This window comes from Lycorma delicatula, chromosome 1 (assembly GCF_047948215.1).
Source record: "Lycorma delicatula isolate Av1 chromosome 1, ASM4794821v1, whole genome shotgun sequence".
NCBI classification, from domain to species: domain Eukaryota; kingdom Metazoa; phylum Arthropoda; class Insecta; order Hemiptera; family Fulgoridae; genus Lycorma; species Lycorma delicatula.
Genome location: NC_134455.1, coordinates 272964442 through 273108620, shown reverse-complemented (window position 1 = coordinate 273108620; position 144179 = coordinate 272964442). Strand labels below are relative to the sequence as shown.

General features: G+C 33.1%; 2 protein-coding genes across 3 annotated transcripts; one reads left to right on the top strand and one right to left on the bottom strand.

Annotated features, from left to right (window-relative positions):
* Positions 1–37169: 37169 nt before the first annotated feature.
* LOC142317831 (cytochrome P450 307a1-like) lies at positions 37170–43502 on the top strand. Its single transcript, XM_075354381.1, has 3 exons — positions 37170–37530; positions 40456–41250; positions 43168–43502. Exons 1-3 carry the CDS (start codon positions 37170–37172, stop codon positions 43500–43502), a joined length of 1491 nt encoding a protein of 496 aa, XP_075210496.1.
* A 21558-nt stretch (positions 43503–65060) lies between these two features.
* Positions 65061–136357, bottom strand: LOC142331808 (tubulin gamma-2 chain). Of its 2 annotated transcripts, none has more exons than XM_075377936.1 (11): positions 136146–136357; positions 133844–133956; positions 130405–130494; positions 127838–127984; positions 120895–121031; positions 99933–100127; positions 89403–89514; positions 82833–82964; positions 78517–78699; positions 68319–68510; positions 65061–65605 (listed from the first exon to the last, which is right to left on the bottom strand). In XM_075377936.1, exons 1-11 carry the CDS (start codon positions 136192–136194, stop codon positions 65558–65560), a joined length of 1398 nt encoding a protein of 465 aa, XP_075234051.1. In that variant the 5' UTR covers positions 136195–136357; the 3' UTR covers positions 65061–65557. The 2 variants fall into 2 exon arrangements, with proteins under 2 accessions (XP_075234051.1, XP_075234060.1); XM_075377945.1 differs by lacking the exon at positions 136146–136357 and adding an exon at positions 135911–136090.
* Between the last annotated feature and the right edge of the window lie 7822 nt (positions 136358–144179).

Genomic DNA, 144179 nt, shown 5'->3' with positions numbered 1-144179 from the left:
GTTTGCTTGGCATTTCTCCCTCCAACACCCCATTCGGTCGTCCTAAAGCATAATACCGAATGTCTGTGCCACAAACGGCTACTGAGCCTCGACAACAGTTTAGCGATCAGAGTCCTAACTAGCTCCTAAAGCTAACCTAAAAGCGTGGTACCATCCACCACTCACTTGCGTATCCCACCGCACATTTGCTATATATCACTAAAATGGGTAGGCACACCCCGTCAACCACTAAAATTTATATTCCTGTCAATAATTAAATTTATCTCGTCAAAGACAGCGATTCGCTGCCACGCCTAAGCTGCTGAATGGTAGCCAGTACCTGTCCACCATTAAAGCGCTTGAAGCCTTAATCTAGCTGGTAGCCAGCCATATCTCTTGGCTAGCTTCCTACAGCAGCGCGGTAGGAATCTTTTCCCGTAGGCAAACTACTGATGTCGGTTGAACAAAGCAACCGCATCAAGGAACTCCCACACGGTCCAACAATGCGGCTCTCACCGCATTGACTCGCTGCTTGTGAGCGGCCAATTTTCCCCTTGACCTCTAAGTTCCAGGGTGGCCTGAGTTCGAGCCCCCCAATAGTTGGGCAGTCGAACATCATGTGTTTGTTCAACTGGACCTCCCCGCAGACGCACAGCTCATCAGCTGCCAGGCTGAACCGAAACAAATATTGGTTTAAATTTACATGGTTGGAGAGAACCCGGGCTCCCGTTGCCCTTAAAAACAATGGAGAGGCATACCATCCCCCCAGATTCTGTATAAATCCTTGCAAGGATCTTGCAAAGGTCCTTGTATAAGGTCCTTGCAAGGACCTTCCCTTAGTCGTGGCGTGCCATTCTTGCTGCCATTGCGAGGCTGTAAAGCTTTCTCCGAAGGCGGGAGATGGGCAACTGTTCGAAATTTAGAACCGGTGCATTGAGGTCACCGTTCCGCTGCTACGGTACAGGCCCGGCTCGAAACAGCATGCCAAATACCTCGCCTCTCTGCCTCTTCGCAATTTCCACATGGCCGCCCGAACTTTCACCACTAAATCGATTGGGAGAGCCTTTCCCAATACAGTGGTAGCCTCGTAGAAGGTTGTTTTAAAAACACTAGTGCATGCAATTAATGGTCTGCACTGGGCACTCCTTAAATGTTGAGTAAGTGCTCGATTTCTCTCCAACCTATGCGCCCAAACGGACGCAGCGTAGAGGTCATACTTTCGAAGACACCTCGGTACACCATGTACAAATGACGGCCCGACAGCCCGTAATCCTTTTGAGCAATCTTCCTAACCTTGTGAATCACAGTGACGGCGTCCGCTACTACTTGCCTAATGTGGTTGCTAAACGGCAACTTCTCATCAAATAAAACACCTAGGTACTTATGATTGATATTGTTTCAGAGAACAACATAAGGCATATTGTTCTCTGAATAAAAAATGTGATAGGTTTACTATAAAACAAAAACATTTTATAGTATTAGATAGGCTCTAAAAAAAGCTCAGCAGATTAACAGTAGTCATGAAAATGACCATAAAGCAAAGACAAAATTAATAAAATAAGGTTTTATCAAGAAATTTACGCAAAACATATTTTGTATTCTTTAAGAATGAAAATAAGATAAAATACAGGTATTTTTTGTTTTCACCCTCAATGAGATGTTACTTGTGTTGTCCTTTTTACAGTGTGATTCTATTAAAGAGTTTGAAATTATTTGCGACTTAAACCCATTAATTTAAGCGCATGATTCTAACAAATGAGAATATTTATGATTCAGATCCTAACCCTAATTAAAATTATGAAGTGGTATATTCAAATATTTCGTAAAGAAATTGTTTACTCTAGTTTAAATGTAAACAAACTCCATAGTCTACATTTAGAAAAATATGAGCTAGACTCACATAAAAAACTGATATAAATGACAAATGACGTTACTATGTTTTTTTAATATTGTTTAGGAAATTTGAAATAATGTGATACAGAGAATTATTGGTTGCCAACAGAGGATAATTTGTCTCATAATTTTGAAGTTAATGAATGATGAATGATTTGAAATGTGATTGATAAAACGACTCTAGCACTCGTAATTAAGTAAACACTTTTCTCTTTAAGAAGTACATCAATATTCTTGTTATTATTATTGTCTCTGTGTGTTCCAGGAGGTTTCTGTATCGTTGTAATACTGTTACCATGTGAACTTGAAGATTGTAGAAGAAGAAATGATCATATATCTTTCACTATTACTGATACAGCCAATCTTGGGAAATTACTGGTCATAGATTTGAATGCTGCCACTATCTTTGAAGATCCTAATATGCTCTATATTAGACTTGTTTAGGTTATTAATACCATATTAAAACCACTGGAAGATATTCGATATTTTCAGCACAGTAAAATAGATTAGGTAAATAAATCGGTTACAGAATAGTCCATTAAATTAAACTAGTAATGAAAAAATTGAAATTTCAGAAGATTTAAATGCGAGGTTAAAAATTTGTCAAAAGACTAAAACTAATAATGATGCCCATAATTTTCAATCAAACAGTTAAGAAACACATAGAGTCCCTGAGCTAAGTGGAAAGAACATAAGAGAGGTTATGCTTACGGAATAACCGTGCAATCGAATAACCGTATTTGTGTCGGTTGATCGTACGACACACGAACACTGCTAAATCATTGCAAGTTCTATTAGGTTTATAAATGTAATTTAATGGAGGTAATTGCCTTGTAACGGGCTTTAAATTAAAAAAAAATATTTTCTTCAATTAATTAATATATACTCGTATATATCTCCTGATGACTCCACAGACATATTTATCAATGAATGGAGCTACTACCAAATTTTAATCACGCAGTATTTTTTGCCGATTTCATAAATATGATATTTTTTATGAACATAATATTGTTGCAGATTATATCTCATAATGTAAGAAAATTAATTAATTCTTCAAAGCATTTATTGTACCAAAATCGCTCTGTTTTTTATTATTACAATTTCATAGCATTTTTCTGTCACGTTTCTGTGGTAGTTAATAATAAAGTTGATTTTTATTTTGTTTATCATAGACTTCATTAAACCAATTTTCTCAGAAAAATTCTCTTAAATTCTCTACTAGTTTTGATAATGATATTTACGCATTTATTAGTAATTTAACAAAGCTATTGTACTTCATACCTAGGGTCGCTCATGGATGACTCATACTGATGAATCCGTTTGTGTTCGTTGCGACTGCCAACTAACGGTGAACTACAAAATATCTTAGGCAACAACGTATGGATGTTGTAATATCTAACTATTTATAAAGGCCGTGCATCCAGATTCAAATATTTGATTAGAGCTATCATGTTTCTATCTTTGATGTTCGGCAATTTTATTGTTTTACGTTCGATTTTTAATATTTGTTTATTTTGGTTTTATTTCGAACCTAGCATTCCGCATAGGCGTTATGCATCGTTTTAACTTTAATAGTAAATTGTAATTATTTTTTTAATCATTTACCACGGTAATTTTGTGTCTGGGCGCTGATAACGACACCTCATTGTGCCCACGAAAAAAAACACCTTAAATAACGTCTTAAAAATTTCACTATGAACCAGTTCACCGGGGGAACTGAAATCCGTTCGAAATTTTTCGCTAGCCGTAACTCGATAATAAAGCGTTTTCGAATATATATATTTGTATGAATTTACTTTCGTACTTCAAGTGCTAGAATCAGTTCCCAAATTATTTCAGATTTATATATACATATATATATACTAGCTCTACCCGCCACGCTTCGCTGTGGCACATTGTGGTTGCATGGATGAGAAATGAGAAACAAAACAAAGCATACGTTTCATAGAAGTTTAATTTTGCAATACTTGTGGATATACAATATTTTTTGTTTTTCCACTGCCTGCGTAGATATAAAGGTTATCTGGTTTGCCGACTCGGGAACACGCAACATACAGTTGCACATGTGAGAAGCAATCCGCATCTAAATCTAAACCACACAATTCTAAAGATTGACCTTGAGCTTTATTGATTGTGATTGAAAATGCCAATCGAATTGGGAATTGCAATCTTTTAAATTAAAATGGTGTATCGGTCGGGATTATGGGTATTCGAGGAATGAGGACATCTTCACCTTTGAAACGCTCCGTTAAAATCGTTGCTTCCACTACGTTATTCATCAATTTCTTAACTGTAAGTCGCGTGCCGTTGCCGAGTTTTGGCTGATTAATATTCCGCAACAGGATAATTGTCATTTTTTGATCGAACCGTTGCTAGAATCAATCTAATGAGGAATGTTTTCCCAGTTCCTCCTGGCGCATCCAAGAAGAAGGTCCCCCCAACTCCGTCATTTATCATTTGCATTATGCGATCATAAATGCCTTTCTGTTCACGTGTTAATTTGGGAATGTTTGATTGGACATATGACTGAAGATCACCAATGTTGTAACTCTGTTCACGGCGTAAATCCACAACAAATGAACCAATCGCAGCTCGGGTGGGTGCTGGCATTCCCAATTGACCAAGAATTATTTGCAATAGCTAAGCACTTGTCTTCAATATTTATCAATGCTTCGTTGTAAATGCCTTCTGTAAATTCCATGGTCATATTGGTATTTTCTAGGCGTACTGTATGCAAAATATCCTCAGCCATATGCGATCGATATCTTTCCCATAACTCTGTGGGAGATGAAGGGAAGCAAGCGGTCAATATAATTGCGAATAATGCGCGAATTTGGTTTGGATGTGCAGTGTTGCACGCGTCATTAATACATATATCCCACTGTTGGTCGTTTTCTAATAGATTCAGAGCTTGGTGAAAGGCGCAGCTCAATCACGACACGATTACACAAAAGTACCTCGATTAAAGTGAATATTTAATTCAGATTTATAATAATCTGAATCAGATGCAAGTGGATACGTTTTTTTTCGTTGTTAATAAACAATGTAATTGGGAACAGGTATTGTTTCACATGTGACTGCGGTTGTCGTTAGCTAGTATGGCGAGTGTTCCTCTCGCTTCCGGCAGATGGCGCGGTCACTGGTATACAGTTAAAAAAACTGTTTTCTCGCGTCGCGGGTATGTGACTGATGCGGAAAATAGATAAAAACAATCTTTGATGCGGGTTATATATCGTGCTAAAATTTGAGCTCAATCGGTGCAGAACATTTTGAGTTTTTGAAGCGTACACAAACGAAGTTAACATTGTTATATATAAAGATTTGTGGGCTGCGAAAAAAGCCCTTAAGTAGTGCGAAAAAAAAACATCATTTTAAATGCTTACAAAAGCAGACTAATGCTTACAAATTACAGAATAATCAAACGGCGTTGATTTCAGATGTTAATCATCTGATTACTACTGATCATCTGATTAATCATCTGATTACTAGAATCATCTGATTCTACTTAAGTTAACTGCTAACTTAAGTAGAAGTTGTGCTGCTTCAGTGTACAACGTGATTCTCGAGTATGAATCTACTAGTGAATTACGGTCTCCAAAGAAAACAAAACCCCGCAGGTCAATTGAGAAAAAGGTGAGATTTTGATAAAACGCGATTCGTAAAAAAATTACACGAATTTGAATTATTTAGAAATAGTTTAGCGGTGTATTATGTCCTTTGGAAGAGAATTCGGTTATTTTTGACAACGCTTCTTCATTAAACGAAAAGAATTCCAGCCGAGTTATAGAAAAACAATGATATCAAAATGTGGCTTAGTTCAAAAGGAATAATTTTTGAAGAGGTTTAAGTTAATGTTCAATCATTGCAAAGGGTTTCGCGAATTAAAAGTAATTATAGTCCGTATAAAATTGGTTTGACACACAACGCCATACTGGTAAGTCGTGTTTTTATTCGGCTCCTAACGAATATGTTTGCCGGCCTCCGTGGCGCGAGTGGTAACGTCTCGGACCTTAATCCGGTGGACCTTAATCCAATGAGTTGGAATCCCGGTCAGGCATGGCATTTTCATACGCTATAAATCATTCATATCATCATCTGAAGCAATGCATAACGGTGGTTTCGGAGGTTAGAAAAAACAAAAAAAAACGAATACTTAGTTGTCTGGTTTCAGTGTTACTATTTGTGAATTTTGTTCTTTGCTTTTACATAGCAAAGAACGTTAAATGATCAAAAAACGATTGTTTGGTCATAAATATATTTTTTTTTTTAATAAAATACAGATGTTTTAGCTGTTAAATATAATTCAAAAAAATTTGTTACTTAATCAGTTGTGATTTTGTTTACATTGGCAACGGCCATACGAGCTCTTTGTGATTGGTCTGTGTGCGGCCATCTTGCATTGATCTGATTGGTTTTCCTTTGTTTACATTTCCAAATTAAAAATGTACAAATTAAAAATAGATAGATAGATTTATTAGAAACAGATGAAAACAATCTTTGATGCGGGTTATACATCGTGCTAAAATTTGAGCTCAATCGGTGCAGAACATTTTGAGTTTTTGAAGCCGTACACAAACGAACTTAACATTTTTATATATATAGATTTATATAGCTTTTTTTTGTCGATGGGAAAATTCAATAGACTTTATTACGATCCGAACATAAACAAATTAATTTCATTTTAGTGTTTAACTTAACACTATTTAATTTAGTTTCCTGAAACGCTGAAAAAAAGAAACGATAAAAGTAAGTTTGGATCGTTATTATGTAATGCAATAACAAACAGAATAGGCAAAATTTCTGTTAATGTGAACAATGATCTTATTTATGTAATATACAGAAAAAAAGAAAGTTTGTGAATAATGCAAACGAGCAATCATACGAGATTTCAGTTTTATTAATAGAAATTATTATTATATCATAGGACAGGTAAAATATAATAGTTCTGTGACCTAACAAATGTTGATTTTTTTTCTAAATTTAGTGTTGCAATAAAGTATTTCATTATGAATCAGTATTTTTACCAGTTATTTAATAAAAAAAAATTACTTTTTATTAAAAACTGTTTCTTGTTGGTAATATTAATTCAAATTTACGTTGTCCACTAAAAGCTGTAAAAATATCACTAAACGATGTGAAGCAGCTAAGTTTTCTAAAAAATATTAAGCAGGGTACTTGGCAATTTTCTCACTTAAAACAGTCTGGATCCACAGAAATTCGAAAACATATAATGAAATTCAACGGATAATTTATACGCAAAGCTATCGCTGTTCCTTTTGTTTCAAATGCCTGAAATACTCTATTTTATCATTGTAAAATCGCTAAAATCAATATTGTGTGTAATGCAATCGTGGTAAAACATTAGCAAAGATTAGAATATATTGAGACGGTTAACTGGGCCTATATGATGTGTAAAGATATGTTGCTGCTAAGAGAGTGGCCAAAATTTAAAGGAACAGTAAAGTTAGTTAAACCGGTCAAAAGACTTCCTCTTTGTTGTCTGTCCTAGGATTGGTTTACGGCTGATCTCCATACATCACGATTCTCCGCAAGTCACTTCAACTCCATGTAAGTTCTACAACCTATATCAACCATAATCTGATGGATATAGCGTTTCACCCTTCCACAATACCTTCTATTATTTTTTAAATTAACCCATCATGTCTTAACAAATGGCCTCCCATTTGTCTCTTCTAAGGCTTATACGGCTTATCATTTCCTTTTCTAATTTACCATCTGCCGAAACTCTGCTGCCCAAATACGTTAAGGAATCCACACTTTCTAACCGCTTTCCGTCCAGCATGCAATTATCCTTCTATCCCTATATTTCACTCCACCTATCTTTTACAATTGCTCAAACAGCCATGCCCAGTTTACTTTATCGAAAGTTTTTTCACGTCTGTGAAGGTTATATACATATCCTTGTCTTTCACTACTCTCTTCCCAAGGATAAGACGCATCTCCAGTGTAGCTTTTCTTGTTCCTGTGCCTTTCCTGAACCCAAACTGCTCTTCATTAAACAGCGCTTCTATTTTTCCTTCAATCATTTTTAATATTATAACTTAGCTGCATTCGGTCCAAACTTAGTGTTCTATACTGTTCGCACTTTGTTGCTGACGTTTTTTTGTAGAATTATTATGAAATTTTCCCTAAAGTGAGATAGGATCTCCTCTGATTTGTAAATTCTACTGATAAGCTGGAATAGACAACTATGCAAATGGTTGCCAGCGGCCTTGATGAGTTCTGCAGATAAGTTAGCAGTGCTTGAGACCTTCTTATTCTTCATTTATCTAAAAGCTAAATCAAATTCATCCCTTAAGATAGGATCAGCAGTCTCCGCTGAAACATCCTCCTCCTCCTTCTTCTCCAAAAGAATTGCATCATTCTTGTAGCAATTATATAAATTTTCCAGGTATTGTTTCCACCTCTTTGCAATGTCCTTTTGGTTTTTTATCTTTCCATCTCTGCCCTTACACAACCACCTCTCACTCTATGCTCACCAAAGAATTGTTTGATACCTTTGTACACTTTTCCTATTTTACCTTCCCTCATCAGTTCTTCCAACTCTTCCCCCAAAAACGCTATTTTGCCTTCTTTAATCATCTGTCTATTTCGTTTCTCAGAACCTTGTATTTTTTATTCCTCTCTTCTGTTGATACGGCTTTCAATTTTTCTTTTTATCTATGTTGTTAATAATGCTGTCTGCAGTCCATGCTTTTCTAACTCTTCTTTCCTGTCGACCTATCATGTTACTTGTCTTTTTAACATAGTATTTTTTAAACTATTTCACAGTTGCTCTATTCCTTCCACTTCACCTTCCTTGTTGATTATAAGTTGGTTTGTCTCATTTTTATATGCCTTAAATATATCATCATTAATATGTTTTCCAAATCCCAGTTTTGACTAGCTTTCTTTGGTAGTGCTTTAAATTTGAGTTCACAATATCTGAAAACAAAATTATGAACCCTGTCTGTGTCTGGGCCAGAATAACTTTTTCGACTTTTGATTTGGTTTCTAAATCTTTGTCTTACTATTATATATTTTATCTGATACCTCTTGGGTCATCAGGCATCTTCCAAGCGTACCGCCTCCTTGGATATTGTTGGAACCATATGTTAGTTGCTATTAAATGGTGTCTAGTAAAACATTTACCCACACGATCACCTTTTCATTTTTTCTTCCAAGACCATAAGGTTCATCAGCACCCCACCTGACACCACAATCCAAACAACCATAATGATTAAGTTCTCCTCTCGTTTAACATTCTTTATAATACTATCCAATTTTTTCATAGACTTGCACTACCTCTTCAGTCTCTTGATTTAAAGTAGGCATATACACTTGCACTATTAGTCTTATTAGGTCTAATATTTATTTTGAGTAGAATAATTCTATAATTTAATTGCACATACCTACTACCTCAATTACCCATTATCTTACTTATAATAACTCCTACACCCCGTCTTCCTGGACATCCCTTAATGTATCTGTGTGTATTACTCTGTAATTCCCACTCCAAATATCACCCGCATCATTCCATCTCGTCTCAGTCACTTCCAAAATTTAAATTTTCTCTATTTCCAACTAAAGATTTTCCAGTTTTCCATATTACAGCAAAGTTAGGACATTCCACGTTCCAATGCGTCTACGATATTTACCTTTACTGATTATCTTTTGAGTGTAAACTCCTGCGATCCCCAGCCAGATATCTAATTGGGAACTAATTTACCTTTGAATTTCACAAAATCACTTCCATGTTGAATTACATGGAAGTTTAGGATCTCTAATGTGGTGGTTTCCGCTTGTTTTCCCCATTCCCATGCCGTTGACCTCTAGTGTTCATCCGCCTTTAGGGATGATTTCTCATCCCGAGTGCCCTACTTCTACCTGCTCATCCACCCCCATAGGAGGCTGTTGGCACTTGGTAAAAATTGTTTTCTTAGCCTGGGACATACTGGGTCCCTACATTCGTTAGCCTTTCATCTCCAAATGTTGCCTCCTCTCTACCAGGGGAGGTGAATGTTAGGATTTTCCTTTTATCAACACTAAGGCCATAAGTCATATCTTAGCCTCTCCAGTACTTTTAGAGAGGGTCAAAAAACTAATGACACAAAATGAACTTGCGTTTCAAGTTTTCGGTATACTTTTATACCGAAAACTTGGTATATATTCATATACCTTGGTTTGTTTCTGTTATTTTGCTAGTAGGAAACAATATTATTATCAAATTATTCCTAATTAATTAATAAAAATAACTAATCGTTCTCAAATTACTGTATTGCATTTGAATAACTTGTTATTCATCATCGGAAATGGCACCATTTTAAAATTATTTCATAGTATTCATGATACCAGACGTAGTGTATAAAAACGGCTTTCAGTAAAGTGTTCAGACGTGCAGTTCAGAGAGTAAATTTTTTCTCATTTGTATTATATTTCCTTCTCTACTTACCGAAACTGACTATGTTTGGGCGTCGTAAAGACGACTAGTCTTTACGACGCATTGAGAAAAGAGCACACAAACGCGATCCGGGAACATTGTACTATCTGGTTCTACCATCGCCCGAGTATTGGATTATGTTTTGGCCTTAAAGATCTCGCATTTCTAATTCGGCCTTCTCAGAGACCAGGCCTACTTACAGTTACATCTGCTTCTGTCCTACACTGCAGGAAGGTGCAACCACCTAACCGATAAAAATCAGCATGACACCTTAATTTGCAAATAACAATGCACTCGCGGAAATCGCATAACACTTTCTGACGCATACATAAACATTCTAGAAAGCTTAAATTTACTTTTTTCTTCTCAAGTAGGTGAAACGTAAACTAATAAATAATCGAAGAATCCGAGTAAATTTACGTTTGGAGAATTAGAAAATCCGTTTTTTAGTCTAATTAATAATCCGTTTTCTAGTCAAATGAATATTTGATGTCCCGGAAACAAAAATTAAATAAGAAAACATAATTAAAAACTGATTTTTTACCAGGTTCGACAAAATTAATAATTACTGCATTAAAAAAATAGTTCGCATTAACTGAAAGACTTGCATTCATAATTATTAAACGCTTCGAAAAGGATCATTTTCCAAGTAATTCTCTCAACTTATATTTATAACCGAAGCCATTCCTAAACTCGGAAACTGTTAACCGATCAGTTTAATCAGCGATTTATCTAGATTGAAAAAGAAAATTAAGTAAACTGTTCAAAAATACACGCAATTTTTTATTTTTTTAGTATTAAGACCTCATAATGTAATAATTTTATGAAATAACAGATCAGTTTTCGACTAGCCCGATGTACCCAAGACGCCGTGAAGGTAGTAGAAATAAAAGAAAATATTTTCAGAACGTTCAGAAGCTCTTAGCTAATTTTTTTTTTTAGATTAGTCCACGTAATTAATTTTGGGTTACAAAAATATTACATACATACCTTTCTCCGGAATTCAATAAATAAATAAATAAGTATAATACTGTTAAATATTTATTTCAATTAATAAAAATATACATTTGAACAAGGTCAAATATACCGGAATTCAAACTCAGAATCTTCTGAACAATGATTTTAACGGATAAAATTATTGTTAGAACAATTTTACTTATTAACCTAAGTACTTTATGAGTATGTTGAGTACTTTGCTCAACAAATTTTTATCGTTTATATAAAAAATAAAATTAAACTTAATTTTTAAAATTCATAAACCCAACTTCATCCCGTAATTTTTAAATTCCCTTTACTTACTATTTGCAGACCGAAAGTAATGAATATTATTCAAAACCGATTAATTAAATTTCCGACAATTTTTTATATAATTTTTTTTCTAAATAATCAATACCACACAAAAGATACGAATAAAGAATCCATTTATTAAAAATCTTAAATTAAATTAATCGTACTCGAATAGAGTACACAGTCATACAATCACAAACAGAAAACCTCATTTTAAACTTATCATTGATATTACTCGTTTCAATCCTTTATCTTTGTTGTCATTATTTAATGTTTATTTGGTTTTATTAATAGCGTTACCTTTTTATTTTAATTTTCATTATTAAATACACTGAGACGTTTTATACAAAAAAATTTAAATCATATTTTTCATGCTATTATCAAATATTAGTGATAGTAATATTATCGTATAAACCGTCCAATATTTTAGTACTGTAATACTTTAATGTCAATGTACTGTAATACTGTCGATATAGTAACGTTGTGTAATATGTACGCATTATAATGGGATAGCCAGAAGACACACATAACAATATTTATTTAGATGAAATTTTTAAGCGTAGCAATTTTCCTTTGAATGTAGCTCAACATTAAAGAAGTTTGTCGAGTTATTTAAAAAAAAATAATTATTGTTGTTCAAATTGGAGTTGAACAAGAATGTGTGGAGGGTGATAATGATCTCGTCCTGTGTAGCTAACACCACGTGACAATAAAGACCCTGACAATACCCATCTTATGGTATTAACTTGGAATGCGGTTGGATTGACCAACGACAAATTCATAGAATTTAGAAAAATAATTTCAAATGAAGGATTAATGCTGACATTTATGGCGTATTCGAGGGCGGAGCGGCTTCGGAGTCCTTGAATTTCTTTAAATACCCTGGTTATCAGACCTTTGCTCCACTAAGACACAGACTCCACTCATCAGGAATCATAGTCGCTGCAAAACAGTCACTTAAAGTTTATTTTAGTATATAGAAAGTTATGACTGAAGCGGATAAGATAGAGGTTGCAGAGTTGGAAATATGGAAGAATAATAAGCACCGGTGCATCTTTTTTTTATATAATTCACCTACAAACAAACCCAAACTTGTCTGGCTTGAAGCAACTTGGAATTCAAGGTGCGTTCTCTGTGGCGACCTAAACCCTCTCTCAGCACGATGGGGTTATGCCTCCACAGATGGAGTTGGAAGAGTTCATTGAATCAAACCAAGTTGCCCATATTGAAAATAATGATTTCGTCCCCCCCCCCCCACCTTTCTATCTTACTCTGGAAATACTTTTCATCCCGACATAGTCCTTGCACACATGTCTTTAAAACCCACTTTAGAAAATGGACTTTTATCTGCACCAGGAAGATTTGGACACAATATCCTGGCGATAGAATTCACTGAAAAGGCTAAAGATAAAAATAAAGGCAACAAATTTAAGTGGAATCTGAGGAAAGTAAACTGGCTCGCATACGCCAAGTTAACCGATGGGTTATTCTCTCAAGGACTCATCGAAACCCCTGACTCCTCCCTAAGCAAAATTATGAAGGTACTCTTCAAGTGTGCAGGTAAAGTAGTACCAAGATGAAGGGTGAAGATGTACATCCCATTTTGGAATTAGAAACTGGACGTTCTAAAAACCGAACGTGATGGAGCAAGATTACAAGCACAAATTGGGGCAGCTCAGGATATTGCAGAACTAAAGCACAAGACGGCATTATTGAAAATAAATATACTAGAAGCTAAAAGACGTTCATACACGTCTTTTCTTCAAAATCTAGACTACAGAAGAGATGGGACAGCTGCGCGTAAAATTTTGTCTAGATTAAATAATGGAAGTAGCACATTCAATATCCCTATGAAACTTAGAAATAATCTCCTTACTACTGATCAGCAAATAGCGGGCCATTTTAGTAAACACTACTCAAAGATTAGCAATTTCACGCCGAATTGTAATAATAAGACAAGACCCTAGCCATTCAAATCCCACGAAAGTACTTAAATAAAGAAGAATTAGCTCTATTTAACAATGAATTTAATTTGGCTGAAATGGAGGCAACGCTAAAAGGAATAAAATATGTAAATAAAATATGCTAAAGGAATAAAATAACAGCGCTGGACCGGATAATGTATGCTTGAATTCCTCACCCACCTAGGCAGTTCAGCAAAATAGGTGGTGGTTCGGTTCCTCAACAAGATATGGCCACCTTATGTGCCATGAATGGAGAAAAGTCGAGGTCATCCCTATTCTGAAGAAAGAACCTGCTGATTGCGTAAAAAACGCAAGCATTTACCAGTATCTTTTGCAAGTTGCTTGAACGGATAGCAATGAGGAGATTACAAACTTATCTGGAAAAGCATAGGCTTATCTCACACAAAAAAGCAGGATTTAGACGGTATCGAAGTACCGTAGAACAAGTAATACAGCTTAACAAGACAGTAAAAATGGATATCATCGCAAACAAAGTTCGTTCACTGTTTATGTGAACTTCAAAACTGCCTTTGATACGGTTTGGAGGAAGAGACTTCTCGAAAAGCTGTTAAAAAAGGTGTGCATGGCAAATTGTTCCAATATATTTCATCTTACTTAGGCCAAAGACTTGCTCATGTCAGCTGTAGACAAGGAAAATCCAAATTCAAGCAGATAAAACAAGGCCTTCCGCGAGATTCGGTCCTCAGCCCTACTCTATTCTGTGTAATGATATATTGAGTCCATGCCAGGAATTAAAATGCTTCTGTATGCTGACGACCTTGTGATCTGGGCTACAAGCAGTGATAAAGGGGCATTAGAAGCTTACCTGAATAATGCACTAGAGAAGCTCCAGCAATGGGGTGAGAGGAACGAGATGTGTGTCAAACCCTTGAAAACCGAATTTCAGCTTCTCTCGTTCTTAACCAAGAAACACCATATAAACCTGACCTATGCTCAAGGGAAATTAGAACGAACAAATTCAGCGATGTACCTTGGGGTAGTCCTAGACAACAGATTGAGTTGAGCAAAGCGTACAGACCATCTGGTAGAAAAAGTTTGAAAAGCGTCTTGGCCTGGTTAAGACAATCACTGGTACAAAGTGGGGAGCAAACCAAGACTTATTGCCTATAGCGTATAAAAGTTATATGAGACCCGTTCTCGAGTACGGAACTGAACTACCCATTACATCACCATAGTCCACTATCCAAAAAATTGAAAAAGTACAAAATAAGGCCCTCAGAGTTATTACAGAAGCCCCAAAATCAACTCCAATTACGGCTGTGGAGCTGCAAACGTATATAGAACCCATCAAAAACGAAATGAGATTGCAGCACTTGAAAAACGAAATGAACTGCAGCGTTTGGATATTGGTTACTGGAAGAACTGTAAACCTGCCACCACAAGAGTTAAAACCCAGATCACATTCATGAGTAAAATAGACTCAATTAGACAAGATAAAGGACTTGCCATCGTACTAAAGAAAATTTCATTATGATTCCACCAAGGATCTCTACAACATCAGCAGAAGCCCACTTATAGCTCCTGCAGCCGATAAACAAACAAAGTTGCTCAAGGACAGAGATAAAGAATTTTGTGCTCGAAACTATAAGAGAGCAGTACACCACACGCCTGTGGTTGGTTACATGTGTTCACAGACGGTTCTGCAAATAGTGCAAAAAGGATGGAGGGGCTGGAGTCTATGCAAAAACTTTCCAGTTATCAGAGCCTGTGAGGAGCTAGCCAGTAACTTCAACGGCGAGGTCGGAGCAGTTTTTCTCGCCTTGGAATCCGTAAAAAGACCAAACTGAAGAAAGTCGTTATTCTTTTTGATTTTCAAGGTGCCATAATTGCCGTTTCTGATGCTTCCTGTTCTTCCACACAACAAGTTAATATGTGTCAGGAATTGATTGAGGAGTTGATTTTAGAAGGCATACAAGACGTTTTACAGCGAATACCGGCACACTGTGGGTTATCGGGCAATGAAAAAGCTGATTAATTAGCTAAAGAAAGTGACAGAAAGAAACAGCCCGATAAGCCAATACCTTTTGTGACGGCAAAAAAAATTAATCAAATCATCAATCATGGGAGAGTTGGAGCAGAAATGGCGGCTAGAATTAAAGGAGAAGTAATGGGGATCATTACTTGACGAAAAGGGACGAGTGCCAGTAGATCTTCCAAGGGGTGAGGCCGTTGCACAGTTTCGAATGAAGACCGGGCACGACTATCTCCAGAGCCACCTCCACCGCATTGGAGTCGCCGAATCAGCAACTTGCCCACTGTATCGACAAGGGTCTATGACAGCTCTATCAACCTGTCCTGAATTACGGGACGTTAGAACCACAGAAAAGAGTGAGAATGAAGTGTATTGGGCTGTTAGACGTCGCATGGCCGAAATGGCCCAAGACAATCAAGGCACAGGATGAAAAGAAAAACAAGGATGTGTTCCCGACGTAGATTCAATTTTTATAATCAACCAAGAGAGCTTAACAATCAAGCTTTAAATTCCAACTTAACGATAACAGAAACGGTAAAAGAATCGTTTTATAATCACCACGAAGCATGCAAAACGAAAGGCATATTTCAATTTGATTTTATAAGAAAGGGTATATTGGAAAACAGAAAAATATTTCGTAAGATACACATATCTAATCTCAAATAACGAAATGTCGCTGTCAGCATTATTTTTTTAAATCAGTCTCTTATTATTATTTCAATTATTATACCGATGCATTTTAAATTTTTAAGATTTAAAAAAATCAGGAATAAGTTTATTATTTATATAATTACTTACATCATGCTTTGAATTAAATTCAATTTCTGGAATTATCGAAATGTGTTCATATAACGTATGAAGTACAAGTTATGTCATAAGTATCGCACCGTTTTTGTATACTATATATACTCGTGTATGTGTATATATATATATATATATATATATATATATATATATATATATATATATATACACACATAGAGCTTCTGTATATTTTGAAACAAGGAGAATGCCACAAATAACTAATAATCATGCAAATAATTTCCTGTTTAGGTCATTAATATAAAAATGTCGTCATGTCATACGTTACAATTCTTGCGCAGTTCAGGTAAAAAAAAACAAACAGATGAATCAGTGTCACACGGTAGCGTTTTGATCACAACGTGCAATTTTAAATGGAAAAACACATGTTGTGAATAATTTTTAATGACTGATCTTGTGATAAAGTTCAAATCATATAAGATAGGCGGATTTCGGCCGTATTATACTCCTGTTACTGTTGTAAATCTTATTATAGTTTAGAATTTGAATTGGTAACTACATCCATCTACGTTATCGATTACCATCGACGTAAATCTGGTTTTACTGATTACATTTATTATTATAATTATATTTTTATTTACCTTTACTTTTACTACTATTAAAATATTATTAATATACAGTATATTATTAATATACTGCCCACAGATTTTATATTTTCAAACCAAAAATATTAAATAAAGCAATGTAACATCCCTTAAAAATGTAAGGAAAATTAAATACGAACATAGAGCGCAAAACGGTTACATTTGAAAATGTAGATGATTTTAATGGTCAGAGCTAAGAAATTAATTTTATTTTAAATTACTTAGGCTATGTAATCTGAAACTATTTACTTATGTTGTCGCAAAGACAAAAAAAATTATAACTGACAAATAACGTCAGTTATAATTAGCTAATTAATCAAATAAAAGTTATTTGCTGTAATTTTGATTGAAATTGCTTAAGCTTAAGGAGATTAACCTTACTGATAACCTAACAAAGGAATTAATCCAGCACAAAGGGATTAATCCAGCTAAGGATTGTCGCTTAGTTGGATTAATTATTGCTTCTTGGATTAATCCAGTAAGTTAAAACGATAATTGAAAAATGTAACAAATGTTGATTTTTAACCGTAACTTTGTCTGCATCTTAGCGGTATTTTTTTTCTCAGTCTAATGGGTAGTTGTGTTTTGATGCCACTGTTGTCCGCACGCAAAAGCTTGACAAATTGAGACCAACCCGGGTAAACTTTATATATATAGTTATTAAGAATATTGATAATAATATGTATTTAATAACATCAGCTCTTATACTTTTACTAAATCTCCATTTTATCTTAAATTTAAGAAAGCTTTTCTTAGCACCCAGTTATCTCGGCATTATTCGATTTTAATGATATTTTTAGTTTTTCTAAGATCTTTTTTATATTTTATAGGTATAGTGTCAAAAGAGCTTCCGTCTCTGCGTACTCGTGTATCCTAAAATCGGTGACAGGTATCACAGTGCGGCCTCACAGGATATTCTAATTCGTCGCTAATGATATCCATTGTTTACGTTACGACTACTGGATGCCTCTGCCATTCCAAATATCAATCGTGTTTGAACGTGATTTCGGTTCTCTATCCATTAAAATTTGCTGACCAACCAAAATTTGATTTCTTTAGATCAATCTTCAATCTTCAATAGATTATTTATCTATTTACGTTAAGCGTAAAATGAATTATTTTATATTCCTCATCTATTAATCGAATTAGTAGTATGATTAATATGACAATAGCAACATTCCATTTAATAAGCTAATTAAACAGCAAGATCTAGTGCAAATTAAATAAAAATAAAATACTCGTTACAGTGAAATTGGCCAAAGCTGAGGGTTTATTGCTAAAAGTAAAATGGTAAAAATATTCTGACGTAACTACTTTGAAAATTATGCAAACTGGCAGATAATACACCAATCTTCCAACAACAGACGCACAATATTCAATTATTCTGTTGATGATGCTCCAGAAAGATAGAAAAATGAAAGTAAATTCAAAACTTTTTGAGGAATTCTCATAGTTTTTCATTATTTTAGTTTAAAAAAATGGATTCTGTGTATTCAATGAAAACTATAGATAAATAAATAAAAATATTTAAAAAAAATATAAAATTGCTATTTTAACCGTCTTCAGTAAATTAAAGAGTTCTCAATTGCACTCTTTTGTATTTTTTTTTATATATGAGTATGTTCCAACCTTATTCTTTGACAAACGACCGATTTCAGTGATTGTTATTTTATAGAGAAAGATCTCTTGGAATTCCCATTGTAAGTTTTTCAGAAATTTACGTGGTTGAATTTTTTTAATGAATTATTATTTTGTCTAAGTAGATCAATTGAAGACTTTTTTTCATCATTGCTTGAAATTAATTACTAAGCGTAACAATAGCTAGTCGAATTCATTCTGATATTGACAGTATTTTCACTACAAATTCAGAAAAAGTAGTTGCAAAACTTCGGGTAAAAAATAATACAAACACCCTCACCGTGCAGAGCCTTACCTCACAATCAGCAGCAGTTAGTCGTTTCTTTGCATTCCTTTTTTTCATTTACCAAGACGCATATTTCAGAGGGAAGCGTTTTTGTAAATCTATCCAATTTTTAAATAATAATTAAAAAATGTTAAATACGTAGATAAAAAAAGAATTAAAGTTCTAAAATCTGTGCTAAAAAATAAAAATTTCTTCCTACCTAAGAGTAAGTAAGTTGTGAAAGCTGTTTGTTTTTAGCGTCAACTTCAAAAACCCGGAATTAAGAAAACATTGAAAAAGTATTAGTATTTCTTTTTCCAGTTTGCTTGTTTGCTTCTACGTTTCATTTTATACTAATCTTTTACCAAGGAAAATTGTCTTGAATTTGTCTCTTGAAATTTATTATAAAATAAAATAATTACCTCTTGATTAATAATGCCTCTCAATTGTCTCTTGAAATCTATTCCTGATGAACATTTACGAACGGAATAAGCCTGCTAAACGCTTAGGCTGCTCTCCCACCACCACCGCAATGCCAGTTAGTCGATCAAGAAATTAACGAACAAGCTACAAAATATAGGCGATAATGTATATCTATTTAAGTTTTTTTTTTTTAATAAATTTAAATTGAAAAAATTTTATATAGTTTGAATTTATTTTTTCTGTATCTATAATTTTTTTTTAATTAAAAAAAAAGTAATAAAGAAATGTACTGATATAATTGAAGTAACTTGATGTAAAACCTACATCGGCAATTTTTTATTATTAAATAACAGTTTTCTGTGAAGTTAGTATGACTTTAAATTTTAGGAAATGCTACTGTTTCTTTGTGATTGGGTTCTTTTCAACGATTTACTTTCTCTCCGTTCTACACCGCGACACCCTCTTATATCTTTCTGCAAGGTCACGTCCATTACGCTCCCATAGGCATTTTCTCGACATTCATAATTCAGTGTTCTATTAACACAGACAACACCATCTCTCTGTATTTTCGTTGTGCTTTACTGCATTCATCAATTTTTTTAACCGACAAAACTTTATGCTTTCAATAATTTTAGAATACTGCTTAAGCTGTTTGACAAATTTTATGGAATTTTAGAAAAACAACTTTCAAAAAAGAGTCGAGATAGAGATTTGAACTTTATCAGAAAGTAAACGGGCAGCAGTGAATCTATGTAGATGTTACAAATTAATACAAGATTTCAAAACCGTATAATAGTATAAGCTTTGAAGCAGATATAAACACCTAATGCCTCAAGATAATTTTAAAAGTTTTATTTATTACTTTCCCGGCTATACCGATATATGCTGCTATAGCTATAACGGGAAAGTATAATAAAGTATAGAGCTAGATCAAAAAAAAAAAATCTAAGATTAGTATGTTTTTTAAGTTGTACCTTAAAGAGAGATTAAGAAAAAAATGTAATAAAAAAAAAGATTTAATAGAATGTAAATAATCTGCGAAAAAGGGTTTTTATTCAAATGCTCCCAAGTCCCAAAAAATGTGTTTTTCTCTGATGGACGTTTTGCGTATGTTCGTACTTAGTATATTGGCCTGTATTTGGTCTTATAACTATGGACTCTGTTGACAAATTTTCTTCAAACTTGGTAGACAGGTACTACCTTCGGGGGGAAAGATGTATTAAACTTTTACAAAAATTGGAAGAACAAGTGGAAGAGTTTTGGCCGTAAACTTGGTAGACAGGTACTACCTTTGGGGGGAAAGATGTATTAAACTTTTACAAAAATTGGAAGAACAAGTGGAAGTTTTTGGCCGTAATAAAATTAAAAATCTTTATTGAAGCACATTAGTAAACATTAATTATTACAAAATTTGAAGTTTTTTTATCAAGATCACAAATTATCAAAAATATTGATTTAATATTCATCCCCTTTCACAAAAAATGACTTTATATATATATTTTGATTTTTAACTATATTTTTCTTCAAAAAATATTTTTATCTGTGGTAACAAAATATATTTTTTTAATTAAAAAACTGGTTTTTTTAATTTATTTTAAATTTTGATCCATCTCGCAAGTTCCCCATTGCATTTAATTGTAAAAGTCTTAACTTTTTGGTAGCTCTGACTCTTTAGTATTTCTTGAAAAAAAAATTAGCCAAACATTTTCAGCCCCTTCCTAGAAAATTACAACTTTTTTAGTTAGAATTATGGCTGTATCTTTCTGCTTTTTAAACAATTTTAAAAAGTTTTTTCTTTTAATTTATTTTCAGCATTTAGGGAATAGTTTCTTAAAAATTAATTTTACCCGAATACATCCCCTTGAGTACGGGAGGTCCCAAAATGAAAAAAAAATTTCGCAATTTGAAATTTTTAATGCTTAAATCGTACTTTGTTAAACAATAGTTTCACTAAAATAACTTAATACCCCTCCTCTGATTGGGAAGCTCCCATATTTAAAAAAAATCTATATTCACTTATACTTTTAGTAATTGTATTTGTTTGGAAAAAAATAAGAATACAAAACAATAGCCTCACCGTTCAACTTTCATTAAGTCCTCCACAAATATAGAATTAATCAGTTTTTTTGTATTTATGTATCATAAAATTATTTAAAAAAATTGTTTTGCGTAAAATTGTGAAAAATAAGAATTCATAGTTTTGGTTGTTGTTTTTCAATAAAAAGAGATTATTTTATCGTAAAGGTACAAATAGAGCTTAAAATGAGCTTAGCACTCACTCATTTTAAGCTAAGGAAAAGTTATGTTATTCATTGCCGGCTTTTTTTATAAAGATAAGATTCTTAAATATAATATTATTCTTTTTAAAATAGTGGAACCTTTTCTTTCAAAAGACCTTTCAGAGTTAATTAGCACCACCTTTTTCATTATAGTTATTGGTAGCGCTCTCGTTTGTGAGCCCTCCTTCAATTAAAAAAAACCGTTATTTTCGATGATCAAACTTTACATTCAAATATAAATGCTATATTTAATTTTTAATATATTATTACAGTCAAATTTTTGGGGATTTGTAAATTTTAAATTGTTTATAGTGTTAAGACATTTTACAGTTATGAACAATTTTTCTGCTGTTTGTTATTCCTATTATTTCTTATTGTCTTTTACGGGTTACCTTTTTTTTCGTTATTTGTTGTAAATTTATGCGGCCTTCCTGTATCTGTAGGGATTGTGTGTCCACCCTCTTCAATGTAACGTTTATTACAATCACTGCAGTTTAATCTGCACATAATTGGTTAACTATCATTTTATAGAAACGAGACGTACATACAAAAAATCTCAACTACAACATGAAAATTTTACACATAGTACGTAAAATTTAAGATCTTAATACTCATAGGAATAAATAATATGAAATTTAAGAATACATTAATTTTTATAAAAGAAATTAAACGAACAATCACACCATAATCGTCGCTTACTTAGCGAGGGATGTTCTAACTTTTGAAGACGTATGCCATTAACGAGTGTCATCGGTATCTCCATTGAAGAAAGTACTACTTAAATAAATTAGTTCTTTAAAGAGCCTTTAAAGTCTTTAAGGAAAAATTTGTAATATTTGCAGTTTATAACATTTGATGTTTATAACATCATCACCATTATCGCCATCATCACTGCCACCGCCGCCACTACCACCACCACAATCTTTATCATCGCATGGCTTACCATCAGTTTTTAACGCTTCAGCAGAGCGCCGTGGCAAAGCTTAAAACGATACTATTTTATCTGTAGCGGTACAGTATCATAAACACATGAGACGATAACTACCTATGTGCAAAAGTAGCTGTTACAATACCTTGTTCTTCATATTTCGCATTTCACATCACCCATTGGTGAGCAGCCAAGATAAGATGTTCTATACCTCCTTACTAATCCTCCTTAACTATCTGCAGCTGATCAAGAGGACAGATTTCTGCATCTGCAGTAATAAACTAGCTAGAAGGTAAAGAGAATTTAACGTTTTACGTGACGAGTGTGGAATCTCAACCTTTTCCCCCAGTAGAGCAGAAACAACCCGTATTTCTTTCTGGTCCCAGATCTTCACTTGATCAGCCAAATCTCATTACTTTGCTACCTTTTCACAATATTACTTCAAGTTGTTTGCCAGTGGAATAACAACATCTGTAAGCCAGGTAATCTTTTTCCGTTTGTCTGTCACCATAATATCAGGCCTGTTATGTTCCGCTGACTTATCTATGAGAATCATACGGTCATAATAAACTCGGTACCTTGCGTTTTCAAACAAAGATAGAGGAGTATACCGAAAAACGGGACAGAATCTTTAAGTATCTTCAGGTTCAGAGCTGTACTCTGATGGAGTGTCTTAGCCATGTAGTAACGATTTTTCGCGCCCAAAACCTTACTACCACTAATTACATGTTCAGTTGGTTCACTGGTTTTGACATACAAACGCACAAGTCTAGTTAACCGTAGGAGTTTTTACTACATGCTTCTTATAAGTGTGGATACTAACTACTATCCTGTATGACAAATACAAGGTTCTCAGTTTCAGAAAATAGCACTGTACTTCCAGATATCGAAAGGAATCATCACAGACCACATTCCCATCCATAAGGCATGGAATGAATCTATCGTAGAGACCTTTCCTCTCCATCCATCCTTCTTGGGACTGAGGCCCCAAGGTTGATGAAAGCTCGCTGATGAAATCATCCTCATTTAACTGTAGTGAAGTGAAATAAATTTCATTTCCTACTACCACCCTGTGGAGTATGCTATGGATGCTTCTTTGGATGTGCTCGCGGAAGTTTGTAAATATCTCGCTCATGATGCAATTTAGAAACCTCGAGATCCGTTTTTGTCCACTTTAGGATACCGAAACAAGGTAGCAAGCGGAACTGCAATTTTTTTTGTTGCCTTACACTATGATAACCGTTCAACTGGAAGCTCATAATATTTTTAATTCGACCTTTTGACTTTTGAAGCCAAATGTTAAAGGGATCTCTCACGTACTCATGATTTAATCCCTCATCCTGCAAGGAATCTGCAGGTGTCGCCACGCTCCATAGCTCCTATAAAATCAGGACCATCCATCGTAGGCATCTATCCCTCAATCTGCAGCCACTGAAAGCCTCTTCCTGGCATTGACCCGGTATTTTTCCAAAACAAAATCTAAGCCTATGTTCACACTGAATCGATCAACCAGCTTAATAAGTTGCCGTAAATCTCCTTCAATGCCAAAAAATAGCTTAATATCAAATTTATACATGAGATACCTGGATTTGTATTGGTTCATCTGGAAATCTTTATTAACAAATTTCAAAAGGATGGTTAACGCGTTCAATTCCCGGCAAAACCAAAGGGAATTTAAGGTATCACCTTGAAAATTCCTTTTTTTTTTTTTTTTTTTTTTTTTATATTCCCACCTACTCCTCTGGAACGGATCTACAATCAAGTTTGACTCGCGCCAGAGGAGTGTCGTTTACTCTAGCTCGCCTCCCCGCCCGCCGGCTGTATGTCCGGCACGGCAGGTCAGTTCACCGGTTAGCTCTTTTATTTCGTAGGTGGAAATTCCACCTACGACAAGCCGTCATCAGCGAGCGGTTTCTTCTTGACGAGCTTCCTCATCTTTCTTCTTTATAACTGCGGTTATAAACGACGAGATCACATTAAAGTTATCCTTGTTAAGTAGCATTTTATCCACCACATTCTCCGTAGATAATGGCCCTATACGTCTTACACAGGATTGCCTGCTTTCAGTCCAACGGTTACATTCAAATACCACATGTTCAGGGGAATCATAAGCCCCACATTAAGGACAGTTGTTGTTATCTACCCTTAGTCTCGCACATAAATAGGACCTGAACGACCCATGCCCTGTAAAAAATTGCGTTATCCAGTAATTTATGTCCCCGAACTTCCTTTCTATCCATGGTCGGATCAAAGGTATCAAACGATGTGTCCATCGTCCCGTGTTGGCTACATCCCAACGATGCTGCCAATTACGCAGCATCTCTTCATATGCTTCTTTAGAAGGTTGTCCGCGTGCTATATTCACTCGCATCTCCGCCAGTTGTTTAAGCGGAGGAACTCCTGCAATTACGAGTACTGCCTCGGTGGAGACTGAAGAATATGCGCATATCACTCTTAAGCCCATGTGCCGTTGAATTCCTTCAAGGGCTCTTCTGTTCTTGTCGGCACGCAGAGCTCTTTCCCAGACTTGTATACCGTAAAGTAAGATGAAATTAACTACGTGAGCGTAAATCTTACGCTTCGCAGTTCTGAATCCTGTCATATTACCGAGTAATCTGCTAAGATTTTTGACCGTGCATTCAGCTCGTTTACGTATTTCATTCACGTGTGCCGTAAAACTCCTCCTCTTGTCAAGCCAGATCCCTAAATATTTGGCTTCATTGTGGAGCGTACATAAGAGAACCGGAAGAAAGATGTTTTAGATGTTGGTCTTTCGGCCACGTCTCTGCGACCTGCAAGGGTATGGACCGTTCGCAACTGTGCTACGGGTGTGGAAAAGCGGGTCATCACAGAGCACAATGTAAAGACCTGACAACGTGCATGCTATGTGGTAAGGAGGGCCACAGGACCGGTCGGTGTACTGTTGCAAAATAAGGTTTCTACAAATCAATTGCAATAGGAGCCGACAGTCATTGGCTTTATCGTGAGACACCGCTTTGACGGAGCGCTCAGACATCATTTTTGTGTCGGAACCTCCTTATGATCTTACTTCTGGAACAGGATGGCTAGTGGATGCGACAACGACAGCAGCTATTGGTTTTCCGGTGTCTGGGATCCCTATAATTAGCAGTGGCAGCAGTGACGGATTTATATGGGCCGACCTCGGTGAAATCGTAGTATTTTCTTGCTACAATTCTCCAAATGCGGGAATAGATAATTTTGTAGTATTCCTAGAAAATCTTGCAGGAGAGGTTATGAGGCATAGAGATCGTAAAGTCTTAATCGCTGGAGACTTTAACGCCAAAAGTCCCGAATTTGCGGGAACTGTAAACAGTCTAAGAGGGCGTCACCTGAGTGAGTATGTTAATACACTAGGGCTGACTTGTTTAACGGTGAAGATATGACGTTCCGTAGACGAATGTCGTGTTTGGCAATAGATTTAGCCTTTACAACGAGTACTGATATTAACGACTTCTTTGATTGGAGGATTATTAATAAAGAGAGTTTATCGGACCATCTATTTATAGCATTTGAGTCCCGATCCAGGGAAATTCGTGTAATGTCGGGAAGGCTGATCGTCTCCAAAAAAGGATGCTTACGGTTTAGGGACAGAATAATCCTAAGACTTGCTGGCGATATGTCCCCCGAAGACTTTGTGGAACAAGTTCAAGAGGAATGCGGAAAAGCGGGGGTCTTAGTTTATCCCCGGAGGCAGCAACATGCTTACTGGTGGTCGCCTGATTTGGAACAACTACGGAAGGCAGCATGGAAAGCAAGAAGAGCCTACCAAAGATCGGGTAGGCAGAATGCTAGATTAAGGGATGCTGCGCGTGAGGTATACGTGGAAGCAAGGAATGCATATAATGCATCAATTAAAAGGGCTAAAGCCAGTTGCTGGAAGCGACTGTGTCAAGATATAGATGCTGATCCATGGGGCAGGGGTTTTAAAATTGTTACCAACAAGTTAGGGAAGAGATTACCTGCCTTAACAGACGATAAGATCCATCGTGTTGTTAAGGAATTATTTCCTCAGCAAGCGGATCCTATTCGGGAAGAGATTGTGGATAATAGTGAGCTATTAATGGCGGTGAAAAGACTGAAGCTACATAAGGGACTCGGGCCAGATGGCATTCCAGCCGAGATAATCAGAATATTAGCAGAGAGGATGCCTGCAGAGCTTCTTAATATCATGAATAAGATCCTGAGAGATGGTTGTATTCCAATGCAATGGAAAGAGTCCAGGTTGGCCCTTATCAAGAAACCGGGGACCGATGACTTACAAGTAGTATATAGACCTATATGCATGATCAATAACTTTGAATCAGGTCTGGTAAATCTTTAGGTGAAGCGGCTTCAAGTAGCCAAATGGACAGACATGCTAGAGAAGAGAGGAGGAGACTGGCCATCAGCGTCATCTCCGCTTATCAAACGGTGTCTTATAAGGCGTCATTAGTTCTGGCCGGAATTCCACCCCTGGACCTGGTGGCTGTGGAGAGAAGTGAGCGATAGGTAGCGGGGCCTGCACAGGAGAAAGGTTAGGTAGGAGATGTTGAGGTACTGGCGGAGGAGGTGGGACGCCACCCGTAAAGGCCATTGGACTAAGCGGCGAAAATCGGATGTGGGGGCTAGATGGATGTGGGGCTAGTTGGGAGAACTTGACTACTTCCCAACCCAGTTCCTCACCGGTCATGGTGTTTCAACTCCTACCTGTTTGACAGGGGGAGGAGGACAACTCGTGGGTGTTTCTAGTGAAGAGGAGGTGGAGTCGTAGAACACCTAGTGTTCGAGTGCCTCAGGTGGAAGCCAAGTAGGAAGAGCCTGGTCTCGGAGGTTGGCCTGATTACGCCAGATAACATCACCATTTAATGATGAGCGGTGAACGGTCATGGGGACGTATCTTAGAATTTATTAGGAAGATCATGAAAGAAAAGCTTAAGAAAGAAGTTCGTTTTGTATAATAGTTGTGACCTCCATTTGTTTTCCTTTTTGTTGTTGTGCGGCGTGAGTTGGGGCTGTAAGGTGTGTGTTGGTAGAGGTGACGGACTCATTGCTGTTGAGGTAAGCGATAAGATTATAATAGGTGTATATATCAGCCCTAACTGCAGCAGGGAATCTCTTAAAAACAGACTCCTTGACCTCCAACATGTCATTATACGAGCTCGGAAGAGAATTGTAGTCCTTGGAGACTTTAACTGCAGGACTGTTCTAGCTGGAGCGGTCTCCTCGAACGCTAGAGGAAAACTCCTGGAGGAATTGCTGGCAGCGACAGGAATGACATGTATTAATGACGGAACAGCCACCTACCAAGCAAGAGGGCATCAATCGGTCCTGGATTTAGTTATAAATGATGGAAGGATGCGCACTGATGCAGCTGATTTCATGGTTCTTAATGACGAAACAGCCAGCGATCACAGAGCCATCTTTGTTAACTTCAGAGAGCAACGGCCAGAAATAAGACAGATAAATAACAATATCAGACTGTCTGATCAACAGATATATAGAGTGGCTAATAATGCGGCAAATAGAATTAGAAATAGTACTCAGATAACACCTGAAATATTCCAAAATATAGTTAAAGAAGAGATGGCGAACATACCGAGGAGAAATAATATTAAACATAATATGGTCTACTGGTGGTCCAGGGAGATAGAGGAACAGCGTAGAATTATGCAAAGACACAAGAGGACGGCCCAGAGGTTGCGAGCTAGAGTTGGTTCGGAAATAGGATGTAACATTGCGACAGAGCAATATAGGCAAGCGAGAAAGACGCTTAACTTCCTCATAAAGCAGGCCAAAAGAAGGAAATGGTTAGAACTATGCGAGGAGTTGAATGCTGATCCGTGGGGAAGGGCTTTCAAAATAGTAACCAAGCGGCTTGGGAGACAAGCTCCGACACTGAATGAAGAAACGGCTGCGTTACAGATCAGAAAGTTATTCCCCAGAACGGAGGAGCAATATAATAGAGAGGTGATAGAATGCCAGGGAGGAAGATTTACACAAAAAGAGGTCATGGAAGCTATAAATAAATTAAAAAATAAGAAAAGCCCCGGCCCAGATGGCATCCCAGCGGCCATCATTAAGATAATAGCTAGGATCGTACCTTGGGAAATAGTCGATGTAGCCAGCTACGGCCTACAAAATAGAAGCTTCCCTGAATGCTGGAAGGAAGCAAGAACAGTCTTCCTCCCAAAGGCAGGACAAATTCAAGAGAACACAGCATATAGACCGATTACGCTCATAAATAATATGGGAAAAGTAGTTGAAAGGTTGTTAGAAAATAGACTTAGAGAGGAAATAGAGGAAAAACAATGTCTACATCCGGAACAATACGGATTTAGAAAGGGACGGTCCAAGGTGACCGCAGTCGAGAAGGTAAAAAACTGGGCATTAAATTGCAGAAGCGGTACATGGAGGACTAGAAAAATCCCCATGATCATAATGCTTGATGTTAGAAACGCATTTGGTACGGTCCCCTGGACAGCCATCCCTTGAGGCGCTTCAAGCCATGCAAATAAGTAAATACTTAGTAAATCAGATAGATCAATATCTGCAAAATAGGTTCATAGAGGTGAAAACCCTAGAAAGGAAAGCCATATTTCAGGTATTCGGAGGGGTGCCGCAGGGATCTGTCCTTGGCCCAACCTTATGGAATGTTTTCTATGATAAAATCTTCAGGCTGAACTACCCCGAAGGGGTATCGATAGTAGGATACGCGGATGATATCGCAATATTAGTAGAAGACAGAGATATTAATGAACTGGAGAACAAGGCAAACCAAGCGCTTAGAACAATAGATGAATGGATGGAGGATAACAAATTAGAAATAGCTCCTAATAAATCCTGTTGCCTGGTCCTCTCGGGTAGAAGACCATTAAGAAGTGTGAATCTAAATATCAGAGGACAGAGAATTGATGAAGTAAAAGAAACAAAATACTTGGGGGTACTTCTGGACAAAAGTTTAAGGTTCAGCAAGCATATTGATATGATTTGTGGGAGAGTTACTCCTGCTGTAAAGGGATTAAGAGGATTATTTCAAAACCACGGCACACCTAAAATGGTTATTCGAAGATTGATAACCGCGGCTATCACTTCGACGGTACTGTATGCGGCTCCCATATGGGGGGCGGCAATGAACATACAGCGAAATAAAAAGAAGTTGAGAAGTGTCCATAGACTGGCATTGCTGCGTGTAGCTGCTAGTTACTGTACGGTATCGTATTACGCGCTGTGCGTACTGACCGGGGTCCTACCCATAGACCTTCAGATAAAAGCCAGAACCCTCAGACACAGCGGTATGTCGAAAGAAGAGATGGAAGGGATTATAGAACAAGAATGGCAAGAAGAGTGGACAGGGTCCAGAGTGGGAGAATGGACCAGACGCCTAATCCCTAATATTAAAACCTGGAATAACAATAGACTCAGAGATGTCAATTTTTACATGACACAATTACTGACGGGGCACGGCTCTTTCGGTCAGTATCTGTATAGGATCGGGAAGAGAGCCACCCCGCAGTGCATCTATTGTCCAGAGTACGACGATGCCGAACATACGTTGTTCATATGTCCAAGATGGGCCGTTAACAGAGGTCAAATAGTAATTAATGGTCTTACACCAGAAAATCTCATAAACTGGTTGGGGTACAACAATGAGAACTGGGAATGGTTCCGCAGGTTCGCCGGGGAGGTCCTGCGGGCCAAAGAGGATGAAGACAGAAGAACGGGAGTATAAACAGTAGGGTAGGGCGGACAGTCACTCCATGGAGGGCCTGTACGCTTTGGTGTGCGGGTACCTGAGAAGGGGGTGAACTCCAGGGGAGTTTGAGTTTGGGTTATTATAAAAGATATAAAATAAAAGATATATATAAAATAAAAGTACATGGGGACCCGTACGGTGGTGTCCCCGTCCAGAACGACGATCACCTCCTTACACAGGTCCTCAAGGCGTTCCCTCTCCGAAAGCACAGAGGGAACCGGTGAGATGCCGGCAAAAACAGAAAAATATTATTTTTCCTCCCTCTTAAAAACATATGCGAAATTCAGTAGGCTAGTCTTGTCGATAGTGATTATCTAATTAACAGACTTGTCATGGGATTAAAACCAAAAAGGAACACAGAATGGCAAAGGTGTAAACGGTCCTTGCCACTTAAAAACATAAACCATTTCTAACAAAACGTTGTCAAATATTCGAAACTACTTCAAATAAGCACGACCAAGAATACCATTAAAAAATATTCACTTATATAAAAAAATATTTAACAAATGATAAGAGTGTAAAGGGCCCTTGCCACTTAAAAACATAAAGACCACTACAATCAAAGTTTTTTTCTTATGTCACGAAAAATTAAAAATATTCATTCTTTCGTTAAAATCTGTCAAGCACATAAAAACGAATTTCATCTTGATGCCTATCAACTAGGCTTTCCCTTAGGTCATCCTTTTTGGGTCCTCTTCTCCATCTTCCTAAAGGCCTCGATATCAAATTCCGAGGTATTCGGGGTCTCGGAGATGGAATTTACAGATCCCTCGCAGTCAATCGTGGATGATCTCCTGCTGTCGACATCTAACGACACTGGCTGCTGTGGTGTGGTGAGGCGTACATCGCAGATCACACTGGATGTACTTATCGCTAAAACATGTGGGAGCGGCCGAACTCCTCGTCCTCTCAGCTAAAGGCCTCCGAGCCTTTGGAGGCTCCATTGTTGGTTTTTCAAGATTCTTTTCATCTAACATTTTTACTTCCATCTTTTGAGATCCCTCATTAGGGATTTTCTCAATCCGAACTCTCATTTGTGGTTTAGTTATGCTGCAGCAACCTGAGCATAGGACGTAGTCTTGACGACTTACTTGCCACAATTTTTCTCGCATCGAAGTAGCTGACCTTCTGTACGGTCTTTACTTCTTGAATAGCTACTTCTTGTTTGTAAACAGGACAGTCACGCGATCCTGCGAATGGTTTCCGCAGCAATTGACGCACATAGGTGTATTCCTGCATGGTTCATCGGGGTGCAACGGCTCCCCACACACACACAGATTTGCTTTCTTGTACATTGCACCGCTGTATGTCCAAATTTCTGGCACCCTAAACACCGCAACGGTGTCTGGATAAATGGACGAACGTTCAATCGATGAAAACCAGCTTTTATCTTCTACGGGCATTAAGCTCGGTTGAACGTCAGGACATATGACGCGGAAGGCATCACTTCTCCATTGCGTCGTGTGTTCAATCTTCGACATGAAACGACTCCTTGTGGATGAAGTTCTTCAACAACATCTTCTTCTGTGCAGATTAATAGGACCCTGCACAGAACAACAGCCTTGGAAGTATTTAAACTACTATGTGGGACAACTTCAATGTCGATCATCCAATTTTCTTTTCCTGGAGTAACCGTGATAACTGTATGTCGTTGACAATCGCAACAAATAATCCCGTCGCAGTCTTTCTTGTTTCTTTAACAGGTCCTCCAGCTGATTCCGTGATGTCTCGAGTTATCACGAAAGGGGTAATCTTAGAAAACCCAACTTCCTTTTTCTTGATTACTAATTATTTAGGAATACGTCCTCTAAATTTGGTTCAATCCTTCTTTTCTAAAACTATGAATTCTTCTTTATCACCAAATTCAAGACTTTTCCTCCTCTTCGCTTCCGAAGAAAGAGGTTTTCCAATCCGAAGGGTTTTACGTGGACTCTCCGCCACGGACGTTGTCGATGTTGAATTATACATAATCCTATTCATCATCAGTCAACATGTTGCAAGGTGCGGGCGGAGGACGGTTGGGCGTGCCCTGGATCATTGATCCTGCCTGGTTTACCCAATCAGTCCCTCTCACAAATTTAACCCAGGCCGGGAAATCAGATACTGCCTGACCCACGAAACTGACATCCCAGGGCTCGCATGTGGCAGTAAGGGCTCCGATTCCCTTACCCATGGGACAATCCCTGCCAAGGGCCGAAGTGACTGACACACATTGGGCGACGAAAGACTTCGGCAGAGTAAGCTCACAGCAATCCACCCTCAACTCGGCTCCACAATAAAGAAGAGAGATGAGGCGAGTGCTCATCCGTCCGCACTCCGCCCAGCGTTGGCAAAACAAATCTCGGTCACCCCTCCCACCCCCGCTGCTAAGAGTGAAACCGAGAAGCACAACCGCAATCAACTCGGACAGCTCGGGAACGCAAATCCCATACTCTAAACGAAGCTCCTGAGCAAGACCATTTCCCCGTTGGCCAATATAAGTGAAAGTACCGAAGTACAATGTCGTTTCCCGCCCCGGACTTGTGAGTAGATGTTACTGCACGGACGTGGGGTTGGATTTCTCTGGGGCTTTCTTGTTGTTATTTTTTTCTCAAGAAAATACTGGGTATCGACTGCTATGGTCATTAGCCCTTGTCACAAATTAAAAACACTCCCTCTCCCATGAAAGTGACTTGGTTAAATGTCAGTCTTGTCAAACAGATCATCCAAAAATACAGATTTGTCACAAAACAATAAAACCCCAGACAAACATTAGATGACAAGGGTGTATAGGGCCCTTGTCACTTAAAATTTGTAATCTATTTCTAAAGAAATGTCATTTAATTATCAAAGCGGGTGTAAAGGGCCCGCAGCTATTAAAACATATCCTTAAATAATTTGTCAACTACACTAAAAAACACCAAAACCCAACACTGGAGAAAGCAAAAAATCACAGTTAAGACACAAACACAATTAAATTGAAGTCAATGTAACATTTATGATAATATATGAATAATAATCGCTGCAATAAACCGCTTCCTCTGAGAAACTCGATCATTTTCTTTTCTCTTTTCTCATTATATGATAAATCATGTGCCAATTTGCCAGTTAGACTGAGCCTCATTCTGAAGTCTCTGTACAACGTACACTCTTCTATTATGTGTTTCACTGTGAGATATGTGCTACAGCTTTCACATATTGGTCTCTGTTCTCCTGCTAGTATATAAGTCGAAGTAAGACAGGTATGACCAATTAAAAGTCTTGTAAGGGCTACTTGTTCTCGACAAGTTAAATTGTATTTCGTTTTAATAGGAATATTCTTAATGCAATTAAGCCTCGTAGTAAGCGCTCCCAACCTACTTATCCATTCCTTTCTTACAACCTATTTACTGTAATGTTTAGGGTCATCCAGTCGAACTAATGGAACATCGATTTGTTTTCTGCGGTAGTTTGGCTGCGGTATTCCTTGTATTAGGAGGAATAGCGACGTGGCCAGGTATCCATATCAAAATGCATTGTTTTCAGTTATCTTTAAGATTTTTATTGCTGCAAATATATCCTTAACAAGTGCATCATGCGTGAAGCCACTTAAAGGAGTGATTGCACTTAAGGAATCGGAGCAGAGAAGCACTCTCTTCGTTGTAATGTAACACATAACGAAGAGCTTGCTGAATTGTGTATAACTCTGCTGTTTAGACTTTGTATATTGCAGATAAGCCCCAAAAGTGGGATCCGTCGTAAATGACTGATGAGCTTCCGACGCCGTTCTCAGTCTTCGATCCACCAGTGAGTACATGGGTGAAATTTTTAAATTCTGCAATCAGTCGTCGAAAAGCATTTGAAATATATACGTCTGGTAAACCCTGTTCTATCTTCTCTTTCAAATCTATGCGGCTCTCCAACGCAGACATCAACCACGGCGAGACTTCTCTTCTGAAGACCGGGAGACTTCTGACAGATCAATACCATAGTTTCTACAGATCTCCATTCTCCTATTCCAGCTGGTCTAGAAAAAGTGGGTCTCTTCCGAAACTGTCCAGCCAAATTATGTTTGTAAAAAGAAACTAAATTTATGTCTTGGGGAGACCAAGACATAAGCTATATATCTTAGCAGGATTGTTCCCCTTCTGTAGTTTAACGGCATAACTCCTGCTTCTGACAATGTGCTGTCAATCGGACTGGTATGGAAAGCTCCTGTAGCAAGCCTGATTCCTTTGTTATGGATCACGTCGAGTTTCTTAAGATGAGACGTTTTTCGGAGCCATACGCTATTGATCCGTAATCTATTCTAGATTGGATCAATGCTTTGTAAAGTCTCACCAATACTTCTTTATCGAAGCCCCAATTCCAATTTGACAGACACTTGACACTTGGCGCTTTCTGACACTTAACTACTAACTCTGTTATATGCGCCCTCCATGAAAGATATCTGTCCAAAATGAGACCTAAGAAACAAACTGTTTCTTTATATCCAATAATATTGTTGTCCATTATCTAAACTGAACTTCTATATGCCGATCTGTTCCCAGTGAAGTACACATAACAAGCCTTCTCATTTGAAAACCGGAACTCATTCATATTTGCTACTTCGATGAGTTTGTTAATAGCCGTCTGCAGCTTAAATTTGATCACTGCAGTTTGACTGCTGGCGTAGAAAATCGCAAGGACGTCCACACATAAACTTCTTCCAATATAGTTAGACAAGGGAGCGCCAGGCGACCTACTGGAGGCGACGGGCAGGCGAAGACCGAGAGACCACTGCCAACGAGGAACGGACTCGCACGTTTCTCGCATGGCGAGAGATAACGTTTTTCCAGCAAGAAATAACCTGAGACCACGAGACCAGAGAACGATAGACCGCAAGGCTTATATCACTGGTGAGACCGTGGACGGAGCGGCGGCATGGAGAGGTGGAGTACTATATGACCCAGCTTTTAACGGGGCACGGGTACTTCCGTGCTTATCTCCATGTCATAGGAAAAGCGCCGTCCCTCGACTGCCTCTATTGCTCCGGTGTACAGCACACCTTTTTCAAATGTGCTCGGTGAGCGGCAGATCTCACTAGAGACAGATCTCGAAGCACTGAGCCCCCACAACATGGTTGCGATAATGCTCCGTAACCTGAGCAGCTGGGTGAGTGTGGCCCGATTCGTCGGCAGCATACTCAGGACCAAGAAGGGCGACCTGGATAGTCCTGAAAATGAGATAGCGGTCTTCTCAATTTAGTGTAGGAGGACTCGGCAGGACTCGGAGGAAGAAATGTGTTAAACGGTTCCGGATCGAGTTCTGGTAGGAAGGGGGTGGTTTTAGTCGGTAGTCTTCTGATGGTGATTGGATAATACCATCAGTGGGAGCCTGACACTACGTGCGTAAATGCGTTTCCATCTCCCTCCCCCCCAAAAAAAATTATTAAAAGGGACGTTTGCAAAATAAAAAAGGGTTTATTGTTTTTTTTCCAAAGAAAAAAATTTAGTTTGGTGAACCAGAAAAAAAACGTAATAATTAACTTTTTTTATTATAATTGTATAATAACTAATCTAAGAATATTTTACATAACGTTTTCTCACAACTGTCCGTTGGAACTAATCATCAAGCCATTTTCACAAAAAGAAAATTGTTTTGACCGTAAATTCTAGGCGGAAGTTAAAATTTTGCTATGGGTTTTAGTTCTTATTTAAAATATAAATTTTTCGAATGTATTTAGTCTCGTTTAATTTAAATTAATCATATATTTATCGTTTATCCAAAAATTTATATCTAATGATTTATAAGTAAATTATTGAATATCCGTAAATTATTGCTGAATTCCGTACTTAATTCTGTATATTCATTTGCATTATCACTATTTTTACCGACTGTAGATTCAAATTGTTTCGATTATCGTTTCCATTCACGTTGCTAAACTTTCTTTTCTCATGGACTGCTATTTCAATATTTTCTTGTGCAAACTTAACCACTTAATTCGGTCTAAACTAATTCAATAATGTGAATTTTCTTTTCAGACTCTATTTAATCTTTAATACACTTCAGTAAACTATTCCAACAACCTACACATATAAAAGCGAATTAAATACGTTTCCATTAGTTAAAGATAATGAATAAATATGATTTTATAAAGTAACTAATCTTAACCGAATCATATTTAATTAAACAGAGAACCATAAACTAGCATATAAGGTTTTTAGAACGAATTTTACCAAAATTGTAATGAACAGATTTGTTGATGTCTGGTGGTTTAAAAAATATTGATTGGCTTCTTAAATTATTTAAGAAAGATGCATTAAATTAAATATTTATTTTAGTCAGTTTAGTTTATTTATTATAGTTAATATTTTTTGTTTTATTTTTAGTTAATTCAATTTCAGTTTATTTATCAATCTTACATTATTTATTTTGTATTAGCTTAAATGGAAAAATGTGTATGTATGTGTATGTGTGTGTGTGTGTGTGTGTGTGTGTGTGTGTGTGTGTGTGTGTGTGTGTGTGTGTGTGTGTATGTATGTGTGTGTGTGTGTGTGTGTGTGTGTATGTGTGTGTGTGTGTGTGTGTGTGTGTGTGTGTGTGTGTGTGTGTGTGTGTGTGTGTGTGTGTGTGTGTGTGTGTGTGTGTGTGTGTGTGTGCGTGCGTGCGTATGTGCGTGCGCCGTATATAGGTTTTTCGGTGGGTGACTATGTTTGTATGTTTCTTCTTTTAATTTAGATTTTTAGGACAGGACAGGAAGGGTTTTTAAATGCATTTAAATCTAAATGTCACAAAAGAAATAAGAGCATGTTAAGAAAGACACTATGTATACAATTAATGCTATCTGTAAAAGCAACGATCGATCTGTACGTGGAGTGGTGGAAGAGTAACAGCGTACATTATGCATTTGTTTTTAAAATGAGATACCGAGCCCTAGTGAAGTATAAAAGGTGGGAACTAAGCGTGATTCTGCCAGTGAGGATGGAGAGCTTGTTGACGGTTACCGCTACCAGCTACTTCTTGCTGGTTTGCTTGCTCCTGGCCCTCTGGGCCGTCCTTTTCAGCCGCACCAAGGACCCTCAGGAAGCACCAGGGCCTCGAGCATGGCCCGTCATCGGCTCACTCCACCTCCTCGCTGGATATATTGTTCCCTACCAAGCCTTCAGTGCCCTTTCTGAATTTTACGGACCTGTATTCAAAATGTACCTCGGATCTACAAACTGCGTTGTAGTTAATGGACTCGATAACATCCGTGAGGTTCTTTTTAACAAAGGTGCACATTTTGATGGAAGACCTAACTTCAAAAGATACGAAATACTTTTCTGCGGTAATAAAGGAAACTGTAAGTATTTGAATAAAATAACATGTAGCTAAATACTAATAGTTCTAATTTAGTTAATTATCCTAGTATAAGTAATCTAGTTTTAAGGGTGTCGTGGAATATACGAGTATAGACTGAAGTATTTTAGATTGCGTGTGGTTATCCTGTACACCGTAGGGAGTCTAGGTGTGTATGTTATAAGTTTTTCCAATCTAATAAACCCAGAAATTAAAAATTAATTTTGGTCGAACGACTTAATGTATGGAAAAAATATCTTTCTACTTTATCGAGTGTCTCTTTTTTTCAAAATATCAAAGGATTTCGCCTTTGACGATGGGCCCGCTACTACCACACATCGGTCGAACAAATAAGCTGCAATATCATCAAGATTTGAGTTATCAGAATTTCCCATGCGTTGAATTTACTACCAATACCTTGTTTCGGTAGTTACAAACTCAGTAATTTGAGTTTAATTAACTATCAAGATTATTTTGTTAAAATAGTTATTAAATAACAATTTAATTTACTTTGTTATGGTTTGTTTATTCGAGTTCGAAAATAACAAAATAAATTCAATAGACTTTCGTTTTCAATAAATTATTTAATTAATTATTTTATTAAATTTTCAAATTACTTAAATTATAATTTGATCTCTGATCCATTCAATTTCTTAAAAACATCCATTCAATTTACTACTTTAAAATCAGTTTAAAAATTTATGTAAAAACTGCTGAAATTCAGCTATAATGTCACAGTAATCTCCAGTACATGTTAAACTTGAAGTTTGAGAGCGTAGAATTTTTTTATTATTATCATGCAACAAACAATGTTTGGACAACCGCGTGCGCGAGCTATATATATATAATATTCAGATGTGTAATTACTATATGATCTACAGTTAAATCTGTTTAAAAATGAAATAAAGAAAAAGCAATTATTGTATGTGGATATTTCAAAATTAATTTATTAATTTAAGTAATTAATTAACAAAACTTTAATTTCATATACGCCGACCTCTGTAGCAGAATCGTACCTTCTCTGCCTTTAATTCGGAGATAAGAGGTTCTGATCCAATCAGGCATGGCATTTTTCACACGTTAAAAATTACACGCTAACTATGATAACTGTTATTGAGGTGTGTCAGCCTGTTGCTGCTCTACGGATAAATAAGTAATAATAATCAGAATCAATTATTTTCATTTCATTATGAAGAATTTTACTGGTTAGTAGTAAAAAAAAAAATTTTTTGCGTAGTCCTATGCAAGAACACAGACTTTCCGTTAATTTAATTTCGTTTAATATTTTTTTTTTAATTTGGTTCTATATTGCTAACGTTAGATACCGCAGATAAATAAACGTCAACGTTCCAGCTTGCAGCATCATAACGAACCACGCTTCTACTTGCCCCACTCAAATTTTGTTATCTCAAATTGAGCGTAACTCAAGAACGACTCAACCAATCGTCATCAGATATTTACAACTTGAGAAAAACTTCTAGAGTATATCCAAATTTCAATGAAATTGATCTAGTAGTTTTGGAGATTTTCGAGAACAAAATTTATTTTATACACAGGCCTATCTGTATAAGAAACCCCCTAATTTAAATTAATGGTGTTTTAGTACTTCGCATGCCTGAAAGTGTAAAGAAAATTCATTTTCACCCCACACTTCCGTCATTTGACTGAAAGTAATGTAGTAGTTTTCTTCGAAAAGTCCGTAAAAATCAGTTTTTCATTATGATCTAGTCACATTTTAATAGCTTTTGTATAATTACTTTTCGAATTTCATATGTCCAATAATTTCAGGGAGAACTTTACAATAAATTTAATTAATTTAATTTAATTAATTTTTTTTCTATTTAAATTGTTATGTATTTAATTTTGGTAATTTCACCGATAATAGATTATTTTTTATAAAAAAAATGATTTAATTGAGGCCAAAGGACAGAGAAAAATTATTTGCTAAGGACCCTAATAATTTCATAAGCTTCGCATAACAAACTTTTTTAATCCTAGGTTTTACTAAAAGTATGTAAATTCAAGCTGCTATTTCCGGCTATGAGCGATTACACTTTATGTCTAGTTAGATCAACTAGAGTGTATATACTATATATAATTATTGCTATACTATATAAAATAAAAATAAAAATAATAATATTATTATTATTATTATTACTTTTTATTATACATATTTTTCTTTTTGTTTTTATTTAGGAATTCGGTTTAGTTTTTAATCAATAAAACAATAAAAGAGAAAAACACTTTTTAACAAAATCGACGAATAGTCTATTATTTGTCTGATAAATTTATTAAAAATAAATTGTAATATTTATTACAACTATTTTATTTTGATAAAATTTCGAAAAATTGTAGTTTTCACTACTTTTTTGCGGTCTACTAATTTATGAATAAGTATGCATTTGCAAACGTAAATATCACTGACACAATTATTTGCAGAAACAGTACACCTGAAGTTTTAGAATACGATTACGACGGTTAAAAATATCCACCCACCTCTAAAAAAAAAATAGTTCATCTATTATATTCCAATATTAAAATTTGTCTCCCATCGTGCTCGACCAAAAAAATAAAAAATGGATGAAATAAAAATAAATTAATTTTTCAGTATAAATAGGATAAACTTCACCGATATTAGATTACAGTTATATGTTTCAAATGATAACTGATATTTAAATGTTTAATTCACTCCTACAATTGTTATTTAATAGTTTGTGGTTACTGTTTCAAGTTGTTATTATATGATTTTTCTTCTTTTTTTTTGTTAATTTACTCACAGTACGTTAAAGGAAAACGTAATATAAAATATATTTACGTTAAATATGTAAACATAATCAATATTTATCTACTAATACTAGTACTATTATTATTAGTATTTACTGTAAACCATTTCAAAAAACACTTAATTTTTCTTTTTTTGTTATTTCAGCACTGGCTTTTTGTGATTGGTCTGATATTCAAAAAACAAGACGAGAACTGTTACAATCGCATACTTTCCCGCGTTCCTTCACTGTGCGTCATCAACAACTCGAAACTTATCTGAGCGAAGAATGTCGTTTTCTAAAAGAACAGCTGTCTGCCACAAACGGAAAATCATTCGCTATAAAACCAGTATTGTTACACTGTTGTGCCAACTTATTCACATCGTATTTCTGTAGCCGCCATTTCAGTATTAATAACAAAGAATTTGCCAAGATGATTTTTAATTTCGATGAAATATTTTATGAAGTTAATCAAGGATACGCGGCCGACTTCATGCCTTGGTTAATGTTACTGCAAGGAAGACACTTAGCCAAAATGAACGGATGGAGTCGAGAAATCAGAAAGTTTATGGAAGAATCTATTCTAAAAGGAAGGCTGGAAGAATGGGAAAATGATCCTTATCGTACACCAGAAGATTATGTAGATACACTAATCGAACACATCAAAAGCGGAAGACAGCCCACTATGTCGTGGGATATGGCGTTATTTTCCCTGGAAGACATAGTAGGTGGTCATTCGGCCGTCGGAAATTTATTTATAAAAATTTTGGGATACATAGTAGACAAGCCTGAGGTTCAGCAAAAAATATTCGAGGAAGCTGAAGCGGCTACCCAAGGAAGAGATGTTACATTGACAGATAGAAACGTTATGCCGTATACGGAATCTGTCATATTAGAAGTAATAAGATTCATAGCATCACCTATTGTACCGCACGTCGCTAACCAAGATACAACAATTGCCGGTAAGTAAAACTGTAGCTACTTTATGGTAATAAACACTCGTATTTTAAATTCACATAAGACATAGTATCACAACGTAAAACATCATGAAGAGAACACTAAATAACACATGTAGTAATATTACTCGCTTTATACCTTTCCCGAAATTTCAAGCTCAATAAATTGCTTTGTTATACCGGTAAAACTTACTTCGCGATCTTATTTTATTCTTGAATCACTTTATTTGTTACAAAGGAAGATAATATGGTAACAGGTAATTCGCTTAGAAGTTTTTCAAAAAGAACCTTCCGTAGTTTAAAACACAAACGGTTGTGTGGGTACTTTTTACAGTTTACATCGGTGCAGTAGAAAAAAATCCCTATTACTATTATTATTCGTTCAATAGATAGCCACCCATCTACAAAGACTGCTATTTTTTCTGATAATGAGGACGAAATTTTTAAAACCTCTCAGTCCTTTTCTGGGAATTGAACTAATGATAGAAAAGTCAAAAGCCGACTATTACATCACTATTCAGCCTCTATTTTAACTATAAATTATTTTATTTTTATTATTATTATTGTTATTATTATTATTATTATTATTATTATTATTATTATTATTATTATTATTATTATTATTATTATTATTATTATTATTATTATTATTATTATTATTATCATTCATTCAAAAATGTAGATTTATGTAACAATAAAAAATAAAAAATTATTTGTAGTTTTAGAATATTTAATATTAAACAGCCTACAATAGCATAACGCTAATTATTTACATTTACCCGTAGACATTCTGGACAAGTACATTAGTTTACACTTCAATTTTTTTTATTGTCGTTTCTGTTATGTTGTTTCGACTATTTATTGTCGTTTCATCAGCTGAAATACAATAAGAGTATATTTTTTTGTATTACACTAATATTGAGTTATACAGTTCATTTACTATTTTAAAAAAATTTAATATTTACCAAAATTATTTCCAAATATGTTCAAGTTAAGCATGTTGAAGTTAATTATAGATAGATGATCACGTAAGTCTCACATCTAATCGACTAAATCTAAATGAAACAATTGTAGATCATCGCTCGTATATTTAAAGATAATTAATTACGACCTTAAATTTTAAGTCGATATCGATCGACTTAAAATTAAGGACCTATCTGATCTCTTTGCTAATAACTTAAATAATATTTTTGCGTTATTTATATAAGGATAACAGCGCCTAAATCATTTCAATAATTGCTTAATGAAAAGAATAAAGACAGATGTTTTTTTTAAAAAACAGCAAAAGCAGAAAAAATATTCCATCATACCAAACATTTGATCGCAGAGGCAGATAGACTAAACGGTTTTTAAATTTTCAGTCGTCTTAAAATCGTTATTGAAATGAGTAGGATATTTAAATTAAATTCTTTGAAATCCAGTTAAAAAAGACATTTATAGCTGAAAAAATTTGTCGAAGTAATAGTATCTCGGCCTTTCTTCCGGAAGACCCCCGACAGGCTTGGGATTTTTCATACACTATAATATTTCAATATCAAATACCATCGCACACGATCCGTACATATGCGGTGAATTAATCATCAGAATGTTTAAAATAAAATGGTTTAGAGTAATGAGGAATCCTTCCTTAGCTTTATTATATTATAGTAATTACAGTACAAAATAAACAAATTCATCCATGGGGTGGGGGATACTAATCGGTGATAAACGTTTTATAATATAATCACAGGATGTATAACGATAGTTGTTATAATACAATCCACGAAAAACTAAGTACGATTATTCTTTTGTAAAGGTAATGAGAAAATAATCTGGAATTCATATTGCACTACGATTCCTAAAGTATTGAAAATATAGCGTTAAATATCATTAAGTTTTTAAACTGTAAAATTTACTAAGTTATTCGTTTGTCTTTTGTTTCAGGATTCAAAGTAGAAAAAGACTCGTTAATTTTCTTAAATAATTACGATTTAAGTATGAATCCATCGTTATGGGATAGACCTGAAGAATTTATCCCGGAAAGATTCTTATCATCCGAAGGATTACTCGTTAAACCCGATCATTTTCTGCCGTTCGGAGGAGGACGTCGATCTTGCATGGGAAACAAGATGGTACAATTTACATGTTTTTCGTTTTTAGCAAATATCGTACATAAATTTCATATTGTTCCTAGTCAGGATATCGATTATCACGTCCCGATCGGTAATCTCGCTTTACCTTATGATACTTACAAATTCTGTTTTATTCCTCGAGCATAAAAAAACCATGAGACTTAAATTTTTGGGACGATTCATTAAGAGTAAATAAAATTAACATTAATATTAATGTCACTTAAGTGCGTGTACAAACACACGCACACTTTAATACTTACAGATATTGAGAAAACAGATTCATTTTAAAATAGTTAATAAATGACATATTTATAAAAATTTAGTTTTATGTCTTATCGGTACTATATAATCAGTCATCAGAGATATTATGATAACTTCCAAGTTAAATAGTTAAAATACGGATTCTAACGTAAATGACATAAACAAAATACGCACATCTGTAGCTAATATTGATATTCTAAATATTCTAAAATTTTAAGAATCTCAGAATAAGTTGTGACTATAAAGCATTAAAAATCTTTTATTTTATGCGTACGTTAGCGGTTGAAACTCCGTAACGTTTAACCAAAGACTATAAATACTATGCAATTAAAATTAATAAAACTTTGTTCAGGTTAATTTTGAAAATTCAGAGAAATAATAATTATACATTAATCCATGAAACTGTAATCAGACTACTGCTTACGACAAATTTTTGTTTGAAAATGTATGTGCATACATATATGTGTACTAAATGTGTGTGTGTGTGTGTGTGTGTGTGTGTGTGTGTGTGTGTGTGTGTGTGTGTGTGTGTGTGTGTGTGTGTGTGTGTGTGTGTGTGTGTGTGTGTGTGTGTGTGTGTGTGTGTGTGTGTGTGTGTGTGTGTGTGTGTGTGTGTGTGTATTATGTTATACTAATTGACGCACTCTATTTAGTACGTATTAAACGTATTTTTGTCTAATTCAAATTTTAAATTAATATTTCGAGAAGATATGTTCAAATTAATTTCATTATTGTAACTAAAATTTTTCTCTTAATTCTAATCGGACGTTTGTGTTGGTTTTCGAAAATGTTCATTTTGTTTCATATTGTAAGTAGTAATATTATTTTATTCTTCACTGATATTATTTAGCCTTGAGGTAACACCACAAATAACACAAATCATCTTACTTTCTATTAAATATCCTTAAAGATATGATTTGGTTTTAGATTGGTAATTTAAAAACACTTAAAGAAATAACAGTTAACTTTACTTAATATCACCCTTTTTTTTTTTCTAAATGAATATATATTTCATATAACATAAAAGTAATTTACGCACTCCCTCACTTCAGTTTACATAATTCCATTATTTGTAGAAGAAACTATTATTCTATGAAAAATTGATAGACTCCATTAAAATAATATTATTTTCTTATTTTATGAAACAGCAAGTTTTTAAGAATTCACTACATTGTCGTCGATTTGAATATTAAGGAGTGTCACCTCCTTAATATTCAAATTATAATAATCAAACCGTAAACATGTTCATGTCAATTACTTAATGAGTTAAGTAATTGACACGTACTCGAGTTATTGCTTAGTATAAACAAATTAAGGAGCAGATTTTATGGCGGTGAAATTAAAAGTCAAATCTACTTTAAATAACTGCAATTATTTTACGTTGACGTCTTGTTAGATTAAAGAATAATACATTTTTGCAGTAAAACTATATTTGTTTACATAGGAATATATAATTTCTTAAATGGAAATAAATAAAATCGAATTAGGTAATAAAACCTGTTTAGCCGTTCTTATAGCCGAATACAATCGGTGTCTTATAACTGTGTCGACTAATTTTAAATAAATAATTTACGATATCAAAAAGCTGTACTGAAATTAATAAAACTGTACCTATAATGAGCTATAAACTCGACATTAATATTACTTTTGTAATCAAACAATATTCGAAAATTACTATTACGTTTCTATACAAGGAATTATTATGATTAACTCAGGTTATAGATAATACTTTTTATAAAAATGTTCAAATTTTATAAAAACATAAGTTTTATAACTAAACTATGTAATTTTTAACCCTTAAACCGACATACTCGTATAAATAAACCACCGAGTATTTAGATTAATAAGTGTGTGAGAAGGCTTACAGTACAGGCTGTGTTGTTGTTTAACAGAAACGTTTTGGAATTTCCTGTTAAATACTTGCTCATTACACTCTTTTTATTATTGTTATTATTTAATTCGTATTAACTTATATTAATAAGTAAAGAGTAATTTATCGCCCGTTTTGAGCTCATCACGTTGTTTTATTTTAAAATATTACTACGGTACACATTTGCGGTCGATTTTCATAACTAGAGTATTCGTGGTAAAGTAAATTACACAGATTTTTAACGCAACTCAGGCCGTCAAAAGACTGATTTATTTATACCGATCGAACGGCAAGAGTGATACGCCTTCTCTGCGCTATGTAATACTCGAATAAATCATTAATACTTGTCTTACACATGCGGTTTTTTCTGATATTTTTTCTTACGCGGTCAATTTTAGATGTGTATAAAAGCAGTGAATCATACTGAACGACATACTGAATGTGTCGGATTAATGGTTAATAAAAAATATACAATTAATCTGAATATTGATAATTCATTGCATTAATTTAAAAAGGTCTTTATATTAATTTAAAAGGGTATAGTACAGGGGAAAAGATACTTAATATATTTTCTGTAATGTACTAATAATAATCATAAATAATAAACATGACTAAATTAAGAAAGTAGAAATAAATAAATTAATTTTGTAAATACAGCTGAATTAATTATATATATATATATATATTATATAAAATTGCTTTACTTAAATGAATTGTTATCTTTACTGTTGAGATTGCTTTCGTTTCTCCTCATGGGACATCTTTTGTCAAACTCGACTCTTGAGAAGTAATAAACTAGTCTCAATAATAAATGTTTCGCCGAAGAAAAGCAATTGTTATTATTATTTATAATAGCATGAAAGCTGACTGTAATATAAATAAAAATCTATAAATGTAATTCATAGAATATTCATAAATCTTTATAGAACTGATTTCAAAAGTGTAGCCTTAATCTAACAAAGTAACCGCATATTATTTAGAATAACTAAACAACCTGTGATTAGAAATTGTATTTTGTAATACATTGTGATAAATGTATGGAATTTGCTTTTAAAAAATTCCATGCATATTTATTTACCAAAGAGATTATTAGATAATATTACTATAAGGAGCAAATAGTTTTTAAAGTTTAATATTTTTGTTTTTGTTTTTAAGGTAATAAAGATATTATATAAGAAATTTACTGAACACAAAAGAATGAAAATATTTTAAATACAGTAGGATATAGATTAATATACTGTTAATTAATTATCAGATGTTACTTTATTATTGTTCGAACAAATTATATTCCAAATTTTGTAATGAAACGGAAAATAAATTTTTAAATTTTACATTGTATGAAATTTATCTCATTTTACCTATTATGTATCGCAGAAAACAAATAACACTTTTTTTGTATCAAGCATAAATTCATCACTCAAATAACAAGTTAATTAAGTAAATTATTATATAAAATGTTCTTTCTGAAGTTGATTTGAACTTAACCATACTGTTATGAACCTCTACACAAATATTTATATCTTCCTACTGCAAGAGACTGAACTAGATCAATGATAAGACCCGTATCAATTCAGCTAAACAAAATAGCGATGGTGCTAGACAACCGAACATACCGTATGTATTATAAAAAGATACAGATAAGAGCCTGAGCCGATTTTTAAATAAGATGATCATGACCGCTTCCTTCACATCCTTTGAATATATTAATAGATAATAATTCACTAAAGTAACTGAAATAATAAAGTATACTAAAGTAAGTAAGTAAGTTTACTAAAATAAAATACTAAAGTAAGTCACTGAAGTAATAGTGTAATATCGTAGTATCACTACAACACTTACAATATTAAAAACCTTATGCACCTCTCATGAGGAGTTCTCTCTGAGGAAAATCTCGGCTGTAATAAAGCATTATATATTTTTTTCGAATTCCATTTCCTTCATCTTATGTACTCTTCTTACTTCCCCTAATCCCTGAAATACCACTTCCACTTCTATCAAAGCTTTTCTTCACAGAGTATTTTACTCGTTGTTATCGATGACGAATAATACAAAAACGGCAGCTTATTTTTGTTATAGTTTACGATTGTCCTTCGTAAATATTTAAATAATCATACCGTATAAATGTAAAAATAAAAAACGTTTGTTAAGAAAAAGTTAATTTAATGCTTCCATAAACCTTTAAAGCGTACAAATAAAAGTTTTTGTTTGGACTTCCTTCTTGGTTCTTCTTTGGTTCGCCGATGAGTGTCGGTGATGCGCATTCGGATACGATAGGTTCTTGGAAAATAAGATAAAATATAATCTAAAATAATCTTCTTAAGAAATATTTTTGAGAAATTTCGCACGGGTCCGTTACCCCACCCGATCTTTTTTGTACTACTGTTATTAATTAATGGTATTTTCTTCCGCTGAATTTCACTAAAAGCTTTTGCTAGAATGTATCCCGATCCTGCTGATCACACATAAGCTTTGCTAACGAGTGGAGTATTCAGCCTGTAGATCCGATTTGAAATTTAAACAAATTTTATTTCTTCAAAACTTTTAAATTTTAATGCGTTAGTTTTCCCTGTTATTAACTTTTTCTTTTGTTCAGAGAACTCTGATCGAATATTTTTCTTCATGAGAAATAACCTGCAAAAAGTTTAAATTAAGACGTAGTTAGTACATCTTAATATTAATTTATATTAATAATTACATCAGACCATAGTTACGAGGAAATTAACCAACAGCCATATGAAGCATTAGAGATCCACGCTTTAACCTGGTGTGCCCCGAATGCAAAGGACGATGGACAGTTTCTTCGCTGCGATTGTCTCGTACGTCAGTACTCTAGATTTAATTCAATGCAGCTGATTCTCGACAACTGTCAACGGGTTTGGAACTGCAATCCCTATATTCCACACAAATAATATAAACATTTATTTCTAGATCGATGTTTTATGCTAGCATCCTGACCTCCGTAGGGGGGCCTTGTGATGTTCCCGGACACCAAACTCCCCTCCGTTCCTAACCCTGATGGGCTTTACCGGAAGTCGTCTTTTAGACGCTCTAAACTTGATAACACAATAAAGTCATCAGTTTGGCCTCACAGTACGTTCCTGCGTATCTGTCTCACAAAAGTACTAGTGATGACTCCCAAGTAGGATTCACCATCTCCCGAAAAGGAGATGGTAAATCAGGATGTAAAGCATATCATAAAGGTCAGAGTATTCTTTAACTTTCATGGCCTTTTCATCGGTGGATTTCAGCGAAACAGATTTTTTCAACTACTGAGAATCTAAAGGTATTTTTGAAAACACGAAAAGGTATTTTTGAACACACGACTGTTTCTAAAAACAGTTACAAGCGTTATTTGAATCGCTTGTTAGAAGAAAATTGTCATTATTCTTAAAATGACAAGACTAACGAATTTTTCTTCTATGATCCACTGCTTCTTTTATTTATACAAACTCATATTTGTACCGTTACGATCAAAGATTTTTACATACATCAATATTATTAAACAGGCTTTCTTATTTTCAAAACAACTAAAATTTGTGGGGATCATTGAGATTACTTAATCGCATACAAATTAGCATTTTCCGCTATTATTTATCTATTAACTTTTCATTTTATGTGTAAGAAATCAATACCTGATATTTATGGACTTAGAAAACTATTCCTACAAAATAATATTTGTGACTCGTTAACAAGCAAATTATTTTTCTTTAAACAAGCTTGTTCATTGCAAAAAGCCGATTGGTTACAGTGGTATCTGCTGCGCTTTCTGAGTCATCTGAGCTGCAACAGAAGTGCTAGTAATAGTAGTTCAATTTCTGCCGATTGATCCAACATTTTATCAGTAGCAGTATGCTGAGCTGAATTATTAACTATTTCAGTGTTTCTGTTGATCCCTGAAGGGGAGACAACTCTTTAGGAATTTGGGTGTTGGCATCCCCGTGGCCATAGTCTACCCATTTTTTCCCACGACACACCGAGCTGCTGAACCTTCTACAACATAACTTTCTACCTAGGTTCATAATGAACCTTCTACATCACAAACACTACACAAAATACAACATATACCTTTATACAGCAACATTTCACACTGTTTCTTCTTACATTTACATTCGGTAGTATTGCGACATCTTACGAAAGGTAACCTTAATCCAAGGAGAAACTACCACGCCGAAAGGTGGTTGGTTCTACATAGTGAATCTCAAATGATGTCCTCTGAGCACCTAGATGAACCCAGTTATATTTAGCTCTAGTCTCTGTACGCGTGAGCTCTGCAGATCTGGTCCTGTATTTCCCCGCTACACTTATCCGACCAAAATTATCAGTCCTCAAATTAATCTTTTGAGGTTGGTAGTCCATCAGAAAAAACCACCAGTATTAGTCTTGTGAAAAGACCTCACTCAGCGTTGTCTGAGGGGGATAACATTGCTCTAGAAAGTAATAAATTATCCCGTCAACAAAATACGAACATTAGATTTGTAATTCTTCCCAATAATCAGGAAGGTGTTCCCTTCATAAGGTCTCGTCTTTCGTGATCAGTAATGTATAACAGGTCCAAGTGGTTCCCCGAAGTACGTCAGAAAATTAAGAGATGGCTCGATATTGAAAGAGACTTTTATTGACGAGCAGAGTCGATCGCTCTTACGTCTTACTAATGTGGGCGGTATAAATACAAGTGCGGTCTACCACAAAACCTTAAATACCAGCGGAGGAGTAATTTTTCCCGAGATCTTCTGGAGATCCCATTCCACCAGAGAGAATAAAAGTGATTACCTAGCAGTTAGAGTATGACCATTCATCTCCAACCCACGGCAATATTTCCAGGGTGAAAGGCATGGCCACACTAAAAACTCTTGTTCTAACACTGCAATAAGTACTATATGCGCTAAAGAAGGTCACAACAGAATTAATTGACAGGAGGAAGAATAATGTACTAACTGTGGTGCATCAGATTCAGCACGCCCACGAGATTGTCCGAATTTTAAAGAAGAAAAATCAATTTTCAAAATTTGCACCAAGCAAATTTTCTTTTCCGGTCGCTTAAAGAGAATCCAAAAAGACTGAACTCCCGGAACACGGTTAAAGCAGACGTCTCTTTTGCTACCGTTACATCAAGGCAACCGCCGGAAAATCGGGTAATCAACAAAGCGGATCCTGCAGTGAAATAATACAGTTTGTTCAAATGTTACCTGATCAAGTCGCTTTGCTCTCAGCCACTTTATCAGAAAAAACTAAGGGTACAGTCAAGAAAAAGGGTATTATTGGTGGTGAGACCAACTATGGTTTACCAAGAACCACTTTAGACAGTACACCACCAAATATAAGCAGCAAACAACCAAGATCCCTACGAAGGGATTTATTAAAAAATCGTCGCCTTGTACAGTATCTCCGGCATGCCAGGCGTCAATATCCCCACCACCACCTCGAGGTCTCTTCAGGATATAGTGGCGGATGAAAAGCCCGAAGAAGCAAAGAACTTCTTAAAATTAAACCACAAAAAAAGGAAAAACTAGACAGTATTTTACAAATAATCTGCACGAATAATTTTATATACGGTAGGTAAAAGGCCACACATTCCCGACTGCGCTCGGCAGCGGAGAAAGGTGTGTCCTTGACATTTAAAGCAACGAGCGACTTCTACATGGTCGACCACCCTACAAGAGATCCACCCAAGAAACAACAACCACCCGCCACCAAGACCTGCACGATCTTAGGCGAGGTCTCAGTAACCCAGTGACTCTTTGGGGCTTCCTTCTGCCTAAAAGTGTCGAACCACTTTGGTCCCCTTATGGAAGTCTTCGAACATCATATCCAAAGATGGATTTTGACTATGTACGGTCTTGAAGATTTCGGGCGACTTGTCTCTCGTTGCTCTTAGCCAATCGTATACCGATATCTGAGGCTTCCGCTCGACCAGCAACTGAGCCTTCAGCCCGTTTTTTTAGAACGTCTGCCTCCAACAACTGTTTTTCCCGCTGCTCGTTTACTACCACCTGTACGACGCCGTAGCCCCTTATGACCCGGGAGGCTTGGAACTTTTCTCTCCTCAGATCCAGAAGTTTTTGAGGATATGGATATACCTTTTGAGGACCTTTCGCCGTGAGGATTTCAAAATCCTACTAAAAGAAGAAAATCCGTCGATGTTGTGTCTGCAGGAAACTTACCTCCGTTCCCAGGATGAAGTATCTTTTCGCAGCTACTTCTGGGAGAGATGAGATCATCAAACTGATGGTGGAGAACGTGAAGATGTGGCTAATTTCCTGAAGGAAGTTGTATGATCCACACGGAATCCTCTGGTTACAAGCATCCCTCGGGTATTGAAGGTATTGACACCTTCAATACCCGATGCAGATATTATTTAAAATAATATCTGCATCTTATACCTTCCCCCAATTTTTGCAACTATACCTATCCAATATTTGCAACTTATACCTTCCCCCAAATTTCGATGTCATTGAGGATGATCTTTTCAATCTGTTATCACAGATTCCTTTGCCCTGCCTAATATTTGGTGATTTCAACACCCACCACTATTCATGGGGTTCAATATCATGATCTTTCCGAAGCAGTATAGTTGATTGACTGAGGTAGAATGTAGATCTTTGGTTATTGAACGAAGGATCGTACACGTTTGTATCATCTTCATCATGTACATCGATCTGTCAAAGTGTTCGATATCCCTACTTCCACGTTTTATCTGGTTTCCAAAAACTTACTAGAAACGATCACAACAAGGATTTCAACACTCCTCACTATTCGTGTAGTACATGTCGTAAACGTTTACGGTAGTACAAGTTTGTCATCTTCATCAGGTACATTTTCGTGCATTGATATGTCCTAGTATTCAGCGTCTCTACTTCCACGTTTAACGTGCTACTATTCCTCTGAATAATGAACAACGAATCATCGGATGAAGAATGATGAATGAAAGAACATCGTTCTACGTACAGAACAATCTCGTCTGGGAACCTAGGCGAACCCAGTTGTATTTAGTTCTAGCTCCAGTAAGCGTCCGCTCTGCTGGAGTGGTCCGTTATATCGCCGGTACTCGTGGGAACCGTATATCAGTCCCAAATAATATTCTTTCGGTGGTTGTTGGTCCACTTGAAAAATCCAACGAAAATAGAAGTTTGAAAAGACTTCCACTGACGTCAACCGAAGATGTGTCGAGCGACAGAGACACAACATAAGTTACCTAATGTAAGATTTTTTATAGTGAAATTTAAGGAAGAGGATAATCCATCACTAAAGTTTCTCCCTTTTTATTAGATAAATGCAGAGTAACAGCTTGTGGCTCACTGAAATCAGTTAAAATGCATAGGAGTGGCGCCCTGTTGATTGAGATGAATAATGATGAATCGAGCCGGAAACTCGTAGCCTTCAGGTACGTAGGGAAAGAATAAGTGATAGTGGAGCCTCATAACACGCTAGATTCTAGCAACGGCTAACAATCAATATATTTTGCCGTGACTTGGCTGATATTGAACCATCCGACATATCAGAAGAGCTGTCACCGCAGTCTGTTAATTCTGTATCAAGGATCATGAGGAAGGAGAATGGTGTTGATGTGCTAACATTCTCATTTATCCTAATCTTTTCTGTTCCTACTGTTCCTGGGAAAATAAGAATTGGCTACCTCTCTGTCCGTGTGCGACCGTATATACCTAACTGAGACGCTGCTCCCAGTGTCAGGGTTTTGGTCACACTAAAATTGGTTGCCCTATCGAGCAAATTTGTGGCGCGTTGTAGCTATACAGGGCATGACGACAGCACATGCACAGAAGCTGAAAAGTGTATTAACTGTAAGGGTTCACATTCGGCGAGATCTCAATAATGCCCTGTTTATAAGGAGGAACGCACTATAATACGGAATCGTGCCGAACAAAAAGTGTCCTTTCCAGTGGCTCGTAGGGAATGTAGAAAATCCCTCAATTTGAGAAATCTTTTAATGATTCCCGGTGTTAGTGTTCTCCAGGCTCTCTCTAAGAATGTGCAAAAAGAGAATGAGTGCGAATCGTGTAAAAATTTAACCAAATTGATCCAGGCTTTGTCTGACCAGATAAAGTTTCTGACTTCTGCTATTGCAGCGTTGAGTACTGACAAGAAGAAGGATAGTTCTGGTGAGAAGACGAACAGTTGCGTAACGAAAACCACTTCAGTCAGTACACCATTAAATAAAATTCCCGCAGCAAATCACCAAGATCTCACTGAAGGGATCTATTAAATATCGTCACCTGGAACGGTATCTCCGGCCTCTCTGAGTTCAAAATCCCCACCAACATCTTGAGAGATCTTTGAGGATAGGTGGCCGATGAAGAAACACTTCTTAAAAATTATAGATACCAAAAAGAAAAACCGGATAGTATTTGGCAAGTAAATCGCCCGCATTTTTTATATACAACAGGAGAAAAGTATTTCCTATTGCTACGAATACTACTCAGCAGCATGTTTGCATTCTCCGTTCTCGCCGTGAGGATCTTGAAATCCTAATAAAGGATGAAAATCCTTTAATGCTGTGTCTGCTGGAGATTCACCTCCGTCCACAGGATGACATGTCCTTTCGCGGAACGTTTGCGAAAGATGCGATTATCAACCTGAGGGCAGAGGAGAAGAAGAGTAGCTGTCTTCCTAAAGGAAATAGTATTGGCCACGCAGATACCACTGGATTCAAACATCCCTACAGTCTCAGTGAAGATATTGCACCATTCAAAATGATTACCTGCAACTTACATCTTGCTCCAAATTCCGACATCAGTGAGGATGATCTGTCCAGTCTGTTTTCCCAGATTCCTGTACCCTGCCTAATATTTGGCAATTTCAACGCCCACCACCATTCATGGGGTTAACCATCATGATCTTCCCGAATCAGTATAGTTGACTGGCTGAGGTAGAATTTAGATCTTTGGTTATTGAACGAAGGGTCGTACATGTTTGTATCATCCTCATCAGGTACACTTTCGTGCATCGATCTGTCAATGTGTTCAATATCCCCACTCCCACGTCTTAACTGGTTTCCAAAACCTTACTGGAAACGATCACAGACCGATTGTTATCTCGTTTAGTAATAGTGATTTGCCTCGGAGACAGTTACGCAGGTGGATAGTTGGGAAGGCAGACTGTATCGGGTGCAATCATTCATTTAGCCAATACGATGAAAGTGGAGACGTCATCCGCCAATTTTCCAAGTTTGCACACCTGATATTGGATAGTGCGGGTGAATATATCCCCTATCATCTGGAAAACAAAAACGGCTTGCTGTTCCTCCATGAAACGAAGAATGCATGAGGGCATTAAGGGATCGTCGCAGGGCTTTGCGTAATTTCAAACATAGGCGTACGTAGACCTCGCCTACCTTAATGAACTGTATACTGTCAAGTGTTTTGATGTGCTAAGTGGAAATCATGTCTAAATTTCGTCGATACCATTTCTTGGGACAACTCCTTCGTCGGTTGTTTGGAGAAAGGACCATGTTTGGCTCAGGACAAACACCGCCGCCGACTGGAGTAGAAAGCAACGGAATCCTCGTTGCCGCGCAAATTGACGTGGCGAACATGTTTGGTTACTCTTTTAGGTCAATTTCACTAACATCATCCTACTGTCCTGAGTTTATGAGATAACGTTGCAGGTAGAAAGTGTGCCTTTTATTACCGGAGACTCGCAAAATGAATTAAATATTCCTTTTTCTTTTGATGAGCTAAGGTATTCCTTGAATAATTCGCGTGATACTTCCCCTGGAAACAATAATATTAGGTTTAGTATATTATTACACTTCCAGGATACTACATCACAACATCTTTTGTGTATCTACAATAAAATACCTTCTGATCAGGTTTTTCCCGATTCGTGGTCAGAAGCATAGATTATTCCCGTACTGAAACCTGATAAAGATAAATCGTGCCCTTCAAGTTATCCTGCGATATCATTGACCGTTAACCTGTGCAAGCTGATGGAAAGAATGATAAACCATCTCTAGTGCGGTACCTTGAGAGCGCTAATTGACCCCGAAAAATATGGTTTCCGCCAAGACAGATCGGCTGTCGATCATGTAGTTGCCCTAGAATCTGTTACTCAAAACGCCTTCCTTCTTCGCCAACACCTGGTTGCGGTATTTTTTGATATACCAAATGTGTATTACACGGCTTGGAAAAGAGAAATCGTAGATGCACTGTATGAATGGGATATACAAGGAATCTCCTTGAATTTATCGGCGTTTTCTCAGTAGACGGTATTTATAACATCATTTACTGGAACAGGAATACAAGAAATTCAATGACGATATGAAATTCTCAAATCATGATACAAAACCAACTAGTCGGGAGATACTCAAACTTTGCTTACTTACTGTTAGAAACACAAAGCCACAACTCAGAGCAATCTACAGAGTGGGCTGTAAGTAGTAGACCATAATTAAAGTGCCGTAACTTCTAGCAGTGTAGACATGAAATGAAAACAGATAACTTATTTTGTAACACAAACACTCATTAATATCAATTTTCCATTGTATGATCAATTTACATGCCATTAGCATCAATATAGGCCTGTAATCGCAAAGATATATTTTCCCACGATTGTGCACACAGTTCATGAGGAACAGCAGTAAATTTATTAGTAATCACATCTTTCAGATCCTGTAATGTGTTGATGTTGTGGAAATAATTTTTTTTCTTTAAATAGTCCCATGGGAAAGTGTCTGGTGGGGGTGAGGTCAGGAGAGCGGGCCGGCCATTCAATTTGATCGCGACTTCCGACCCAACGTCCAGAGTATACCTGGTACAACTGATTCCATACAGTTGTGGCATAATGTGGGGGAGCTTCATTCTGCTGCTACCACAACTGATCAAAGAGGCCCGTCTGTTGGAGTACAGGGTAAACAGTGTAATAAGCTGCAGATAATTTTCACAATTGATACCATCAAAGAAGAATGGCCCAATTACTCCTTAGTACATAACACTTCCCCAGACCATGATGCCAGGACTTTTATCATCATACTTTACTACCACATTTGGATTTGACATACACAAATACACAATTATGTCTATTTACACTACCAGACAGGTGAAATTTGGCTTCATCAGTCCACACCATACTCTGTTTCAACTGTGAGTCCTCTTCCAACTTGGTGAGCCATTCTTCAGCAAACTGCAGGAGCAGGATCATCTTCATTCAAACTGTTGATGAGTCTTGGATGATATGGTTTTAATTTCATATCTTTGACGATTCACTGTAATAATGTTCTTGGAATTGTCAGTGCTGCAGACAGATGGCATGCTGATTTAGATTTCTGGGGTGATGACACCTACACCTGCTCCTTGTTCTCGGCTATGTTGATAGTTTTTGATCTCCCTACGTGCAACATATCCAGTATGGTGCCAGTTGCATTGAAGTGTTTTTTTAAATATGCAATGATCTTCGGCTCTGGTGCATCCAGTACATATGACAATCAACTTCCTACACATTATCAGTTGTGAAGTACCAAATTCATTGCTCCTGAAGAATCCTATTAATCGCCATTACAGAAGTTCAACCTGTAAAAAACCCTTTTGGAACATTGCAATATCACACCTCTGCTATATGTTAAAAGTTAAACTCATCAGAAAATACACTTCTGCTGGAAGTAATGGCAATTCTTACTGTGGTCTACTACTTGGGCCACCCCCATAGTTCCAAGACTTATTAAATCAACTTCCCATTTGTCTCCACAGTGCATCACAAGTTCTGTAGATCACTGAATGGCAAGATTAAACCACAACAAAAAGGAGAACAAAGAAAAAAACAAGGATAAGTTAGAGGAGAAAGGAACTAACCCCAGTATCAACAATAAAAAATGAGACAGAACTTGAATATCTATTTTTCCTGAGCCTAACAATGAGACTGATGATAAGGTATAGGAATGAATAAAATTTCTGACAAAAATTCATAATGAGCATCAAACATTTTTCAAACCTGATGTTCATTTAAAAATGACTTTAATTTTTCATTTACATTTTTTAAATTTTCATCTATTTTTTATTGTAATTTCATTTTATAATTTTTCAATATAATCCTGTGACAGAATTTCCCATATTGTTCATTTTAAAATATGCTGATGTAGTAAAAAATTTAGCAATATCTATTACTGGCTCTTCACTTTATCCTGGGAAGCCAAGGGATATATGTTAGTTATGATTGTATTGGCATCTAGCAAAATGTTTAATCCAAAATACTGACTGTATTCAATGGTCAAAGCCAATTTTTCATATACATATGTTACATTTACTAGAACCTAACCTATTTATAGAGCTCTGTTTTCATGCGTTTTTTTTTAAACAGTATCTCAAAATTTTGTTTTTTAACTATAATTGCAAATTAAATCTTATTCAAAGATGGCAATTCAGAATGTACATATATTTACTGTATGAGCATGTCACTTTGTTTAACTAATAAATGAATAATACAAATTTTAACAACTCTGTGAGGAGAACTAATAAAAATGTTGAATATAATTTTAATTATAATTTAATTAGCTTTAAACAGAATTAACTCTTTCAGAGCTAACCTCATCATTTTATGGAATAACAAAAGTTTCAAAGAATCCACATAACATCCATCATTAGATGACTTTTTATTTACATGGTTATAAATTTACTAAGAAAATAAATTATGTTTTAGATCAATTCTATCATGTTCATAAACTTTTAATAATTTAATTCTCCATTTGAGGGCTTTTCTAATAATAATCCTTTTTTGTAAGTACAAAAAGTATTGAGAATGTATTTTGAGGATACAGTTTATGTGAGTTTGATTATATGGATTTCAAAGTGAAACAGATTGTATTTAAATAATAATGAAAATAAGTGAATGAAGGCAGGATCAGAAAAAAGGATTACTGATAAAAGAATTTTGGCACTGATAGCTCTCTACCATGTACTATAAAAAAATAATTTTTCCTTCATATTGTAAACAGCTAATCAAGAACATGTCAGACTTCCTTAAGGAATTCATTGCAAATAAAAAATCAATTTCTGAACAGTTCTAATTTTTTATTTTCTATTTATGTCCTAAATAAGTGTTTTAGTGAACATTCCTTCTAGAAAAAGAAAAAATGCCTAATCTTTCCTACAAATGATTATTATTTGAGGTTGTATTTAACACATACTACCAAATTATAAAAGCTTTAAAAATATTGTGGATATTTTCGGTGTAGTTAAAAAAAACCAGCACTAGAGCATAAATACACATAATATTATCAAATACACTTCAAAGTAGACAATGATAACAATATTATTTGTGTACGAAAATAGTGTTTTTCTTTAATAATTAAATAATCTGATTTTCTATATCTTGGAAAAGTTTAATAAAATTTGTTGAATGAAAATGAGCTATTACAAAAGTTGTTACATTATGTACATTTATTTATTATATTTTTCTTTTAATATGAAAATAAAATGACTAAAACAGGTTGGAAACAGTGTTTAACATTCATTGGAAGAACTTAAAAGTGGACTTTTAAGCTCTATGCAAATTCCATTAAAATTTACATTATTGCTAGCAAATTTTTTTTTCTTTATTTATCTTTATATGAGAATACACTCATATTATTAATAAATTATAATAGTAACTACATTAATTATTAATAAGAATAATGTAATTCATTCGTACACAACTATCAAAAAATTATCTTTTTCGATAATCATAAAAAATTACACATCCACATTGTGTATCAATTGACCGTGATAAGCATGAACTTACAACACTGCCAATCCATTTCAGTTCATAAATAATATTAAAATGTGTATTTTCAAACTTTTGAAAAAATATTATGCTTTCTACTTTATTTATACATTATTATACATGTGGAAAACAATTCACAATTTTTTTTTATTTTTAGTTAGTTTCATAAGAAATGCATACTTTCTAAAAAATGTTCAAGGAAAATAATTATTTTCATAATTTTGTTTTGAAGATGTTTACACTGTAAGACCAGTCTGCTGCTATGGACAAATTCAAAAAATTTGTCCATAATAGGGTTATACCTATCCAATACTAGGTAAAAATATTGTATCCATAAATTTTTCTTCAGAGCAGAAAAAATATATATCTTATTTATAGTATACTTTACAAAAGAAGGGATCTTTTTCTAAGTACTTACAATTTTGTAACAAACAGTTGATTGGAAATATAATGTTTATCCATTTAAAGCCAGTGTTGTTTTTCATTTTATTAAGAACTCATTTAAATGCTTAGAACACGTCATTTACATATGCAAAAAATATTGTTTTTTCTCACTTTTTTGTATATGTAATGCTCTATTTTTAATAATTTCACAATGCAATTCTGTAAAATAGTTTATTAACTTATGTTAAAATAAGTTTTTAACATAAAAACTTATGTTAAAATGGCATTCAATCATTACTCCTCAGATTTTCATTCAACATTTTGGTAATTATTTTGGGGATAGTAGGCGTGAAAAAAGTCTTTAATAACCAGGTTGACATAAGGAAATATTTTTACAACAGAAATACTAAAGTGTGATCATCTGTGAAATTAAACTATATTCCAGAATTATTTTTATAATTTCCATTTAAATTAGGATAATTATTATCGAGAGTGAATAAAGTGGGTTATGGAACAGCAAAAACTGTTGTAATCTAATACTATAAAAATCAACTAAAATAATAATCAGCCACTGTTTGAAACAATTAATACTTTGCCTTTGAAACATGGAAGCCTACTATTTCATTCTGTAACCTGTAGAAATATTAAGACCATAGTTTAGCTACAACAATGATATATACTTTATATTTTGAAGAATCAAAATGGTATAAAATTTACATACATTTTTATTACTAGCAAAAATGACTACTGTATTTTTATGGTTACATGCTAGAATAAATTTTCAAATTAGATAAATGATTCATTTGAAATGGTAACATAAATTAATTACAATATAGATGTTTATACTAGGTTTAAATTAGCTTATAGAATTAATTTATTAATTACTTTTTAATTTATTAAATTTGTTTATTATGTTTTTTTTTTTTACTCCAATGACTGGCCACTAAATATGCAAAACAGTACATATTCTATTTATGCATTGTGTTTGTTACAATAATGTGAATTTATAATCAGTTTAAACAGCCCTACCTACACCTTGTTAATACTGCTGTTTCCCTACATAAAAAAAGTTTTGTATTTTTATTCTCTTTTTTGTGGTTAATACTATTATCATTATTACATATATTAATATTTGATCTATGCTTATAATAAGTTATTAATTATATTTAATTATGTAAACAAAATAATCTGAAGGCTGATAAAATCTGTATAATTCATCAACATTATGATCAGATTGACAGTATATTTCTAAAATCTTTTGAAAAAAAATTGCCCCTCTAAGAAAAGAAAGATATTATTAGCCGTATAAACCGAAGTACCAAGTGATTGAAAGTAATGTTTTGGCAGTTTTATTGAAACAGGATTGTATTTTATCTCACCATACAGTTCATACATGAAGCTTATAAACATAGATTCAATATTCATAAAACAAGAACAGTAGACTGTTCTACAGCCTTTCTCTATCTCTTTGGTGTTCGATCCTACGATTGGTTAGCAGCAAGTCTCCAAAATTTTCCATCCTGAGCCTTCCTTTTCAGCTCGATATAGGTTTTACAATTCACATACTAGTAAAGTTTTACTAGCATATACTTTAAACCTGAAATATAACTACTATAATCTAATTATATAGTACTATGAATCTAAATATCTTTAAAGATTTATAGCTGTAAGCATATATTTTGACTTACTTAAGATAAATGTATTGCAACATCAGTACTTTTTTTTTTTAATAAAGAATGAAAATAAATAATGTGTAATTAAATAAGATGAAGATCATAAATTATTTACTGTCATATAACAGAACGACGGAAAACTCCAAGTATAATTACAAAGTGAAACACAATATATTTTGGCAACACAGTAGTTATCTGACAACACCATTAGTCAGTATAAAATGGACTCTGTTTTCAAAGTTTTACTATTGGTTTTGTAAAGAGTGGCTATTATATTATTGTTATTTATCAGTGTAAGTATTGATACTGATATAATTTTAATACTCTGTAAATCAGCAAGATGAAAACAATTATGCAAGTGGTAAAGACTGTGCCTTTTATTTATGTTGTATACTGTTGAACTGTATACCATTAATAAGGCTTTGAGTATCATTAACCCAAAATACTGTTTGTTATGCCTTTGTAGCGATTGTGTAGTGCACTCCAAGCTTCTAGAAGATTTGTATTCTGGACATCCTATTGTCACTGAAATTCATAATGCAATTGCCGAGTTGAACCTTTGCAACACATAAGTGAGTTTCTGCTGGATCCCTACCCATGTGGGAGTCTCGGGTAATGAATTTACAGATTCTGCTGCTAAAGACGCATATAGCCAACTGTCTTTCACCAATCATGTTATTATTACTGATTTTATTAATATTATTAAACACACTCTTCAAGGAAAGTGGCAAGGTGACTGAACTGCTATAGAAAATAATAAACGCCCAACTGAACAAGGAAACAGTACTTTCATGGAACTCTTTATGCAGGAATAACCACTGAGAAGGGGTTATTATTTGCCGTTTGCAAATACTGTACACAAAATTTTCTCATGGTCAACTAATGTTTCCTGATTTGTTTGTGTTTGCTGCAATTGCCAATTAATGATACAACACATCCTTGTTGTATGTGTATTGTGTTGCAAATTTAAATTGGGAGCTAACATTGAAGATATTCTAGGGGACAATATGAGGATGTTATTGAGTACGTTGTATCTTTAGGATGTGCTCATGTATTCCACTTTTTAATAATTATTGTAATATTTTTTTTGTTGTATATTAAAAAGAGAATCAATGTTTCACTCTAACCTAGAAAATGTACCACACTTTTTGAGTGTTTGGAACGAAGTACCTGATTTAAACATTAATTGTGCATTGTAGTGAACTATTTTCTGTTATCGAACAGTCGTGCAACATGCAATGAGGCTAATTAAGTGTGAAAATTACAAAGTTACAAATCCGTGTTCAATGTCATAGACACTTGTAATACCAGGTTGACCGAACATATAGGTTATGTCATTTATAATAAAAGCTGTTTCAACTTATCTGTTTATACTATTACATCTGGATCAAGGTTTGCCTAGGATAGAAATTGGTAAAATTTTTGGTCCATTGGTAATTTTTAAAAAATATGTCGGTACCATGATGCCACTTCTCTGATGATGTCAAAAATCAGGTCAATATTATAGCCAAATTTTAAATCTCTTGGTCAACAGATTTTCAAGATGAGGTGAAACCATTTTGAAATAATGCTGAATATTCTCTCACCCCTAATTCCTATTCGCTTAAAAGATTGAAATTTTAAATAACTTGAAAATTAAATTTTTAAATAACTACTTTGAAGTACTTTTACAAGGGTAAGTCAATTATTATCCGCAATGTAGTTATAAATTTTATTGCAATACAAACAGGAAACTTGCATGATGTAAGTTTTCAAAAATGATGTACATCATTTTTCAACATAGACCCCTTGCATTTCAACACACTTGGTCCATTGTTGCACAAGCTTCCTGATGTCCTCATAAAAGATGGTTTTCGGTTGAGCTGCGAGCCAGGAATGCATAGCTTCTTTCAGTTTCATCTGAGGTAAATCAACATTAAGGCCAAGTCGAGTTTCTGGAGCGTTTCAGTAGTGTGGGCAGCAGTATGTGGGCATTGTCATGCAACAACATAAACAACTTTTGACAGCAGTCCTCGGTGTTGCAGGCTTCAGCTTGGCAGTAAGCATCTCACTGTAATGCACACTGTCTATTGTCGTGCCACTTTCCTCATAATGTTCCATACTGGGCCTTGTGAGTCCCAAAAAACCGTAAGCATCAGTTTTCCTGCGAATGGTTGGGTCTTGTACTTTTTTTGCAGGGCCAATTTGGATGTTTCCATTCCATACTCTGCCGTTTACTCTCCGGCTCATAATGATGGATCCATGTTTCGTCACCAGTGATGATTCTGTTTCTGTCTAAGAAGATGTCCCATTCGTTACCATAGCGATCCAAATGTTTTTGGTAGATGTCCAACCGCGTTTGTTTGTTTGTTTATGCAACTGTGTGAGTTGTTTTGGGACCAATCTTGCATAGACTTTACGAAACCCAAGTCAGTTGTGGATGATTTCGTAAGCACAACCATGACTAATTTGCAGACGATGTGCCACTTCATCAATAGTTACTAGTCTAAGAAAACCATGTCACATTGTTTTCCTCATTTGTGGCGGTAAATGGTCGTCTGGCTCCTTTGTTGTGCGTAACACTTGTGCGACCAATTTTGAATTCTTCAATCCATTCGTAGACACTCCATTGCGGCAACACACTGTTCCCATATTGTACCGAAAGTCTTAGATGAATTTCACTCCCTGATACACCTTCCGACCACAAAAAACGGATCACTGAACGTTGCTCTTCTTTGGTGCAAACTGAAAACGGAGCAGCCATGGTTAACAACAGGGCAGCGATAGTGGAACTAACCTAGCAGCATCAAACCCGTACAGACATAACAATTAAACCACACATGCGTCATCTATGCAACATGACAGTACTACCAACATAAACAAAAATATAACTAAATTGTGGATAATAATTGACTTACCCTCATATCTATTCAAGCTCAATTTTCTACGACCACTATAGTAAAAAATTCAAAATGGCAGAAAATACCCCTTCAGACTTTTTCCAATTTAATACCATTTTTTCCAAAACTTTAATATATATCATAGGGATATAACATCATATATAGGGATTTTGAACTATTTCCAAAAAATTTGTTTAGCTTTACAGAGATATTAATCAACACAGACCAACAAATGTACATAGGTAGATACATCTTTCAAAACTTTCCATGGTTTTTTGAACTCGGGGATCATACAATGTTAACATTCACAAAGCACTAGACATTAAAATTTTGGATTGATCGATATACTTTCTCTTTACAGCTATAGCTGCTTTATAGCAGCAATATTACCAGGAAAGTAAAAATTGAATATGTGAATAAATAATATAAATCATAACTTATTAAAACATGTGTCCTCTTCAAACAAACAGTATATTACTGACATATTTATGCACTTGTACTATTAAATTACAAAGAAAAAAATTTAGAAATATAAAAAAAAAATAAATATAATATATATATATATGTACAGAGTATGGCAATGAATTGGGCAATTTTGCAGCATTGTTTTTTCATAGATAAGAGTTGAGCAGAGATAAAACCACTGCTGCCATTTTGTAGCTTACTGAAAAGAGTTTAGTTGCAATGAAGCAATGAAGTGGACTGAATATTGATTTCAGAGTAATGTTTGATTATATTTTATTTTCATCCTTGTAATAAAATATGTGTAAAGAAATTAAACTCTGAAATCTACAGGCCCACACAAGAAACCATAATATCATGGAAAAACAGTCAAATTTCTACATAATACAACCATCTATTTAATCTTTAATAATGGTGAAGGAGATCACTGATAAACCAATACACAGGAAAAACCACAATCCAAAAAATATAAGCATGATAATCAATGCATCACATAAATTTAATAATCTTACATAGAAAACAGATTCTCTAGAGTGATGTGAATGAAAATAATTTGTAATTAATGACAAACTACAAAGACATCAAACAGAAGCATATCTAATTCACATTAATGTAAATATTTTCAACAATGACCTTATATAATCATATATACATAAAAATCACTAAAGCAAGATTAATTTTTCACTTCACAATTTTACAATCATCTAATACACTAAAATAAAATTTAAAAAGGTTACATTGTATTCTATGATACACATGTTTTATATACTTATAAATTTGCTTAAATGAATGTCAGAATTAAGTTGTATAGATCACAATTAATAATTTATTACACATAGTAACAGAATAAATAAATCTTTACAGTAATAAATAAATATTAACATGATATTTTTAAAATACTAGTAACAGAATTACATAAAAAAATAGGAAACGCCTAATATTATCACAACTTCTTTAAGCTAATTCCTAAGATTCGTCTTGTCCAACAGAAGCATCATCTCCACCATGTGTCCTCTGCAACAAAATAAATTAACATAGCACAATCAATTAATGAAAAGTAGTTTTATAAATAATTCGGCTGAAGAAAACTAGCATTAACTACACTCTTTCAAACCCATATTACCTTTTCACGCTCATAATTAGCAAATTCACTTCACATTAAGCATGTAGCAAGTATCCAAAAAAAGAATATTCAGATCATGGTTTTAAATAGATATGTACTGCTTTGTCACACTATCTAACCTAGTAAGTATTCTCAAACAACTATCAATGTCAATGGACTACTGATAATTAGATGTTAATTGTGATGATAATTTGAATATGAATATGTTTATGTATCATACATTTGAATATGTTATGTATTATATTTATAATGCATAAATATATACGATTTACATACTTATTCACAAAATACGTCACTCATTCAAAACTGAGCGAATATACTTTTTACACCTGCAGCTAATGAATATCTTTAAATTAAGCCTAGTGATGAGTGGTATAAATTAATGTAGCGCCATTTCAACTGCAAATTTATACTTTGGAATCACACAGCGCCTGTGTAGCACTTATCTGTTGTCATATGTAGGGAACAATATTCCAGTTATATTCACATTAATTGTGAACACAAACTAATTGAATAAAGTACCACTAAGTGTGAGGTTTAAAGAGTAATTCATTTCTTAATGGCAAAAAACAAAACTGTGGATATCCAAGAAGAGATTTGTGATGTTTGCAGATTAAATGTTATGTCTGAAGGTAAAGTATGTAGAGACATAGAAAGTTGTTGCAACGGGATTTTGCTTCTGCACAACATTTGAACAAGCATTACTACATTAACAACCCAAGAATTATTACAGTAACTTTACTGGAAAATCTTTTAACATTTACCATACACTACCAATCTTGCAGTCAGCAATTACTTTATTTTTCTCCATTTAAAACAATGGTTGCAGTGCAAAGAATTGAAAATGATGAACTTAAGACGAATAATTAATTGGTTTAAATCACTAGTAGGAACATTTTTTCAAGGCCCTGCCACACTACATACAATTCTGTTTCTTCTACAGGGACCAAGCAATGGCCTTCAAATCTAATTTTAGTTTGGGAAATAAACCAGTTGCAGGGGCTATATCAAGAAAGCACAAAGGGGGTGGCATGACTACCATGTTGTTTGTTAAAAAAACTCATGATTTGATTAGTGTGCAAGGTTGTATTGTCATTTTTGTTTTTCTCACAATTCTATTCTTTTATACCTCACATATATCTAACGCCTCAAAATATCACAATCAGAATTCACTGCAATACCAACATGAACAAATTTTCAGTGAGCAATGCCTTTGGTGGCAAAATACACAATGAGTATGCTTTAAGCTGATCTGACTTGTGGCAGCTTCTTTGGTCTTGGCAACAGCAGGGTCTTTCACTTTGACTGTTGTGTTGTCATCAGATCATACCTGTAAACCCAACCTTTATCGATGGTTGCAAGTCTATAGATAAAAGTAAGATCATTGTTAGCCATGTCATGAAACTCACGATACATTTCAATATGCCGCTGCTTTTAATCAAGTGACAAGAAGTAAGGAAGAAACTTTACAACAAGACACAAGTTCAAATTTTCAGTTTTGATTTCTTGGCAGATCAATTTATAGATTGCTTGGCAATGATCCTCATAAGATGAATTCCAAATTTCATCCATTTTTTTGGCGTTTTCCTTGTGGAAGTTCACCGACAACAATCAATTTCAAGTGACATTCTACGAGGTTTGAATATATAATATATGAATTGATAAATATAATCAACAATGAATATATAATAAATAAATATGCAATATATAACATACAATTCAGAAAGCTGTGTTCAACCTAATGAATCTTCATAAATAGCCTCATAAAGCTCTACAAACATGTTAGAAGTCATTCTCCCACATTTCACAAAAACTTTTATGAAGTCCTGTTGTTCAAATTTATTGACCATCGTTCAAACTTACTGGCCATCAAGGCAAATCATAACATAATACTATAAAATTATAAATGTAGACTGCCCACAATACAATGCAGCATGCCTAAGATGCAATAGGCTTGGGAGTAATGACCTCTAATGTCCAGTACAGTACTGTTGCAGTGTAAACTCTCTACGAATGTGATCTAGGAACTAATGTACTTCAAAATTTAATAACGTTTCAACAGTTAAATTTAATTAAAATCATACTGACAAAAAAAATACTTGTGTAAAAGTAAATCTTATTTTTTATAAGGTCAGTACATTTTAATATGCTCTTAAAATAAGTTAAAAATAAAGGCTGTTAATTGAAAATGCAATTAAGGGTCTCATTTTGTTTTGAATACTTGCCAAATGCTGGTACTTTCTGTTTGACTTGCCCATATGTATAAATTAATACATAATTATATTATATTTAATGCATAATAAATTTTTAATTACTGAAGCTTTTTTTTTTAAAAAAAATAAAGGTATAATCTTAATCAAATAAGCACTATAGTAAATAATAACTACAGGCATACTGCTAAGCTAACTTGCTGTAAAAAGAATAACTTTTCAAATAAAACCTATCTACAACTACAAAACAATTTATCCATATTCTGTTTAAAAATTAAAAAAAAAAATTAAATGATTCAATCAACAATAAACAAAAACTCGTAACTTTTGTGGCAATGATGACAGGTGCTCTAAGACATCTAATCACAATAAAAAAAATTATTTTATTTCTTACAGGAGAGGGGTTCCAAGTGAGGTAATCTGGACGTGTAGCAGCATGATATTCATCAACAAGTTCTTGTACAACTTCTCTTGAGTCATCAAGCTCTTCTAAACTATCTCTAAACATTCGTTCTTTACGGAACTGTTCCAAAAATGCCTCTCGTTTTCTCAGCTTATCATACTGCTGCAATGCTCTGTCAAACAACTGAAATTAAAATAAATCAATCTATTTTAATTATTTATAATTATACAATTATTAATAATTGTATAATATCTTACACATGACCAATTAATATTTTCTGTTATATTTGCTGATAAAAACATAAGCATATGGGAAGTGTATGTTAAATAAATCAAAATTTTTATATAATATAGATAAATTAAGACTTCTTTTTTAACAGCTAGAAATCTGCTTCTAGATCTCTTCAAAACAGTAATACAGTTTCTTTCTTGTTGTGTTGCAAATTGTGTTGTTAATGACTGTTGTCATAACCTTTTTCTGGCTTTTTTAATAAGAGTTGTTCTGATGCACTTAAAGTTCATGAAAAGAATCATGTCAGAATAACCCATCACAAACAATGCACTTCTGTTTTTTCGCTTAATACATATTTGAATTCAAAATGTAGTTCTAATATCTTAACAGTAAAATACATAATACCAGTAATAATTTGCAATAGTTTAAAAAAATGTGTATCATTAACTACTAAACAAAAAAAAAAACTAACTTCATTGCAAAGTACAAAAAAAAACAATACGTAATAAGTGTTTTTGCATAAAAATGAACATCATGTTAACTGAAAGTAACATAGATAAGAAATAAAAACTAACTAAAGTAATTTTTTTAAATAATTGGGTCGCACCTAAGACTGTTAAAACTTTTTCACAAAAACTAGCCTATATTATTTTGCGAAGTAAACAAAAACAATATTTAACTTGGTCTGTATAAAAATGATAAGAAAGACAGATTTCAATTTAACAAAGAATATACATATGATCAAACTTTAAGAAAAATTAAAAGCACTGTGACTAAAAAGCAACACAGATAAGAAAACTAAAACAGAAACACCTTATTTTATACAGAAAACAAATGTTACTGACATTTACTTGAAAAATATTTTTTCATTACTAATCTAATGCGTTTGCAGAATGCTATCAAAGTATGGTGTAAGGCCATGATTAATAACATAAGAGCATTTAGTAGCTGCAAGCTGAAATTTTGACACTATACAAGTGTCAGGAAACACAATTTTAAAAGTTGCATCAATATCTTCATACAAACTAAAAGATAACATATTTTGTACAACATTGAGAATCCACATAATCTGCACCTTAGAAACATTGTCTTATATCAAAAAGAAATAATTGTGTGGTCATTTTGCATAAACAAAATCGACGATTCAAATGTATCATTTGCTCCTGAAATACTATTACTCTGACCAGGTCCAGGCAAAGAACACAGATGTAACACAACCATTGTTCTCAGAACTGTTGATCAAAGTTTTAGTCTCCTAAGTTGAAGTACCACTGAGAGACAAAAACTTTTTCAGGGAAGGCTGAGAATTCCTTATCTTAATTATTTCATTATGCTGCTTTCCTTTAATGTGTGAAGTCACTGCCTTTTGGCTCATATTGCCCAGTCCAAATTTTTTTTTACACACATCACAAAAAGCATGATACACACCTCCATCTCTTCTCAACCGATGAATTTTGGGTGTAAGTTTATATCTAACCACTGGTCATTTAACAGCCTTTTAGATGCCATTTAAAAACAATTAATTACCTAAAATACAAAAAAAAATTCATGGTGGTTTGAGAGAAATCCCAAAAAAACAGTTAACCTTTAGATTTTTCAATAGTAACTTTTTGTTTAAAACATCACCAGTGAAATATTAACAACAATTTGAAATATTCCTCCTTTAATATAAAATAATAATTAGGGAATGATAGTAAGAAACAGAAGATATTAATTGCTGCTTCATGCCCGTAGTTGCAAGGTGCTGGGCAATGGGGTTGCAACTTCTCAATGCTGAGAAAGTATATCAATATATTTTGGCATTACTTAACAAATACTTCATTAACATAATTTTAATTCGGCAAAACTGCAATTCTCTATAAATTTTTAAAATTTTTCCTGACGTTTCCTAATTTTTTCTGCCTGTGGGAAACATGCAAAAACTTATGTCTGAAAACATTTTGTTATCAAATTATAGGTCACAAAAAATTATGTTAAAAATTTCAGTTCACCCGATGAAATTTTTAGGCGTTATATAAGGGGGGAAACTTGACAAGTTTCTTATGTTATTTGATCCGAAAAATCGAATAAAAGAGGTTCAAGAGCTTCTAAACCTTATACAGTTAGCTTCTACAGTTTTCATGATAGCTAACCTAAAACAGAAAAATGCAGTAACGAAAAACACATTTTTTTTTAGGTTTGAAGTACAATAGGTTTGATAAATGACTAATAAATACATAAATATTATTATCAAAAACTGTACAAAATTTAACTGAAAAAATTGATTAAAAGTCTATATAAAAAATATAACTTATTAAAAACAAAACGGAAAAACCTAACATAAAAATGTAATAAATTTGTAGAAATTAAAAAGATATTTTTAGTACAATAAATTTAGACCTTCGAAAAACTAGGCTGATATATGCTTCAAAAGTAATTTGAATACTTCTCATTGTTCTTATAAAATTGTTGTTTAGGTGGTTCAGCTGTTTTTGACATTTTGATAATGTTTAATTATTTTTGAGAATAAAGTTATGTCGTGTTTTGTGTTTGTTCTCCTCATTAACTGTACCTACTTTCCAATTAAACCTGAATTTAGAAAAGTGTAATTACATTTTAATTTTTTTGTTTTGAAAAATACCATGTCTCCAATCATGCAGAATATGCTGATATGATTTTTGGGTATGGCTTTTGTGAGGCAAGCGCTGCAACTGTGGTGGAAGAATACTGACGGTAGGAATCTTCTCTCTTTTTTTTGTTTGCCTCTGGAACCACTGTAAGATATTATTTCAGAAGATGAGTGAGGATGTTATGTATGAATGTAAATGAAGTGTAGTCTTGTACAGTCTCAGGTTGATCATTCCTGAGATGTGTGGTTAACTGAAACCCAACCACCAAAGAATACCAGTATCTGCGATATAGTATTCAAATGACAGTAGATATTCTGGACAAGTAGTTCCAAACCATAATGAATGTGACATAAAGGTTGGTGACATCCCAACCCTGTAGGAGGAAGACACCCACCTTGTGATATTACTGGTCGCCACACCAACCCCCACCACCTTTGTTCCATGCCCTAAGGGACTTTACCAGAGGTCATCTTTAGACCATCTAATGTATTACACCTCACAGTCATCAGTCAGGCCTCGGTCAAGATGCCACTGAAGTAAATCCCTTGGCAGACATTTGCATCAGTAAAATACAAATCAAATTTCGCCTTCACATAGGCCTCAAACGTATATCTTCACATCCAACCTAATATGATTCCCTCAAATTAACTGACCGAAACCACGGAAGTGCAAACTCCACACCTAGTAAAGATTTGACAACACCGTTTGTGACAGTGAATGCTTTAGAGAACAAACTAATTTAAAGTTAAATCAGTCCTACACTCATAGCAATCAAAATTATGTTTTACACAACATAGAAATTCAGACCTACACCCAATTAAGTAGTCGAATTTAAGTCACCTAACATGGGGAATGCAACTTCATTTCGGTTTGCGCAGGAGCCGGGAACAAACCCCGCACCCCAACCCAGTCATACCATGATGTCTCAAGTGGCATTACCAAGTCAGAATCACATCCACCACCAATGGGGAGAAGCCACACCTCCGGTCAAATGAGTTAACACACCCTGGTAGCACGGCCACCCCTGACCAGTGGAAGCCCCAAAGTAAATCACAAACAATACCAATATAAACATGGCACGATGCCAATGCGCCCACCTCCAACCAATCCAATGCCTAAGCCGGAACCCTAGCCACGGGATCCTACCATGATCAAGTACCTTGATTTCATCACAAAACCAAACTGTTATTATTGTTTTAACAAGGTCAATTTTTGTAGTACAATTCATTTTTGACTAGTTTTTTACTATTGCCCAAAGATTTTAAATTGGGTTTAAGTCTGGAGAGTTGCCTGGTCACAGGAGGAGTATTTTAATGTTCGTCCTTGGAAAATTTATTCCACTTTTTGGTAGTACAGCATGGTGCCAAATCTTGTTGGAACACTCATCTTGTAGGAATTTGTTTTGAAGTTGTGTCACAACCCTTTCCTTCAGAATCTTGATATAACCATCAGTTCTCAACATACCATCTAATCGAGTTAATGTAAAAAGGACCTTCATCAATGTGAAACCCCAAAAAAATTTTCTTAGGATGTTTAACTGATTGCTGGATGTGAGTGGTGATCTGTTCTTATCTAATACTTTTTTAATATAAGGAATCCTTTGTCCCTGAACACAAAAATGTGATTCTTCAGATATCAAAACATTTTCCAGTCTTCTTTGGTCCAGTTAGCATGTGCTTTGGCTCACAAGAGCGTTTTTTGCACATGGCCAGTGTTAAAAACTGCTCTTTAGCTTGCTGACAAGCTTTCCATCCAGCTGTAAGAAGTCAGCATCAAATAGTTGTCACATGTATATCTGTTATACTGGCTGCTAATTTTCAATTTAAGTCCACAGCAAATAATTTTGGATCAAGTTTACTTTTTTCTCATTAATAGATCTTTGTTGGAGTAGTTTTCTTTTTTGGCCAAATTTACCTTTCCTTTGAAGTAAAAAGGGACCAGTTTTTAAATTGTTTTAAAATAGTATTCACTATCCTAGTCTCACACCACACTCAGAAGCTATTTGTTGTGATACTGGTATGCTTAAAAAGAAAAATAATTCTCTTTTTGAACACTTTCTTGGAATTATGTCCATTAATATATATGTCCAACACACAAAACAAAAGACATGAAAAAATGATTTTGTATATGAAAAAAATTTCCACAAAACACTATTTACAACATGAAAATTGGGGGTTTAAATAATCTCACATTACAGAGACAGCTTAAAGAATGAATGTGTCATGCAATGTAGCTTCAACATAGAAACGAACAAAAAATTGTCTACAATCGGATTAATTTGCATGCACTGAATTTTAGTCATGCACACATGCAATTTCTCACTCTCTCTCTCTCTCTCTCTCACACACATGTGCATGCATACCCATTCATGGAGGAGTATATAACATCAGAATTCAGTTTATATTCAATACCAAGCCCCCTGAGGATGGTAAAGGAAACAGCAATTTTCTATGTAAATCTCATGTTAGCTATTGTGAAATCTGAGCCTTAGCATCCCCTTCCTTGTCTTATTTTAGTTAAGATCCTTTATTTTATAGAATTATAAAATAAGATATATAATAGTATTAATCTATAATATTTCTATAGTAAATATGTGCTTCCAATTTAAAAATTTCATATTTTTTTAAATTGTTTTAAAGCAATAAAATAGTCTTGATTAATAAAATATTTGTCTGAACTAAAATAATTCATTTTGTGTGGTGCTTGTAATAAATTACACGTCCTACTTCTTATTTATTCTTCCTATTCTTGAGTTTTTGATTCTGTATAACTTATTCTATAACCTGATCAAAAGCCTTGCTGTTATTTTTTTTTTTAACTGACCACTAATTCCTACACTATTTAACCTTAATTGGTTAATAATTTAACATTTAATAAATTAGAATTTATTTATTTTTGGGGCCAGAACTACCATCTCCTTTCACTGACTTTTGGCTTCAGGCTAAAGAAGAATAAAAAGGTAGGATGGACATGAGTAATTTATTGCAAGTATTTCACGAAAAGAATTATTTTAGTCCGCACAAATTAAAACACCAAACTGACAACATTTTACATTAACGTTCTTGCCTCTTCAGCTTAAGATAATATCTGATTTTACCTTATATAATCCTTGATGAGGAAGATAATATAATTAATGATTAAGCAAAAATACATAAAATGTAATGAAAATTTAACAGTAACAGGAAGAGAATGCTATATTCTAAGTAACAAAACAGTCAAGGATTACAGCCTAGAATATAGAATGAAAAGAGGTTCTCAGCTTTCACAGTACAAATTATTAACATATACAAAATTATAAATCCGCTTACCAACAAATATTTGTATAAACTTACATTAACGCTTTTGGAAAATTATTTCCAACTTCAGGGATGTATCGTAACTAATTATACATATAATAATATTTTGCATATTAAATGAGTTAGATAAAAAACATTTGTATAAATATAACAACAGTTAGTAAATTATATAATTTCGGATTTATAATTTATATTTATAATTTTGTATATAATATACGAGGTCTATAAATAAAGTACTGAAACTGGTTCAGAAAAACTTTTTATTTACAATCCAAATATACATGGACTCTCTCACCTTCAAAATAGTTCCCTTAGGAAGCCATGCAAAGCTTCAAACGGTTTTCCCACTCTTCGTAGCAGTTAGAATTCAGAAACCAGAATATCCTTCAGGTGAATAAGATGGTTGAGGATCTACAGGATAGTTTTTCTTTACCAAAAACTCATTAATTGAGAGTGCAGTGACAAGGTGCATTGTCATGATGTAGTATCCAGTTGTTTTTGATGGTTGGTATCACGCGAGCAACTCTTTTCCACAGTCTTTCAAGAATTTCTCGGTAAGCATATTGATTAACAGTCTGTCCTGTAGGCAAAAACTGCTTATGGACAATGCCATTACTATTGAAGAAACAAATTAGTATGGTTTTGATTTGTTCATTTTTGCTTTTTTGGGACGTGTTGAGTTTGATGTGTGCCATTCCTTGCTCTGGCATTTTGCTTCTGGGTCGTACTCAAATATCCAAGATTCATCACCAGTAATAACATTTTTTTTAGAAAATCAGAATCAGTTTCAATTCACCGTAGAAGATCACGGCACACTTCCACCATATTATTATACTGTTCTACAGTGAGGTTTTTTTGAACCGATTTTGCACAAATCTTTTTCATGTCCAATTCGTTTGTCAAAATTTGATGGACTGTGTGGTATGGCTGAAACTCAATTATTCTGCAATCATTTTGACAGTTAATTGCCAGTCCTACCATATCAAGTCTCTGATGAGCTCAACATTGTCATCAGTTTTTGATGTTAACAATCTTCCAGAGCATGGATCGTCTGCAACTGACTGTCTGAAAATGCTTTAAACCACCTAATAACTTGGGCTCATGACAGACTGTCATCTCCATATGCCTTTTTCAATTTTGATAAAAGTTTCAATAGCATTCTCATAGAGTTTAACATAAAACTTGATGGCATAACGTGCTTACTTATAATTATCACTCATTTTTGCAATGCACAACAAAAACTTGTTTCACAGCCTGTTTACATCTCACATGGCAACAATAGACTAAAAATATTAAAACCTAATATAAATCAGCTGTTCATATAACCATATGTTTACTAGTAACTTTACAGTGTTGCCTCTTCGGCTGCCAAAAAAACTGATCTCATTACTTCATTTACAGACTCTGTATATACCAACAGGCCATGTTAAATAAAATTAATCTAAATTATTAACTGTAAGCACACTTAACAAAAATCATTTAATGTAAAAATAAATGAGGCCAGGATAAACAAGCAGGAATCATACAGGACTTTTCAGTGCTTACAGAAAGGTGTAAAAACAAGATTATATACAGGGGCTGAAACTGAAACTAATGAAAAAACCGGAAATAAAAAGATAGAATTTCAGATCAATACATAATGTGACATTAACATATGAAAGAATAGATATAGTCATAGAAAATTATTGAACGATTCAAATAAAGGAAACAATTACGGGCGAAGTGAAAACCTCATGTAAAAAAGAGAGTTAAACATCCAGGATAATTTATTAGACTGATGGCTGAATGCAGAAAATACACAAATGCAAAAGATGATGAAGGCAGAAAATTTTACTGAACAAAGAAGTAGTACAAGTTCAAAGTAGCAAAGTTATAAAAAGATTAGTTACTTTAAAGGAGAATAATAATCGAAAGAGATAAAACATTTAGAAAAATATCAGAAAAGAGAGAGCTAGTAAGACCAGGAACAAACAGGACTGTAACAGACATAAAATCATTTGATGTGATATAGATGAAAGAAATGATTTCAAAAAAGATTGTCCTGTAACCTGAGTTTGACAGAACTCTGAAAAAAAGTGGACATACATCTGAATCACTATGCTGTTTGAGCAGTAGTATCAGCCATACCCTGTTACTTTGGAAAATTTATGAGACTAGAGAAGAACCTCAAGTTTCAAACCATAATTTTACTATACCAATGAAAACAGGAAGTGATACATTTGAGAACAAACACCAAGTTAACATCTTCCAAATTACTAACTAAAATTACTTGCAGAACAAAATAATGAGGTATACCAAGAGCGCCTAATTAAAAACAAAAGTCTCAGAAGAGCATCTGGACACAAAATATTACTTTAGCTCTGATAATTTCAAAAGACAGGCTGGAGAAAAACAAAGCCACCCTTGCATATACAACATTTACAGATTTTGATAAAGCATTTGATAATCCTGAATGGAACAGAATGATATTTCATTTTTTTGATACACTACAAACTTGGCAGAAACCGACACATGGACTACAGACACTGAGAACACAAAAATAACTATGTGAATGTCCATAATTAATGAAAATGTATTCAATACATTAACATTGCTTAAAGAGCACTTACTGAATTGCAGCATACCAGAATATGGTACAGTAAAATCTCCCCAAAACAGAATCTGATGGGACCAAGTAAGAATTCATTTTTAAGAAGTTCTGTCTTACAGAGTTTTTAAAAACTGAGTCAATTTATCATGAGGTCCTGTGCTATGAATTATACAAATGTAAAATGAGGTTAGACAAGGATAAACGTTTGGAATAATTCGGAAATTACACTGCATATAGAGAACATTAACCACCAGTTTTCAAAAACTGTTAGTAATTTTTCATTTAAAAGTTACATTTAATTAGAAGACATATAATTAGCCTAAAACACATGATCTTAACACAAATTCTAAAAAAAATCACTTTCTAAAATAGTCAAGTACAGTGTTCTGTATCAATAATTTACTCTTGGAACTTTCATTTGCAATAATATTTCTAGCAGTTAACATATTCTGTCACAAATCATTGCAGTTTACACGAATTGCAAATTCTTCCAGCGATGCAATTATACTCAATGCTTTTCCGAAACTGTTAATTTTATTTTCTGTGTCCTCTCCTTATTGCAACTTATTTGCAACTTATAAATCTGCAAATCGTGGGAATGTACAAAAAATTTTTTTTTTTTTTTTGTCTAATGAGACAAGATTAATACATAAAATTAAAAGTAAAATCTATGTTTCCTTTCCGTTTCCGTATTGCAGAGTTTTCCAAATTGAAGAAATTAATTTCTATGAAAGTATATCGGGACTTGAGAAACCGTATGTTTGAGGAGGTTTCTGTTTTCTGGAGGTTCTGTTTTGTAGATTTTTCACTGTAGTACCTATTTGTGATGTCACATAATCATGAACATGACACACAGTTCAACAAAAAATCGTATTTCATTATTTTTGTAAGAAAGACTAAACATATAAACTCCCTGATCGATCACAAATGCACACTCAACTGAATCAAGTTGTTCAGGTCCATCAATATAAATTCCAATACTGGAATCACCCACGTCACCTCATTAAACATTACGCATAAGCTGTTACATTTCACATAAGGATGAGTCAAAGAATAACGACTGACTAGCCTTAATAAATATTATTGTAAAGTATTTAGTAAATTTTAATAGTCTCAAGTCTGTAAGTTTATTGTGAACACAAGATCTATCTGCTCACATTACAAATACTCTATAACCACAATAGTTTAATTTGAATAATATTTAAACTGATAGTAGTACGTTGTGATAGTATTATTAAAATTTAACCAAATAATATTATTTAATGAAAATTTTAGAATTGATAGCAACTTTTACCCAGAACAATATCAATGAAGAATGATGATGAGGCTGCAATCTCAGCAATTATTTTTTTTCAACCATCAATACTTTTTTATTACTTTACAGTGATATTCATTTTAATTTTCAAAAATACAAAATTCTACAAAGTACAAGGTAATCAGATTTAAAACATAATATCACTCACCGAAGATATGTTTGTGTGATTAGCCAACATCAATCCAGACACCCTATGTGCTGTAGGTACATAAGGAGATTTGCGTGACAGCGCAACTTGTATACTTGCAGGTCCCCATGGAATGAATTGAACTAATTTACGTTCTCTTATCCTTTGAAGAGATTTATGGACTTGAGATGGATCTACTTCTCCCTGAATAAAAAAAAACCATAATAAAAACGATTAGACTTTAAACTTTCTTACAACATACAAAACTACTTTTATGAGAATTATAATGATGGTTATTCGTTCTGTTCTCATCCATTAAAAAAAAACAAACGATCCAATAATTTATAGATCAAAATTCAGCACCCATGAAAGTAACAGTCATAGTGAGACTGACTGCATGATTATATTATATACTATATAATTATATAATATAATACTAATATACTATATTATATATATAATATACTGCATGATTATATATTATTCATTCACTCTCTGAATATAAAATGAAGTTTTTACCCAATCAAGTTATGATATTCTGCATAATTTATTTACTTAAAGAACTTGGTTCAATATAAAATTTATAAAACCTTTAAAAAAATGTTTCACAAACATTATTGTACTACTATAAATTTTATTGTACTTGTGCAGATCTGGCATTCAATTTAGTAGTATTCCAATCCTATTGGTTCATTGTGCAGTATCTCTATTTGTGTGCTACTCCCATGGATGCATATATATATATACAATTTGTGTATGCGCTCACACACACGCGCGCGCGTAAAAATACATTGTCAACTGAAATAATATATGCAAACCAAAAATTTACTCTTCTATTTCCTTGGAGAAAAAAATCAGTAATACATTTTCAACATCATTTTAGAAAAGGATTTTAAGTTTAGAACACACAGACTTAGTCCACCTTAATAAGATAATTTATTTACAAGAGTCATTCAGATATATACCGGAAATTGATTACATAACTTTATAAATTACCTAATTTTTTTATATAGTTTCCTTCAATAGAAATACGCTTTCTCTACCAGATAGGTAGCTTCCTGATACCCTCATCAAAAAAAAAGATGGCTGCCCCAACAACCACCTGTATACATAATGCTCGATTGTGATACTGTCTTCAAATCTTCCCCCTCCTAAAAAGCTTCTTTCAGCACACCAAACATGTGGAAATCACATGGTGACAAGTCTCTACTCTGTACAGTGGGTGTTCAAGAGGTGTCCAATGAATTTTAGCAAGTTTATTGTGAGTATGAGTGGCTGTGCATTGTTGTGGTAGTATCCTGCAATTAACATCATTTGTTTGTACAGGAAATTGACAGTAGCACACCTTTTGAGTCCCAAAACACAGTTGACAGAACTTTTCCAGTTGCCAAGCATTTCTTGGCCTTGATCGATGCCCCTCCCCATTTTTCCCCTACACCATACTTGTTCTCTTGTTTTCCGAGGTGTAAATTGTATTCTTAGAATAATCAGCAAAACAATAGCAGGTGACTTCCCCATTACACAATACCTACAAGAAATAAACTTTCCTTTTCTGCAATAACCTGTTTATAATTCTACATACAACCAATAAACAAACAAAATATTGTTTTAAGTATTATCTGCATTAGTAGTAGCCCATTTCACAATAATAAAGCTTTAGTTTGATTATAAGTAATAAATTCTAAAACTCAGTAATTTTCAAACTAGTTATTTGTGTAAAATTTTCAACAAAAATACAAAAATGATCCACAGACAAATGTCTACAAAGTGTTACTAATCAGAAATAACTCTTAACATTAATAGAAAGCAAACCGTAATCAGGAAAAATTGAGACATACTTATAATCTATTTCAAAACGTGCTTTTATAGCAAATTTTATTTAAAATGATTAAAAAAATGATCCATCAAACAGTTATCTGTTTGATGGATTGTGCCCTGAGGCACAATGTTTGCACCTTGTCCACCTTCATTCTCAATAAATAAATTTAAAAATGCTAAGATGAAGGATTATTAATATGAAATATATCTGATGTTTTAAGAAAATAAAAATACGATTTAAGGTCAATTTTGTAACTTCATTTTTTAAACAGTATTTGCAGCTACTAAGTGAAAATAATATAGTTTTCAAAAAAGTAAATAAACACTCTTTTTTGCAATTTTTTTTTATTAACTTTGCCTGAATACAGATAGTAGGAGCAAAATTAAATTAAAATAGGTAATTAACAGATGGATATAGCTGCATGCACTAGTCTGAAATTGTTTAGACTACCCGCATTCAAGGGATTAAATATGATTCATATAAAAAATTCCTTAGATGATCTTTTAGATAGTTTCACCTCTATAACCTTTTGTACTGTAATAATTTCAATCTTTAGAGTAAATGTTGATATTTAATACATATTCATAGTAAACCTTAATAATTAATTTATCATTCAGTCCAGCACCTTTTTTTGGGGGGTAGGGGGGCAAGTTCATACAAACTACTGAATTGACAAATTAACTGGACTTATGGCAATGGTCTAACATACTGCTGAATTTCTCTTAGGAAACTGTTTCCTAGTCTTAGTAGGATATAATAATTACATTGAATGAAAAGAAAAACAGGAATTCAACACTAAATAATTTTAGTTAACTAAAGAAAAAATTAATTAGTAGAATTTTTTAATAATAAGGTATATATTCTTTGTTAATATCATTTTCAATTTCATTGAAAATGAAATTAACAGAAATAAAATTAAAAGAATCCATTTAAAAATTCAGTCACATCTGCACTATTTTTTTTCTGTTTAGCCTCCGGGAATTACCGTTCAGGTATTACTTCAGAGGATGATATGTATGAGTGTAAGTGAAGTGTAGTCTTGTACAGTCTCAGTTCGACCATTCCTGAGATGTGTGGTTAATTGAAACCCAACCACCGAAGAACACTGGTATCCACTGATACTGAGCTGATTTGCATGCCTGCACTCTTGCTCAATTTAACATAACATGCAAGTCAATTGTTACCCTTTTTTACTGCTAGGATCTGCAATCATTTTTTTCTGGTTACATTGAATTGTTTCAAAATTTGATATTTCATAATTAATTTTTAGATGCACTGGTATGTATTGTGTACAAAATTTCTTATATAAATGGCTTATTTTTGTATTTTGTTATTCTCAATTTGTGGAGCTTTGAAGCTTAGCTCTACTCAAGACAATTGTAAATTAAATAAATTACAGATCCTAAACCATACTGATATGGGAATATTACCACTTACAGACTATTTTTTTAAAAGTTAATTTTATCCAATGCTTCCCCCAGAATTGTGGGAGCCCCAAAATGAGAAAAGTTTTTTTGCAATTTGGAAAAGAAGAAGAACACAAACACAATAGCCCCCACCGTTCAACTTTCATTAATACCGGTACAAGTAAACAAATAGTCATTTTTTCATATTTAACTGTCATAAAATTAGAATTAGATATTTTTACTTAAAAATGTAAAGAAAAGAAGTCATAATTTTGGTTATTGTTTTTCAATAAATAGGAATTATTTTATCAGACGGATACAAATTTTCTGGCCAAAAAAAGTTTTTTTTTTAGTTTTTGAAACTTATTTCAAAAAATACCAAGGTGGTCAAGTTATGAAATAACTTGACCACCATAGCCAGCCGGCTTTTTTTACTAGCATTTCCACATGTTTCAATTATTTTTCAAATTTATTAACTTTAATATGAAGAGGTCTTGGTTACAATGTTTTAAATTATTTTTATGCTTGCATTGTTTATTTATTATTACATATTATATTTGTGTCATTACTTTATTTATTACAAAGAAAAAGACTATTCTCAAGAAAAAAAATCCTGCAAATCAACACATCACCTTCACATTTACTATCAGAAACAAACATCTGGATTCTCACCATTATCATTCCCTACATTAAATACATTATATACATTCATTATAATTTTTAATTAATGATGTGTTCTTATCATCTCTACTTGAAAAAAAAAACTTAATAACAATGGAAGCATACATAATCCATCCATAGAAGACGTTTAATTATACTGAATCATCTATGTTGGGGGTAATACACAGAATACAACAGTACCCGACAGAAAAATTACAAACAGCTTAATATTATACAATCAACTGCTAGATTAAACTCAAAATGTTATTTAACATTTACTCGACAATGGTACTGTGGAATATGTGTATTCAACTCTGTTAAGGTACGCTTAACTTAGGAGCAGAATAGAGAAGAATACACATTTACTAGGAGTATAAAGAGTAAAAATAATACAATTAAAGACAAATGAAAAATAGTCTATAAGGATAAAAATAATCTATAATTAAAAATACCTGAATTATATTAAGGATTGACAGGTAACAATGTGCTGCATTCCTATCATGTGCAGTTGAAACCATCATATTTTTCGGTTGTAGAAGTCGTCTCATGACATCTAACACTGTTGTTTTTCTAACAGATGTTGCCTGACAATACAAAATATACAAAAGAATTTGTCACAGAGTTAAATATTACAACTTTAATTTTGTAAAATACAGAGTTTTTACCTGCAATTATGGTAGAGTATAAATATAAATTTCAATATATAGACAGATGACAATATACAAACAAGTTTTTATCACCTGTGATCAAAATATTATCAGTTTCTGATATCAGAATGTTTATTAAATATTAATATATTTTGAAAGAAAAAATTTCTATCGCTTTTTATGTACAAATGATTTTATCCTTACATATTCTCTAATAACACCATAAATGTATCCGCTGTGAATTAATTAACAAAAGCACTTTGATAATAAAAATATAAAACATAAAGGAATTTTGATATATTCTTAGACGTACTTAGAAGGTAGAATTTTCAAGCAGGTTTGTTTGTGTAAGGAAACATTTTTACTGAGCAATATAAAATACATGGGTTTATTATCAAGACCTTTAATTGTGATTTAGTGTTTGATTTGATAAACTATTTTTTGTGAGTTTGGCAGTGTAATCTTGGTGGATTGTTACTTTTTAGATGACCATGTTAATGATAACAGTATTTTATTTCAGGTTAGATCACGATAAAATTTCTTCAACATCAGGATACGTCTTTATATAGTAGGGTGTGGTCATATGCATTTTACAGTATACTTTATAAAAACCATCTTAAGTTCTGTTAAGTTTTTAAAAATCAAAAAAAAAGCTAAAATAAGAACATAGGTCTGAAAAATTGTTTTTGTTTCATAAGGGTGTTTTTGTTTTATAAGGGCATTTTTGCCATCTAAACAAGTGAGGAAGAAATTACAATTATCTGTGCTGCTATTATGTAATATCATTTTAGTAGAAATTAAATAATTTGTGATTATCAAAGAAATATTATAGTTTTATTTATTTAGAGGAACTCTAAATAGACCAATTTGGTTTCAGGAAAAGTATAGGGACACGGGAAGCAATTTTAGGCCTCAGATTAATAGTAGAAGGAAGATTACAGAAAAACAAACCAACATACTTGGCGTTTATAGACCTAGAAAAGGCATTCGATAACGTAGACTGGAATAAAATGTTCAGCATTTTAAAAAAATTAGGGTTCAAATACAGAGATAGAAGAACAATTGCTAACATGTACAGGAACCAAACAGCAACAGTAGCAATTGAAGAACATAAGAAAGAAGCCATAATAAGAAAGGGAGTCCGACAAGGATGTTCTCTATCTCCGTTACTTTTTAATCTTTACATGGAACTAGCAGTTAATGATGTTAAAGAACAATTTAGATTCGGAGTAACAGTACAAGGTGAAAAGATAAAGATGCTACGATTTGCTGATGATATAGTAATTCTAGCCGAGAATAAAAAGGATTTAGAAGAAACAATGAACGGCATAGATGAAGTCCTACGCAAGAACTATCGCATGAAAATAAACAAGAACAAAACAAAAGTAATGAAATGTAGTAGAAATAACAAAGATGGACCACTGAATGTGAAAATAGGAGGAGAAAAGATTATGGAGGTAGAAGAATTTTGTTATTTGGGAAGTAGAATTACTAAAGATGGACGAAGCAGGAGCGATATAAAATGCCGAATAGCACAAGCTAAACGAGCCTTCAGTAAGAAATATAAGTTGTTTACATCAAAAATTAATTTAAATGTCAGGAAAAGATTTTTGAAAGTGTATGTTTGGAGTGTCGCTTTATATGGAAGTGAAACTTGGACAATCGGAGTATCTGAGAAGAAAAGGTTAGAAGCTTTTGAAATGTGGTGCTATAGGAGAATGTTAAAAATCAGGTGGGTGGATAAAGTGACAAATGAGGAGGTATTGCGGCAAATAGATGAAGAAAGAAGCATTTGGAAAAATATAGTTAAAAGAAGAGACAGACTTATAGGCCACATACTAAGGCATCCTGGAATAGTCGCTTTAATTTTGGAAGGACAGGTAGAAGGGAAAAATTGTGTAGGCAGGCCACGTTTGGAATATGTAAAACAAATTGTTAGGGATGTAGGATGTAGAGGGTATACTGAAATGAAACGACTAGCACTAGATAGGGAATCTTGGAGAGCTGCATCAAACCAGTCAAGTGACTGAAGACAAAAAAAAAAAAAGAGGAACTCTGAAAGATTCAATAATCACCAAAATAGAAATTGGTAAATGCATAATAAAATTCAAAAGAAAGCAAGGTCAGACAATTACAGTTTATCATTTAGTTGTTAACCAGAAAATACCTACAAGATAAAAAAATACACTCAAAATTCATGTAGTTTAGTTATAGAGATTTCTGTTTCACAATAATTATGATCATTCCAAAAGTAGTAACCACTTTATGAAAAAACTGCCAACAAAGATTTTTAAACAAACGTTTTTTATGTAAACTAATTTCTACGTAGTTACCATGTTTATTTAAGCACTCATCATATTATCTGAGACTTGTATTTCCTATTATATTCCTCTGCCAGTTATTTATATAATAGTCACTTTATTTTTCTCAGTCACTCTCAGCTTTCCTCCCAAAACTTCTTTCTCCTTGATAATCAGATAAGTCACTGGGGGGGGGGGGGGGGCAGGTTGTGTTGTAGGCTGGATGATCAAAAATGTTCCACTTAAATTCTATGCAAAACTGTTTTGTTTTCTCAGTGGCATGAAACAACCATTGTAATGAAACCTAGCTAGCTTTAAATTTTTTGGTACTACAGATGAACAGTGACACTTTCAATATGGGTAATGGTGTAAAAAACAAATAAAAAATTTGATGGATTTATCAACACAATGTAGTAACTCAACCACAATGACAGACAGGCAACTAGTAAATTTATAATATAGACATTCTCTACATCTAGATTAAAATTGTGCCACCATCACTGCACTAAAGATTCATCCTATCACCTTACTAAACTTCCTTTATTTGATAGTGGATATCACACACATACACATTCTTGCATTAAGAAAATAGAATTACAGATTTAACTCACACAGAAGCACTGATGCCTACTTTCTTATTCATTTTAAACATCTGCACAAACATTTCAAGAATAAAAAACACAATGAAAACTGACAGAGATTGCACAGACAAATGACTGAGATCAGCTGAATACAAATAGACCAGCATTGAACACTCCATCGAATGGGTATTACTTTCTGTTTGATTCTCATCTAATTAATTTACAATATGACTACTATACATTCTGTAAAACATTATCAATATTTGTACATAATTTTTATTGCCCATCAACAACTGTAAAGTATCAAAATTTAAACCAAATCTCTTTAGAAGTTTTATAATAATTTAGGCCATTTCACATACTAAGGTGAAGACTGCCATTTACATTAGTCATTTCACACAAATCAAAAAATTGCTGATAAAAGTGTCATTCAGAGATTTTGGTGAACAGGGGACGATACCACCTTCAAGAGGCTACACAGTATACAGGAACACATGTGTGAGGAAATATATACATGCTTCAGGAACAGAATCTACACAAAGAAAAAATTCACACAGCTATAGGTCCAGGAACATCAAATTTTTCAATCACAGCTACCAAGAAAATGTTTTTCCAAGAATGCATAATCCGAATAGAGGGTAGGGTGATGAAACTTCCTTTTTTTAAAGGGAAATAAATGCAAAGAAATTGCTGGTAAACAAAATTTATTTTTTGCTAATGAAAAAACATAATTTGAAGTTTTAAGTCATGTAGTTTTAAACAAAATACCTTGAAAGTGGTGGCCGCCATTCTCTATTCATTGAAGCAACCGATTTCTGAAATCCCCCTCTACACATTCCAATGAGAAGGGGAATTTGGGCTATTTCCAGTCGAATAACATTCGTCAACTGAAGCAAGTTTATGGGATAATATTTAAAAACCTCTATCTTGAGGTATTCCTTAAAAAAAATCATATGGCTTTAGAATGGGGGAGTACGCCACCCACAATATGCCACCTTAAAATGAGATGAGTCATCCTGGGAACACTGCCCTCAAAATTGTCATTGAAGATTAGGTTGTGTGGGCCCTGGGACTATCCTGTTGTTTTCAGATATTTCCTAAATGCATTTCTTCAAGAGCTAGTTCAAAAAAGTTATGCATCATGAAACAAATACAACTGTGAATTGACAATAACTGTTTGATTCTTTCCTCAAAAAAATAAGCACCAATAACTCCAACTCTCAACAAGCCACACCATACTGTCACCTTATCACAGTGAAGTGGCCGTCTCTTATGGAGCTCTCTAATGTTGTTAACACTCCAACAGTGCATATTCTGCTCACTGACATATCCAGATAGGTGAAAATTTGCCTCATCACTAAAGAAAAAAGAATGTATCAAGGTGTAAAGTTTCCAATATAGTTTCACATACTGCTATTTGGTTCTGGAAATCAAATTGAGACAATTCTTGAACAACAAACATCTTGTAGGATGAAAATGAAGATGTTCATGATGAATTTGATATATTGTACGATTGGACATTCCTAGTGCGACAACATACATGTTTGCAAGTGGAGTCTTGGAGATCTGAAAATTGAATATTGATTTGCTTCCACATTTTTTGTTGACATAATGGTCTGTTACCATACTGTGAACCTTTTCACCACACTCCTGGTTGTGTCCTGAAGCTCTCTACCCACAAAACAGTCGATTTCCAGTAAGGTACCTAACCTCTAGGCTGAATACCAAAGTGAGTACGAAATCCATGACTACACTACCACATAGGAATGGTTGTTCGAAAAATAGGCATGCAAGCACAAACTGCTCCTTCATTCATCTCATGTTTTCTAATAAAAGATACTAGGCCAAAAGTTCTGCGACTGGTGGTTTGCCGAGCCCACCCCCACTTTTTTACGACCTCCCCTAATGGGAATTCTCCATCAAAATTTTATTTGCAGACACTATATAACAAAATGCACTTAGGTTCGAGACTCAAAAATACATGAAAAAATATTCTTGTCTAAATCAAACTTTGGAAAAATTACATGTGCTGAAGAATTTTCAAGTCCTTTGTGACAAAGAAGAATGAAGTTTAAAAAATGGGATCAAATCAGTGAATTTGAGAATTACAGAAAAAAAATCTCTAATGGAAGATGCCTTTACTCGGTGAAGATCAATAACAAAAAATTGGAAAATGAAAATAATTTATGTTTGTTATTTTCACAAGTTTTATTTAAACATAACAGCTGTTTCAATACATATTACCTTATCTACTTGTTAAATGTATTCTGTACTTCTCTGTACCATTTATTTTATTCTGTACAATTTAAAAAAAATAATAATAAAAAAAGGAAAAATACAATAAAATTTCTTTTTTTTGTAATGATAAAGTACATAAAAACATTTTTTAAACCAAATGACCTTTTTCTTCATTATTTTATATCAATTTATCAAAATTTGATTCAATATACATATATAAATTTGATTCTTTAAAAATTAATTTGCACTACAATAAAAAAATTATTTTACTGTTAATTTAGTAGATACTTCAAGTTAGAGTATGTGTAATTATTACCAGTAAAAATTTCTAAATTTCACTACACTAGATATTTACTCTTCTATTTGTATTTCAAGATTTTATTTTCATTATATTAAGAGTTGGAATCAATGAGTTGGCAAACAGAAGACTCAAGGTTTAAGAATAATCAGGCTTTATTTTTGAGGGACAAGATATTAATTATAATTTATTTCATGAAATTAATTATTTTTCTTTTAGTATGATTAATATTACATGATGTTTTAGTTTTTATATACTTTTTTATCTTTATACGTTTTTATTTTTAATTCTGCTTGGTATTTTATTTCTACACAGAATCCCTATCAAATTGCTTGGTGCAGTTTAAAATGCCCTGGTACTGTAATCAATTTTAGCTAATGAAAAAAAAATTATTGGTTCAATTGATGTAAACCTTTTTAGACATAAAATGGTTGTTACAGTTCAATTAATTAAGTACAGTAAGTAACAGTTTTCCAATTCATTTCCATAATCACTATTAGCATAGGTCTTTATTTGTTTGGTAAAAAAATAAATTATTATTTCCAAACAGAAATAGTTTTGCAATTCTGTAGTACAAAAATAATTTCAGAAATTACTATAAAATATTTAAATAATTTTACAAAATTGGCTTTTAGAAATTAATTTTTACCCTCCAAATCAGATGATAGAGTTTGGACTAGATCTGTTTTTTTATGCCAGTTCTGTTCTTAGTCGTGCAAGTTTTTCTAGATGAAATGTAAACTGTAATTTTAAAAAATATATATATTTTAGTCACCACATTCAAAACTTGTTTACCATATAGAAGGAAACACGTCATTTATTATAAGGTAAAAAAAAAAAAATTAATGACATCAATAAAATTTCTCTTTATAACCCAGGTAATTCAATTAATTATCCAGATAATTAATTCTATCATAGTAATAAACAATTAATAACAAAGCAGGTGTTTTTCCAATACCTCATGATCACTGGTAAGAGGTGTATAACCAGTCATTAAGAAATGAAGGCGAGGTGTAGGAATTAACGGTCCAATCAAACCAACAAGATCATTATTCATATATGTTGGGTACCTGCAAAAATTAAAATTAATTTTCTTAGAAATTTAACAACATATTCATTTTATACGATTTCAGAAAAGACATTGAAAAGAACTGAAAAAAGATCTTAAAAGATAGTGTGAAAGCTCACAATTTAAACTATAATTTAAATTTAAACTCCAATTTTAATACCCTAAAATTAAGATAAAAACTAAACAATTTGTTAATAAAAAAATGAAAAAAATTCATCATTAATTTTAAACTTCTAAATTAGATAGCTGGGTTTTCACTACGTATTTCTAACTAGATTTTATAAAAGTTCTGTTTTTAGTTACGTGTATCCTGAATTAAACTCTGGTTTTGTTTAAGAACGTAAAAAAACAGTTTTCATTCTCAGTATATTATACCCAATGTTCTTTAATGAAGAAGAGCTTTTATACTATTCTACACGTACCTGACACACACCAATGCACCAATTCTAGTTTTCTATAAATACTGATTCTGTATATATTTTTAAAACTATGTTAGTACTACATAAAGAAATGTAGTAATGCTTAAGAAAATTCTTTATTTTTCATTGTTACTAGCAGTTTCAAAAAACATTAATAATATTAATGAAACTCATAAATTACTTCTACAATAATCATTCTTCTTTACACCAGGATGTTCTACAAAAGAATCATTAAATGAAAGCTGCTAGTATATTTTTAATTTTTCTGGGAAGAGGTGAAAACCACTTTCACGCTATCATAATAACTTTTAACTCGGGTTAAAATAATAACAAGAGGCTTCTTCTAGAATATTAAAATATTAGTGCAAAATAAGGTTAAAATTATGATGTAAACTAATATGATAATAGGAATAAGACTGAAACAATAAAAGAAACACAATTAGGATAATACATGAAACATGAATAAGAAACTAATATCAAAATTTTGATGGGTTAAATATTAAATATATTAATTCTTTCTAGAAGTAATAACACCCAGTCTAGTGCATTCTTGCCATTCACTAGGATGCACCATGTCTCTCACCAATTTAAATTTGCAACATAAAGCCATGTAGCATATGCAGTCCACAAGAATGTGGTGCACAGACAAGCAGCATTCATATTGGGCGCATAGTGGTGCACTCTTCACTGATATCAAGTGTCCATGAATAGCTTTGGTATGTCCTAGTCGCAATCGACAGAGGACCACTTCCTCTCAGTGAATTTTCCTGCATGAAGAGTTCCATGGTAACACTATCTTTTTTGTGTCTGAGTTTATTGTCTGCTGTAGCAGTCATCATCTTGCCACCTTCTTCGAAGTGTATGTCTAATGGAATTGATGACATCAGTAGTAGTAACTCAAGCAGAGATGGTTGGCTACATGCATCTTTAGCAGCAGAATCCACACATTCGTTCTCACATGGCTAGGGATCCAGTAGAAATTAACCTGTGTTGTAACAATTTAATTCAGTGATTGTATAATGTGTTTCAGTGACAATAGGATGTCTGGAATACATTCCTCTAAAGCTTGGACAATATACAAATTGCTACAGATAAGGATGTGATAATATTTTGATCTAATGATGTTCAAGGCCATTTCAATCGCATACAGTTCAGCATTGTAAGACACTTGTAATACCAGGTAGACCAAACACATAAGTTCTATCATTTGCAACTAAAGTACATCCCACAGTATCATTCTACTTCGACCCATTTGTGTAAATTCCTGCATCTGGGTTTGTCTCCGATAGAAAATGGTAAAATGTTTGCTGAAAGACAAGAGGGGTTAATTTTTTATGTATGGTGAGGTCATAATTAAAATTAATGGGGTCATGTCTCTACAGAGGATATGTACAGGGATGTGTTCAGATAATAAATGGTAGGTCAAAATGTAGAAGGTACATTAATCGCCGAGTACACACACCTATTGGTGATGTATTACATTGATGGTTTTCATACCACTGGAAATGAAGCTTTGCAAGGACTGCTTTAAGAACCGGGTGATTTGGTTGTCCTTTAAGATGGGCAGAGTAAGAAGCTAGCAGCTGGTGCAACATATCCTAAAGTGATGGCTCGCCACAATCAACAAGTATGGTTGTGAAAGGACTTCATCTAAACGCACCAGTGGCAAAACAAAGAAAAGAGTGGTGTACAGCATCCAGCATCTTAAGCACCATGTGACAAGCTGAAGAGTAAATGATCCAACCATAGAGACTGATCCCATGAATGATGAAGTAAAAAAAAATTGTTACCATTTATTCAATTCTTGAATTGCTAATAAGCATAGTTTGTTTATTGGCGTATGAATTATTCCATTTGTGGTTTTTACATCTATGACACCATGTACTAGGTTGTCTAAGCCCATAAATGTTTTTTTTTATCAAGCCATATTTCCAATGTAAGGAAGTAGTGCTTTCTTCTATGATAAAAACTAAATCTCCTTCACATAAATTTTTCTTAATAACATACCATTTATTATGTTGTTGTTTTTATTCTTTATCCTGCTTTCCCATAATCTGCCAAAATGTGGCCAATCTATTCCTTGGAAAGTAGTGAAGGTCTGAATATTGTGCTGGAATTCCCTTGAAGTAAATTTCAAAAATAATTCATATTAAATATTATTTGCCTTAAGTTTGTTCCATTATCAAACAACATTTGTTCTGGAATACCTCTTTGTGAAATAAATTGTCTCAGTGTGGCAATGAAAGCTTCCACAGTTAAACCCAAAACTAATGCTAAATGTTAGCCTTAGTTGAAAGACATATAAAAGTCTTTGAAGTGATTTTTGATCTCTGCCCGCCATGACAAATTACAAATGGGCAACCATTGTCAACAGCACAAGAGAAAGGTTTAAAAAGTGACTCGAACAGCTGGCAATTCACAAAATTGTTGGTTTAACCTTTTAGCATTAACCCGAAAACATTTTAAACACCTTTGAATAATGAATCACATAATAATCTTTCCACTGATTATCCAATATCTCTTAAAGAATTGTGAACTAATTGAATATGAATACATCAGTGTAGTGAAGATGCGAATATTCACTTTTAATTAATAAACTCGTTAAGTGTGTGTTAGGATGTAAAATGAATTTATGTTTATTGTTATACTGTAACTTGGAATTCGAACAGCTACCACCTATATGAAGCATCCCCATTTACCACCTATATGAAGCATCCCCATTTAAGTCTATAAATGGCTCAAGAGAGAACAATTTACTTCTCAATTTAGTTTGATTATTTCATGTCTTTAATTTATAAGCTAAAATATCTCAATTAGGAAAGATATATGAATGCAATTAATGTAACATTTAGTTTTTTAGTAGTTAATGTGCCAATTATTCTTTCAGAGAGCTTGTTTTGTTATAAATAAATCTAAGACTGTAAGGTTCAAATTAGAAAGGGACAAAGTTTTCAGCAATGTCTTTAAATAATGTAGTAGCAAACGAGAGTTGAATATCTTTACTTTTTTCAGAATCACAATCAAGTGGCAGAATAAATTCATTCAACAAAAAGTTACTGTTATTAGCCAAAGTATTAGGTGTTGAGATAACCAAGGAGGTCCATGCCACCACAGATTAAGATTTTGCAGCCTTCCAGGAAAATAACCTCGAGACAGAATATAAGCAGGATTGTCAGATAAATTAATGAGATACCATTTGGCATTAAAATTAAACTGTATATTATTGCAAAACTGATAATATTTTCTTGATCATCACATAAACCTCTTAATCATCATCAATAAAATGTTACAATTACCATATGAAGGGATTATACTTGGAACATAAGAGTACCATTTGTTTAATGAAAATCAATATTGATTTAACGAATAAATTATTTTTCAAACTTTAATCTCTTTAATACATTTAAATTACACATTCTTTTATAATGTTGTTCACATAGAAGTCATTTAATATAATTTTACAAGCAAATAGAAACTGATATTTGTTATATTTTGCATTTTGAATAAGACACCATTGTTAGCTAGAAAAGAAGCACTATTTGTACAGTAAACCATAATTCTCATCACATAATATTTTAATTCTTTGTCAGCAGAATCTCATCATAAGATCCTTTGTAGATTACTGTGTTAATATGTTAAATTTATCTATATATTTTCTCATGTCAGCTATAACCACCTAACTATGTAACCTGAATCTAAGAATTATCAACAAGAAATTTTGCTGGAAAATAGGGCCAAAATAAAAGGTATCACTGAGAGACAAGTTTTAAGATTTAGCATATCCATCAAAAACAACTCGCAACTTAGTTGTTAAGCTTGATTCTTTAAGTACCAGTTAATATGGTAAATAAGATATGTTTGGTTCTGTAATTGATCAATCATGTAAGTTGAGCTTAGACATATGACTTAGTTTTAAATATTCATGTATGAAGTCAGTCTAATTCCTTTTGAAAGAAGGGTCTCAATTTAGATTGTTTTCAAAATTTTTAAATCTTTGTTTCGTAATATTTAGACTATCACCAAGGTTTGCCTCAGGTTTATATGAGAGTGTAACAATGTACCTTCCACATTCAGCAAGAAGTTTTTAAAAAATGAGATTCACAAAAGTTATTTTCATACGGATAACTTATCAGGCATATTATACTCCTCAATTTCCCAGAACCTTTCCATGAGAGATGAACAATCAAGTCATGCTTTCAACTGAAGAATCTTGAAGTCGGTTTGTTAAGCTGGTTGTTAACGGGTAGGTTTCCAGCCAGTTTGTATCCTAACCTTGTTTCTTATATCATTGGATATTGATAACTGCTTATGAAGGAATTTATTCAGTTTTATGAGATCAAGATAGAACTGCGCATCAATTAAAATATCAATTTCGGAAGGAATGTTGAAACTTGGATAGGCTAGAAATTCTTGGGTAGGTGGCTTATGTCAAAGAAGTCAGATGGTAGTTTATCAGTTAGGATTTAATTTCTCAATGTTAGATTGCGTTGTCATATTTCTGAGAAAACTCCTGTAAGTTTCTAAATCTAAACTTTAGTGAATATTTGTCATCAGTTTCCAGAACAAAATTGTTAACAAAACATTTGTATTTTAGTAACAGATGATTTTATTACCAGATGTTTCCCTTTAACTGTCAATAAACGTAAATAATAGTAAATGATAATAGTTACCTTTAACACAGGTGTAATAAATGAGTATGAGAAGATAATAATAATTTTCTAATTATGTGGAGATTAATAAAGACGAGAAGCTGTGACGTTTATTAAGCGTCTCTAGAGTTAATTCTAATTTATGGTCGATTATGTTGAATATTACCTCAATTTTTGTGATCCAGCTCAAAGGACTAAAATTTAATGTACAAATCTTATCCCTCAAATGTTGAGCGGCTAAATCACCATACATAGAGGTGCTGGATTCATCAAATAAATGTACAATTAATTTAATTAGATGTTTTAATTTAATATTTAGTTTAGTTTTAGCACTATTATTTAGTTGCAGACATACTACACAAATTGTTTAATAAGTTTTTATGTTGGACTCAAAGAATACATTATTTTAACTAACTAGACAATATGTTTTTAACATAAAAAGTAACTATAAAGAAGAAGAAATTTAAGTGTAACAAACTAATTAGATAAGAAGAAATAACACAACAAAAAATTACAATCAGTGGGCTGGTCTAGTGGTTAACTCATCATTGCAATCAGTTGTTTAATAGCTGATTTTCAAATCCTACTAAAGGTTAGTTACTTTCATACGGATTTGAATACTAGACAGTGGATACTGATGATGTACTAAGGTGGTTGGATTTCAATTAACAACACATCTCAGTAATGGTCAACCTGAGTCAGAACAAAACTACACCCCATTTACATATCATCTCATTGGCCAAAGAGGAGTTGCTTATTGTTCACTAGTTGAAAAGATTGCACATTACGAAAAAAAAAAAATATATATATATATATATAAAAAATACTATTTTTAATTACTTATGTTACATGCACAAGAAATAATCTGAAATTGTTACATAGGGATGATGTCGCATAAATAATTCATGTTAAAGGGATATTTTTCTGCCATGGTTTATAATTAATCTACCACACAACTTTTATAAAAACTGGTGCCTCTGATTTTATATGATGAGAAACAAATCAAAAATTAAAAACAGTAAAAAAAATGAAATAAAATGTACTACCTGCAGCAGATTTTTTTTTCAACACTGACATGAAAAAATTATACTGAAAGAAATATGTAGGAAAAATTTAATTTTACATGTAAATTTCAATAATTAACTATTTCTCAAAACTATTTTGAGTTAAATGTGAAGCTCATTATAATTCCATAACTAACAGGTTGTAGGAGCCCAAGGAGGACCAAGGCATCATTGACACCAATGAGTTTTTTCACTTGCAATTAAAAATCAATGTTTTAAAAATAAATGCCAGAATAGAATATTTTCATTAACTAAAGACACTAAATAATCAATTTTAATTCTAATTCATTGAAGGTGTGGTAACAGATCTTGTCCTCTTTGCAATAACAAAAAAATAGTTTGAAAAATAAATTAAAACTCAAGGTCAATTTTTCTTAATAAATGAGCCTAAAGGATCTAGAGTGTCATGGTGGGCTATACAGTCCAACTATCACACACTAAAAAAGTACAGATTAAATATTCCAGTATTTCAATCTTTTAATTAAAAGGGCTTGAGGCCCCTTGTGGGCAAGGAAGCCTCTGAACCTCTTAGAAAACACTGTTGTTTTATATTTTTACATTTTATTTTTTTGAAGCAAGTTTTAAAATCTTAAAAAGAATAATTTTTTAGTTAAAAATTCTAATATCACATTTAAAATGTAGCTGATCGAGACAACACAATTTTTGAAGTACAGCATAAAAAATGGAAATAATTGAGAAAAAACACGATTTTTTAATGTAGCAATGACTGTGCTAATACAGGCAAATAACTTCTGTGTACAGTGCAATCTATACATTAAGTACATACATATAGTTAATCCAGAATTGTGTAGAACCACAAATAATTAAGAATGGGTTCCCCCCTTCAAGAGGTCTCTGAAGCAAATTAATAGTAACAAAAAAAATATTAAATTTAGGAGGTTTATCACACTTCTAACTTATCACCCAAAATATCCATCAAATCTGTGTGCTAGTTTACATCTGCAACCCAATGCCACATAATGCACACAATCAAGTAAATATGATGCACACTGTTACAGTTATCTAGGAGACAAATTTAAGCATCATAGATTACAGGAGGCATATATTAAACCTGGTATGCCCCAAATATGCAAACAATACACATTTGTTCATAGTGACTGTTTTACAATGACTTCTACAGCAAAACGCTAGCTTTAATGCTGTCAACAGTAGTTCTTTACTATCACAAAATCAATCACTTATTTTAACAAGCTACCATCAGAGACATTTAATAATGCATGCACAGTCAGAATGAGTAGCGCATTATCCTCAAAAACTGGTTACATTAGCTTGTCCATTCCTTGGGACTAATATCACTAGGCATCCACAAAAACTGATACCTTTCATGATTACTGACAAGAGACAAGCAGATTGATGTAGGCAATGACAGTGAGAAGTAAATATGTCAGACAGATCACTTACTGAATCACAACACATGAAAATATGGCAGAACCCACCAGTAGCAAGATAAAGGCCATTTATTTCAGCTATAAATGTATCGCATTGGTGAGGCACACCGCACACCACACAAGATAAACAGACCAAAATGGAAAAGCTGACAAAATCACCCTGTTTAAACCTGGCTTTAAATCACTACATCTGGATTTACCTGGAAGAGAGATTTGCAAAATTCCAGTCCTAACTTAGGTGATTCATATCGGTTTTCTTATACTAGACAGCTAAAAATGACAATGAGTGATAGAAGTTCCCATGGTGGGTAAGAGGGTGAACTCATAGCTTACCACCTCTGCTAAAATATTTACTACTGTTCTACATCAAAATACACATGTAGTAGTTCGAAGAAAGTTGTTAAAGAATGGATCAAACAACCTAAGTGACATTTACCTTGCAAAAAAATAAACTACCAAACTGTAATCCAACTGAGATCTTACCAAAGCTCAGTAAAATTTAAGTATAAATCTCCAGTCGGAACACCCACAAATTAACAGAATATAAATTAACAGCATAATTTTTAAACATCTAACTTAATTCACAAGTTTACTACATAACAGAATATCCTATTAATTTAATATGTTTCACTGGAGCAAGTTTATCGAACAGAATAATAACTTTAGTACTAAGTAGACATAAACCTTGTTATATAAATAATTATATTTGAAAGCTGATTCCAGTTTACTGAATTAGATCATAGTTTATATGTTTTTTAAACTCTACAGAGGAGAAATTTCATACAATTTTATTCACAAACATCTTTAAAGTATAGAGAGAAATAAACTTGTGTCAACAAAAGCCTTTTGCCTCTAACCCCTCATGTTTTCATTACATTATCTTCATCCACTATAATTGTAAAATACAGCTTTGAGCCTGGGAACATTCATGAATCCGATACATCAATGCTGAAATCAACTGCTACTGCAATAATGAGAAGTCAATTGTGAAATAATATAAAAAATTTACCAGATATGCTTCTGATGGATGATTAACAGCACAATTAAATTTTTTCTCTAGCTACCATAACTTCAACAATCACATAATCTGATCTAAAATTGTTCAGAACAAGAGAGATGGCCAATACTTTACTCTTAAAAATAGCACCCACACATATTCCAAACCTTCCCCCTTCCTTCCTTATTGTGTCAAGTCAAACAAAACTGTACTTAACATTTAAACAAGTTAAAATATGTACTTGAATGCCATCATCAGAAAGTTCTGCTTGATAGCAAGTCCCTTACGCCATCGCTGTCTCCATCCATGTCTGTCTCAAGCCATCTCCTTTATCCTGTTGTAATTTCCAATCTTTACATCACCTATTAAATTCATCCTCGTTTCCCTTCTCCTTTTACTGATCCTTCAAATATAACTGTCATGATTCTACTTTCTAAAACCAAATGTCCTAACCAATTTCCTTTAGTGTAATTCCCACATAAGTGCTCTTTCTTCTTTAAGCTTGATAATTACTTCACTCCTCACTTTATCCATCCTTCTTACATTCTCAATCCTTTCCCATAACTAACATCTGAAAAACCTCAATCTAGTTCCTGACCCTCTTCCTCAGTGTCCAAGCTTAACTTCCATACAAGATACACCATACATAGCATTTGGCTAACCTCTCTCTTTAACTCTTAGTCTAGACTTTTACTTAATAGTAGTTCTTACTGAGGGCTTCCTTTGCCATCACTTCCCTTCCTCTTATTACCACTGTGCTATTCCAGATCTCTGTTACCTCAGCACCCAAATATCAGTAATTTTCCTCTTCACTTGTTCTTGCTACTAAATTCTCATTGTTGTTCACTTCCATTACTTGACTTTTTCCTGTACCTGTACCATTCCATACTCTTTCATTCCTTCCTCTGGGACTGTTAACAATCTTTGAAGAGTGTGTTGTATGCCAACAGCTAGAATTGCTGTACCATCAGCAAACCTTATGCATCCTATTTTTCATACTATGTTAACTCCTTCTTTTTCTTCTTATTTATCTCATATCATATCTTTAAAGTAATTGTTGAGCAGTGTCAGTGAAAGGCAGCATCCTTGCTTAACATCTCATCCTAGACCCACCTAGTCAGTCATATTTTCTTTTTTTACTTTCATTGCAGCTGTTTGTCTCAACTATAACTCTTTAATTAACCTTCTATCTTTCCATTCCACTTTTTTCTCTTTAAAAAATCTCAATTTTTATACAAGTTCCATAACAACGTTATGAAACATAGAAAAATCAGGGTATATTTTATATGTATTTTTCACAATTAACAGGGTTTCTTCAAATAAAGTGAAACTCAAAATCATTAGGCAGAAAAATGAGTAAAATTCAATTTTTTTTTCTATCAAATGATTTGAAACAAAATTCAGACAAGACATTTTTCATAATGAATAGTATAGTTAAAAGAAATAGCAGAAAGAAGGTATCAATGATTTAATGAATACATTAATAATTAATTAAGGAGTCAGTAAAATTAGCCAATTTTTACATAGCACTTTAAACATAGCAAAACAGACTATGCAAGAGTTCCAGAAAATTTAAACAAAATCCATCGTAACCTTACTAGTTAACTTATTTTACATATGCTCAAATATAGTAACAGTTACACTGTTCTTATTTTTTTATGATTTTTTACTTTATGATGCAGATAGCAACATAACTGCTCCAGCCTTAACATTACATTGATTGTAGGCCGGATTAACAACATGAGGGGCAAATCATGATAGCAAAAAATTTTATTATTTTAAATACTCCCACTATTATGATTATAATTAATGATGTAAATGGAACCAAAACTGACAAACTATTATGTAGGGTACTAGTACAGTTAAAAATTAATACATTACCTTAGTGTAGTGGTGCTCACAGACATAATAGTAGACACAAGAGAATTAATTTGTGCAAATGAAGGATTTTGTATATGAAGTCTATCAGAAGCTATTCGATTGAGAGCAGTGTTATCCAAGACAACAACACAATCTGCATTCTGTGTCAGGCGCTTCAAAGTTAATAGTGAATTATACGGTTGTACAACAACATCACTAAACAAAAATACAAAAAAAACATAATCTGAAATTATAACTTTTTTTTCTTTAAAAAGAAAGTTATTACTGTATTGCTTTACAATTAACTATATATAAAAAAATATTTGCTGCTCATATTAGAAATATCCATAAAATAAACGTTTATTAATGTACACAGATGAAAGCTACAAAAAAATGAAATTAATAATTTAGTTGATTAGTTTAGTTGATTTAGTTGAGTTTGTTAATGCTGCTTTAACACTTCTGTGTTTTTCTCTAATAGCTTTGTCTTTCTGGACTAAACTACCTAAGAGTTCTGCTGTGGTAGCTATGAATGCAGGGAGAAGCTAGTGTACTGGAACTGCTATACTTAATGTTACTTCTAATGCTGTAATGTAATGGACAATTCTGAGTGAACTATAATAGAGTTCTTATGCAATTATATGAAAAATTTGTGTATTGCTTTAAATACAAACATCCACTATATAAATATTTGGCTAAATTTTATGGACCAGAGTACGAGCTTTCAATTGGAGATATAATTAAAGACAAACCAGTGAATAAGACAAAATGAGAGAAACAGAATTATTAAACAGGTAGAAAAATATAAGGTGCTCTGCATATGTGCTGGTTTCCCTTGCACTCTCATACAGTGTTCTTAGTTACTGTCTGCAAATGTTATAATTACTGAAAACTAATGTTAGAAAAAAAAAACATGAAAACTGCAAAAGATTCAGCGATTCTTTTTAAACATAAAGATTCAAACGGCTTATTTATTTTGATTTGAGACAGGAAATTGAGACTGATTTTGACAAAGAAAACAAATAAAAAATGTGAGTCATTTAATGATAATATTAGTTTAATGTGAATTATTATTTTAATGCAAATCTTTGTGCCAGTGATACCGTCTCTGCCCTTAACTGGAAGATTTTGGACGCAAACCCTGGCATTGCATTTTTCACTGACTTAACCACTGTTGAAGTAAAGAAAGTACTGTGATTGTGAAAAATTTCGGTTTTCAAATTTCAATGGAAATATCCATTTTAACTAGTTTCAGCATGACATCTGTACGTACATATGTATCTCACATAACTCAAAAAAGATTAGCTGTAGGATGTCAAAATTTTGGATTTAGGACTGCTGTAACATCTAATTGTGCACCTCCCCTTTTGATTGCAATCAACTATACCAAAGGTGTCCAAAAAAAGTCCCAAAAAATTTGGATTTTGGACTTTTTCTTAACTGCAGTAATAAATAAGCCCTCATTGAGAGTTTTTCAATGATAAATCATAAGTGATACTTATTTTCATTGGTTCCATAGTTATAGCCAAATAAAATTTTAATTAATGAAATATTTTGATCTTACATGGGGAAGGCACATCGGTTAATCTGACTTTTTTAATCTCCTTTTTTTTATAACTTTTTTTAAAATTTAAATATATTGATTTATTAATAACACTGCCTACAAAAAAAATTTTTTAATGTTTCCTTCACTTCATGAGTCAAATTCACTAATTTTGGGTTGAGAAAAACGAATATGACAAAAAACATTTTTATTAGCTCTAGTTTCCATGATATAAAATAGGTGGCAATATTTTATTTTAACGGATTACAAGAAAATGATACATTTTTATTACATAGTGTATACCAATAACATAGAAAGTAAATTTGACTTTTTTTAATGACAGTTGCATTCTAAGAGTTCTTAATTGATGGAATAATACCTGCAGTTGTTTGGGTCTGAAGAGAACTATGTGGTGGGTTCATGAGATAGTTGTCTTTTGGTTTTCCTCTTTTAGGTGAGTTCCGGAGCATTCCTGCACACAGAGCAGAAGTATACAAGCATTGCTTCATTCCAACAGTCCTGATATCTTTGTTCCATTACAGAAATATCTGATGGAATCTTTCTCCATGTTCATTACTGACAACTCCACAACTAGGAGGGAAGAAGTCCAGGTGTGAGTAGAGAAAATGGATTTCAAGGGACATGTTGCATCTGAGTTGATTGTATTTTTGCAGAAGAACTGTCACCAACTGACTGCAATTTTCATCTCTTTTGTTGGCTAAAAATCCATGAATTCCCTTTAGAGCTTCCCAAGCTTCCCTTTCTTTCCACTCCAAAATTCAGTCAAATGCAGGGTCCTTTACAAGTTGTAGAATTTGTGGCCCAACAAAAATGCCTTCCTTAACTTTTACATCACTTAACATAAGAAATTTGTTTCTTACGTACTTAAAGGCCTCCAGTCCTTCTCAGTTCGTACTTTAGTCAAACTTTTCATCAAACCCAACTTTATATGAATGAATGGAAGAACATTTTTTGGGTCAACGAGAGGCTCAGCAACAATTTCTCACTAGATTTAAGATTTCTTGCAGACCAGTCTGCTTGAATATATAATGTGATTTCCTACCCCTTATTGTCCCACATACATACAAAGCAGCTGTATTTAGTGTACCCCAGTTGCATTCCTAAAGAGTAAGAGCGATGACTTTTAGAGGGTCACGGATTTTCCATTTTTGTTCAGCATATTTGATTGAGTCTAGGATTGCTATGTTTGCATTCCCTTCATATGGACCCATCGGGTTGGTCTAGTGGTTAACACGTCTTCCCAAATCAGCTGATTTGGAAGGTCGAGAGTTACAGCGTTCAAGTCCTAGTAAAGCCAGTTATTTTTACACGGATTTGAATACTAGATCATGGATACCAGTGTTCTTTGGCGGTTGGGTTTCAATTAACCACACATCTCACAAATGGTCGAACTGAAAATGTACAAGACTACACTTCATTTACACTCATACATATCATCCTCTGAAGAATTATCTAAACGGTAGTTACCGGAGGCTAAACAGGAAAAAAGAGAGAAGTCCCTTCATATGAACTGTATGACCAACAGGAATAAAAGGAAGACTGTTACCATTGTGAAGTAATACAGCTTTTAAACTACGCTTGGAGGAGTCTATGAATATCTTCCAATCAGTCGGATCATGATTCAAATTCAAACATTTCATCAATCCTTGACATTACGTTGGAGATTCTATTGCTGTAGTTTTGACCCTAGAAGTTCTGCTTACTAGATTATTCAGTTCCACTTGACTCAAGTCTGTACGGTTTATCACCTTTTTTGTCAAAATCAGTCACGGGATGTGGAAGGCTTGTTGGGTTCTTCTTCTTCCACACTGGTGTTCATTTTCTACCTCAAGCTCATAATTTTTCAATGGAGTAGGAACTGGTAAACCACCAGAACTTGGAGTAGGTCAAATAGCTGATGGAAGATTAAGATTAATGGATACCAGTGTTCTTTGGCGGTTGGGTTTCAATTAACCACACATCTCACAAATGGTCGAACTGAAAATGTACAAGACTACACTTCATTTACACTCATACATATCATCCTCTGAAGAATTATCTAAACGGTAGTTACCGGAGGCTAAACAGGAAAAAAGAGAGAAGTCCCTTCATATGAACTGTATGACCAACAGGAATAAAAGGAAGACTGTTACCATTGTGAAGTAATACAGCTTTTAAACTACGCTTGGAGGAGTCTATGAATATCTTCCAATCAGTCGGATCATGATTCAAATTCAAACATTTCATCAATCCTTGACATTACGTTGGAGATTCTATTGCTGTAGTTTTGACCCTAGAAGTTCTGCTTACTAGATTATTCAGTTCCACTTGACTCAAGTCTGTACGGTTTATCACCTTTTTTGTCAAAATCAGTCACGGGATGTGGAAGGCTTGTTGGGTTCTTCTTCTTCCACACTGGTGTTCATTTTCTACCTCAAGCTCATAATTTTTCAATGGAGTAGGAACTGGTAAACCACCAGAACTTGGAGTAGGTCAAATAGCTGATGGAAGATTAAGGTATTGAACTGTTCCTCTTTTCCTTATTGACAATCCTGCCTTTATAAGTAGAGTAAAACTGAAATAACAATTATCAGTATGGTTTGCAGTTATCTTTGGCCAAATCATACACACAGCAAAAGCCACAGATCGTTTTTTATTTTTCATAATATAACTGAACAAGAGTTGCAACTTATATGTGGAGCCATATATATGACTTATCCTGATCCCCTACCTTCATACCAAAATAATGCTGACAGGCAGTCTTCACAAGAGGCATCAGATTGCATTTCTGTGACGAAAATGTTATTTCGCCACTAATTTAACAAAAATTATTCACTGAATTTATACATTTTCATGGCATTTTATTTAAAAAATGTTTCACTTCAAAAGCACTTGAAAAGCAGAAATTACAACACAAACAATACGAAACTTACAGTCATAGCAACAGTAATAATGTTTATAACCTACAAACAGCTGGAGAACATTGTGTTTTATCATTTAACAGATGTGACACAACTCCAAAAAAAAATTACCTCCGAAATAAAAATGTAGATCGGGTAAAAAATGACATGTCATTTGTTCTGAGTTCTGATTGGCGCCAGCTGTGCTGTTGCCTACTACTAGTGCCTAGTAGCAAAAACCCACCGGGTTGGTCTAGTGGTGAACACGTCTTCCCAAATCAGCTGATTTGGAAGTCGAGAGTTCCAGCGTTCAAGTCCTAGTAAAGCCAGCTATTTTTACACGGATTTGAATGCTAGATCGTGGATACCGGTGTTCTTTGGTGGTTGGGTTTCAATTAACCACACATCTGAGGTATGGTCGAACTGAGAATGTACAAGGGCCACACTTCATTTACACTCATACAAATCATTCTTATTCATCCTCAGAAGTATTATCTAAACAGTAGCTACCAGAGGCTAAACAGGAAAAAGAAAGAAAGTGCCTAGTGACAGGAAGGCCGCCATGACAGTAACTGTTAACTCAAGCTCTACAGTGTGCGTACCTATACTTATTTATTGTGTACTACAGTCCATATCACGTTGCGTTAGACTCAGAACCAGCCAAAATAAAAACATTTTGGTAATAACAGGCCGGATGTGTGATATGTGACATATATAAACAAATGTGTAAGTGTTATAAAAAAAAAACATCTAGTTCTGCAAATTTATATGTGTTGCCCTTATCGCTTTGTCGAATTCAAGATAACGCATGAATTCTTCAAATTTATTTTAACATTATACTTATACGACTGGATATGTTCATTGCATCTTGGGTATCACGCGCTATATATTCATTCCATTTTTTGTTCGTAATTATTTTATTTATTTATTATTTACTCATTTATTATTTATTTGTTCCCCTTGGCCATTGTTAATGTTAGGCATTGTTGTGCGGTATTCCTCAATATGATCTTTCAATTAACAAAATTTAAATGTCTGCCTTCACATTGTACAAGGGTTAATTTTTTTCAAGGTCCAATCGGTCACAAAATTAAAACCACAGTGAAAATAAAAAAATTTTTATTTGTAGCAAGTACTTACATAGTTACGCTATTTCTCTATATAGTCACCACACCGATTTAGACATTTGTCGTAGCGTGGTACCAACTTTCCAATACCCTCGTCATAAAATGGAAAGCAATAAATACTAAGATACCGTTGCATGAACTGCTGCTATCACAAATGATTTTAGCCAATGTAGAGATATTGCTACATCAAAGGCGTGGAAACATAAAAATTCAGAGACTGAGCTTCCCACTCTAGCAGACTTATTGTTGTTTTTAGAAGATAGGTGTCAAGTTCTTACTACATTGTACTCTAATGACATAACTCCTGCCAAACAAGACTTGAGACCTGAACTCAAGCAAGCCAAAAAATCGTATTTGGCTGTTCAAGGTTCATGTATACTTTGTAATCATGCACATGATTTACTTAAGTGTTCTGAATTCCTGAAATTAAATATTAGTCAAAGAGAAGCATTTATTCGTAAAAACCAGCTATGTTTCAATTGCCTACGTAGCACCAAAATGTAATTCAAAACAATCTTGCCATAAGTGTGGCTTACAACATATGTTAATTCATAGATTTAAGGATAAAACAACTTTAGAAAATAAGGTGGTAGAATTGGATAAACAACAAGGTCAAATTTATACCAATAATGAGGAAAAGTCTAGTTACTCTTCTTTTAAAGGTGCTAATTCACCTGTATTATTATCTATCGCCATTGTCCATGTCAGAGACCATGTTGGCCAAACTCATAAATGCAGGGCATTACTTGATAGCGCTTCTCAGTCTAACTTACCAAAGCTCTTGTTAATAAGCTAGGACTAGAAAAACATAGAAACAATTTTCCAATCCATGGAATCAGATGTTGAGGCTACTACTAGTCATTGTGTCACAAAAAATATTAACTCTGGTCACTTCATATAATCGTACGATTAGTTGTTCTATGCTACCAATAACTACTGGTAATATGCCACATTCCCTCATTGACACTCATGAGTGAAACACACCTTCTGATATCGAATTAGCAGATCCAACATCTAACACTCCAAGCAAAATAGACCTCCTTATAGGAGCTGAGATTTATTTTAATTTACTAATTGCCTGTGAACAATTAACCAAGCCCAGCCATCCAACAGTTATAAATACTCATCTAGGGTTGATTCTGTCAGGCATGTTGCCAAGCTCCAGTGTCAAAACCATTCCAAGAATTCAAACGAACTTCTGTGTTCATAGCAATGAGATTTGAGAACAGATAGAACAATTTTGGAAAATTGAAGAAATTAACGAGCTGATACTTGATGAGGAAAGGCGCTACTGTGAAGCACACTTTCATCAGCACACCACTAGAGATACTACCGGTAGATATATTGTTCACTTTCACTTGAAGAAAAATGTTCTTGATCTTGGTGATTCATTTGATGGAGTGATGAAACGATTTCATCAATTAGAAAAACAACTTGAAAGAGATACAGAATTGAGACTAGATTACAGTAACTTTCTCGAAGAATATAAAGCTATGGGACACATGCAATAAGTCTCAGTCTCAGCTACCAATTCAATCTTAACCAATTACCTACCACAACATCCTGTATTTAAGGAAAATAGTTCTACAACCAAGATAAGAGTTGTTTTTGACGCTTCCTTCAAGACCTCCTCCTCACTATTGCTCAATGAGCAATAGTGAGGAGTCCTATACATGTAGGGCCAAACATACTGCAAGATTTGTGTTCAATTGTACTTAGATTCCATACTTATCAATTGGCCTTTACGGCCAACATAGCTAAAATGTATTGTCAAATCACAGTTGATGAAGAAGATTGTAACTTACAAATTATTTTTTGGCGTTGATCTTCAAATGAGCCTATCAAGAAATTTAGTTTAAAAACTGTCACCTTCAGGACATCCTCAGCACCTTTCCTGGCTACACGGTGCATTCAGCAGCTGGATAAGGATAAAGATATGGACTATCCGAAGGGAGCAAAAATATTATTGCAGGATATGTACATCGATGACTGCATAGCAGGCGCAGCAACTATTGAGGAAACTCCTGAGTTTCAAACTCAGGTCATAGTCTTAATTGAAAGGGGTGGCTTTCATCTTAGTAAGTGGTGTTGTTCAAATCATCCTGATCTATTAATAAACATTCCGGAAGAAGATCGAAAATCACAACTTCCTCTCAAATTCAATGGCGAAAAAACTATTAGAGCGCTAAGTATAGCGTGGCATCCTACTTCAGATAAATTTCAAATCACATTTAATGATAAAATCAGTAGACAAAAATCCACTAAAAGAGAAGTGCTTTCAACAATTACATCTATTTTTGGCCCATTAGTTTAATTGGTCCAGTAATTATTATGTTAAAAATATTTATGAAACATTTGTGAAAGGAGAAACTTCAATGGGATGATGAACCTCCCACTGTATCATCAATTACCTAAGGTGAAGGACCTTCGAACTGATCGTCAAGTATTATCACAGGCAGCACCTACGGAGATCCAACTACATGGTTTCATAGACGCTTCAGAACAAGCTTATGCAGCATGCCTTTATCTGCGTTCTGTGAATTCTACTGGAAATACCACAGTGAAACTATTATGCTCAAGGTAGCTGCCATTAAGAAGATTTCTTTGCCACATCTAGAGTTGTGTGCAGCATTACTTTTGAGTCAATTATTTAAGGTACATTATGCTCTTGGGCTTAAAATTTATCAAATTTACCTATGGTCTGAATAGTCTTGTGTTGGATTTCTGCTTCTCCAGACAGGTGGAGAACTTTTGTAGCTAATCGTGTGACTCAAATTCAAGAATTAACTAGAGATGCAAAATGGAATCATGTTTCATCTCATGAAAACCCTGCAGACCTCATTTTCAGACGTGTCTTTCCCTTACAACATAAGGATAACAAACTTTGATGGAATGGCCCTAGTTAGCTTCGTGATGAAGTGGTATGTTGGGCACACGATTTTCAGGTCATCATACAAATTGAGACTTCTGACGAAAGAATGAATGTCAGTCTGATTGCAACAACACAAGAGGATGAGTGGGATGTGCCTTATAAATTCTCATCGCTTTCAAAATTACAACAAATCCTGGCTTATTGTTTAAGATTCAGTCATAATTGTTGCAATACTTTAAAAAATACTGGGATATTGTCAAGTCTGGAACTCAGGTATACTCTTAATTATGTCATAAGACATGTCAAACATCAATATTATAGAGTAGAAATCAATGATCTAAAATCATCATCAGAACTCTCTGATAAATGTAAGATTCGCTCTCACCCCACTTTTAGATGACAAGGAAATGTTACATGTAGGTAGACGTCTTCAAAAATCTTTTCTTCCTTATGATGGAAAATTTCAATTGATTCTACCACATCATCATCAGCTAACATTTATGATAGTGCTAGCCGAGTACATCAAGTTGGTTCACACTGGACCTCAACTATTAATCTCCTCAATTAGACTGCGCTACTGGATACCAAAAATTCATCAAATTATCAAGAAGGTAATTCACAAATCCATTATCTGTTTCAAATTTCATGCAGCTGTGTCTCAACAACTAATGGGTACACTACCTAAGCACCGTGTACAACCAGCTCGTGCCTTTCAAAACTCAGTGTGAATTACGCTGGTCCTCTATTGCTAAGAAGTGGAACACCTCGAATAAAAAAAAAACCACCAAAGCTATTCACATTGAACTCTGAACTCATTAGTGACTTGTCGTCTCAGGCCTTCATAGCTGCATTTCGAAGATTCGTAGGATGAAGGGGAAGGTGCGTCAATTTGTATAGTGATAATGGGACAAATTTTGTCAGAGACAATAATCAATTAAAGGAGTTAGGAAGATTTTTATGTTCAAAGAAACAAGAAAAATTAACTACATTTGCTGCTGGCAAAGAATTCAATTGACATTTCATACCTTCCAGTTCTCCCCATTTTGGTGGCTTATGGGAAGCAACAGTCCGATCAATGAAGTACCACCTTCGACAAACTGCAGGCAATCAACCTATGAAGAGATTCTTACATTATTGTGTCAAATAGAGTCATGCCTAAATTCGAGACCTTGTGTCCATTGTCTGATGACCCTACAACTACTCATTCCCGACACCTGGTCATTTCTTAGTAGGGGAAAATTTATCTTCCCTTCCTGATCCTAATCTTGTGGACGTGACCATTAGCAGGTTATTAAGATGGCAACGATTCCAACGAATTGTGCAGCACTTATGGCAAAAATGGTCAATGGATTACCTTCAAAGTATTCAACAATGTTCCAAATGGACCTCCCAGCACCCAAATTTGAAGCCAGGTATTCTGGTCTTCATGAGAGATAATACACCACCACTTCAATAGTGTACAGGACTCATCCAGGAAGTGCATTCTGGTAGTAACCAATTAATGTGAGTTGTAACCCAAGAAATCCCAACAATACCGTGAAACACTCAATTACCAAACTGTGTCCGTTCCCTGAATGAGACAATCAGCCTCCATTCAAGAACATTCTTCTATCATATTATTATTTATTTATTTTGGTGTGAACATTATTAATCGTACACCGTATCATTATTTATTTATTTTGGTGTAGACATTATTAATTGTGCACCTAAGACTGTTTATTTTTATTCATCAACTCATTTTTTTTATTCATTTCATATTATTTGTATATGTTATATTTTCATTAATTGTATTAAATACTAATTGTTCCCATAATTGTAAATGTACTCCCCTAGTACATTTAGGTAGGGAGCATGTTCTAAGTTCTGATTGGCGCCTGCTGTGCTGTTGCCTGCATAGCGGCAGGATGGCAGCCATGACAATTAGTGTCAACTCAAGCTCCACAGTGTACGGACCTATACTTATCTATTGTGTACTACAGTTCATACACATTGTGTTTAACTCAGAACCAGCTAAAATAAAAACAACATTTATATCTCCAAAACAAGAGCTAATCTGTCATTTTTATGGTGATTTTTGAATTCAGCAAATTGAAATACATCAGAATAAGCTATTTTTGGGCCCGAAACATTTTCATTGTTGGGCAGTGTAATTATTAACCTCAGATTGTAAAAATGGTTTACAATAAATAACAATTCAGTAATGACAACAAAAAAATGAAAAAATATCAGATTATTAATGAAATAAAATTTTATGTACTTTTCATTTTAAAAGAATGTGTATGTGTAATTTAATAGGCATACAAGGAAGTCATAAGGTGTCCACATCAGATTTTTTTTAACTTATTATGAACATAAAACCATGTCATTGGCTTCAGTCTCACTGGCAAATATGTAACAAGAATAGTACATTTTTTATAATTTAATTATAATAGTTTCTCTCTATGGCTGTATTATAACATTTGAATAACATGACTGGGACCTGTATCATAATGAATGTGTAAAAAACTGCTCACTGTGAGTGCTGTGTCACTGCTCAATATGAGTGTGTGTCATTATGAAAAGAATTTCATTACGATAAAGATGTTCAACCAATCAAAAGCCTACTCTTTTCCAACAATAACCAGAAATGGTATTGTTTAATGTATCATTTGTTTTTTAACTTTGATTTTAATCAGATTTAGTAGTTAGCAAGCAGAGGATAATTTGAAAGAACAAGGGGTGTCTGAAAAGTTTTGAGCCTAACATAGAAAGATGTATTTTTACTGTCACATGTAGTTTTATGTTTCAACAGTCTCCTTTCAAGTCGATACAGTTTTTCCAGCGATGCTCTATCTCTTTAACCCTTCCAAAAAGTAGCTGGCATCTTTCTCTGCAAAATAGGCGTTTACATATGTGATAACCTCCTTGTCTGATGAAAATCTCTTTCCTCCAAGTGAAACTTTAAGATTAGTAAACAAGAAAAAGTCACTTGGGGCCAGATCTGATGAATATCATATAATGGTCAACCAATTCAAAGTACAATCGTGAATTTTAGACAGGATGACTGTTGGTGTGAGCAGGCACATTGTCCTGATGGAAAAGTACTTTCTTCTTCTTCTTCTTCAAATGTGGACGCTTTTTTTGCAATTTCTGCCTTCAGCTTGTCAGGTAATGTTGCATAATACTGTCCTGTTTTTTTTTACCTTTTTAAAGATAATCGATAAACAAAATTCCATTACTATCCTAAAAAACAGTTGCTATAACCTTCCCAGCTGACGGAACCATCCGCGCCTTTTTCGGAGCAGGTTCATTTTTTGCAGTCCACTGTTTTGACCGTTGTTTCATCTCAGGAGTGTTGTAATGATGGATCCACGTTTCACCTACAGTTAAGAATGGACGCAAAAAATCTGACTAGTTTTACTTAAAACTGCTACAGCAGGGCCTTGGAAATGTTCATTTGAATGAGTTTTTAATCCAAAGTGAGCAAACGCCACCCAACATGTGGATAGCTTACGCATATCCAATTCTTCAGTTAATATATGACAAACATGTTCTTTTGGTAAGCCCATAGCCTCTGCTATCACTCTAATCTTAATTCATCAGTCATCCACAATAATCAATTTTTTTCCATTTTCACAAAAACACTCACAATGACTTAAACGATTATCAAACAACTGAGCATCCAAAATGGCTAAATTTCTAGTACCTTTCAACACATGCCCCTTTCATGCATGCATGTATCTTTCATGCATTCCCTAACTTTTGTTGACGAATGCTGCCATATTCATATTGAGGCTTAATAATTTTTACACAACCCTTGTTCACAAACAAGTAACTAGGTTTCTAAATTACACTGTTTATACTTTTGTTAATTATGTCTGATTCTGAGGAAGAAATGTCTTTAATACCATTCAATATTAAAGAAAAGGCAGAGCTTATGACTAATAAACCTACTGCCACAGAAATCAAAATATGTTGTTCATGAAAAATTATACAGATAGGCCTATAATACATTCAATACTCCTGTATTTAGATCACACTGTAATTTTTACAGATATTTTAATTTTATGCTTGTAAATGATTTACTTATTATTTATTTAGTCATTTTAATTGTACGCAGGAAATGAATTATAATCTATTTTAAATTTCTTTATCTGAAAATTCTATAACTAGTCTACAATTCTCTAGTGGAATCATACTGGAGGCTATCATTGTTTTTTTATTACAGCGGAATCATTTTATCATGCACATCATGTTACTATACACTATAATTCCACTATGGACTATAATACAGAGATAAAATGAAATTTCCACATTTCATTTGATTCATGGAAAGTAGTCACGCACAACTAATAATGTCTTACACCAACAAGTGTTGGAAACATCAACAATTTCCTGGAGGCAGGTCTGAGCCCTTCACACCATATTTTTGGCATCCTTCTTAGGACATCAGGGCTAATGGAATTTTTATAATCTTACTCTTGGTTACTCAAAGTCACTGTGCTCAACACAAATGATGTGTACAATAAAATGATCTCACTATATAGTGTGTATTGAGAGATACCGGAAATTTATTATTTTTTTTAAGCAATACCACCTTTTTTTAATTTAACAGAAACTTACTACTTTTTCATTAAATTTATTCCATACATTCTTTCTAATCTAGGAATTTCACAAAAGATTTGAATATAATTTACTTTTTTTCCAGTAATATTGATTTTTAGAATAATGGGAGCTTGTGAAAGACAAGAAATGCTCAATTTAAAATTTAATGATGTAAAGGATCTTGGAATATTCAGTATAGTTACTGCACTGAATATAAAAAAATTAAATGTCGCTATCGTTTACTTACTTAACAAGAAATTTTTACATGTAAGAAGTACTTAAATTTATTTCCTAAGGAATATAACAATACTGGTTTCTTTTTTAACTATGTGAAAGGAAAATGTACTGTGTAAAACATCGGCATTAACATAAGTGGAAATATGGGTAAACAAATAGCTATATAACTAAATCTTCCAGACGCAAACTCATACACAGGTCACTGTTTTCGAAGAAGATTTCCACTCTGCTAGTTGATGCTGAAGGGGGATATTTTGACTCTTACGTAACGTGAAGGGTGGTGGAAATCTACAGCATTGGCTGAAGGTGTACATAGACAACTCAATCAAAATTAAAATTAAAGTATCAAATAAAACATTGGACTGCCAAATAAAAACAAGTAATAACTTGAATGTAAATGCATAGCTACATCAACTAGTATACAGGAAGGGGATTATTTCCAAAAATAAATTTTAACAACTGTTCAATATATAATATTTACATGGTCAAAAGACCAATCCTGATATGCTATGGCTATGTATGTTACAGTATTTTATAAAAGAAATAAATAAATATGAGAATTACAAAAAAAAATATGAATTAAAATAAATATGAGAATCTATGTTAAATTTTATATTTTTGAACGAATTAAAAACACCTCCATAGACACTGAATTCTATAGTGATTTAAATAGATAATAACAATTTTCTCAGTCATAAAATAACAAAGAATGCAATTCTATAATGACCATTAATGCACTCTTGTGAAATTTATGCATGAGCCTTGGCTAGTGTCGTAACTATCTTCCACTCTTGTATCAATGGCTAACATTAAAGGCTCGTTGCATAATTTACATATAATTACATTAAACTCACAATTGCAGGTTTATTTATTTTGATAAATACCCAGTCTAGAACTGACTTCAATAACTGTGGGTGATTCTCATAGACTTGTGATGTCAGCAAGTAATCTTTATGCTAAACTTAGCATAAATTAATTCTCCATGCTAAAAGCTAAATTACATTTGATTTTCAATAGCCAATCGTTCAGTGACGTGATGACAGTAACTTTTTATAGTTCAGTTACTCATCATGCATTGTGAGGGGAACCTAATGAGTAGGCTACATGTAATATGGGTATTTTACATTTGGCTGGTGATCCTGGTAGTGCAGGATATCTGGGTAGGTGGTTGACCACATGCTGTTTTCCCCTAAAACTACCAGTGTCACTACCCTATCACAGATGGTACAGTTGGGGTTTATCCCCACTGGAGTAGCATCCAGTGGGTGTAACTCCTTCTGTGTGGGATCCTTTCCTGGGTAATGGATACGCCCCGTAGTGATGTGTGGTAGGGTTTAACATTAGTGGTCTGACGGTTACTCATCTATGTTGTGGAGGAGACCTCACTAATATGAATAGACAGAAGTGTGAGCAGTCAACCCTTATCAGTAACTGCTTTGACCCTGGTATAATTTTTTGCATCACATGGCGTACTCCATATGAAACCATTGGTTTAGCTACCCAATTCAAGCTTTGTCTGGGCAACAGGCGCAGCCAGAAGAGATAATATGCAGTAGCAGGGTTGCACCAGTCCTTTATGGAGAACACACCGGTGGTGGTCACTCATCAAATGCTGCCTGGGGAACCTGACTAACATGAGTACTAAAGGGGATAGGAAGCCCACACCGAACATGGCTAATAAGAGTCCTGTCATGGCGTTGGGACTCTCAATGGTAGTGGTGCTGCTTTTAGTGTCAGCAGGTCTGTTTCATTCATGCAGGTCCATACCTTTAAGAATGGGGGAGGCTAGCCTCATTCCCAGCTCACTGTTGACTGGCGGGCCTTATATAGGTTGATCGTCATTCTTCGGTGGGTGAATGGGCTAACTGTACCTTAGTTTCAATGTATTCAATTACGATTACTGTATTTACTCTGGTAATTCACACACTTTTTTACCAACATTTTTTATCTAAAAGTAGGTTATGATTTCATGGCACATCTGCTCCTATGTTTGCAACTGTTCAGAATTGGGTAAATGAGTTTAAACATGGCCATACATCTACAAAAGATGAACATCATTTGGGACGTCCAGTGGCATGACCACCCCTGAAATGATTGACAAAATTCACGATATATCAAGTGATATATTATTCGATATATTGCAATCAAGTGATCGATAAATCAAAGTATACGAAATATTTGAAACCACAGGCACATCGCAAGGTACAGCATTTTCAATTTTGCACGAAAAATAGGATGAGAAAAAGATTTCGGCAAGATGGGTGTCGCATTTGCTCTCAGTGGTGAATATATGCAATCATGTGGTCAACTCTGAGGCCATTTTGGCGCTTTTCCGTTGCAATCCTGACAAGTTTCTGCATCAATACATAATTATGGACGAAACATGGATACAATACTACACTCCAGAGACAAAGGAACAATCAAAACGGTGGGTTTTTGAAGGCAAACAGACTCCGAAGAAGGCGAAGACGGTGAAATTGGCCAGCAAGGTGATGGCCATGTTTTTTTGGGATGCACACGATATCATCTACACTGATTACTTGGAAAAAGGAAAAACAATAACTGCAGAGCATTATGCATCATTACTGCACCAGTTGGGAGAAGAAATCAAGAAACATCCTCATTTGAAAAAGAAAAAGATTCTCTTCCATCAAGACAATGCACGGGTGCACACCTGTGTAGTTTCGATGACCAAAATTATTGAATTAAAATTTGAATAACTACAACATCCGCTGTGTCCAGGGGATTTGGCCCCCAGTGATTTTTTTTATTTTTATTTCTAAACTTGAAAAAATGGCTTGGCAGGCTACAGTTCATGTCAAACAAGGAGGTCACTGTCCAAACAGATGCTTATTTTGAGGGCCTTCTGAACTCCTACTTTTTCAATGGCTTAAAAAGTTGGAGAAACGCTTGGAAAAGTGTATAGAGTTAAAAGGAGATCATGTTAAAAAAATCTACACAAAATAAATTGTTTTTCTATCTTTTTCTAAGAACTTATTGAACGACCCTCGTATCTGGATATTTGGCTTCAAAGCAAAAATTCTGATATGTTTCCACTCACTTCCAATTATTTTCCTATTGAATAATTCCTATATTATCAAATTACTATTCAGATTGGATGGCACGAAGATGCATTTGTGCGAGCTGAAAATTCAGTTGGAGGAAGATAAAATAATTTCTACAACAGATGGGTACTGAATCCGTTTAGTGAAAACATTGTTGCAGCTGCTAAGTTAAGAGTTGAAATTCACAACCAGCTCATTAAAATGTCTTGATAAAACGTTACAACTGCAATTCACATCTGAAGATTTAGACACTTTGGCTTGCTTGTCGGAGTGAATATGGAAATTTAGTCATAGAAATATTGAAAATATTACAGTAAAACTTCCCAATATCGAACATGGCTCAGGAACAACAATCTTCCATTATTTAGATGCATCTGCTATCCAGAAAAAATGTGAATACAGTATTATATTCGGTTGTTGTATAGAAAAAAGAAAACACATTGAACAGAACAGTATTGTGTATTTATTTCATGAAAATTAAATTTTTTTAAAAATTAGTTGCTAATCAATACAACTTTGTAAAATTCAAGTTTTTTGTTTTTTTGTTTTTCTGAAAATAAAACACTGTCCTCTACACTCATATTTGAATAAAAAAAATAATACTATACTAATGTAATTGAACAATAAAATAAGAAAATAAAATTAGTGTACTATACTAAATTGGAATAAAAACAATGTAACCAATAAAAATATTAATCAAAGAAGCTACAGTATAAAAGAATATTAATCAGAACTTGTACAAAAAATAATGTAAAAATCAAAATAAAAAATCAAATATGGATACATACAATTTATTTATACATAGATGGTTTTAAATAGCTGTCTATTTTTGTTTGAATTAAGTCCAGGTACACATTTTTTCAATAAGTGAGTGCACTTCTGATATTAAAATAACGCCTTCTAGTAATCCTTTTCGTAAGAAATATTGCTTTAATTTTCAAACCTCTTCCCTTGCTTCCTTACTCGTGATAGTAAATCCAGGTTCATCATTATCATCACCATCATAGTCATTGTCATTCATAATGAAAGTAGTCAAATCTGAGTCAGCAACAAGATTAACAATGTCAGTCGATAGGTCCTCTGTATTGAACGCATTGTCAATGTTTGGGTACTCTTTGCAGTTTCCAAATGATTCAATAAGTTCTTGTATTTCACTCTGTTCTACAGAATTTTCATTTGGTTCAGTATGGTTTTCAATGCCAGAGGTGAAATTAGTTTATGGAGTTTAATACCGGCATTTACAAAACAATATCTTACTGTCATAGTAGTAAGCTTCTTTACAGCCATATGAATCTACAAAACTGTTTCCAACATATTAATGCTTTTCAAAAGCTCATCAGCACTAGTAACTTTCATTTTTGACAATAAGTAACGTTAACACCTTTTTTCTGTACTGAATTTTAAAGTTCTGAAAGATCAGATGATTGACATACTGCAGTAGTATTTGTGGGAAAAATTTATTATGACCATCATTATGTCCCTAGTCATCTAACTTTTTTCTTTGAATTCCATTCAATCTGTAATGAACTAATGTTTATGCCATTAAAATATAGTAACTTTGCAGCTTTGCCGATTATTAATGGTTTTTCAAATTCACCTGGACATATTCACAGTCTACATAAGTCAGTCTTCCTTTTTATATCTTCCCCTGTACATTTTTCTTCTTTGAAACACATTCTTTCACTGAACTAAGCCCAGAAAAAAAGACCAGTCTTATCACATTAAAAATGTTTTTTCATTATAACTAACACATAGTTCATTTAACTTTTCCTCTGCTCAGACACAAATTCTCATCTACAGAACCATCACCCCAAACATTTTTATATGAAAAGTTCTGAATTTACCTAACTAACCCCCTAATGCTTTACACCCACTGTAACTTTAGCCGAGCTCTTTAGCAATTTTTAGGGCTTTCTCATGTACAAAGTTCCAGAGGCTGGAATGTTATTAGTAAGAGCCCTGCAAACCATTTTTAAGTCAAATTATCAACCGCTAGGCCTGGTGTTTTAGAAAATGCATGTTTGCTTAAATGATATAATTTTCAGTCCATGACTTTAGGATATCAAGTTTGCTTTTTAAGATATATCATATCTGATTTTTCCTGATATCAAAACGTTTTCCCATATCACACACACTAAGTTTTTCTTTTTCGTAGACATTTATAACCACTACTTTTTCTTTTAATGTCAACCGCTTACAATTTTGAGATATTTTAAGTTGTGGTAATGATGGTTGTAAAAATTTTTATAAAATACACAAAACTGACCATACAATAAATGTGCATACAGAAAATGTACTACAAGAAGAGATACAGAACTAGACCATAACAAAAATATTACACATTTTAATGTACAGTATATACTTGCGGAAAATTATAATTTTTATTCCTGCTCTCTGTTTTTAGAACTGATTCAACAGTTTTTATAGGTAAATTTATTGTCTGCATCCATTAGTTAGAAGGGCTGTTATTGCAAACTATTTTATACATTAATACAATCTTAAAGCTGGCGAGGAATCTAAAGTGTCCACTATTAAGAGTCCATTATTGAGAAGTGTCCGTCAAGGGAAGTTTCACTGAAATCCCTTTTTCCAAGTCTTACCTTTGTGAAAAGGGATTTTGTCTATGGTTGCACTAAAAACTAAATATAGGAATCTCATTTGATCATTTGAAAATAATTTGCTTTTGTGCATTTCTAACTTAGATCCACCACATATAGAGAAACCTTTAAATGAAAACCAAATGCAACCATCTCATTAATCTATCTTATTAATCTAAAATGTTTATAAATGATTTTTTCTCACAAAATGATTTCATTACTGTAAAATTGTAGGCTAATTTCGCGACCCTCCAGGTTGAGAAACACTGCCTTTGTGGAAAGGTACAACACTGGTCAAACAATTAAAGGCCCTAGATCATTTCATTTTTTTACAACAGAAAGTCCGTTAAAATGTCAGTACACATCATAATCATCTGATAGTATACTTTATCAAGTTGCAAAAGTAGTGCCATTGACACTTTAGACAAAACTGTATGTATTTATGATGGCCAGCAGTGGATCGCAAAAGTGAACAACACAGATGATTGAAACAAAGATGTGCATGTTATCCACCAGGAACAAGAACTTCATTCAACAATATTAAAAGGATTAAGTCCTTTTTAAGAAGCCGACTCCCATAGAATTCACCACCATTTATGGGCGCACTTTTAACATCAAACCCAAACTTTATAAAGAAATGTCACAGTAGTTAAATCAACATGAAAGTAAAAACTGATTAAAAGTGAGAAGACATTATACATAGCTGTCAGTTTATTACATATACATAACATGTATTTTAATCTGATGCTTTTCTAACATATAGAAACCCTTGCCCTTGAACACTAAAATGTGATTCTTGAGAAAACATAACATTTCTCCATCTTTGGTCCAGTTAGCATGTGCTTTGGGGCTTACAAGAACCTTTTTTTTGCATATTGCTGGGATTAAAAGCTGCTTTATAGCTAGTCGCCAACAAGTGTTCCATCTAGCTGCAAGAATTTGGCATCTAACAGTTGTCATGAGTAAATTTGTTCCATTGGCTGCTAATTCTCTATTAAAGTCCACAGCAGATAAGTTTGGATCGAGTCTACTGTTCTCAATAATAAGCAATCCTATATTGTAGTTTTTCTTTTACAGCCACACTTTCCTTTCCTTTGAGGTGAAAGTAACAGTTTCCTTAATTTTTTTTAAAAATAGCATTCACTAACCCTAGACCAACACTACACTCAGAAGCTATTTTTTGTTGCCATACTGGTATGCTCAGAAAGCAAAACAATTTTCTTTTCAAATGCTTTCTTGAAGTTATAACCATTATTATATATTCAAGACAGAACAAAAAATTCAAAAATATGATTTTGTAATAAAAAATAAAATAAATTTACACAAAACACTATAACATGAAAGTTGGTGAATAACCAAAGAACAATAACCTCACATTACACAGACAACTTAAAGAATGAGTGTGATCAAGTAGTGTAGCCACAACATAGAAAAGAAAAAAAAACTCCTGTGTTTGGATTAATCTGCACATTACTGTATATACAATATTTTTTTACTGCCAACTGTTTTTATTGTAAGCCAACCACTGATTCACCCATTGACTTCAACTAATATTTCATGAAGCATTTATTATCAGAATGAATCAGCATAAGTGAAAGTCAACTGTGTACAAACTTCCTTGGAAGCTGCATTGATTTCTAGTTTTACTATGTATTTAGAAATAAAAATAGTTTTGTTAAAAGAATATTTTCAGAAACATGTCATTTATACCTAAAAAAAATACACACATACAAAGTTTTTATATAAACAGCTTTTTTTTATGCTCAAATAATCAAATTCATACTCCCTTAATGTACACAATTTCTTAGACGTACACAAAAATTTCTTAAATTTCTTTGATGTACACAAAATAATTTTATATCATATGTCACAATGTAAACTTTACCTTTACCCTAATTAGATTTTATCTCATTTTGGTAAAAGCAGACATTTAAAAAAAAAAAAACATACTTCCATCTCCAGTGACAATATCAGATGTTGTTAACAAAAAAACATTACTAAACACATTTTAGTGAATTTTTTAATATCATTACAAAAACAGAAATTAAATCATCATACCTTATTTCATCTTGGTTTGGAAAGACACTGTATGTTTCAATCAATTTTTTTGGATATCTTTCTGTTAAACGCTCCAATAGATAAGAACCCATTCCTGAACCAGTTCCACCAGCTATTGAATGGCAAAGGACAAACCCCTATACAAATTGCAAAATGAATCATTTTAACAATCTAATAATGGAAATATGTACAATAATGAATCAAACAACAGTTAAAAAAGAAAGTAACAAGTAGTTTTTGATTAACATATTTTAGTAAAATTATATTTTAACTTTTTATAATGACTATTCAACACATTAATTGGTTAATAAAATTTACAATTTCAACCACACATAACCAGTTCATTTCATTCACCACTATGACACCCATTTCGTTTTCCATGCACTTCTAATTAATCCTAACTGTATATTAAAAAAAAAAACTACACAAGAACTGTATCATAAACTTCTTAATACAAACAATACAGGAAAAAAGCAACTGAACTGATTTCTGTCAATAGAACTCTAATAGTCCATTTTGAACACAACATGGTCAACTGAAATCTAAGATCATACTCTAATTCCATCCATTCTCCTGCCTGTTTTCTGTGCACAATGAATGACCTTGTTCCTGAAAAGAGGGATCTTGGCTTCTGAGGGAAACCAAGTGTGATAGAGTTGAGGTGATTACTGGATTCCCACCTGTAAACTTCATGATAATGCGGCATAGCATAACTAGGGAACTGAGAACATTCCCATTAGAGGAAAGGAAGGGTGGTTCTCCTGAGAACTAGAAGAAGAGATCACACAAACATGGCAGGAGCGGTGGAACCGGACCACGAAGGGTAGGTGGACCCACCGCCTTATTGGGAACATCAGGGGGTGGTGCTAGAGGACCCATGGTACACTGAGTTTTGAGTTAACACAATTCCTGGTGGGTCATGGGGGATTCAGGTCTTATTTGTATAGATTCGGGCTCAATCTATCTGAAAATTGTCTGGAGTGCGAGGTGGAAGAGACCTCCCAACAAGTATTCTTTTTGTGCCCGCAGAAACTAATGGACTAACACTTAGTTCACTTAGTGTAATGGACCAGACACTTAGTTGCAAGCATTCTGTAAGAAAGTTTTCTAAATAAAGTCCCTTATTATTGCAAGAGAAGTTAACTGAATGTGCTAGAAATCCTGTTAAAAATTCAAGAAAAATTACAGTAATTTGTTCATTCAAAAAATAAATCATCAAAACTGCTAAAAATGAAACAATCTTTATGATTTCAATGCCTTACTTAGTTAAACCAAATTGTTATGGTGTATCTCAATCTTAAAGGATGTTATAGTGCACCTCAATCTTAAATCTTTTAAAAGGTGCTACCCTAAACGGAGCCTTCCACTTGTCAAGATGCCAGCTCTTTTGTTCTTGGCACTTCTTTTCAATTCCTATTTAATTTAATCTTCTTAGGAGTTGGTAACCAAAATCACTTTTACTTATTTTTCCTTAGATAGCATTGCAAACTATACATTTCAGGTTTCTAGGTATCCAGAAAGCAGGCAAATTAGAGATCCCCGAATTGGAGAAAACTTTTGTCTTCATTTGCATCCCTTTTTGCGTACTTAGAAGAGTTTACTTTGAACAAATCGTTTCATAATGGTAGCTCTCATTCTCCAAGGAGACCAGGTTTCAAGTTTTCCGAGATCTTCAATTCTCAGCAAGTATAACATACTCGTCAAGTATAACACAACGCCAAGAAAATATGGAGGTAACTTATATATACATCCTTTTTTACAATATCTTTTAAAATCCATGTGTACTGCTGGCTTCCAAAGAGTGTAACTAATAAATAATTCATTGTTTAAACAAAGGAATGGACACACTTAACAATACTGGTAACTCTACTCCCCACCAACTACTTTCCACTGTAAATGTAGTCTAATTAGTATTTGTCATACCCATATTTCAACTAAAAAAGAAAAAATGTCTATACAAGAAATATTCAGAATACTAAACTGAAATTTTAGTAAAACAAAAACAATGTTATCTCAATGCATTATATTACTTATTGATAATTTTTTAAGCATGCAGAAGATGTTCTACATGTTCATTTTCTTTATACAACATACTTTTACAAATCATTAATAAGTGTCGTTTTCAACATACTCTATGAATAAAACCACACAAAACATCTTTTCTTTTTTTTATTACTTTAACAATATACAATTTATTTTTCGGAAGGAATTTTCATATTACAAAACTAAATTCTATTATTTTTTTTGTCATTGCCCACACGTTTACCATGTGGTAACCATATGTTCTATTTAATTTTGTAAGTTGCAATATGAGTTCGTGTGTAATAATTTTGAAAATAAGCCCGATGATATTATATGATTTTTATATGCAAGTAACAATGATGGTACTGATGATGATGACTGAAACATTGACAATGAATCAGACAGTAATGGCAAAAGTAACATTAAAGGAATGACAAACAGGGATGTTATATTTACACTTAGGACTGAAAAAATAAAAACAGTAAAGTCATTAAAATTCCTTTTATTGGTAATCCTGATATGAAAGAATATAATATTCAAAGCTTTGTCAAAAGGATAATGTTCCTAAACAAATTAAAGCATTTAAGAAAGATTCTTGATGATTTTTTAAAAAATAATTATGTTGGAACTAACAGGTATGCCAAGTGAAAATAGATACTGTAAATTCAGAATCATCAAAGACGAAGTGGGGTCAATCCATTTGAAGTGTCCCAAAAAAAAACATAAGCTGGTTGCTTGACCAATTAAAAAAAAATCTGAAACTTACCTAATTTCCTACATGTTTCAAGAAAAACGATTTTTTTTATTTTTTATTTAAGCAGTTTACTTATGGCCATTTTTGTTACAGTGTGCATACAATATTTGTGATTATAAGGGTATACACAAAAAATCATAACTAAAAATGTGTGTTGGTCCTGGAAGTTTGAAACAAAAATCAATTGAATCACTTTTTTCAAGGTAAAAGATCTCTCTTCTTTCTATAAGAAAATTACCAGTAAAGTTGAACATGAAAAATATAACATATAAAATTTCAGTTTTGGTAATTTTTTTCAAGAGCCAGGGATGGCATAAACAGTTTATATGTAGGTATATGTTAGTAGTTTGACCATAAATAATATTAATGGTGATACACTTATTCCTAAATGTTTAAGTTTTGAAACAATTTTTTTTTTAAATTCAAATAATTTCATTATAATAATTTAATAAAATAATTTATTCATTAATAATTTTTTTTGGCTGCAAATAACTCTGAAGGAGCTGGTCGTAAAAATCTCAAATTTGCACAACTTGCATTGTTTAAATGTTTATGGCAAACAAAAAAGTTTCTTGCGTATTGGACTAATAAAAAAGTTATAACCTCTCAAAAATGATGAAAAACTAGATAAAGTGATGCCATTTTGACTTGCTAAATAAGTGCTGCAAAGGGGTTTCTTTTCTTCTTTGCACTTTATATTTTTTTATATTTAGCCCCTACGTTGTTGAAGTTGACATTTTCAACAAATTACTAATGATAGATCGTAATTTAATGACAACTTAAACAATACCAGTAACCTAATACAATTTTGATTCAAAAATGCTTTGTAAAACTTACCCAAACTGAGATTTCAATGAGTAGCCTACATAATTTTTTCAAGAATTCATTTCTACATTGGTTTATTTTTGTAAACACTACTGAAGAAAAAATAAACTGTAGCAAAATATTAATTATTCTTCATTAAAATAGTCTGATTTTGTAGCAATGAAAGTTTATCATTTAGTAATTAACCAAGCTGTGATATCTCTTCTGATAATTCTCTTGAAATTGTGTGAGAATGATCCATCACTGTAGTTAGTTTCATGATGGGGGTGAAACACCCAAAATGCTACAAGCAACATCCAATTGTTCAATATTGATGTGGGGGGGGGGAGTTCTTTTGGCACTGTACCATACACTGTTTTATGACATTCTTCATTCACATACACTCCTATGGAAATCGTTCTTTCACTGTTTCACCATATTACTTGAAAATAATGAAAAAATTTATCTGATTTTAGAATTTGCAAATATAATATTATTAAGTAAAACTTATTTATTTAATAAACACTTCCACACAGGATGAAATTTGAGACATTCGGTAAAGATGTGAACAGATCACTAACTAATGTCAGACTGACCAATCTGTAACTGCAAAGCTAAATGATGCAACAAGCATAAATGAGCATATTATAACATGAATTTTCCTGACAACTGAAAATGACTTCAAGCACATTATAACATGAACACTGCAGTTGAATGGTTCAACCAAGTCTATTTCAACTATAGTAATAAGTATAAAAATATTGAAATGCAAAGAGAGCAAGAAACCCCTTTGGAACACTTATTTTGCAAGTCAAAATGGTATCGCTTTTAACAGATTTTTGAGAAGTTATAAGTTTTTTATTAATACAATACACAAAAACTTTTTTATTTGCCATAAACATCTATAAAAACATTGCAAGTAGCACAAATTTGAGATTTTTATCACCAGCCCCATCAGAGTTATTTGAAGCCAAAATTTGAATTTTTTTTTTAAATTAGTTTTTAAAAATTCATAAACATTTAGGGGTAAGTATATCACCAGTAATATTATTAATGGAAAAACTAACATATACCTACACATAAAAAATAATTCAAACTGTATATGTCATCCCTGCCTCTCGAAAAAAATTACCAAAAGTGAAATTTCACCATTTTTCATGTTCAAATTTATTGGTCATTTTCTCATAGAAAGAAGAACTATAGGTAAATAAACCACTGGATCAATCTTTTACCTTGAGAAAATAAGAATAAATTGTTTTTTGTTTCATCCTTCCAGGACCAATAGTTTTTTAGTTACGATTTTTTCCATAAACCCTAACAATCACAAAAATAGGTGTGCACACCGTAACAAAAATGGCTGACACAGGTAAACTACTTAAATAAAAAAATTTAAAAAAATAGTTTTAAGGTCCTGAAACATGCAGGAAACAAGTGGATAAGCTTCAATTTTTTTTTTGAATTGGTCAAGCAACTACCCTTGGGTCACCTCAAATCGACTGACCCAGTGAGGTTATAGTAGAAAAATTGAAAAGATTTTAGGAATAACTATTTTGATATCAGGAAAATCCAAAATGACGTATTATATTTAACAAAAAGAAAACTTCTTCACATGCCAATTTTTGACGAGGTGATGCCCTATAAACATTTTCTGTTATTAAATACCTTCATTTTGTAAATGATTCACAAGAGGACAACGATGGGGTAAAGAAAATAAAACTTATTATTGAATATATGAATGTGAAATTTGCAGATGTGTACACACCTGACAAAAAATGCAAGTTTGATGAAGTGTAGGATACATTTATCATATATTAAATTCAATCCCTTTATAAGAACTCAGTTCAGTATAAAGTTTTATAAATTAAATAAATTTCAAACTGGTACTGTTGGAAATTTTCAGTTTATTATGGCCACAATAAGCACGACAATGTGATAGGCAAATGAAGCTGTTATAATGAACCTTAGTAAAGCACTTTTGAACTAGGGATATACTATTTTTAATGATAATTGGTATAGTTCTTCTAAATTATTTAGACTACTTTTAGAAAATAAAACCTTTGTTATAGAAAATGTTCTTGCACACAGAAAAAATACTAACTAACTGTTACTAAATAACTGTTCTGAAAAAACTTCCAACAGTAGAACATTAAAGTACAAAGAATATCTTGGGCTTAAATTGGCATGAGAAGAATGTCAATGATCTCAACCTTATATGACTCTCCTCACATGACTGATAAGGGTAAAGCCAGAAGAGTAAAAAAAAAAAAAAGGTCGGGGCCGTTATCCAGTGATGAGAAATATTCTCTAATTTACAAAGATTTTTTTTTACCTTTTTAACATGGCTCTTAGCAACTCTTTTATAGTTTGAAATCTCTTACAAGAAAAAAGAATCATCAAAAATCAAAATCAAAAGTTGAACTTTGTAGGGCAAGATTTTGAAAATGTTACATTTCACAATGCCCAAGCCATGGACAACCATCAAATGGACCAAGCCCTCCCTCTACATCTTCAAGCAAAACAATGTGCTCCTTTTGTCATGAAAATTACTGCAACAGCTGCAAATAAAAGCCCCACTAAGATGTTTTTTGTGCCCAAAAAAAAAATAATAAGTGAAACTATATGACAGTGTAAAAAGTATGAAATTGCTCTTCAAACTGACATCTGCTTTTGAGAATATCATACAAAACTAAATTTTCTACATTGATAGGGCTATGATAAAATACATCAAAAATTATTCAGACATATATCTTATTTGATTACTTAATTATTACTATATATATATTTTTTTTTTTTTTTATTTCTAATATTATTGACAATCACGAGTAAAAATAGAGCAGGCCTATATAATGTAAAATAAAAATAATATTAAAATTTTGAAAAAAGTAAACTGTTAATGATTTTTGTTTTTAGTATTTTTCCACTAACTTTAAGGTTAATTTAAACCAAAAATAAAAAAAATTGTCATTTTTAAAAAAATAAAATTATCCAATATTGGTCAATGAATGGGTTAATACCCATGATCTAGCAGTCCAAAAAATAAATTGTTGCATAGTATATTTTACCAATTGTAATAGTGAATGAAATAATTATTATTTAATTTTTATTAACATTGTTCAAAAAATCAATGTAATATTTATAAGTGTACTGCATTGCAGATAAGTTATTTCACATACTTATTAAATTTAAACCTTCAAACATGCATTCCTAAATGCAACAAATAATCTTCAGTGACTTTTTAACCCTACAATGACTGTTTGATCCTGTTCAACATTAACATTGGTTAATTAATAATACTGATATACAATTAATGGACATTCTTATAATTTAAAAATAATTATGAAAATAGAAAAATTTATTTTTCACCTCAAGACTGTCACTGCCATCTGCTTCTCTATCAATTATATCAAATATTTCCTCCTGTAGTCTTTCTCCCTGACTATAACCAGATGCCCAGTTATTGCCTGCACCACCACCATGCTTTGACAGGTATATATTCTCAGGATTGTACAGCTATAATAATTAAAAACAATAAATCTTCCACTACACAACTGTTAATAATTTATAATAAATATAAATGATTTTTATATGAAATATTATGATAGTATCTACAGCACACTGAAGTAAAGCACACAATACTGATAATAGCTTTGATTAAACATTATTTTATAATGACATGTATATTTTTTTTAATAACAAATTTATCTCATAACCAAAAGAAAATAAATAAACAATACAGGTTTACGAAGTTGTTTTAAACAACACTAATGTTCATTTTCATGTTCATTTTTAGTGTTCATTGAAAATGTTACAATTTCACAATATCCAAGCCATCAAATGGACCACTACATCTAAAAAGCCCACATCTACATCTAAAAGCCCTACATCTTCAAGCAAAACAGTCGGTTCCCTTTGCTTTGAAAATTCCTGCAACAGCTGCAAAGGAAAACCCCACCAAGAGATGCTTTTTATACCCAAGAGAGAATAATAAGTGAAACTGTATGACAGTGTGAAAAGTGCGAAATAGCTCTTCATATTCCCACCTGTTTTCAAGAACATCATACAAACCTAAATTTTCTACATTAGTAGGATTATGATAAAATACATCAAAACTTATTCAGACATATATTTTATTTGATTATTCAGTTATTTTATTTTTTTTTAAATTGACTTTTAAAAGGTGGATTTTTAGTTTGACGCTTCTTTTTTGCTATATTGTTGGGGTAAATACATATGGAAATAGTCCTACTGTATTTCTTATTATAATGAATACGAAAATAGCTATTGATAGGATTAAGATTTCACTTGGCCATCATAAGGCATCTGCTACCACTAAGCTAATTTGTCATTCATCACTTTCTCCCAGAGGCTACCAGAAAATAATGATGTCACCTTTCCACCTAAATTTAGGGCATCCTCTTTCCTTATACTGTGTATAGGATACAAATGGTTCTCTACACCCACATATCTGGATCATTTTGCCTACGCCCCAATACCACTTTAGTTAAGAACTAACATTTTACACCTCTGACTCAAGTCTTTTATTATAGAGTGCACAGTGAAGACATTTTTATACTGAAAGATTTCTTTAATCAGAAATTAAAAAAAAACAGCAGCATCTTGTTTCAGAAACAGTTGGTCAGAGCAGACACAGCATCAGCAATTTTTGGATTCTAAAAATTGTACTTTTTAATATTTTCTTGGAACTGTTTTGAAATTACTGCTCCAAAATTATAAAATCTTACATTTTTTCAACAATGAATTATAACTCCATTCACAAGTCATATTGATTAAGTCTTAAAGTTTATTAGCACATTTGTTCTGGATTATACAGATTCGTGTGACAACTAGCCAACTTCTGAGCAGAATCATTTGGTTCAAAGATAAGAAAGTAATGTTTCTAGTTCTGGTGAGGTTAGGTATGCTGTTGGGTTCTGGTTTATTGTTTTAAGTTCTTACTACAGTTATATGTATTATATCATACACAACTGACATATTTGTTTTCCCAGATCGTTTTTTTTTTTAATTTTGAATGTTTAAAAAATATATTTTTTTTATAATTTTTTAAGCTTTACACCACTTGTATTAAAAATGTATTTTTTTTTTAAATCTTTTTGTTAATAGATTTCTTCTGAAACATTTAAAATTATTTTAATGTAGTTTGTTCTGTTACAAATTCCACCTATCTTCCTCCATCCCACCCATTTCCTACACTCTTCTTACAGATCAAAATTTAGTTATTATTTTTAATTTTTTTACATTTAGACTTATTCAATATAATGTACTTTATTAATATCTCCACAGTAATCATAAATCTTTTGTCAGTAATTTTTCACCAGACAAAAAATAGACTTAAGAAGTTTTTCTAGACACAGATTAAGTTACTTGTTATAAAAGCAGTTCAAAGATTTTTCTACAGAAATCTTGACAGATTTTACCTATTTACTTCATTTATCAATTGGCACACAATCTACAGATTCAAAATTACAAACAAAATCATTAGTTTTAAATTTATTGCTGAAGATTTTTAATGAACATTTACTTCATTCAATATGCTTATTTAAATGACAAAAGCAATAATCTGATTGTCATTGTTTTTGGATACTTACAAATTTAGCAAAAGTTCTGTCTCATGAAGCAGATTTTTAAAAGATTTATAAAATTTACAAGAAAATGATATATTTAATTACAATGATATAGGTAAAATATTTCTAAACCAGACATTCTAGTTCAGATTTTGATGAAATATATGCCAACTAATTGGAGATAACGCATGTCTTAAACAATAATCAAAATCCTTTGAAAGACAACACAACTATGTAGTAGTCACTATTGTAAGTAGAAGTAAAGTAAAAAAAAATTCTAAGAGCCCAACTGATTAAGGAATAAATTAAAGACACAAATCAACAGACAGTAAGCAAATAAAAATTTACCTTAGAGTAGGGTGAATTCATAATGGTGTGGATAACTCTTGGTTCCAGATCCAATAACACTGCTCTGGGAATGTAATGTTCATCATCAGCCTAGAATAAAATATTATATTTATTATTAAAAGCATGAAGACAGATCGCATTATTTTCGGATTTTAAAACATTTGTTTTAGATTCAGTTTGTTAAAATCAGTAATTATTAGATCTGAAAACTGAAAATAAATTTTAAAAATGCTACTTACATATAAAAACACTACAAAATCTACTGAACCCTGTTTGTTCTCACTTGTCATATAAACACAGAGCAGCTTTGTGCAAACTCCACAAGCAATAAAAGAATTTTAAGTATGAGAATATAAAACTGAATACAACATAAATAAAATATTACAACCTGGAACAGTGTAAAATTTAAAATAATAAACAAATTACATAATTTACTAATTTTTTCTACACCGTCTTCAATATAAGAGTTATTTTGAAACACATTACTGTATTATAATATAAGCTGACTTGAATATTTTCATTTTTTGGTAAAAATTTTAATTTAAGACATTAAAGCATGTTAAATCATCCTGTGATGAAGCACTTCCTTCAATTGCAAGAAACATGTTGGAAGATGAACATAGAATATTTACCAGCTGTATCACACACCTATATACTTACTACTTTCAATGAACTCAAACTATACAAAGTATAACACATAAATAAATTGATTACAATAAAATCACTTCAGACTTTTTTAATTAACTGACATGTAGGCTTTTATAATGCTGACAAATAAAATTATATACTGATTTTTTGTATAATTTCACATTTTTCTATTACTTTTTTTAACAGAAAAATTATTAAATTGTAATTTTAACTTTCATGGACATAAATTAATTTATTTTTCTATGTTTGTGCTATCTCTTGATGCTTCCTGTAATAACACACAACATTCTGTACCTAACCTATCCTGCAAGTTTCACTCCGTAACATTTAGTTTGCTAGTGCAACTTGTAAAAGGGATATAAATATTAATGGGAATGATATTATAATAATACAAGCATAGAAATAAGACTCACTTCAACACAAAAGATAGATTCAATGAATGGAAAAAATTACTAATTTTGAAATAGGTCAAAGAAACCAAAAGAACTCATGCTTTCCAAATTTTGTTCAAGTATTAACTAGTAGCTGTGATCAGATACATAAAATCATTAAACAAGGTTGTGGAAAAATTTTTAATTAGGAGTAGGACCAACAGTGTATGAATATCAGGTAACCATATAACAAGCAGAGATTTCAAAACCAAAATTACATATCCAGATGCTTGGATATTACCCACAATTTAATCAGAATTAAATAAAAATATGTTAGAAAAAAGAAATAGGGTTTCAAGCAGATTAAAAATGACTTAAAATAAGTTCAAACAAGCCTGTTAAGTCACATTAAGCATTTAAAAGAACTGTAAACAATCCACGATCTGGGAATGGCAGAATTAACCAATGAATTTGTATAGTAGGTAATAGAAAGGATATCTTTAAAGAAAATTACTAATGCAGGGGAAAAGCCTTAGCAGAAAGGTAACACTCCCATAAAATAATACGTAATGAAAGACAGTAGAAATAATGGAAGAACAAAAAATATGCATCAGTGCATAAGATGAAAAATTTACTTTAAAAAAAAGTAAAATAGAAATGTAAAAATTAATTAATTACAAAAGGATCAATATATTAATTTAAAAATATTAATTACTAAATCAATAGAAAAGTATAAAGCAGCAAGACAAGGTTGAATGAAGGATAAATGTAGTTGTAGAAATTAATTACAGGAATTCATAATTTATCTCATATATGAATTTAGAGAGTGAAACGGCTTATACAGCTGGACTACTCCCTCATGTCCCATAAAGACTGTAAAAATATTTTTCAGTAAAGTTTTTATAAAGGTATCCTTGTTTACTTTTAATTTGCAAATAAGGTTTTTGCACTGTTGTTATTTTTAAGATCCAAAAATTAACAACAAACAATAACGTAATACTATAAATTTTATTTTAATGTCAAAATTGTAATACTTCATCTTCTAAGATTGCAATCTACATAAATATGCATAGCACTAAAAGTGATGGGTCAAGCAATAAAAAAATAACTCCATGTGGCTCTACTTCTTTTATTTTTTATTTACTTGTATCACAACATAAGTTAAAAATACTGAACAGAAATGTGATACAGAAGTTTTATAACATACAAAAATAAGCTAGCATGACCAGGATTTAACCCAAGACCTTCTGAATGAAGAGCTAACTAGTATCGTCACTCCACTACAGAAGTTTGTATATTGCTGATATAAAATCCCCACAAAAATAAAGCTATAATTTTTTTTATTTTTAGTCAGATTTTTCTTTAATACATTAAATAATTTTTATTTAATAGTTTATTTTTAAGAGCTGGGTTTATTTTTTTAAGGTGAATAATCACAAGGAATATTATCCCATGAAAAATCAAAAGGAAAAACAGCAAATGGTTATAAGTGAAAAAAAGAATTGAAAATGTTGTACACAAAATAACACATTAAAGTAAAACAAAAATGAAGTAGATGCATTTAAGCAACTTCACAACACAATGTATCACTAAGACTAGACTGGAAGAAAATAAGTAATTAATGTAAGCATTGTAAAGGAACCTCCCCTAACAAGAAAATTCCGAAAGGTAAATATGAAAATTCATATTAAAGAAAAATTAATTGCACAGTATAGGCCGAAAAAATTAAAATTTTTTTTTTAGTCTGACAGAAATGAACATCATAAAATTCAAGAAAAATCATTCCATAAAATGACCAACAGAAATAAAATGTTTAATTATTATGCTAGAATAAAATTTAACAACGTTAGCAAAATTATCAACTTCATTAAAAACAAAAAAATTAATAACTAACTTTTTAAGTACCCATTGACAAGTCACTATTTAATAATCTTATTCAAATTGAATAACTTCATTACTTCAATCTGAATCATTTTGAAGTAACAGAATTATTTCAGCTTGAATAATCTTATTCAAATTGAAGTAATTGACCAAATAATCTAATTGGCATTAAACACAAGTTTTTTCTTTAATGATAGGGATTATCAAAACAAATTTATCTAAAAATAATTTAAGGCTCCCTTAATTATTAGAGGGGTCTAATCTAACGATCGCCAAAATGTTATTTTTCTTTTTTCACAAAATAAAGAAGTACTTTATGTACAGTTATATAAAAGTTTGCAATGCCAAACACTTCATTAAAATGGTCAACATTTAAAATTTTCTTTTAATTATCTTTAATGTTATTTGTTACTTAAGTTTTTCTTCAAATTTTTAAAAACTTAAATTATTTGTAGATAATTCAAAAACTTCCTAGACAAATATTACTGAGTCATAGTCATTAACATATAGCAATAATGTAATTCAGAAAGAAGAGTTACCTGATAGAAAAACACATCTTTGCGATCAATTCCTTCTGTAGCGTAATCTTCAAGAATCCCTTCAGGATTTATGCCATGTTCCGAACACAACTTTTTCCAAAATTCAAACCCAACTGAAAAAGATAAAAATCAAAATAAAGTGGTAAATATATTTTTCTGAATAAAATTAAGACCGAAAATCTTTCCAATTCTTACTTTTAATTTTACTACTAAAAAAAAAAACTGCTATAAAACCACTGAAACTCATTAAACCAAAAGCGAACCACCTACTTAAAATAGCCGGTAGAAAGAATCGATAAGATTGGTATTGTCAAAAATATTCAGGACTGCTCAACAGCACCTGGAAGAAGGAAGTTAATAATTCACAAACCATGAAGTAATTGATAATAAATTTCCAGGAAACCAACAAATATCAAATTAGTTTCACATACATAAAAGTCTTAATTTATTGAACTAAAATTTGCTGTAATTAATTTTTAGAAATTCATTATATATTTAGATAAATTTAGTTCCAAATTGTTTTTAATAATAGAAGTTGTTTTTTTTTTAATGGACTTTTTTCGTCTTTTTTTTTGTTGCTTTTACAACCTCATAGTATCACTTTAATGGACTTTATTATGCTAATTTTCTAAAAATTAAATTCACTACAAGTTTTGATAATAAAATTTATGCATTTATTAATCATTTAACAGTTATTTTACTTTAAACCTAAAAAATGTGTTATATCACCATATGTTCTGTTTATGATGAATATCTTGAAGACTACAGGAGACACAGCTCTGGAACCTGGTTTCTTTGATTTTTCTGGTAAAAAGACGTAAGAAACCATCAAGTTAACCCCTTAAAATTTTTGAATACTTCATTTCACTGGGAGATCTGAAATCTGGGCAAAATTTTTCACCAGGCATAACTCAATAACAAGCATTTACAAAGCGTTTTCAGACATATGTTTGTATAAAATTTTTCTTAATTCAAGCTCTAGAATAAGTTCCCAAATTAATTCCCATTTCTCCTGAAACACCAATATGAATAACTGAAATGACTTCTTTAATATGGTGAACATTTCATTATTCTGCATGATTACATTTGAGTTTACGTTGTCACCACCCATTAATGACAAAATTTATTTCAATACTCTCACAGATTCTAGGAAAATATTTAAGTATTCAGAAAACAGTAAGAAAAAATAAATAAAACTGGGTAAATTTTAGCAATCACTTGATCAATTTCAATTTTTTTTAATACATTAATATACCATAGCAGATATGCTTCGGATCGGGAAAACACAAGATCTAAATGTGTCGGAAAGGTTTGGAGAGTGGGTGATGCCACTGTCAAAATCTGTTAATTAGCAATCAATTTTGTCACTTATAGCAACCAGTTCATATGCTAAAACGATTTAAATGAAGGAAGCTGGGGTTAAGGTTAGGGTTAAAGTTAAGGTTAGAGTTAATTCAAGTTGATCAAGCAATTATTCAGATACTTAATATTAAATAATTAATTTTTTAACAAAAAAAAGATTAATAATATGTTTGTATTTCCATATCTTTATCTAAGTTATCTGTTCCTCTGGGCATGGTCATTAGTAAAATATCAATTTGTAATTATTTATTTTAAAATTATCTCTACTAATGTTCTTCTACATTATTCCATTCCCCCTCTTCATTAATCTTAAATGGATTTTATAGCATCATGTAAAAGTACAAATGACAATCCTTCCATGCAGTTAACATACTTGATAGTAATCACATTAAGTATACTGTAGATCCCTGATCCTGCACACATAGTCAGCTGATGTCAATGTAAAGAATTTATAATTTACAGACATTCCTGCATTAATTTAGTGTCTGCAAGTTCCTGCAATGGCTAAAACTTGTACATGCTAACTACTCAACAAGATATTTCACTTAACTTTGACAATTTGACGCACAGCCTGTTTCCAGTTCTGCAGATAAGGTTACATTCGAATATCGAGTATTATTTAATCTAAGTTAAATTTTAAATATGTTGGTGTAACTTTTTTTTAAGAGAATTAGACATAATACTTATTTAATACTATCTACTTACATTTTATTTATTAACAATGGCTATAAGAGAATCTGACCAAGAGAAATTCGTCAGGAAACATATTTACTGCAAACTACAATTCGTCAGTAAAATAAACTACCTTTTCATTACGTGATTTTTATTGGGGACCACAAAATAAACTGCTCAACACAATAGCCACAAAACTAGAGTATTCCTAAAAAAACAGTCGAAGTAAAAGATCAACATAAATTAAAAACAACGGATTCTCACTTACTTTGGTTACCACATTGACCTAACTGTAAAGTTATAATTTCACAAGGCATGATGTGAAACACAAGTCTTAGAAAAAATTTAAAACACAAATGTAGTAATTAAAATAACCTAATATTAGTATAAATCACAAAATCAGTTTCCTACGAATCACAGAAACATTGTTGATGGATTCCCTCCAAAACGTACGAATATCAACTACTCCACACAGCCTCTGAGATAGTTTTTATTAAACCCCATTAAAACAAAGAATACCCAATAAAATATTTTTTCTAGAAAAATATATAATCACAAAATAAAGATAAAACTTTTGTTGACTTTCTACTGTTTTACCATTTTTATCGCAAAGGTGTTTATTATTTTTTAAATGTTTCACTCTTGATTTCTTCAGAACCACCGCTTCGATGTCTATGTAACTTACAATTTGGTTAATTTGATAATTACAGGTACTTATACTCATATTATTTCGAAAATATCCCAGAATATGCCGTATAGCAAGAAACAGTTTACAGAGATATTTGAAATTTTTTCATCCTGTCAAAAACATCACATTAACAACAAAAAAAAACTTATTTTCGGTAATCTTTGTCTGAAATATTTTTTGTAACCTTAGCAAGAGACAGCCATGCCCTTTTGTTGAAAACTATGTTACTACAGTTTTCTTGCTTGATTTGTATTATAGTAACACCATAATAGCAAAAGTTATGGGCTAGAAATTACCGATCAGAACAGAATATACTCACATCACATCAAGAATAATAAATGTGATATTCCTTGAAAAACATAAACAGAATACTGCAGTAGCATCACACAAAATATAAAATTGGAAGAGAGATAATATATATGAAGAATATAACAAACTTTTAGGTACATGTACTGGTTACAGAAACAATAATCAACGACAAGAAACGATAATTATGAAATACTGATCTGTAAGAAAATAGTAAACAAATTAAATTGGCACAAATAAAACAATAATTTTGCTATCATTAATGAAAATTACATACAATGTCATATTACATAACATATTTTAGTATGCCAAATTTAGGTTATCTAACTAGCAGTTCTTAAAAACTTATAAATAGGGTAATATTCTTTCCTTAAAATAAAATTTGATCTTAAATAAATTGGTTATTAGTTCTTTTAGGTTATTAACTTATTAAAGTTCAGAATAGAAACGTAAAGTACTTTCTTTTAGGTGAAACTGTGCGTAATATAAAAATAGTTTTATTTTCTTGTTAAATATAAATCAGTATTGCTACTTTTTAATGGTAAAGATTTATTTTTGGAAAAGGTTGATAAATATAAATGTATGGAAATGTTAGAATCATTCTTTTTTTTAATAAATTGTACACAAAAATGAAACAAAAAATAAAGCCCATTTTTCCATTCTGAAAGGTAGTTCTGACTCTTTTATGTAGCTCTAATAATTATGTAATGTTATACTTGGACACAACAAAACTCAGAGACAACTATCTTATACACATCATAAATCAGGCAACATTGATACAAAATTTATGTACGCATATTAATACTATAGAACATTATGAAATATATAATCACACAATACCAATAAACTAGATAATCAGACACATATAATTTTCGACCTCATTCTAAATATGTTTACCTAATTAAAAAAAACCACTGGTATTAAGAAGCAGTGAACAGCAACGCAGGTCAATGAAGATAATCACAATGTTTCAAAAACATCTTGAAGTTTTTAAATATGTTTAATTACAGAATTTTTTTAGAGTGTTATAATGAAAATTAATTTTTTGTAAAATAAATATTTAATTATCATTACAAGCTTAATGATTAATTAAAATGTTTCAAAAGGAAAAAGAATGATTCGCTTGTAAATCAATTTGATCATCTCATGAAAATTTATCATTTAACAAATCATCCAAAAATTTTACATTATTTGTAAAACAAATATTACTATTATCATTAGTGGGAATGTTATTCATCCAAATTAGCAATAGTGTATCTCTACTTATGAAGCACACTACGACGACTTTATCCACATTTAAATTTAGATAGTTTAAATTCATCCAGTGAATTATCTTTTAAACTGCTAATATAGATCTTTTGTTTTTTCTGTTAAATAATTATCTTCAGATATAGATTCAGCAATATCATCTGAAAACAAATTAAATGGTCTGGTTATTTGTAGATCATTTAAAAATATAAAAAAGAAAAATATATCTGAAACAGTTCTCTGGGGCATCCTGCATTCTACATTTTTTATGATATGGTTACAGGTAACTCCACTGAATAAGTTGCTGCTAATTAACACAGATAGGGCTTTTGGAAAAAAGAATTGAATTATTTTAATAATCACTAATTTGACATTTAGTAATTTTAAGCTTTGTCATTACTAGGAAGTGCAGAACTAAACCAATTGATCTGTTAAGATCAGAAAAAATAGAAAAGAAAATTTTTCTTGCTATTGCATTTACATTATTTAAATTTTCTAAAAAAAAAGTAGAATGGTTGTGTAAGTAGAAAAGTTTTTCCTAACACCCTGAGGGCTTTCTATATGTTAATTTTCAAAAACTTTTCAAGACATACTTTTTTTAGCGACAAATAGATGAAGAAAGAAGCATTTGGAAAAATATAGTTAAAAGAAGAGAAAGACTTATAGGCCACATACTAAGGCATCCTGGAATATTCGCTTTAATATTGGAAGGACAGGTAGAAGGGAAAAATTGTGTAGGCAGGCCACGTTTGGAATATGTAAAACAAATTGTTAGGGATGTAGGATGTAGAGGGTATACTGAAATGAAACGACTAGCACTAGATAGGGAATCTTGGAGAGCTGCATCAAACCAGTCAAACGACTGAAGACAAAAGTAAAAACTTTTTTTAAATAAATTTTATAATATGGACAACAATAGAATTAGCTAGTGTATAAAATTCTAGAACCAGCATAGACTTTCCATACAATAGGGAATAAAAGCAGAAGTCTTAGTGCACTAGGATTATTACTAATATAATATAATATTGTTGCATAGTTTAATTTAGGCAGATATTTTATCATTAGAAAGGTTAATACATATTATTTCATACTTTTGAAAGTGTGATTTTTTTTAAAGTTTTAGGAACATCAATGGCTGTGTCATTAGCCCCTTTCCACATAAAAAAGAGAAATTTAATTTCTTCCCTTACAAAATCTCTAGCAACATAGTCTAAAGGCTGCTAGTCTTGTCATGACAGATCATCCATCCAACAAAAGATTTACCAAAGGATATTAAAACCCCAAATAAACACAAGTTGATAAGGGTGTACATTTCCCTTGCCACTTAAAAACATATAAAACTAACACACTAAAAAACACTTAAAAATAAGTTAAAAACACTTAACCATTTCTAAAGAAATATTGTCAAATACAGTCAAAATCAAGCACAGTCAGTTCTATAAGCACATGTAAACTAATTTCTTCTACAAATTTTATTGCCTAGGTTTACTCTTTGGCCATCCTTTTTTCTTCCTTTTCTCCACCTTCCTGAAGGCCTCAATGTCAAACTCCAGCATGTCTGAAGCCTCAGAGATGAATTCTTCTGATCCTCTGTAATAAATCATGGAGAATCTCCTGCTGCTGTCATGAGATGAAACCAACTTCAATGGTGTAGACAGCAGTGCTTCAGAGTCGAACTCAATGCACTCCCCGCTAGAGGGTGTGGGGCAGCCAAAGTGCTTGCCCTCTCGTTTAAAGGCCTCCATGCTTTCAGAGACTTCATTAGGCTGTCTTTCAAAATTTTTTTTCTTCTAATATCTTTACTTTCAGCTTCTCAGATCTCTGTATGGACATTTTCTTGATCTAAACTTTAATTTGCATTGTATTTGACTCAGATTTTCTCTGAGCTTTCACGTTAGAACTGGTTGAATGCCAGACCTGCAGCAGTTTATGACCTGTTTCTTTAACTAATTTAGATTTCATTTTCTTGTTAATGATGCCTACAACTACCTGATGCCAGTTCAGATATCACGTCTCCTGTTTTGAAGGGGGTTACAGGAGCTGCTGGGGCTGCCACCACCTGAACATAGGACACAGTCTTTGGCAATCTATTAGTCACAATTTTCTTCACATCATAGTAGCTGACCTTCTACATGGTCTTCACTTCCTGGATAGCTTCTTATGTTTATAAACTGGACAGTTATGCGATCTTGCTAAGTGGTGTCCATGACAATTTATGCACACAGATGGGTTTTCGCACGGGTCATCAAGGTGCAATGGCTCACCACACATATTTCTTATATATTGCACTGCTATGTGTCCAAATTTCTGGTACCCAAAACCTCGCAACAGAGTTATGATGAATGAACAAACAACTAATCGATGATAACCAGCTTTTATCTTCTCCAGATGCTTGGGTCGACTAAAAGTCAAGACATGTGGTACAAAGGATACAACTTCTCCATTGCATTGAGTGTTCAGTCTTCAACAAGCAACAACTCCTTGTGGATGAAGCTCTTCAACGATTTCTTCTTCTGTGCAGTTAGTAAGTCCCTGCACACAACAACACCCTTGGAAGAATTTAAATGCTATATGGGACAACTTCAATGTTAATGAGTCCCATCTTCTTTGCTTTGAATACTGTACTACTGTAGGTTGTTGACGTTCTCAACAAATAATCCTGTCACAGTCTTTCTTGTTTCCTTAACAGGTTCTCTAGCTGCTTTCGTGATGCCTCAAGCTGTCACAAAAGGGCTGATCTTTGAAAAATTGCCTTCCTTCCCCTTGATTACAAGATATTTAAGAATCGATGTGCCAGTTTTTGGTCAAATCTTGGTTTGATCCTTCTTTTCCAAAACTCTGCACTCTTCTTTGTCACTAAACTCTACACTTTTCTTACTCATCACTTATGAAGAAAGAGGTTCTCCAAGATGAGGGTTTTTATGTAAACACTCTGCCACAAAAGTTGTGGAAGTAGAAGTTTCCATAAAACTATATTTCTCCAGTCAATATATCGCAAGGTGAGGGCGAAGAGATGGTTGGTCATGCCTCAGATAATGATCCTGTCTGGGTTCTCCCAGTCAGCCTCCCATAGATTAGACCCTGGCCAAGGAATCAGGCAATGCCTGAACCATGATACTGACATCCCAGTGCTCGCACATAGCAGTAAGGGCTCCAATACCCTTACTCATGGGACAATCCCTGCCAAGGGCCGAAGCTGGTAGAGCAAGCTTACAGCAGCCCAGCTTCAAGAAACAGGAAAAGAGATGGGCACTCCCCATCCGCATTCTGACCAGCATTGGCAAAACAGATCATGGTCATGCCTTCTGCCCCCACTGCAAACAGCAAAACCACCAGCTGGGACAGCTCAAGACCACCAATCCCGTAATCCAAAGAGGAGTGCCTAAGCAAGACCATTGCCCCATAAGTGGAGGTGCCAAAGTACTGAGCTGCTGCCCATCTCAGATGTGTGCGTAGATTATATATTGCACGAAGGTGGGGTTGAGTTCATCCGGGGCATAATTATTATTATTATTATTCATATCAGGACTCGTGTGAGTCCAACGGATGGAAGGGAAATTTACAAAGAACCCCCTGTTTGCACCAGTTGGCTGAGCCACCCTCAGTCGTCCTCCAGCACGCAACTAGTGCGCATGGGGGGACAACTGCTAACACCTATCTCTCTGAGATCTGATTATCCACAATTTAACCAGTCGCTCCACCCACCTACCCTTCCTGAGGTATACCAGCAGTTATAAAACCATCAGGTAATGAGGATTCAATTTACTGTCTTAACCAGGATCCAAAACATGAACTTAATGCTGCATTTTAGTATTTTGGTAATTGAAATTTTATAATATATGGTAATTATTATTTTGTATCTTACAGTGTTTTATGTTATTAGTTAACAGTGCTTTAATTTGAACAAATGATTTCTATAGACAGTTCCTTTGAACACTAACTATACCAGAAAAGATAGCTTCACCTCCACAAAAATTAAACATTTGACAAAATAATAATCTTTGACTTGAATTTGTAAACAAATTAGGAAAAGATTTTTCTCTACAGACATACAAAGGGAGTGTCAAAACCAAAATTTCCTTAAGATTAAGTTTACTTTGAAGTCAGAATATCTAAAAATTTTTCCAGCCAAGATATTTTTATTTTTCATTTTGAAAAAAGGATCCAAATTGGAAAAAATTGTGTGACCTGGAAGTGAAAATAAAATTTGATAAAAATTAATATTATTTATGATCTAAACATTTTACCCAGAAGTATATTTAGGGTTTATATTCAAATAAGGAATTATTTATTGAAGAATAAGTGTAGTGAATCAGGATCAGGAAAGAAAAATGTCATTGCTTCTTAACAGATTAAAAAGCTATTGTTATCTTCTGACAGTTTATGAATATTTCCCATCTGCATAATTACTTCAAACATCTAATCTGATTTCAAATTAATTTTTGGATTTATTAAGGATTGTCCGTGTGAGAGTCAGGTATGAAAGGAATTTTATATTTAAATACTACTTATTTTCTGATGGCAGCTCCTTTTATAACAACTGGTAATTTCAGATATTTATGATGTAGTTGAAACTGAAAATGAATTTAGATTTTATCCATAAAGCATGCGTAAGCAAGCCTTAAAGTTAAAATTAATTTTTATATACAAGGGGACCCATGCATCAATAAATAAATTAATCTGATGTCCACATCATTAGTAAATAAATTAACTTAGTTATAATAGATAGTTTACTTTGTGGTTCATAAGACTTTCTTCCAGACAACATTAGCTGTGCATTGACCTGTAGGTTTCATCTCCACTTGCACATATTTAAAGGATTCTGTGCATGATAGGGCAATGTATAATTGTCCATGGCCAAAAACTGGTTCAGGTAGGTAGATTCCTTCTGGATCCAGGGTTTATCCTTGCACCTCATTGATGGTGATGCAAAATGCTAACAATATAGGAAACTGTCTTCATGTAAATAAAACAGTAGTCAGACTGTGTCAAATCAATTTGAGGCAGAAGTATCATCTAAACTGTTGTCATACATTTTTCTTACAGTCAGTCTTCTTCCATTCAATAATCCCACCACTGGATTTAAATTTTACAGCAACATTATAATACTATCTTCTTTTAAAATCAGCATGTGGGGGCAACAAACCACTCATTTCAAAGTTATTTAAAAATCATGTGGGAAAATGCAACAGTTCACTCTATAGCTGCTACGTCACTTCTAGTCTAACCAATCATAGTCTCTTTCTTATTGGTTAACTTAATTAGCATTCCCTGAAAACATTGCCATTTCTAGGCCGTTAAACTAATCAAAGAGCATATATACATGTTTTCTTATTAATTTAATCAACATTCCCTGAAAACGGTTTTAGGAATTAAGTGATCGAAGTAGGTGTGGGCTCATTTGATGGCACTTAATATGGTGATTGTTTTAAGACCCAAACAAATATCGTATCTTAATAAGTTACTGAGATATCTCGATTTGAATTCCATTGAGGTAACGTTTTGACTATGAGAAAAGCTATGTTCCTTTAAAACTCCCTTCATGATTGAGTGAGCTTGATTCATGCTAGTTATCAATGGTAATAAATAATACAATAATAATAATAAATAGTAACAATAGTTATCAATTGTAAAAAAATAAAAAACATCAAGTTTACCCCCCCCCCCCCCCCCCCGCCCCATATAACATACGTTAAAAATTTTAGTATTATCTTATTTCACTGAGGGAATTGAAATCTGGGTGAATTTTTCATTAGATGTATGTCAGTAACAACATATTTTTGGACATATGTTTGTGTGAACGTTTTTCCTTATTTCAAACTCTAGAATCAGTTCCCAAATTATTTCCCTTTCCTCCTGAATCATTTGTGTATGTATATATTCTAATTTGAGATATTATAAACAGTGCCAGTACCTTGAAGGAATGTTTGCAGTTCTAATTAGTTAATCATTTCCATTAAAAAAAGAAGCAAATTTCTCTGTTTAGTTACATCTAATGTCAATACCTGCCATTTCAACTTGAGTTAGAGTAAGTCAAGGAATGCTACTGTTTTGGTAATA

Coding starts and splice junctions, on each gene's coding strand:
- LOC142317831 (XM_075354381.1), top strand. CDS start 37,170: ATGGAGAGCTTGTTGACGGTTACCGCTACCAGCTACTTCTTGCTGGTT. Junction 37,531..40,455: donor CTGCGGTAATAAAGGAAACT/GTAAGTATTTGA, acceptor TTGTTATTTCAG/CACTGGCTTTTTGTGATTGG. Junction 41,251..43,167: donor CCAAGATACAACAATTGCCG/GTAAGTAAAACT, acceptor CTTTTGTTTCAG/GATTCAAAGTAGAAAAAGAC.
- LOC142331808 (XM_075377936.1), bottom strand. CDS start 136,194: ATGCCTTGTGAAATTATAACTTTACAGTTAGGTCAATGTGGTAACCAA. Junction 121,032..127,837: donor ATGGCAGTGACAGTCTTGAG/GTGAAAAATAAA, acceptor CAATTTGTATAG/GGGTTTGTCCTTTGCCATTC. Junction 82,965..89,402: donor CTCTTACCAGTGATCATGAG/GTATTGGAAAAA, acceptor TTGTATTGTCAG/GCAACATCTGTTAGAAAAAC.